Source organism: Pan paniscus, chromosome 18, assembly GCF_029289425.2.
Source record: "Pan paniscus chromosome 18, NHGRI_mPanPan1-v2.0_pri, whole genome shotgun sequence".
Taxonomy (NCBI): domain Eukaryota; kingdom Metazoa; phylum Chordata; class Mammalia; order Primates; family Hominidae; genus Pan; species Pan paniscus.
Genome location: NC_073267.2, coordinates 66891163 through 67010645, shown reverse-complemented (window position 1 = coordinate 67010645; position 119483 = coordinate 66891163). Strand labels below are relative to the sequence as shown.

General features: G+C 50.6%; 5 protein-coding genes across 17 annotated transcripts; 3 read left to right on the top strand and 2 right to left on the bottom strand.

The window, feature by feature from the left end:
* Nucleotides 1–4335: 4335 nt before the first annotated feature.
* On the top strand, nt 4336–28185 carry CCDC102A (coiled-coil domain containing 102A). 2 transcript variants are annotated; one of them, XM_063598015.1, is made up of 9 exons: nt 4336–4430; nt 11063–11539; nt 14268–14494; nt 19285–19393; nt 21725–21841; nt 22189–22398; nt 24003–24173; nt 25024–25127; nt 27605–28185. In XM_063598015.1, exons 2-9 carry the CDS (start codon nt 11210–11212, stop codon nt 27732–27734), a joined length of 1398 nt encoding a protein of 465 aa, XP_063454085.1. In that variant the 5' UTR covers nt 4336–4430; nt 11063–11209; the 3' UTR covers nt 27735–28185. The 2 variants fall into 2 exon arrangements, with proteins under 2 accessions (XP_063454085.1, XP_034796149.3); XM_034940258.3 differs by having other exon boundaries at nt 11063–11794.
* Nucleotides 28186–53959: 25774 nt separating this feature from the next.
* DOK4 (docking protein 4) lies at nt 53960–68422 on the top strand. Of its 6 annotated transcripts, none has more exons than XM_057300045.2 (9): nt 53960–54176; nt 60770–61013; nt 64499–64606; nt 64759–64873; nt 65160–65279; nt 65397–65586; nt 66340–66478; nt 66643–66766; nt 66884–68422. In XM_057300045.2, the coding sequence occupies exons 2-9, from the start codon at nt 60948–60950 to the stop codon at nt 67000–67002; spliced, it is 981 nt and encodes a 326-aa protein (XP_057156028.1). In that variant the 5' UTR covers nt 53960–54176; nt 60770–60947; the 3' UTR covers nt 67003–68422. The 6 variants fall into 6 exon arrangements, with proteins under 6 accessions (XP_057156028.1, XP_034796145.1, XP_034796142.1 ...); XM_034940254.3 differs by having other exon boundaries at nt 60767–61013; XM_063597610.1 differs by lacking the exon at nt 53960–54176 and adding an exon at nt 60081–60173 and having other exon boundaries at nt 60767–61013.
* On the bottom strand, nt 68371–78967 carry POLR2C (RNA polymerase II subunit C). The gene is made up of 9 exons (XM_003823741.5): nt 77564–78967; nt 77296–77345; nt 74353–74421; nt 74147–74199; nt 71084–71212; nt 70616–70667; nt 70248–70416; nt 70023–70097; nt 68371–69399 (listed from the first exon to the last, which is right to left on the bottom strand). The coding sequence occupies exons 1-9, from the start codon at nt 77647–77649 to the stop codon at nt 69255–69257; spliced, it is 828 nt and encodes a 275-aa protein (XP_003823789.1). The 5' UTR covers nt 77650–78967; the 3' UTR covers nt 68371–69254.
* A 133-nt stretch (nt 78968–79100) lies between these two features.
* Nucleotides 79101–92955, bottom strand: COQ9 (coenzyme Q9). 3 transcript variants are annotated; one of them, XM_003823742.4, is made up of 9 exons: nt 92820–92955; nt 89170–89338; nt 87436–87571; nt 83697–83839; nt 83328–83412; nt 82001–82105; nt 80631–80786; nt 80253–80306; nt 79101–79782 (listed from the first exon to the last, which is right to left on the bottom strand). In XM_003823742.4, exons 1-9 carry the CDS (start codon nt 92899–92901, stop codon nt 79747–79749), a joined length of 966 nt encoding a protein of 321 aa, XP_003823790.2. In that variant the 5' UTR covers nt 92902–92955; the 3' UTR covers nt 79101–79746. The 3 variants fall into 3 exon arrangements, with proteins under 3 accessions (XP_003823790.2, XP_008975661.2, XP_008975660.2); XM_008977413.4 differs by lacking the exon at nt 82001–82105; XM_008977412.4 differs by lacking the exon at nt 79101–79782 and having other exon boundaries at nt 80253–80385.
* On the top strand, nt 92943–114643 carry CIAPIN1 (cytokine induced apoptosis inhibitor 1). 5 transcript variants are annotated; one of them, XM_008977411.5, is made up of 9 exons: nt 92943–93065; nt 101832–102043; nt 103536–103643; nt 106093–106169; nt 108615–108783; nt 110267–110340; nt 111561–111676; nt 112488–112569; nt 113548–114643. In XM_008977411.5, the coding sequence occupies exons 2-9, from the start codon at nt 101887–101889 to the stop codon at nt 113656–113658; spliced, it is 894 nt and encodes a 297-aa protein (XP_008975659.4). In that variant the 5' UTR covers nt 92943–93065; nt 101832–101886; the 3' UTR covers nt 113659–114643. The 5 variants fall into 5 exon arrangements, with proteins under 5 accessions (XP_008975659.4, XP_003823791.4, XP_054956233.2 ...); XM_003823743.6 differs by having other exon boundaries at nt 103491–103643; XM_055100258.2 differs by lacking the exon at nt 111561–111676.
* The last annotated feature ends 4840 nt before the right edge of the window (nt 114644–119483 follow it).

Here is a 119483-nt window from a genome sequence, read left to right as displayed (position 1 = left end):
ATAAACAGTCACAATGCAAAAAAAGTCATTTACACATCTTTTTCAATCTTGGTTGTGTCCAGCAAAAGCCTCAGCTTAGAGCTAAACTGTTTCTTTTGTTTTTTGTTTGTTTGTTTGTTTGTCTGAGACAGAGCCTCACTCTATCGCCAGGCTGGAGTGCAGTGGTGCAATCTCGGCTCACTGCAACCTCTGCCTCCCAGGTTCAAGCTATTCTCCTGCCTCAGACTCCCAAGTAGCTGGGACTACAGGTGCACGCCACCACACCCAGCGAATTTTTGTATTTTTAGTAGAGATGGGGTTTCACCATATTGGCCAGGATGGTCTCGATCTCTTGACAAGTCCAGTGATCCGCTCACCTTTGCCTCCCAAAGTGCTGGGATTACAGGTATGAGCCACTGTGCCCCACCGAGGGCTAAACTGTTTTAACCCCTCTCTAACACAGACTATGTCCCTTATTTTTCCCCATTTTTCAATCTTTTATTAGACTTCAAAACAGGACATCTGACTTTTAAATGTTTTATTGTGGTAAGATATATATATATACACGTACACACACATACATATATGTAACAAAAGCTACCATTTTAAGCATTTTTAAGTGTAGATTCAGACCAGGTGGGTTGGCTCACACCTATAATCCCAACACTTTGGACAAAGCCCTAGTGGTAGGACTACTTGAGCCCAGGAGTTCGAGACCAGCCTGGGAAACATAGCAGACCCTGCCTCTACAAAAAAAAAAAAAAAAATTAGTTGGTCATGGTAACGTGCCCCTGTAGATCCACCTACTCAGGAGGCTGAGGTGGGAGGACCGCTTGAGCCCAGGAGGTCGAGGCTGCAGAGAGTTGTGTTCGAACCATTGCACTCCAGCCTGGGTGACAGAGTGAGACCCTGTCTCAAAAAAAAAAAAAAAAAAAAAAGGGTACAGTGCAATGGCATTATCTACCTTTACACTGTCATGCAAACATCACCACATCCCATGTCCAAAACATTTTTCATATTCTCAAACTGAAACTCCATACCCATGAAACAGAACTTCCTGTTCTCTACTCCCCCAAGCCCTTGGCAATCATCGTTCTATTTTCTGTCTCTTGAATTTGACCACTCTAAGTACCTCATCTTAGTAGAATCATACAGTCTTTGTCCTTGCGTGACTGGCTCATTTCACTTAGCATGACGTCTTCAAGTTTCCTCCGTGTTGTAGTGTGTCAGACTCTCATTCCTTTTAAAGGTTGAATCACATTCCACTATGTGTATAATACATATTACATTTTGTTCACTCATCTGTTGATGGACACTTCAGTTACTTCCACCTTTCAGCTATTGTGAATAATGCTACAATCAACATGGGTGTAGAAATGATGCCCCTTCTTAACAAAGAGAACGTTTCTAGCTAGACTTTACTAACATTGTTTTATTTGCATACTATTTATTTTTATGATCTTTTTCTATTTGTGGCAAGTTATACAAATTTTCTATTTACCTAGCTATATGAAATAGCCTTTAAGATACACGTAGATCCTACAAAGTGAAATGATTTAAAGAAAAATGCTAGGTAAATAAGGGCATGTGTTAGTGGCAAAAAGTGGTGGCAGTAATACAGGAAAAGAGAACTGCTGAAGTGTGGGAAATATTGACACACGCCTCAAAAATCTGACTGTCCTGAACTGAGAGGGACAGGCTGCCAGAGAGAAACCCTGCCGAGACCACTGGGGAGGTTGACGCCAGATTAGCCTTGCATTCAGAGAGGCGCCTGGGGGTGTTGTTCTAGAAAGAGAACTACGGTAAAATTGAAACAGTCAGATCTGGGATCTGACGTCTCATAGGGTGACCCCGGGCCAGTTCTCGAGACGATCCTCTGGCCTCTGCCTCCCAAGTTAGCTGGGGCTACAGGAGCGTACCATCACACCTGTCTAAACTTTTTATCTTTTTGTAGAGACAGAGTGTCCCTCTGTTCCCACGCTGGTCTTGAACTCCCGGCCTCAGGCGATCCTCCCGCTTTGGCTTCCCAAAGCACTGGGATTACAAGTGTGAGCCGCCGTGCCCAGTCCAGTCATTTCTGATCTTCACTTTTCTCATTATGAGAAGGTGGTAATAACACCCAGCCCCTAGGTAACTAAGATAACATAATGAGAGTTGCCAAAACCTGTGGCCAGCACCTACTTTGGTTCTACGATCGGGTGGGTCACGTCACCCCACCCTAGCCCCTGCAAAAGACATCCTCAGGACAATATTTATTGCTTCTTCCTAAGGAGAGAAGGCCTGATAGTGATGAGGTTATAGCTGGAGTTCAGGTGCACCATCAACTCAGTCTCCACCACCTTCCCCAGCCCCATTTCCACCTCCAAAAACTCTGGGCAAGACCTCTGAGCTCTTGATCCAAGGCTGTTACTGGCTGTAGGACCTTGTGCAAGTCTGAGCCAAGAGCCTCTCTGAGCCTTCATTTCCTCAGCTGTAAAATGTGGATGCCCTTGTCCTCTGAGTACTCAAACCCCACATACATCTCCTATCTATCTCTGGCTGGTGAACAGACGCTTTCAACATTCAGCCACGCATAACAAATACAAAGCAAATGAATCGACAAGTGAAACTGCCAGTCTTGCAAAGTATGGGATTTCATGAAGTTGGTGGAAGCAAAGCAGGAGAAATGGAACAGCCGCTGCCCACAGAGAAAGGGAACGTCTGCAAGGGAAGTGACCCAGACCCGAAAAAAGGCACTGGACTATCAAAGGATTCAGAATGATCCTTGAGTTTGAGGAAGCTCTCAAATATTTTTGCAAAAATGAATCTCTTACTGCAAAAACCAGTTCAGAAGGGAAGGATGCTACATACTCAACTATTACAAGAAAAAGCAAGACTTCCAGTGTTAACATCTGATTCATTCTTGGTTCATTTTAAGGCGTGCGTGGTTGCAATCATAATCTAAACTCCGTTAATCACGGGGTAAAACTAATTTATCTTCGTAATATTTAGCTTCTTTTTCTAGGTAAAATCCCAATCAGGCCAGGTTTTCCCCACCATCTTGGTGAATTGTTGGTCTTCTTTTAAACAGATTCACCTCGGGGGCCTTCCAGGGTACAGGATGCAGTGGGGAGTCCTCCAGACGCCTGTCCCGGCTTTCCAGTCAAGACCACAAACACCCTACCCCCAATAGAGAGAAAGCCCCAAAACAGCTGGGCGTCCCCGAAGGCGCATTACCGTAATTCCCCAGGGCCTGCCAACCACCATCGCAATGCAGAGAAAAGTCTCCACCCGCCGGGCCGAGTGCTCCCCGCGCCCCCCCACCTCTTAACAAGAGCAAGGTTGCTTTCGTCAACCCTTCTGTTGTACAGAAAGAGAAACTGAGGCCCGATGGGCACAGACTTGTTGGCCCACTTCCACTCGGTGGCAGAGCTGGCCCAGGGAAAAATGCAGGTAACAACAGTGAAGACTTGGTAAGCTCGCTCCACGTGCCGAGCTGGGACCCGCGGTGGCCGTTTCTGCGGGGGGGCGCCTAGTACGTAGTTGGCGCTGAGGAAACCTGAACCAAGAAAGCCGAGCCCCCCCCCCCACTCTCGGCCCCTCACGGGGGTGGGGCCTCCGTCGGGGTCCGGCCCGCTCTGCAGCAGAGCCCACCGCCCCGGCTCGCACCCCTCGCCCCGAAGTTAGGCTGGAGCCCCCACCCCAGCAGCTCGGCGGGCCGGGGTCACAGCGGGGCCGCAGCCTGCGACCGCTTCGGGGGCCCCGCCGCTCCCCCTGCTTCCCCTCCCCCCGGGAGGGAGGAGGAGACTCCGCGGCCCTCCCTCGGCCCCGCCGGCGGCGGTCGCAGCTGCACGGTGCCCGCTCCACCCCGCCGCAGCGGCTCGGACGTCCGGAGCCCGCAAGTCCCGGCCCGAGGTGAGCGGGGGCGGCAGGCCGGGGGGCGGCAGGCCAAGGCGGCCCGGGAACTTGCTCCAGGCCGCGCGCCTTCCGCGGGAAGGAAGGGGTTAAGTTGTGGGGCGTGCTGGAGGAGCAGACACAGTCGGGGCGCCCGCGGCAACCCCCGAACTCAGAGCAGAACTTTCTAGACCCCTCCCCGGCCTCCCTCAGCCCCCGGAACCCCAGGTCTCCGGTGGGGAGGGGCCGCGGGGAGATGGGGGAGGGGAGGCGCCTCCGGAATGCCGCGGCCCGGGCCGGACGGGAGGGGGCGGCGGGCGGGGACGGAATTTGGGACTCTCCCGGGGGACCCAACGTGGTCGCCATGGCGAATGCGGGATGGACGGGCGGCGCTGGCCAATCAGAGCACGGCGCCCTGCCCAGAGCCGCGGCGGCTGCCAATGGGGGCCATGCGGTGGGGTGGGCGGGACCGCGCGGCGCGGGCCGGGAACCCCCTCCACCCTCCGCCCGTCGCTAGGTGGAGCGGGGCGGTTCGCAGGGCCAGCGGCTTGGGAGGGGTCGACTAAGTGAGGACTAAGGTGACGCAGGGCTGGGGCTTCAGTTTCTGTACCTTAGGTGGGGGTGGTGTCCACCTTCCCACTCCCGCTCTCCCAGGGCTCTTGTGGGGGTTGGATTGGTTTGGGTTCGGGAGGTCTGCCCACCTGTTAGAGCGTTCAGGAATCTTTTTAGTGCCTCTCCCCATCCTGTAGGTAAGGAAACTGAGGCCCAGAGAGGGCAGCGACTTGCAGATATCACACAGCATATCAGTGATGGAGCTGGGACTAGCGGGATGTCTGCTGTACAAGAGTGAAGAGTTCACGGTGTTGCCGAGAGGGGTGGGGCTGGGGTCGGGGTGGGGCTGGGTCCCCATGAAGGTTCACCCCACCATTCCAGCTGTGCGTATCCACTTGGCCTGGTGCCTGCAGACCCCATCGTGTAGGTGCTCCCGGGGGCATTGTGCCCCTCAGATGGCTAAGATCCAGAAGAGGAGGCATCCCATCTCCAGCTCCCTACTCTGGCCTTGCTGCTGGTCCGCGGTGTGGACACAGACACGTAGCTGTCCCTCTGGGCCTCAGTTGGTCCATATGTAAAGAAAAGAGTTCAAATCAATGATCCAGGCTATCTCTGTGGCTCCTCAGTCTAAGACGGGGGTACCTGGGAATAGGCCAGGGGTGCCTACCCCTGGGCTTAGGTCCAGCCTGGAGGCCTAGCCGCCATCCCTTCCTTTCCCGCCAGCCAGCTCCCCCCAGAGGTCCTGCAGCTGGATCCTGGGCAGCAGGTCACAGGGACAGGTGCCCGCAGTCTGTGGGCTGACCAGCCTTGGGCCCTGCACTTATTCAATCAGGCTGTCCTCTGTGGTTTCCCACTGGGCTCTGCTTTCTGTCCACAGCCAGGCCTGTGGCCATGGGCTTGTCCCAGGGCCCTACCTGAAAGGCTCTGGGAGGATCTACAGGGTTTCAGAGCCGGGGAAGGGGTTGGGGCACTGGGCTCCCCATCCCTTCAGCTGGCCCCTGTCCAGGCCTTGGCATTGCTCATTCCTCTCACTGATATGGAGAGACCCATGGAAACATGCTGAGGACAAAACACAACGCTGTTCCCGGTGGGTCAATTAGGCTTCCCCAGGTAAAAGGTGGGACAGCCGACTTGGCCGTGAGATGACCTCTTACTCCAACCCTGGCCAGACAGGCTCAGATACCTACCTGTCTCAGAGCCTGGCCACGGACTGACTCCTGATCCTTAGGATGACTCAACCTTCCCAAACTCTGCATGGTCACAAGGGTACCCCTAAGAGTGGTACCACCTTCTTAGGGGTACCTTCCATCCATCATGCATCTGCTGTATGCTGGGCCCTGTGCTGATGCCCTCGCTCGTGGACTTCAAAGTAAGGCCTTTGCTGTAGAACACGGAGGTGCCTGGTGCTTTGGGAGCATACTCTGTGCAGAGAGGTTAGAGAAGGCTTCCTAGGGGAGGGGACACTGGAGGTGGGTTTTGAAGGATGTGTAGGAGTTTGCTGATGAAGGAAGGAGAGATATTCCAGACAAGTCCACAAGCAACAGGAACCACTGGGTCACTTTCTGTGGGCAGGGCTGATGAGGGCCTAGCCTGCAGCAAGTGTCAGCTCAAAATATTCTTGTTTCTGTCCTGGAGTGAGCTACCAGTGAGCACAGCTGTGGGGCTGGGGTTCAGGAGCCCTGATGGAAGCTCTAAGTGGCACAAGTGTCCCATCTGGATGAGGGAAGCCTGTACTGCCAGAAGAGAGATGGCAGCTTGCCAGGCTTGGCTGTGGGAGGTTGTAGGGCTGTGGTCCCCAGGTGGGGGTGGGGTTGGGGAGATTCAAGGCATTTCCTGGAGTTGGTGGCAGCTGAACTTGAAGATGGGTGGGGGTTTTGGAGTCTGGGACATGGGCATTTGGAATACAAACCCAGAGACTTAAAGCAGTAATAGACCTGTCTGGCTGTTGGGAGGCAGGACAACGAAGGGTGGGGTAGGAAAGGCTCCCCGGGGCCTGTGGTGGCCGGTCCCACCGTGACCTGCCCCTTGGTGGGGCAGTATGCCAAGGGAACAGGAGGCCACGCCCCACGCACATAGACACCCCATGGCAAGAGGGCATTGAGCCTGGTGGAAGGGGCGGGCAGGGCAGCTGGGGCATCTCCACGACTGTAAGCCATGCTCTGTGCTGCTGCTGCCCCTCAGTGAGTGTGTGCGTTACCAGGGCTGTGTGTGAGTGTGAGTGTGCACGTTACTGGGGCTGCATGTGAGTCTGTGCATTACTGGGGCTGTATGTGTGTGAGTGTGCACGTTACTGGGGCTGTGTGTGAGTGCAGGTCCCTCGGGCCATGTGTGAGTGTGAGTGTTACTGGGGCTGTGTATGAGTGCGGGTCCCTGGGGCCATGTGTGAGTGTGCGCGTTACTGGGGCTGTGTGTGAGTGCAGGTCCCTGGGGCCATGTGTGAGTGTGAGCATTACTGGGGCTGTGTGTGAGTGCGGGTCCCTGGGGGTGTGTGTGTGAGTGTGTGCATTACTGGGGCTGTATGTGAGTGTGTGTCCCCAGGGCTGTGCTGTATGAGTGGGGCAGGGTAGGGGGAGGCGTTGCAAGGCAGGGTCTGGCTGCCCTTGGGTCTATGTGGGAGTGCAGGATTCCTGGTGTGCTGGGGGCGGGGTGGGCTTCTCCAGAAAACTCCCCTGAGGACCCCGACCCCCACCCCTTCCCACACACCCGCTCCAGGGGACCCTGGGCCTGAAGTGCAAAGGTGGGAGTGCTGTTCCAAAACTTCCGTGCTCCTGCTGTGCCCTTTCCTTCTCCCCCAGCCCCTAGGAGGGGCCTGGCCAGGCCGCTGGGAAGGAGAACGAGCTGAGTCTGGAGCCCCCATCTCTGCCTTTAGCATGGGTGCCTGGAAGCCATTAGAGACCTGGGTGGTGCCTGCCCTGGCCCTGCCCAACAGGCTTGGATTCCTGGAAGAAGCCGGTGGCCCTCTCTGGGCCAAGCCCTGTGCCAGGCCTGGCAGCTCCCAGAGGCAGGGAGGATGTGGCAGTGGCCCCCTCCCTGCCAGGCTCCTAGTTCAGCGGCTGCAAGAAGGGCTCAGCAGACAGGGCCTGGGCCCCCATACCCAGCACAGCTGCCGGCTGGCATTCGGGTTTCCTGCCTCCTCTTCCTCCTCCCCTCCCCCACAGGCTCTCACATTGTTTTTCTTTTCCAAGAGCTTCTCTATGTGGAGCTAGGCCAGGAAAATGAGGAGTGTGTGTGTCTGCCTCTGTGTGTGTGTGTGTGTGTGTGTGTGTGTGTGTGTGTGTATCTGCTTCACTTGGGGATGAGCATGTCTCCTTGCATGTCCTTGTACCTGTGTGTCAGTGTGCTGGCATATGTGTGTCTTCAGGCGTGTCTGTGTCTACAGGCAAATGTCTCTCCATGCACCCGTGTCGTTGTGTGTGCCTGTCGGTCCATCTGAGCATATGTGTGTCTGCCCCTGGGTCTTTGCATCTGTGCATGGGATTGCATGTCTGTGTGTGCACAGATGTTTGTGAATGCACATGGGCATCAAGGCCAGCCAACTCACTGCACAGGCGGAGAGACTGGGTCACAGAGGCACAGGCTGCTAGGGATCTCCTGGGGTGTCAGTGGTGTACATGGAACCAGAGCCTGGATCTGTATGGCTGTGTCTGGGTGCGTGACACAGATGTTATCGGGGTCGGGGTGTACATGTTGTGTTTATGGAACTGTGGGTAGTAAGAAAGCATCGCCAAATACTCAAATATCCCAGACTATTAAAATGCAAATTCCAAGCTCCACACCTAGCAAACATGACTCTCTCAGGTATAGGGCCAAGTGTCTGGGTGAATCTGAAGGACACCCTGATGAAGAAGCACTGGTCTCTCTCACACATCCCCCCTTCTACACATGGGGAAACTGAGGCCCAGAAAGGGACAGTGGCTTACATGAGGTTGGTGTCAGAGCTGGGCCTAGACCTCATGCATGGTAAAGGCAGACAGACAATAAACAAACAGCAAATGGCCTAGAGAAATGCAGCGGGGTCGCTGAGCAGCATGGAGGAACCTTGACAAAAGGTCATGAGTTTTAAAAAATACTGCTCCACGTGGTGGTGTAAACCTCCAATGCCCAGCTCCATAGTTGAAGGTAAGAGTGGGCAAAGCAGTGGAGGGAACAGGGTTGGCGTTTGCCAGGAGAAGCCAGAACAGGAGGGGCCTAGGGCACAGAGGGTGCTGGCAAGGGAGAGATTAGGAGCACAAAAGGTGAGCTGGGAAAGAGAGGGACATGGGGGTGGGCAGTGCAGTGGTGGGATCAGTGGCTTGCAGCTCCTGCTGGGATTGGAGAGTATTTCAAGTTGAGTCCTAGAGGGAGTAACCTTAGAATTGAGGCTAGGGAGGAATCAGTATTGGTAATGACACAGGGAGGGGCCATCAGAGTGGTCAGGTTCTTATAAGAACTCACTCTGGCTGTTGCTGTTGAGAATGGATTTGAAGGAGGTGAAAGTGCATGATGGGCAGGGAGGTGGGTGTGGGTACTGTTGCCCAGGTGAGTGAAGGTGGTGTGGACCCTGACAGGTTAGTGACTGTGGACAAAGAAGGTGGATGGAAGGCAGATGCACAGCAGATAGACTGACAAGGTTTGGCGGTGGGTGGGGGAGGAAAGAAGGCAGATTTCAGGGTGCCTCCAAAGCTGGAAGGAGTGAGGAAGTGCCTTCTCTGGAAGGAGTGAGGAAGTGCCTTCTCCCGGAGGAGCACACAGGAGGAGCTGGTCACGGGGGGAATGGAGGCAGCAAGTTCTATTTTGACCAAGGTGAGCCTGAATCATCTATCAGGCATCCGGTTGGAGGTATGGGAAGCTCTGAGGGCAACCTGGGCTGGAGAGGGACTTGGAGTTGGGGACATAGCGAGATGGCTCGGGAAGGGATAGCATGAGAGGAGAAGGGGGCCCAGGGCCCGATGACAGCCGCACTCGAGGGATAAGCCCAGGGGGTTCACCTGGGAGGCTGACGAGCAGCTGGAGAGGAGGGGAAACCTGGAGAGGAAGACGTGGAAGCAAGTGAGGCAGGGAAGCAGGTGCCACGGTGGGTCCAGAGGGCACACCGTCACAGGGGACTGGAAACCAGCCTGGCACAGGTGGCCGGGTGACAGAGCGCCAAGCAGGTAGACGGAGTGGAGACAGCAAGTGTGGACCACTTTGGAAGGACCTTAAAAGGGAGGTGCCAGGGGAGGGGAGAAGAAGGTGTCAGGAGACACTTCAGCAGGGGTAAGACCCCTGGAAAGGACGTCACTGGCTAGGGTGGGACTGGCAGGAGGGAGTCCTTCGGCTCAAGGAAGGAGAACCCCTCTGTCCTCTCAGGGGCAGAGAGGAGGGGGCCGTGGGGCTTGACAGCTTCCTTTTTCACTGCAAACCATGACGATAGATCATCTGCCGAGAATGAGGTGGGTTAGAGATTGGAAGAGGGTGGAGAGGGGACATAGAGGGCTGCCAGGCAGCCTTGGGGACAGCCAGTGCCAAGTCCCACCGACAGTACACTGATCACTCAGAAAGGGTGGGTCTTAGGGGCAGGTGTGAAGATCTGTGGACCAGGGCTCTCTGCCTAATGGGGAAGGAAAGGTGTGATGTCCCAAGGGGCTGTTGGTGGGTGGCAGTCAACAGAGGCCACAGTGGAGGGAGACTGGGGACAGAGAGGGACATGCCTCTCATTTATTTTAAGGAGGAGGAGGGCATGGCTCATAAATGGCAGAGCCCAGTGCTGGGCGATGGGGAGGCTGAAGTGAGACACAGAGAACAAGAGAGCTGTTTGCGGTGAGTCAGGGTGTCAGGAAGGGGTGGTTCCGGCAGAGAAGGGGAGAGAACATCCTGCTGCACTCTCAGAAGCCCTTTCCATCTGAGGACTGGTTTGTTTCCATCATCATCCCCAGCGCGTGCATTCATTCAGCAAATCCTTACTAGAGTTTGAATTTGGACTCATAGATACCATAAATGGAGGTAATCATTTTCTTCACCTCCACTCTTTAAGGAATAAATGAGATCGTTCACCTAAAGCCCTGCGCACAGTGCCTGGCTTGTGGCCTGCCCTCCACAAATATCATTGTCATCATGTGTTGGGACTAAAACAGTGGTCAGGACCCAGTCCTGGACCACAGCAAACTCACAGCCTTGGTTAAAGGTACAGAGCAGACACATAAATGACAGGGTAAGTTAGTGCAGTGATGGAGACACATAAGGGGCTGATGGACCTGGCCTGAGGTGCTCCAGGAGGGCTTCCAGGAGGAAGTGATACCTCAGAAGAGTCTTAAATATGAGAAGAGTTAGCCCAGTGCAGGAAAAGGCAGGGAGGGGACTCCTGGCACCAGCCCAGTGCCCCCGCCTGGGTCCTGTGCGGAAGTTGGATAGTAGTATAGTATAAGCCATCAGTGTGTGAGCCGGGATCGGGAGAATAAAGAACAGATCAAGGTTTCAGATTAGCGCCGCTGGGTGAAGGGATTGGAGCAGGGAGTCTGGAGGCCACTGAGGAGGCCTTTGCGGGCCCTTGCTCCACCAATCCTGCCTCACTGGGACTCTCCTGGAACAGAACTCTCTCCTCCCACCTTGGTCGTTCTGTTCCCTCCGCCAGGGCCTTGGCGCGGCTGATCTTCGAGACTGACGGTGGTCGCAGTCCAATAACGGTTGTGTTCTCCCGTAGGTCCGAGGAGGCGTCCTCCGCCCGGTGGCCCAGAGGGAAGCGGGGCACGGCGTCATCATGCACAGTTGTATCGCGTCCGCCGCGCGTCCCCGGAGCCGCCCCTGAGCCCGGCCGCGAGTTCGAGCCCAGGGCCCGCCCGGCCGCACCATGAGCCACGGGCCCAGCCCCCGGCTGGCCGAGTCCCCGCAGCTGTCCAAGGGCAGCCTCCTGACCATCCTGGGCAGCCCGTCGCCGGAGCGCATGGGGCCTGCCGACTCCTTGCCGCCCACGCCGCCCAGCGGCACGCCCTCGCCCGGGCCGCCGCCCGCACTGCCCCTGCCCCCCGCGCCCGCGCTGCTGGCCGACGGCGACTGGGAGAGCCGCGAGGAGCTGCGGCTGCGGGAGCTGGAGGAGGCGCGGGCGCGGGCGGCTCAGATGGAGAAGACCATGCGCTGGTGGTCGGACTGCACTGCCAATTGGCGCGAGAAATGGAGCAAGGTGCGCGCTGAGCGCAACCGCGCGCGCGAGGAGGTGCGCCAGCTGCGCCAGCGCCTGGACGCGCTCACCAAGGAGCTGGCGGGCGCACGGCGCGAGCGCCAAGAGGCGCAGGGCGAGTGCGAGGCACGGGGCCGCGAGCTGGCGCGGCTGAGGGGCGCCCGGGGGGTCGCCGACCAGACGCGCGACGGCCCCGAGCCGGAGGCGGAGCGCGAGCCAGTGCGTGACGTCGGGTCCGAGAGGCCGCCAGGCAGCCAGGTGCGCGGCGCGGGCGGGGCGTTCGCGCTCCAGTCTCGAAGTGGGCGGGGCCGATTGTCCTGAGCTGCTGGGCTCAGAAACGAGCTAGTAAAGGCCTGGCCTCCTGGAGGTTTCACTTCTCCAGGTCGGGTTCTACCCTTGCGGGGCCTCACATCATTTTCCTTCCGGAGACCTCAGGGTGGAGAATCCCAAGTTCTGTGATCCCTCCACTCCCACACCTGAGAAGTCAACAGAACCAAGGAATCATCCCCTTTGAGCCAGGAGAGGGATCCAGCAGCTTGCCTGGAAGTTAGCTGATTCGTAGCAGAGCCGAATCCATTGATTCAATCAGAGCTGAGCGGTGGGAGAAATCAGGGCACTGGGATCACAGAGGAGGTCCCTGACGCAGGCTTCACAGAAGCTTTCCTGGAAGAGGTCACATTCAAGCTGAGACTAGAATGATGAGTAGGAATTAGCTGTGAAACGTGCCAGGAGGGCAGGACGACGTGGCTTGTACCTGGAGTACCAGCTACTTGGGAGGCTGTGGCTGCGGCAGGAGGATCCCTTGAGCCCAGGAAGTCGAGGTTGCAGTGAAATATGACTATACTGCTGCACTCCAGCCTGGGCAACAACTCCACCTCTAAAAAATAAAAATTAAGAAAAAAAGTGCCCGAAGGCATTCCAGCTGATAGAAACTGCCTGTGCAAAAAGTCTAGAGGCCGAGAGGGCCTGGTGAGTTTGGAAAAAGGCAGTAATAGCAACGGCCGTCATTCACTGGGCGCCCACGCAGCACTTAGCCGAGCATGTGCGTCATCTAGGTAACCCCCACAGCAACCCTCTAAGATATTTGCTCCATGGGGAGGATCCTGAGGCACAGAGAGATTCAGAAGTAAGGTCTGGGCTGGGCGTGGTGGTTCACGCCTGTAATCCCAGCACTTTGGGAGGCCAAAGCTGGTGGATCACCTGAGGTTGAGTTCAAGACCAGCCTGGCCAACATGGTGAAACCCCATCTCTACTAAAAGTACAAAAATTGGGCATGCTGGCGGGCGCCTGTAATCCCAGCTACTCGGAAGGCTGAGGCAGGAGAATTGCTTTAACCTGAGAGGTGGAGATTGCAGTGAGCCGAGATCACACCATTGCACTCCAGCCTGGGCAACGAGAGTGAATCTCCATCTCAAAAAAAAAAAAAAAAAAAAAAAAGCAGCAGCAATGTCTGCCAGCCGGTGACAACTTGCTGGGGTTTGAACCTGGACAATCTGGCTCCAGAGTCCAGGGTAATAATCAGGATGGCTGCTGCATTAACAGTGGGTGCAGAGGGCACCCTCTCCTGAGCCAGCAGGCCTGTTACCAGAAAGCCACCTAGGGGCAGGGTCCAAGCTCAGTTCCCCAGCTCTGTCCCCAGCTCAGTCCCTGGACAGGCCAACTCCTCCAGATAAGACTGCCCCCTCCTCTCTCCTGCCCAGCCCCCTCCATCCCGTAGGCTAGCGTGGGCACTGCTGCCTCCTGTGGCTGAAGTCCTCTCTTCCCTGGGGTGACCTGGTGTTTGGAGGTGGTGTTCACTGCGCACAACGCTGTTCCTGTCCTATCCTTATTCCAGTTGTCGGTCACAGGCCAGAGGGCTGTGGGCAGTGGCAGGAGCCCTAGGCTTGCAGTCGGAGTTTGTTCTCCAGCCCAGCCTTTTCATGCTGTGGCCCAGAACAAGTCCTCTCTCTCCCTGTTCCCCATTCGTAAAATGGGGCTTTGGACCAGGTGCCACCTCCACCTGAATAATCTGAGATACAGAAGAGTAGCTCTCCTCAGGGAGTCCTCAGGGCCACCGCTCCAGCCCAGCTAGGGAAACCGAGGGCCAGGCCAGGAAGAGGCTGGTCCAGACTCATCTGGAAAGGCTGTGGGAGAAGCTGGAACAGGGGCTGTGGTCCTTGTGGGTTTGTGTCAGAGACAGGCCTTGGAGATGGGCGGGGCGGAGAAGAAGGGCAGGATGGCAAGAAGGAAGGGGGCTCGGCCCTGGGTTCCTAATTTCTCAACTGCTTCCTGTCTGGGAGCTGGCTCTCCTCACAGGCACCGCTTGCCCGTGTCACCAGTCTCCCCTTGCCTTACTATTTGCCCCTGAAAAAACAGGATCTTAGAGCTAGAATTCCTTTGGAAGGAATCTAGGCTTAAGCCATTATAGGAATTCCTGCTTCAACATTTGTTCCCATCGGTGCCTCACCGTAGGTTTGCATACTTCCAGTGACAGGGAGCTCACCACCTCTCCTGGGGAATCTTCTAGGATACAGGGAACCATGGTGGCTGACACTCTGCAGCTCCAGGAGGTGAAGGGGGAGGCCCAGAGCAGGGTGTGTCTTCCTTCTCCAGAGATGGAGAGGCAGGCAGCAGAAGAGGAAACAGGCCCAGAGACACTGTGTGACTTGCCCAAGGTTACCCATCAAGCTGATCTCAGACCCAGGGCCTGGCTTGGCGGCCACTGGTCCAGCCTCCACCTTGGTCCCCGCAGGAACTGGAGCTGGTGGAGAGCCTGCTGAAGAGCATGCCAGAGGAGTCTGAGGACTGCTGGGAGGCGCGCAGCCTGGGGGCTGGGGGCCCGCAGGGCAGCTCAGGCCGCCAGGAGCGCAGCCGGCTACCCTGGGAGGACACAGCTGCCACGGAGGAGGAGGCCTCCAAGTTGACCGCCCTGCGGCTACGGCTGGATGAGTCCCAGAAGGTGCTGCTCAAGGAGCGAGAGTGAGTCGTGGGAGGCGGGAGGGGGCAGGGCCAGGGCCAGGCCGTGCTACAGCGCCCTCAGAATCACAGAACATTAGACTCACGAAGATGACAGGTAGTGTTTAGACTGTATCTTGGAACTGTAGAGCAGTGGTGTTCCACCCAAGAACTCAGTGCAAGTTTTTATTTATTCATTCAAATAATACGTTACCAGGCACCTGTTCTGGGCCAGGCACTGTGCTCTGCCCTGAGGATACAGCCGTAAATAAGACAGAAGCCCCTGCCTTCCTGAAACGTACTTTCTAGTTGGGGGAGAGGGCTGTGGGCAGGGTAAAAGCAGGGAATGGAGACAGGGAAGTTGGAAGGTTGCAGCTGGGACCTTGGTTTTGGACGTGTGAGTTTGAGATGGCAGGGAGGCAGCTGGGGATGTGAATGAGTCTGGAGTTCATGAGACAGGCCTGGGCTGGAGGTAAAAATGCAAGAGTCACCAGTGAAGAGATGATATTGAAAGCCATGAGCTGGGCCAGGCGCGGTGGCTCACGCCTGTAATCCCAGCACTTTGGGAGGCCGAGGTGGGCAGATCACTTGAGGTCAGGAGTTGGAGACCTGCCTGACCAACATGGTGAATTGAAACCCCATCTCTACCAAAAATGCAAAAATTAGCTAGGCGTGGTGACAGACACCTGCAATCCCAGCTACTCAGGAGGCTGAGGCAGGAAAATTGCTTGAAGCCGGGAGGTGGAGGTTGCAGTGAGCCGGAATTGTGCCACTGCACTCCATCCTGGGCAACAGAGCAAGACTCTGTCTCAAAAAATAAATAAATAAATAAATAAAACGATGAGCGTGGACAAGGGCCAAGGAGTGAGTGTGGATAGGGAAGAGGTCAGAGGATCCAGCCCTGAAGTGCCAAGTTTAGAGGTCAGTTAGAGGAAAGGGAAACAGCAGAGGAGACAAGAGAAGGGAGCCGGGCTGGGAAGGGGAACCACAAGAAACCGTTTCCCGGAGGACAGAGTGATCAGTAAGAACAGGGCTGAGCCCTGACCATTGGATTTAGAATGTGGAGGTCACCAGTGACCTTGATCAGAGCAGTTTAGAGGGCACGAGCTTGATGATAATGAATATTCTGCAGTTTTTCTGTCCAGAAATTAAATACGTCAATAGCATAACCTATCTACACACTCCTTTTTTAAAAAATCAATATAATGGCCAGGTGCAGTGACTTATGTCTGTAATCATAGCACTTTGGGATTCCGAGGCAAGAGGATTGCTTGTGGCCAACCTGGGCCATACAGCAAGACCCTGTCTCTACAAAAAAAAATATATATATATATATATTTTTATATATATATAAAATTATATATATATATTTTTATATATATATAAAATATATATATATATATTTTTTTAGACAGAGCCTCACTCTGTCAGCCAGGCTGGAGTACAGTAGCACAGTCTCGACTCACTGTAACCTCTGCCTCCCATGTTCAAGTGTTTCTCCTGCCTCAGCCTCCTGAGTAGCTGGGATTACAGGCGTGTGCCACCATGCCTCTGGTGCATGTTCTTTGTAGTTCTCCTGGAACTGCATTCCCTATCCAAGTGCAAGTGCCCAGCTCACATTGTGGGGAGGTGGTCGGGGTTCCAGAGCACTGAGCATCCCCGGGCAAGTACCTCTCTCCTGCTGCACCTCAGGCTCATCTGAAAATGGCTCCAGGAGGTGGCGGCCCCAGCACTGGCCACTCCACTCCTTGGCCCACCTTGTTCTTCTCGAAGAGCTGTCAAAGACCACCCTGCTCCTGTCTGTTTTGTAGACTATGTTCCCCGCAAGGCTTGGTCTGAACACATGGTTCTGCAGATAGAAACACTGGAAAACACTGTCCAGTGACCCGAAGAGAGGGTTCTCTCTTGCCATCGTCACTGTGTGGGATCCCTACATCCTCCCATAACCCCCACCCTGCCTTGATCTTGAATAAGGCACTGTAGGTAACAAGCATGATGCCTGGCCCTGGCAGAGTAGGTGCTCACCAATGGCTGAGCTCAGCATCACCTTCCAGCACGCTGCCCTTCATGACCCCACACCACACTGGCCTCTCTCTCTGAGAGTGGAACACTCCACGCCTCCAACATGGGGTTCCCAGAGGGGACAACCCAGAGGGTGGCTAAAAAACTAGCCACCAGACCCGGCTAATTTTTGTATTTTTCATAGAGATGGAGTTTTACCATGTTGGCCAGGCTGGTCTCGAACTCCTGACCTCAGGTAATCCACCAACCTCAGCTTCCCATAGTGCTGGGATTACAGGCATGAGCCATTGTGCCTGGCCTACAAAAAAAAAAAAAAATTAGCTGGGAACGGGGCTGTGCCACTGTAGTCCCAGCTACTTGGAAGGCTGAGGCGGGAGCATCGCTTGAGCCCAGGAGGTCGAGGCTGAGGGAGCTGTGATTGTATGAATGCACCAGTACCCTCCAGCCTAGGTGACAGAGAGAGACGCTGTCTCAAAAAAAAAAAAAAAAAAATCACTATAACGCCTTTGTGAAGATGTAGGCAGAGGTCAGGGTGATGCTTTTGCAGACATTGTTGCATCTTTGGCCAAGGAATACCAAAGATGGCCAGCAAACTGCCAGAAGCTGGGGGAGAGACATGGAACGGATTATTTCTCGCAGCCCTCAGAGAACCAGTCCTGCCAACAGCTTGATCTTGGACTTCTAGCCTCTAGAAATATGAGAGAATAAATTTAGACTGTTTAAGCCAAACAAGCAAAAAAATCAACCTAGTGCACTAACTGAAATATAAAGTAGAAGTGAAAGTAACTTTTTTTTTTTTTGGAGACAGAGTCTCGCTCTGTTGCCCAGGCTGGGGTACAGCGGCTCTATCTCAGCTCACTACAATCTCTTGTCTCCCTGGTTCAAGCAATTCTCATGTGTCAGCCTCCCGAGTAGCTAGGACTACAGGCACACACCACCACGCCCAGCTAATTCTTTGTATTTTAGTAGAGACAGGTTTTCACCATGTTGCCCAGGCTGCTCTCGAACTCCTGAGCTCAGGCAGCCCACCTGCCTTGGCCTCCCAAAGCGCTAGGATTACAGGTGTAAGCCACTGCGCCCAGCCTGAAAGTAACTTAAAATACACGTGTTGTGATATGGAAGTGCTTGGGCATAGCTCCTCTAGAAGAAAGGGTGAAGTGGTCAGAGTGGGTGTCTTTAAGTGGGATGATAGTGACGATAGTTATAACAGCAAAGACATAGCACGTGCTCCGAGTCAGGTGCTGTGTTGAAGGCTTACATGTATCTGCACATTTAAGTCACCTCGCAGGACAGCTACAAAGGCGGCTCATGCAGGTGTGCAGACTTAGCAACTCAAAGACACAAGTGGTGTCACTGCGATGAGCTTTCTTGAGAGATGAACAGCCTTTGGTAAAGTTCTGAACAAAGCAAAGTGCAGCCGGGCACAGTGGCTCATGCCTATAATCCCAGTACTTTGGGAGCTCGAGGTGGCAGGATCGCTTGAGTCCAGGAGTTCCAGGTTGCAGTGAGCTGTGAACAGACAGGAACAGGGTAGTCTTTAAGAGATGAGCCTGGGGTACAGCAGGAGGGAGGTACTTGCCCAGAGATGCCCAGTGCTCTGGAGCCCTGACCACCTCCCCACAATATGAGCTGGGCACTTGCACTTGGGTAGGGAGTGCAGTTCCAGGGAGTGAGCTGTGATCTGCACTCCAGCCTGAGCAACAGAGCCAGATCCTCTCTCTAAAAACAAAGAAAAGTGCAGTCTTCCTTCAGTTTATACAGTGATTCCATTCCTAGAAAATTCAGTGTATGTTAGTATAAAAATTACTTTCTGTTTCAATGTAAATCAGAATGAGGCTGTAGGCTCAGATCATCTCTACCCCGAGCAATGTCCAGTGGGCTGTGCATGCATTCAGTAGGATGCAGGATGCATCCTGATGGGCAGGACGCCCAGGGCATTGCAGGGAGTCAGGCACCCTGGCCCCCGTCCACTAAATGACCCCTAATCATTGTGATACCCAAAAATGTTGCCATGGGTTTTCAACATGCCTCCTACAGGGTGACGTTGTCCCCTCTGGGAACCCCATGTTGGAGGCGTGGAGTGTTCCACTTTCAGAGAGAGAGGCCAGTGTGGTGTGGGGTCATGAAGGGCAGCGTGCTGGAAGGTGATGCTGAGCTCAGCCATTGGTGAGCACCTACTCTGCCAGGGCCAGGCATCATGCTTGTTACCTACAGTGCCTTATTCAAGATCAAGGCAGGGTGGGGGTTATGGGAGGATGTAGGGATCCCACACAGTGACGATGGCAAGAGAGAACCCTCTCTTCGGGTCACTGGACAGTGTTTTCCAGTGTTTCTATCTGCAGAACCATGTGTTCAGACCAAGCCTTGCGGGGAACATAGTCTACAAAACAGACAGGAGCAGGGTGGTCTTTGACAGCTCTTCGAGAAGAACAAGGTGGGCCAAGGAGTGGAGTGGCCAGTGCTGGGGCCGCCACCTCCTGGAGCCATTTTCAGATGAGCCTGAGGTGCAGCAGGAGAGAGGTACTTGCCCGGGGATGCTCAGTGCTCTGGAACCCCGACCACCTCCCCACAATGTGAGTTGGGCACTTGCACTTGGATAGGGAATGCAGTTCCAGGAGAACTGCAAAGCCAGGGTGCTTCTAGCCACATAGGGTGCCTGGGCCTGAATACCAAGGCAAGGATTTTGGACTTGGGCTCAACAAGTGCAGAGGGCACACAGCAGGGCCACCCTTGGTGAGGACTCCAAGCAGAGGGCCTTGGTGGGCTCACCCCCATGTCTGTCCCTTCCCCAGGGATAAACTGGCATTGAGCAGGAACATTGAGAAGCTAGAGGGGGAGCTCAGCCAGTGGAAGATCAAGTATGAGGAGCTGAGCAAGACCAAGCAGGAGATGCTCAAGCAGGTGAGTCTTGGAGACCAGAGGGTCTTCCTGGAGGCGGCAGGATCACGCTGTTGAATTTCAGTAGTGGAGATGGAAGAGAGAATTCATTCATTAATTCATCCAACAGTCGTTCTTTTTTTTTTTTTTTTGAGACAGAGTCTTGCTCTGTCGCCTAGGCTGGAGTGCAGTGGTGTGATCTCGGCTCACTGCAACCTCCACCTCCCAGGTTCAAGCGATTCTCCTGCCTCAGCTTCCCGAATAGCTGGGATTACAGGCACCCGCCACCACGCCCGGCTAATTTTTGTATTTTTAGTAGAGACAGGGTTTCACCATGTTGGCCAGACTGGTCTCGAACTCCTGGACCCAAGTGATCCTTCTGCCTTGGCCTCCAAAGTGCTGGGATTACAGGTGTAAGCCACAGTGCCTGGCTTTATTTATTTTATTTTATTTTATTTATTTTATTTTATTTTATTTTATTTATTTTATTTTATTATTTATTTTATTTTATTTTATTTATTTATTTTATTTTATTTTATTTTATTTATTTTATTTTATTTTTTCTGAGTTGTTCTGAGTGCTGGGCAGGCAAGGTCCCTGCCTTCAGGAGCTCACTTTGTGGGGGCTGTGGGCATGGGAGACCGACAGTCACCAGGCAGATTCATAAGTTATGAAGGAGTCAAAACAGAATGAGAGAGATGGGGTGGTAGGTCAGGGAAGGCCTAAGAAGGTGGCATTTGAGGCAAGACCTGAAGGGGCTAGAGGAAGCTGTCCTTGAAAAGATACAGGGGAGAGTGTTCCTGGCAGAAGGCACAGCGGTGCAAAGGTCCTGAGGCAGGAACAAGCCCAGCGTGTGCGGGAAACAGGGAGGGCCAGGTGGCTGGAGAGCAGGAAGTGAGAGGTGAGGCCGCAGGAGGGGGCCTTGTAGACCAGGATGAAGACGAGGAGGCTGGATGTGGCATTCATTGGGTTCCTATCTGTACTAGGTGTCACTGAAGCCTCATGGCAGCCCAGGGAGCTGGGTCCTCATGTCCCCATCTTACAGATAGGGAAACTGAGGCTCCAGAGAAGGGAATCCACCACTGCAGTGTGGGGGCTCAGAGCAGGCTGAGCTGCCACTATGGCCTCCTGTGCAGGCCTCAATGGCCACCAGAGGGCGCAGCCACCCAGGGAACGCCACACTGGATCGGTGGGTTTCTAGCAGCTGGGAGGATCACAGAACTTTAGAGCCTGAAACTGTCCTGGAGGGGACCAAGACTGGTCTTACATGAGAATCTCTTAGGAAATCTCCTAAAATACAGATTCCCAGACCTCGCCTCCACCCTCCTGAATCAGCACCTTTCAGGGCTGGGTCCAGGACCCTGTTCTTTTAGTCTTTTCAAATTATGAAGTATAATCATTCGAAGAAAAGCGAATGAAACACAAATGTACAATTTAGTAGAAAATTATAAAGGTTCTCTTTTGTATCTGGTGTCTCTCCCTCAACATTATGTGTTGAAAACTCATCCGTGTGTTACAGGGAGCAGCAGTTTGTTGGGGTTTGCTGTATACCGCAAGAAATGTTATTGTCTTAAATGCACGCCAAGCAATTCCGATGCACCTGTGTGCAGAGCAGTGTTGGAATTAGTCACTGTACACTGAGGGCGGCCCTGTGCCCAGGCCATACAACGACACAAAGGTGGACAGACACACAAGCTCCCCGTCCTCCCAGGCTAGCTTTCCAGTGGGGAATGGGATGAGGAGGCCCCTCCTCCAGGCCAGGTGGGCAGAAGAGGCATTCCTAAGGAGGGGGCCTTTAGGTCAAGGCCTGAGAATAAGAAAAATCAGTCCTACGAAGTGTCTCAGAAAGATCCACGCATGTGCAAAGGCCCTGTGGTGGGCAGGAACTTGGTGTGTCTGAGGAACAGAAAGGAGTCCATGGTGCCTGGAGTACAGTGAACTAAGGGGAGAGCGGCGGGTAGGTGTCCAATCATGCAGGGCTTTGTGAGAGCATAGAGAGGAGTTGGACTTTACCCTAAGGCACCTGGGAGCCATCAGAGGCTTTGTGGGAGGAGGGTGGTATGATTGCATTCATCTTTGTTAAAAGCTCCCTCTGGGCTGCTGTTGTGGAAAACGGGTTGACAGAGAAGGGCCAGGAGTAGACACTGGGAGGCTAGACAGTAATGAGGAGGAGAGACATTGGGAGGAGCAGAAGTGGTCAGATTCGAGGTCTGTTTGGAATACCTGGTGCCTGCCCCATTTGGGCGCTGCCTCAGGCTCCACACTGAGCACTCCTGCACTGGCGCCCACCCCCGGAGCTGGTTCCAGGCTATATCCTGGTGGTTCTCATGACCAGGTGGGGCCTTATCCCTGCAGCTCAGCATCCTGAAGGAGGCGCACCAGGACGAGCTGGGCCGCATGTCTGAGGACCTGGAAGATGAGCTGGGTGCACGCTCCAGCATGGACCGGAAAATGGCCGAGCTGAGGGGCGAGGTGAGGCCATGGATGGGACCCAGGAGGACCTGGGTTTAGGGGTCCTGGGGCCCTGCTCCATCAGCAGGTCACTGGGAACAGGGCAGGGGCCAGGACTGTGCTCTGAGCGGGGCCAGCCACATCCAGTGGTGTCCTGATCTGCAAGAGGCAGGCCTCTCTCCCACACAGAGGCCAGAAGCGCCCTCACATCCTGTACACCATGAAATGAGCCCAGCTTAATTATAGCCAATGCAGCTGGATCTGCTTCCTGGAGCCAAAAATGGCTCCAGGAGGTGGTGGGGGCGTCCAGCTCAGGCCCTGCATGCCCCTTCCGCTGGGAGTCCTCACTCTGCCCTGCCCTGCTGCAGATGGAGCGGCTGCAGGCCGAAAACGCCGCGGAGTGGGGCCGCCGGGAGCGGCTGGAGACAGAGAAACTGGGCCTTGAGCGGGAGAACAAGAAGCTGCGGGCACAGGTCGGGGACCTGGAGGAGGCGCTGGCCCGGCGGCGGCGGCAGACAGCCAGCGCACTGGACTGCGACCTGAGGGCCAGCCAGGCCGCGCTCTTCGAGAAGAACAAGGTGGGGCAAGGAGTGCAGTGGCCAGTGCTGGGGCCGCCACCTCCCCATCCAGCCAGAGCGCAGCCTCCCTACTATGTGTCAGGCCTGGTGATAATTATGGTAGCTGCATGTATTCAGCACCTTGTGTGCTAGACCAGTTGGTAATTATAGTAGCCGCATTCATTGAGCACTTACTATGTGCCAAGCTCCACTCTAGGTGCCAGAGACACAGCACTGAACAGACAGATGTGGCCTCCCCTCTTCCCCTCATGGAGCTGAAGACTTACTTGGCGGATGTACACGTGGCTCTCTCTGTCACACAGATTCATGCCAATCACACAGCTTCATGGTCACCAGCAAGAAGAGGGGATACCAGGAGACCTGGCTTAGGCCCACGGTCCTGGAAATACCTCCCGGAGGCAGTGACATTTTAAACTGAGTTCTCAGCCAGGCGCAGTGGCACACATCTGTAATCTCAGCACTTTGGGAGGCTGGGGTGGGCAGATCACCTGAGGTCAGCATTTTGGGACCAGCCTGGCTAACATGGCGAAACCCCATATCTACTAAAAATACAAAAATTAGCCGAGCATTGTGGGCACCTGTAATCCCAGCTACTCGGGTGGCTGAGGCAGGAGAATCACTTGAAACCGGGAGGCAGAGGTTGCACGGAGCTGAGATTGCACCACTGCACCCCAGCCTGGGTGACAGAGAAACTCCGTCTCAAAAAAATAATAATAAATAAATAAACTGAGTTCTCCGGGAAAAGCAGCCGTTAACTGGTAGTGTGTGGATTTAGGGGAGGGGATGGAGAGAAGTTAGGAATAACATGAATAAATGTCCGTGGTGAAAGAGACACAGAGCTTTGGAGGAACAAGGCCAGTGTGCTGGAGGGGAGTGAGCAGGGGGATGTGGTAAGTGAGGCACGAGTGTTGGGACTCTTCGAGAGAGTTTAAAGCAGAAGGGGAGTGTGAGCAGTCTGTGTGGGCAGAGGATGGGAAGACAGGCTGGGGGGAAGCTGTTGACATTCCCTGGACAGCAAGAGAGGGAGGAGACCTGGACCAGGTTGCAGTCAGTAGAGATGGAACAAAAAGGATGGACTCAAGAGACCTTTAGGCAATGCCTATTCCCATTTTACAGAAATGGAAACTGAGGCTTGGAGAACTCACAGAGCTCCGGGGTGGGCACCTCTTTTGCTGGCTGCCCTTCCTCTTCCCAACCACTCTGAGCTCTGAGACACCCATCCATTCCCCAGCCTAGCTCATTCCCAACCCAGGGCTTTCAATGCCATACGCCCCTGAAGACTCCAGACCTCATCCTTCCCCGGAAACCCCGACCCTGCTCCAACAGCTCCAGGGTAGATCCAGTAGCATCTGAAAGTTACACATCCAAACCGGAGCCACAGGTTCCACCCACCCAGCCTTCTCACCTCCCTGGAAGGCACCTCCAGCCTCTGGCTGCTCAGCCAAACCTCTACTGCTGATACTTCAGACAACAGATGGAGAGATTCTGGGAAGGAGAGACACCCAGCATCCCTAGAACTGCCTGACCTCGTGGGACTCCCTGGCATGGCGCCCAAGCTGATACTGATTCCCTCCTCCCTCCCACCCCATCCCTGTGCCCTGTAGGAGCTGGCAGACCTGAAGCATGTGCATGGCAAGCTGAAGAAGCAGTTCCAGGAGAAGGTGGCAGAGCTGGCACATGCCAACCGGCGGGTGGAGCAGCACGAGGCTGAGGTGAAGAAGCTGCGGCTGCGGGTGGAGGAGCTCAAGAAGGAGCTGGCCCAGGCTGAGGACGAGGTGAGGACCACAGAGGGGCAGGGGCAGCAACAGACCTTGGCCAGGGAGGAGTGGGGGCCGCAGGGTCATCCTGGCTTCTCCATTCTCAGCCCCTGGTACCTGGCACAAGCCTGTCTCTCAGGAGTCGCCCAGGATAGAGTGGGTAGGTGCGTGATGAATGGATGGCAGGATGGACATGTGGGTGGGAAGATGGGAAGAAAAATGAACAGAAGACAAGATGGATGTGTGCATGGATGAACCAATGGGTAAAGGAATGAATGGATGGATGAATGGGAGAGAGAGGCAGGGCGGGCAGATGGATGGGTGGATCCAATGGATGTATGAACAGATGATGGCTGGATGGGTAGAGAGTGGACAGACGGATGGACAGCTGACTGGGTCAGTGGGTGGAAGAACGAATGCAGAGGGAGAAAGAAGGCCAGGTTGACGGGAAGATAGATGTGTCCGGGAGAGTGGGAAGGCATGGCTAGGCATGCTAGATGGGCTGCTGATTAGATTAATGGATGGGGAGTGGTGGGTGACTGTCTCCATGGGCAGATGAATATCTCCCTGGACGAATGGTCCGATGGACAGACTGATGGGGACAGAAGGATAGGAGGTGGATGGCTGCATCAGTAGTGCAGGGCCTGGGAGGATGGGTAGATGTGCAAGAGGAGGCAAAGGGGATGGAGAGGAACCAAAGGATGCTTTTCTAGAAGAGGTAAGCCTTAGCCTAGGCCTCAAGGAGCAAACACTCTCGGAGGAGCACCTTCCCAGGGAACAGCAGTAGGAGTGGTTTTCCCTGGGCGGGTGGCCAGCCTTGCCCAGCCCTGGGTGACCCTCGTGCTTTCGGCCCTGCCCACCCCCACAGCTGGATGAGGCCCACAACCAGGCACGTAAGCTGCAGCGGTCGCTGGACGAGCAGACGGAGCAGAGCGAGAACCTGCAAGTGCAACTGGAGCACCTGCAGTCCAGGTGGGCCCTGGGCAGGGAACAGAAACAGGGCAGAGACTTCCAGCCAGGGAACCCTCCGGTCAGGGACGGAGGCCAAACCAAGGCTGGAGGGGGAGACGAAGAAGGAAGAGATCCAGGTGCCTGGAGCCAGAATCCTGTCCCCTCCGGGCAGGAAGGGCCAGAGCCAGGAAACCAGGGCAGGGAGTGCAGGAAGTCAGGCCAGCTGCAGGCCCTGGAATTGTCTCCTCTAGCAGGAGGGCTGGTGGGTAGAGTGAGGGCAGGAAGGGTGGGCTGGAGAGGTCAGGCCCAAGGCTTGGGGCAGTGGGTGGGGCCAGCAGGGCTCAAATAGGCAGCCCTCAGCGTTACTGGGCCCAGGTGACACCAGGACAGCAGGGATCTGAGAGACTGGTGAGCAGGGACTCGTGGAGGGGCCCCAGGCCTGGATCCCGTCCACTGCCAACAGGCCCCACCCAGCACACTCTGCCTCCCTCTCCCAACCCTGTCTCTGTCCCAGCACTCTGTGAATCACAGAGCCAGGCGATATCAGAAAACTTCAGTCCAGGTCCCTCCCACTTCACAGCTGGGAGGCCCAAGGAGCATCGGAGCCACAGCATTGACCTGTGCCGGGCCCTGAGAATGCACTTAGTTGCATTCTCTTCTTTCGTGGAATAGAGGGTGCCCGGTTCTGCAGCCAGACTGCCTGAATGGTCTGAAGCCTGGCTCAGCATTAGCAGCTGTGTGGCCTTGGGACATTTATTTAACCTCTCTGTGTCAGTTTCTTCATCTGTAAAATGGGGATGATGATAGTTCTTACCTCTTGATTGTTGTGAGTATTAAATGAGCTGATCCATTCTTAAGAAAGTACCTGGAGGCATGGTAGCTCACACCTGTAATCCCAACAGTTTGGAAGGCCAGGGCAAGAGGATTGCTTGAGACCAGGAGTTTGAGACCCCCTGGGCAACAAAGCAAGACCCCATGTCTACAAAAAATACAAAACTTAGCCAGGCATGGTGGTGTGTGCCTGTAGTTCCAGCTACTTGGGAGACCGAGGCAGGAGGATCACTTGAGCTCAGGAGTTCATAGCTATAGTAGTGAGCTGTGATCACACCACAGTACTCCAGCCTGGGAGACAAAGTGAGATCCCGTCTCTAAGAAAAAAAGAAAGAAAGAAAACACCTGGCACATAATAAATGCTGAGTGATTGTCAGCAGCTGCTGCTATTACTACTGTTACTACTACCGCTGCGGAGGGGCTTATATTTGGGTTACATATTGTGCGTCAGCATCACGCTGCTTCTATGAGAGAAAGGAAAGATGTTTTTTCCTAGGGGGCTGGCAGATGAGGAAACTAAGGCCCAAGAGGGTAAGTCTTTCCATGGCCACACAGTTGGTGGGTGGCCAGGCAGAATCACCCCTGGCCATCAGCCATCCAAGCCCTTATTTATTGAGCATTTACTATATGCTGCTGTTTGCTGAGATCTTGTGGCTTAGAGTATGGGCTGCAGAGACCTAACAGCTATTGTGCCATGGTAAACTGAGTCTCAATTTCCCCATCTGCCTGGGATGACGCCCATAAAGTGTTGTGCAGGGGCCCAGGCGTGGCTCCAAGTCAGGACCCATGCCTGGCTGGCTCTGCCCGCTCTGACCCTGCAGCACACACCCTTCAAAAGACCACTTAGCCTTGGGGCTTTCCCGCAGTCTGGGTCACATTGTTCAGGAGCCATAAACTCCAGAAGTGGGCAGGCAGGCTCTGCTGGGCCTCTCAAGTGCTTCCATCGGGGAGGGTGGGGCCACCCAGGACCGCTGTGTCGTTTTATTTTCCAACTTTTTGTGCTTTAATGTTCCGGGGACAGCTCACTAAATCACTGTGCGGTAATGGAGGCCCCCGCCTGTGCCCCCCCCTTACGTGTTAATAATTCATGCCTTCCAGTAAGATGCAGCCGGGGCGGCCACTTTGCTGGGGGGTTGGGGGAGGGATCGGCATTTCCTTCACCAGCTCTTCTTAGACTCAAAGTTTTCCTCGTAAATTTTGACTTTAGGAATTTTAATGTGAGGAAGAACTAGGGCTGAGCCCTTTCTCACTGACACTGGGAATGTAGAGGGCTCAGCCCACCCTGCACTGTCACCACCAACCAACTCTGCTGCCTGTGCTCTGAGAGCCAGGCTTGGGTTCAAATCCTGCAGCATGACCTTGAGCCAGCTCCTTCACCTCTCTAACTGCTCAGCTGCTCTGGCACCACCCACTTCAGTTCAGAGCTCTGCCCCACTCCCCACCATCTGTGTGACTTTGAGCAAATGACTTCACCTTTCTGTGCCTCGGTTTCCTTGCTTGTAAAATGGGGGTGATAATGGCACTTCCATCATATAAGGAGATTACAGGAGATGAGACAGCAGGGAAAGCACCAGGGAAGGCTTAACTGCTCCAGCACCAGCTGCAGCCGCCTTATCGGGGGACTACCGGCCAGGCTGCTCTAACCTCCTGTCACCCCCACCCCACAGGCTCCGCAGGCAGCAGCAGAACGCTCCCCTCTTCGGGAAGATCCGAAGTGCTCGCTTTGGCACCGAGGAGGCCGGGGATGGAGCCAGTGACCTGGACGAGGACGAGGACCTGCAAATCCAGGTGGCCTAGAGCTTCCTGTGGCTGGGCAGGATGGGCCGCCCCATACCTGCCCAGGGTCCAGGCTAACCAGCCACTCAAACTGATGCAGCGCCTAGGCTCACTCTGGGACCAGTCCCTGCCACAGCCGACTTTCTTCTCTCCCAGGGATGGCGTCAACAGTCCCACCTATCAACGCCCTGTGGAAAGGAAGCCAATGTTATATATATACATATATATATATATACACACACACGCGCGTGCGCGCGCGCACACCCAGGAGTCTTTGGACCCATTTGGTTTTATAAATACAGGACAGCTCCAAGGCCCAGTCCAGATGACCTCACCCACCCAGGACTTCATGCAGGGCTGGGCATGTTGGGGGCAGTTGTTGGAGCCCCAGCCTGGGCTGCCTCTCTAGGCTTCGCTGTTCATCATACAATGCAGTGAACCCAGTTATTTGTAATAAATGAAGTTCAAGTTCTTGGGGCATCTGAAAGTATGGCAGATGTGGGCGGGGGTTGTGGGGGACAGCATCGGCCTGCACCTGACACTGAACCAGAGCTCAGGAATGTCAAGTAACTTAATGAGTGAATGTGAAGAAGAAAGAATGAATGAATGAGGCCAGCCACGGTGGCTCACACCTGTAATCCCAGAACTTTGGGAGTCCAACGCAGGTAGATCGCTTGAGCCCAGGAGTTCAAGACCAGCCTGGGCAACATGGCCAAATCCCGTCTTTACTAAAAACACAAAAATGAAAAAAAAAAACAAAGCACAAAAATGAGCCGGGTATGGTGTTGGTTGCCTGTAATTTCAGCTACTCAGGAGGCTGAGGCAGGAGAATCGCTTGAAGCCAGGAGGTGGAGGTTGCAGTGAGCCGAGATCACACCATTGCACTCCAGCCTGGGCAACAGAGCAAGACTCGGTCTCAAAAAAAAAACCCACAAAGAATGAATGAATGAACATCTGAGCTGCTGAGCAGTCTGGTATCCACTCTTGTGGCGAGGAGGAAGAAAGTACAGTACATGCCTACTCTAGAGACTTCAGTTCTGGCACCCGATGGATTCATGTCTCTGCCCCTTATTAGCTGTGCAACCTCTGGGAAGCTACTTGCCCTCTCTGAGCCTCAGTTTGTTCATTTATAAGATGTCTCAGAGCTATCACAAGAATTAGGTTAACCCAGAGCTCGGTAAAGGTTAGTTATATTAAATACCTAAAGGTTTTCCCTGGAGAGGAGGGATTTGCCAGGTGGGCGCAGGGGATGAAGTTCAAGTATTGATGGAAGTTTACCTAGAGGTAGGTGTGGACACAATAAATTACAAACCCTTTTTTTTTTCCCCCAGCCTTGCCCTAGGTAGCGAAATTACAGGCAGTTTTATTTTTGGTATTTAATTTCTACACCTTCTATAACCAGCAGATTTATGTTAAATCTGATGGTAACAGTGACTAGAAACACGGTAGCAGGCTGGGCATGGTGGCTCATGCCTGTAATCCTAGCACTTTGGGAGGCTGAGGCAGGCAGATCACCTGAGGTCAGGAGTTCAAGACCAGCCTGGCCAACATGGTGAAACCCTGTCCCTACTAAAAATACAAAAATTAGCCGGGCCTGGTGGCAGGCGCCTGTAATCCCAGCTACTTGGGAGGCTGAGGCAGAAGAATCGCCTGAACTCGGGAGGCGGAGTTTGCAGTGAGCCGAGATTGCACCACTGCACTCCAGCCTGGGCGACAGAGCAAGACTCTGTCTCCAAAAAAAAAAAAAAAGAAACACGGTAGCATACACTTTTGATCTTTCACAGTCAAAGTGGCTTTCAGGGCATCTGCTCTTTTGATGGGACCCTTTAGGTAAATTCTCAGTACCCGGGCCTGCTTTCTGCAGAAGGAAGCGTTGCCAGGATTATTCTAGCATAAAGAAGGTGGTGAGCTCCCTGTCTTTAGGGCTGTGCAAGGAGAGGCTAGGGCTCCAGCCTGGCCCCAAAGAGCAGTTAAATTCGGTTGACAAAGGGGCTGCCCGCTAGGGGTGGGAGAGCTGCACTAAATGATTTTCTCTCGGTGTGGCCTAGTTAAGAGGGAGCCCTGAGGCCACAATGCTCAGAGCTGTCCCAGGGACACCAGGGACACCTGGTGCTGGGTCTCAGGGTCACCAGGAGCCCTGGGGATTGTGAAGAGGAGAGAGGCAGACCCAGGAGCCCAGCTGGGCGCTAATAAATAAGGACACTGAAAAATTTTCTGTTGCCAACACTAAATTAATGATGTTAGCGAGGTGGGTTTCCTGCCATGGCAAAGCCCCTGGGCTCTGAGGGGGATGGAGAGGCTGAGTGAGACAACCATGGGGACTCCCGCTTTGTGGCCAGTGGAAAGTCAGCGCCAGTGGAAAACAGGGCTTTGAGAAGAAGGTCATTTCCTGCCAGGGATCTGTCTGCTTTCTCTCCCAAATAGGAAGTTGGTCCCAGAAAAGGCTGAAAGTGCTGCCCTTTGACCCTGAAGAGCTAGGAGGCAGGAGCCAGGCCCTCACTGACACTAGCTCTAAGAGCCACCTCCGGCTGGACCTGCCAGACCTGCCATTCCCAGACACAGAGCAGACCCTGTCTGGCGCGGCCAGGCTCCCCCAGACTCCCTGGCACCACCTGTGAGATAGCACTGAGCAGGGGCCTCATTACAGCCCCTATCTCCCAGGCAGACTGCTCCTAAGAATGTCAGCAAGGAGAGGGTCTGGCTTCCCACCTCCATGGTACACAAGAAAACAGGCCTCGGGAGGGGAGGGACGGTTGCAGATAGGGCTTGGAGATGGTCCCAGCCTGGAACGTGTGCTGCTTCTGCTCACAGCCCTTCTGTGGCTCCCCAGCTTACCAGCAGAGAAAGTCACCTAGTGGTCATGGCGGCCACTGCCAAAAGAAGCATTAGCTTTGCCGCATTTGATACTTTAAAAAATATTTAACGCGTTGCCAACATTAGTAATGGGAGGTTTTCCCACAAAGGCATGGAGTTTCCTCTCTTGAGAAGTTAGCATCTCTGACCAGCCTGGACTCACTCCCACATGGCTACAGCTGCTGGGCTGAGAGGAGGCTCCTCCCTGGGGTGGGACACAGGCACCCTGGGCACCGCAGTCCCCACCACTCCCTGCAGCCTTCCCCTGCACTGCCCTCACTCATTTAAATTACTGCCCCACTCCTGGAGGCATTTGAAGATTTTTCCTCGGGCTTAGTCCAGTTTCTCTTTGAGCAAGTAAGGAAACAGAGAGAGGGGAGGTGCTGAGCCTGCCAGCATGAGATGTAGTCAGGCCAAGGGCACATGTCACTCGTGGGCTCTGATCCCCTGCAGGCTCCTGGTCACTCCAGGGGTGACTGCCAAGAACAGCTAGAATGTGTTGAGCGCCCCTCCCACTCCCCTGTGCCTCACTGGCATCGTCTCACTGATCATTCCCAACAGCCACATGCGGTAGGTGTCACCATCATCATCCTATTTTATGCTGAGGATCCAGGGGCTCAGAGAGATGGAGTGATTGTTCCAAGGCCACACAGCTGATTAGACATGAAACTGGGATCCCGGCCAGAGCCCACACTCCTTTATTGTTTTTATTTATTTATTTTTTTTTTGAGACAATGTGTGTCAGTGTCGCCCAGGCTGGAGTGCAGTGGCACAATCTCGACTCACTGCAGCCTCTGTCTCCCAGGTTCAAGAGATTCTCCTGCCTCAGCCTTCCCTGTAGCTGGGATTACAAGCATGTGCCACCACGCCCAGCTGTTTTTTGTTGTTGTTGTTGTTTGTTTGTTTTTAGTAGAAACGGGGTTTCACCATGTTGGCCAGGCTGGTCTCAAACTCCTGACCTCAAGTGATCCACCTGCCTTGGCCTCTCAAAGTGCTGGGATTACAGACATGAGCCACCGCACCTGGCCCACACTCCTGATCATGGGTCGCCACCCCACCCTCCAAAGCAAGGCCCCATGTGGCCCCTGCCCTCTGCCTCACCACCACACTCCGCTCTGCAGACGCTGCAGCTCCAGCCATGCCGACCTCCTTACTGCCTCGAGTACTGCCCTGCACTCATCAAAGTCCCACCAGCCCTTCAGAACTCGGTCTACTGGGCTCATTCTTAGCATGTTAGAGGGGCTGTTTATGTGTCTGCTGCTTCTGCCTCCCTGGCTGCTCCTGGAGGGCAGAGAATCCTCTAGCAACCAGCACATGCCTTGGGCCTAGTGGGCATCTTTAAGTGTTAGAGGGGAGGCAGGAGGGAAAGCTTGATGGATGCATGGAAGGATGGGTGGAGGAAGGACGGATGGGTGGGATGGTAGAAGCTGAAACCAGAAACCCACCCCACCCCCAGCTCCACTGCAATAACTGCCAGGCCGGTCCTAGGAGGGTCTTGCTGCTGCCCAGCTAAGTCTTCCTCCTGGAGGGGGATGTGGAAGTTCCCCAAGCCCAGGTACCGAAAGCCACAGCAGCCCAGGGGCAGCAGTGTCAGGGCCTCTCCTCACAGGCTGGAGTGCCCAGACGGGCTGGAGAACCAGCTGAGCCAGACACTACCCCACCACCCAGCCCCTCCTCTCCCATAGTGGGAGGGCTGGGGGCCCTGGGCCTGTCCTTCCTCTCCAGCCAAGGCCATTTTGTCCAGCCTGACTCTACCAGGCAGCCCCTAGGGGTTCCTGCCTAGAAATCCATGTCCAGCAGTGAGCCCTCTGCACTCCAGCCCTCCAGACAAACCTGGCTTCTGGCCCCAGCCTGCTCTCTGATTGGCTATGTGTCTTCCAGTGAGCTCCTGCCTCTCTCCCAGCTTTGGTTTCCCTATCTGTCAAATGGGGACAGGAACAAATGGGCTGTCCAAACCCGCCTTCACTGACATGACTGTGCCGTTCTATTCCCTCTCTGACTCTCCCTGCTGCCCTGTATTTCCTCCCAAGCCCCCACTGCCTTGTCTTCCTGGGGCCCTCCAGCCACTCCAGGCAGCCCTTCTGGGCCAGCGGAGGGGGGCTGGAGGCAGCGGCAGCATCCAGAAGCCAGCTGCAGCTCTCAGCCGGCCGCCTCCCACCCCCACCACCACCGGCTCCCCTGCCTACTTTACTAATTGCAGGGTTGCAAGATGCCATCTGCCTCCCAGGCCCCAGGCAGGCGCCTCCCAATGGAGAAGGGCCCCCCTGGAAAGCCTCCCAGTCTTCCTCAAGCCCCACAGACCCAGCTGCACTGGGGGTGGTCTCCAGAGTGCTCAGACTCCCTCCCCATCCCAGGGAGGGGGCCTGAAAAGGTGGAAGCATGAAGCCTTCCTCCGAGGCTTTCCCATTTCCCAGGCTTCCCCTACGTCAGAGAGGAGCAGCCTGGCCTTCCCCTCCCCTGCTGAAGGCCTAGCAGGGCTGGCCACATCCTGGCTCCTGGGGTGCCCCAGACTCTCACCCTTGAGCACATTCTCCAAGTGGGCTCAGCTCCCTGTTACTCTAGGGAAAAGTCCAGATGGGCCCCTTGCTATGGCCTCTCCTCCTCCCCAACTGCCTTCCCCAGGAATGCCACTGCACCTGCCTTGTGACCTGGGCACCAATGACCTGGTCTGACTGCATGCCAGAGAACACAGGGATTTGGGACCATGCTCCATCAGCCCACCCCTGGACCCTGAGCTCTGAGCTCTGAGGGCAGGAATCCTGCCTGCAGGAATCTGAGTGTGTCCCCAGGAAAGGAAGGAGAGTGTCATTCGGGGCTCATGCTCCTTCTCTATTTTGCTGTTTAATTTTTACCTTCATAACCCCCTGGGAGGTGAAAAATGGCAAATGAGAAAACTGAGGCCCAGGGAGGGAAGGACCCAGCCAGGAAGTGGCAGGATCAGGATTCGAACCAAGGTAGCTCCAAAGGCTGGGCATTTGCAGCTACAGCACTGAGCCAGTGATGAGCTGACAGCTGTCACCAAGCCCTCTCCCTTCAGATCATTGTGCAAAGCCCTTTCTCACCCAGAGTCTCACCTGATCCCCTAACTTAGAAGGGTTGCAGTTGTGAATCTCATTACCTAGATGAGTAAACTGAGGTCCAGAGAGCAAAGTGGCTTGTCCCAGGGTACCCAGCATCTGTGTCCTGAGAATCCCCAGATCCTCTTAATTGGGCCATAATCCATCACTCCTTTATCCCCCACCCATTCTTTTTTTTTTTTTTTCCGTAGTTAAGGAAATTCAGAGAGCGTAACCAGACAGATGTGGATTTGCCTCCACCCCTAACCATGCAAGTCGCACAACCTCTCAGAGCCTCAGTTTCCACCTATGTAACACGGGATGTGCTGTGGGGCTTAGAAAGGACCTTTGTCACGCCCCTCACACAGGGTCCAGCACCAGCAGTATTGTTGTGTGTCCACCTTTGTCCCAGGGCACCTGTCAGGTCTGTGTGGGAGACCAGTTGTTCAGGCAAAAAAAGCACACTTGTCTACACTGGGGCAGGATCCTTGTCCAGGATCTGCCTCTGCCTGCACGGCCTGCCCTACCCAGCCACAAGTGTCTCCCCCTGCCCTGAGTCCCCTCTCAGAAACCTCCACCCAATCACTCACCCAGGTATCTTTTTTTTTTTTTTTTTGAGACAGAGTCTCACTCTGTCACCCAGGCTGGAGTGCAATGGTATGATCTTGGTTCACTGCAACCTCCGCCTCCCAGATTCAAGCAATTCTCCTGCCTCAGCCTCCCAAGTAGCTGGGACTACAGGCATGCACCACCACGCCCAGCTAATTTTTGTATTTTTAGTAGAGACGGGGTTTCACCATGTTGGTCAGGCTTGTCTTGAACTCCTGACTTCGTGATCCACCCGCTTCGGCCTCCCAAAGTGCTGGGATTACAGGCATGAGCCACCGCTACTGGCCCGCCTAGGTATCTTAATGCTGAGCTATCTCAATTCCAGGATAGGATGGGGATGGGAAGTGGCGATGCTTGGAGAGCAGTGACACCTTTGTCTGTCCCTGGACCACCACCCTGTCCCCACCATCCCCACCCTGATGGCTGATAAACTGGACTCAGGTGTATAACAAAATCCTGTAGGAATCAGTCTGGTAGAAATCCTTTATCAGATGAAGCTTATCTGCTCCCCCAATCCCTGAAGTGTAAACTGAAGAAGCTGCCAATCTAAGAAAGGTAGGGGCAGAGAGAAAAAAGAGGTGCCAGGCTAAACAGGCTGACTTCGTTATTTCTTTTGATGCTCCTGACAGCCTGGTGAAGTGATGACAATTATCCCCTGTAAGGGGATAATAATTAATTATCTTACGGGTGAGAAAACCGAGGTTGAGATCTTCAGCAGCTTCCCAGGGTCTCAGAGCAACTAAGAGGCAGGGCTCGAACCAGGGCTAGTAACCCCACTGCATCTGCTGCCCATGGCACGCCCTAAATATAACATACACCTCTTCCTGGGCCTCCTGGGGCCCTGAGGTCTGGATGGTGTCTCTTTTCATAGCTTCATCTCCCCACAGCGCCCCCTCCCTGACTATATTCCAGTCCACTGGCCTCCTTTCCACTCCTCCAACACCCCAATCCCACTTCTGCCTCGGGGCCTCCAGCCGGGCTGTTCCTCCTGCCTAGAACCACCTTTCCCTCCTTCATATCCTTCCAGTCTCATTTTAAAGGTCACTTCCAGGGCGAGTGCAGTGGCTCACACCTGTAATCCCAGCACTTTGGGAGGCCGAGGCGGTGGATCACTTGAGGTCAGCAGTTCGAGACCAGCCTGGCCAACATGGCAAAACCCCATCTCTACTAAAAATACAAAAATTAGCCGAGCATGGTGATGCACACCTGTAAACCTAGCTACTAGGCAGGAGAATCACTTGATCTGGGAGGTGGAGGCTGCAGTGAGTGGAGATAGTGCCACCGCATTCCAACCTGGGTGCAGAGTGAGACTCTGTCTCAAAAAAAAAAAAAAAAAAAAAGTTAAAGGTCATTTCCCAAGGGCAAGGAAGTGGTAAGGGCTTCCCTGACTCCTCTAGCTAAAAGGATACACCCTCTCCTGTGCCCCTATTAACCTGCATTTCAGTCCCTTGACATTGATTTTTCCAGATGGCTTCACTTTCCTCATTGCCAATGTTTTCACCTGGCTGGTGCTGCCCTCCCGTGACCTTGCCGGCCGGCGAGTTCCTCCTTTTTGCTCACCTTGGTGCCCCCACCGCCTATGCCTGCCACATAGCTGGAGCTCATTAAGCATTGGATGGATGGATGGATGGATGGATGAATGGATGGTTGGATAACCTCCCACGCTCCCTCTCAGGCCCCTGCTCTGGGCACTCGAAGGCAGCAAGAGCTGGAGAGAGAAACCAAGTCAGGCAAATGCACTGTGCAAAGTTTTTTGAGAGGAAATTCAAAGATGCAGTGCTATTAAAAATTGATATTTCAATGAGATAATCCCTCTCCTAGGCTTTTAATTGATTGTCTAAAAAGCCTTCCTCTGTTGTTGTGCTTCTTTATTTGCAGGGACCATTAATTTTTTTATGGACGATCAAACCCAGATAGGGTGGAGGGGCTACCGCACGGCTGATTCAAAAACAGTAACAGAGGCGCCAGGAAGGAACATCTGGGGTCCGGCCATGGAGCTGGCCTTGGCTGTGGGTCCTGGCAGTGGGGGGGCTGACTCCCTTGAGGAAGGAGGGGAAGCTCCTATGCATCCAGGACACACACACACACACACACACACACACACACACCCCTCTGCCCTCAGTCCCAAGGGACAGGCTTCGTAAAGGGAGGAGAAGGTGGAGGCTCAACAAGGGACTGGGGCAACAGGTCCCCCAACATCGAGGCAAAGCCCCATTCTGGGAGGTGGGACTCCTGGGTTTCTCCCTTGCCACTGGTGGCCAGTTCCCCATCCACTCCAGGCATTGGTCCCTTGCAGGACAGGGCTGGAGGTGGACAAGGAAGAACAGAGAAGAGGACTCAGGATTTCTAGATGCTGCCACTTCTCCACTCTGGGCCTCTTTCCTCCTCTATTCAGTGGGGGTAACAGTGGCTCCAGTCTCAAGGGATGGCTCTTCAGGCCAAGCACAGCACCTGGCACCCATGAGTGTGCAGGAAGAGCTTCTGTTGCTCTCACTGTTGTTAATCTCAGCTTTCTTCTCCCGCTCCGCAGGCAGCCCTCAAATCCTTGCCACGCCAATCCCTCCCACATGCTGGGCTTGCACGGCTTTGTGGCTGCAGAGGTGTTATGCGAGCACCTGTCTGCCAGGTCACCGGCCCCATCTGCTTCTACTGCATCTATCCACTCCATCAGCCTGACAGGCAGCCTCAAGGAGGCCCCAGAGGCTCACCGGCTACCCAGCAGTGAGCCAGGGCTGGGCTGGGCTGCTCCCTGAGCTGGCCTCCCACGCTTACCTCCTCTCTGCTGCTCCACGCCTGCAAGACCTCTTTTCTGGGAGGAAGAGACTTGCCAAGAAGGCCAGCTTCACGGTTGTGCGGGCAGTCTGTGCTGTCACTTTGGGCCCTACACTTCCGAGGGCCCAGGGCTTGGTTTAATGCTCTATTGTCACCCCTCAGCAATTTATTAATAATTTGTCGGCAGGGCACATATTCTTTTTGTACTGGGCCCCAGAAATGACGTGGCCAGTCTTGCTGCCACGGGACAATGCTGCTTCAGGAAATGGCCGCAGGGTGCATCCCCAGGGTAATGCCCACACCTTTAGGCCATGGACTGTCCCTGCAGAGGGTTGACCTAATCCCCACACCTTCTGTCTTCACCTTACCCAGGTCCTCCCAGCTGCTCAGTGCAGATGCCCTTCAGGAGATGCGCAAGTTTGTGGGGAATGACTTCTCCACGCATCGCTAAGTCTCAGACCCTGGGGAGGGGACTTAAGGGTATGGCAAGGGGGGTCCCCAAACCCATATGTTCAGCAAGTCTCATCTGTGGACTGAGCAAATAATGTTTCACCCAAACAATTATGACTCTTGTCAAGTGGAAGTTTGGAGTCCTCATAGCAGAGGAGGAACAAATTAATTTGAATCATCTGGGGAATTCCTAGTAGCCTTTGGTCAACATATTGGTCTTGGAAGGGTTTTTTTTTTTTTTTTTCAGGTACTGAATATTAAAGGTAAGACAGCTTTGACCTTATGGGCATCAGAAGATTTCCTCCATCGATGCCCGCCCTCAGATGGGAACAGTGCAGGCTGGCAAAATGCAGCAGAAACAGTTCACTTTGAGAAATCTCTCCTAAGGAAGTCTGTAAGCACACATCATCTGTAAGTGCAGGCGCAAATATTTAGCCACACGAGTGCTCATTGTGGCATTGTTTACAAAAGCAAAAATAGAGACAGCTAAATGGCCGCAGTCAGGGGCTGGTTAAATAAATGACAGTGTGTTTCTCCAGGGGTATGTCGGAGACTGTTGGTAAAATTCACCTTTTCCTGCGAAAGAAGAGGGAGTGAGTGAAAAATCAGTTTTGGAAAAAAGCGTCCAACGTGGGCTTGGTTTTCTGTCTATGTCTGTGGAGGCACTGAGACCACAGTGTTCGTCTCAGGGTCATTGTTTTTCTTCCTTCTTATCCTTGAGTGTCCTGGCTTCCAGTAGCCAATCACCAAGGAGTCAGGGACACTTGCCATTCTGAAGATCTCTCAGACCTCTTCAGAGCCACCAGCCCTCTCACTACTCACCACCTCTCTCCTTCGAGACTTGCTCTTGCTTCTTGTCTTGCTCCCCCAGTTCCACTCGGCCCCCTCCATATGCTCTCTAAGGACAGCCAGAGGGATTCTTTCTCAAAATATAAACTGGGGCCGGGCGCGGTGGCTCATGCCTACAATCCCAGCACTTTGGGAGGCCGAGGCAGGTGGATCACTTGAGGTCAGGAGCTCAAGACCACCCTGGCCGACATGGTGAAACCCCATCTCTACTAAAAAAATACACAAATTAGCCAGGCATGGTGGCGTGCGCCTATAATCCCAGCTACTCAGGAGGCTGAGGCAGAATTGCTTGAACCCAGGAGGCAGAGGTTGCAGTGACCCAAGTTCGCGCCACGGCACTCCAGCCTGGGCGACAAAGTGATACTCCATTTAAAAAAAAAAAAAAAGTCAATTGGATCTTATCTCCTGCTTCGTGTAAAACCCTTGACTGGCTCCCTGTTACTCTTAAGATAGAGATGGAACCCTGGGACTGGCCTTCAAGACCCTGTGTCTGGCCTCTCCAAGCACCACACTTCCCCTCCTCACTGCACTCAGCCACCTTGGCCTCTTCCCAAGCCCATCTCCAGGCCAGGGTCTCTTCTGCCAAGGGGCCTTTACACGTGCAGTTCCCTCTACCCAGAACACTCTCCCTCTCTTCTTCACCAAGTTAACTAATCCTTTCACTTTCACCTTAAGGGTCCCTTCCTTAGGAAGCCTTCGCAGACAAATCAGGTCTCCCTGTATCTCTGTCTTTTGTTTTTTGTGTTTAGAGATAGGGTCTCTCTCTGTTGCCCAGGGTGGAGTGCAGTAGCATGATCTTGACTCACTGCAGCCTTGACTTCCTGGGCTCAAGTGATTTTCCTGCCTCAGCCTACCAAGTAGCTGGGGCTACAAGCACATGCCACCATGCCTGGTTAGTTTTTTTATATTTCCTTGTACAGACTGGGTCTCATTATGTTGCCCAGGCTGGTCTCGAACTCACAGCCTCAAGTGATCTTCCCACCTTGGCCTTCCAAAGTGTTGGCATGAGCCACTGTGCCTGGCCCCCGTATCTCTTCTAGCACCCTATAGCTGTTTCCACTCCCTCTGCCCTTCTCACAGTTGCACTTGCTGGTCACTTGCACTACACCGTGAACTCCTCAAGGCCATGGACTCTTCCTGTGGAACACTGTGTCCCCAGTGCCCAGCGCCTGGCACAGAGTAGGTGCTCAGATGTTTGCTGAGTGGATCAATGAATCAGGGAGGGAGAGGAGGCTGGCCCAAGCACTTGGCCTCCCTTCACTGCTGCCTGTCCAGGGAGCAGCTTGTCAGACCTGCTATTAGCATCTCATGCATGTGCTCAGGAAGGCAGTCCAGGGAGAACCCTGTGCGGGGAGGTGGGGCTGGAATGTTGTCCCAAGCCTCCTTCCTGTGAGCTGCTCTCTGAGCCCATCAGAAATCGCCCCTCGCCCAGCCTCCTCAGGAGGAAGCTAAAGGAGCTAGGGGGCCCCTGTCTCCTTCCTCTCCACGCCCCTCCTGGTCAGTCCACTTTGATGTGAAGGTTCCTGGGGAGGCTGGTTTGTGTCACTGTCGAGTCGGGGAGAGAGACAGGAAGAGGCCTCATCTCTTCTTTTTTTTTTTTTTTTTTTTTTTTTTTTTTTGAGATAAGGTCTCACTCTGTCACCCAGGCTGAAGTGCAGTGACACAGTCATGGCTCACTGCAGCCTCGACCTCCCGGGCTCAAGTGATCCTCCCACCACAGCCTCCTGAGTAGCTGGTACCACAGGCATGCGCCACCGCGCCCAACTAATTTTTATTATTATTATTTTTTGTAGAGACAGGGTTTCGCTTTGTTGTCCAGTCTGGTCTTGAACTCCTGGGCTCAAGCAATCCTCCCACCTCAATCTCCCAAAGTGCTGGGATTACAGGCATGAGCCACAGCACCTGGCCAAGGCCTCATCTTAACTGGACAGAGGGGCCAGTTCTCAGTGCTCCCGTGTAGCTCTCGAAGACACCAGCCTCTCACCAATGTCATTTGAAAAGAATTCATGGCCAGGCGTCGTGGCTCACGCCTGTAATCTCAACACTTTGGGTGGCCAATGCGGGCGGATCACATGAGGTCAGGAGTTTGAGACCAGCTTGCCCAACATGGTGAAACCCCATCACTACTAAAAATACAAAAACTAGCCAGGCGCGGTGGCGGGCGCCTGTAGTCCCAGATACTCTGGAGGCTGAGGCAGGAGAATCATTTGAACCCAAGAGGCAGAGGTTGCAGTGAGCCGAGATCGCACCACTGCACTCCAGCCTGGGTGACAAGGTGAGACTCCGTCTTAAAAAAAAAAAAAAGAATTCACCAGTCTGATGGCTGTGGTGACATTGCCCAGGATTCAGGGGACTCCAGGTGTCTTCCTCTTCCCTGGGCCTGGCACCTGGCTCTGTGGAGCTTACCCTTTTCCCCAAGAGTAGACCTGGGGGGTGTGGGGGGAGCAAGGACCTTGCGAGAGGCCCCATAGAAGGCTGACATGAACAGGGACCCCCATCCTTCTAGGTTATGCCAAGGCCCCAAGCAACAGAGTCTCCAGAGTCACTAGTTCAAGTCCTGGCATGACTGCATCATCTTGGACAGATTCTTCTACTTCCTGGGCCTCAGTTTCTCTACCTGTGAAATGAGGATTGTTTCCGTGAGGTTCAATAGGCTAGTAAGGTGACTCCCCAGGTGTGGAGCACACCATGGTGATATATACAGTGATGTGAGCCACACTCCACTAAATGGCCTTAACCAACACTGGGCTGAACTATGAGAAAGCAATTCCCTATTCGTGTTTCTTTTCCTTCTCTGACTATTGTCAAGGGGAACGCCTCAGACAGGTGGTAGCATGGGTTTGTCCTCTCTCTGACATGTGCTGAACGCCTTTTAACAAAAGCCTTACAGCTTTCCAGGCAGGCATTGTTTGCCAGCCCCGGTTGAATGTGCTTGTCTTATTTTCAAGGTATTTTATTTATACAGTTTGTTCTTGAGGCAAATAGAAAAATGTGAGGTGATTTAAAGAAAGGTCTTGAGCAAATAATAGTAGAGGAGATGCTTGAATCTGGCAAAAATCACAGAGTAGCTAGAATGGCCGGGCTTGGGAAATGATTTTATAGCGTGGGCAAAAATTCCCTGAAAAGTTTCGTGTACGGTATAAACATGGTTTGAGGTCAAGGGCATGGAAAAGTCACGCCACAGAAGGGCTTTGCCTTTCCTGGGTGAAAACTTCAGGTTTGCGGGGCTAAGTCCCAGAGAAGATGATTAAAACAGTGGTTGGCTGGGTGTAGTGGTTCACACCTGTAATCCCAGCACTTTGGGAGGCTAAGGCTGGAGGACTGCTTCAGGCCAGCCTGGGCAACATAGAACCCTGTTTCTACAAAAAATATGAAAATTAGTCAAGCAGGCATGGTGGCGCACATCTGTAGTCCCAGCTACTCAGAAGGCTGAGGCAGGAGGATCGCTGGAGCCCAGGAATTCGAGGTTGCAGTGAGCCATGATCGCACCACTGCAATCAAGCCTGGGCAACACAGTGAGACCCTATCTCAAAAAACAAAAGCATATAGAAATTAGCTGGGCATGGTGGTGTGTGCCTGTAGTCCCAGCTACTCGGGAGGCTGAGGCAGGAGAATTGCTTGAACCCAGGAGGCGGAGGTTGCAGTGAGCCAAGATCGCACCACTGCACTCCAGCCTGGTGACAGAGCGAGACTCCGTCTCAAAACAAAAACAAAAACAAAAACAAAGCAAAAATAAAACCCCTCAGTACTTGCGACGACAGGCCTCCCTCCATTCCATGAACCAGGTGGATGCTTCCACAGGTCTTATTTCACCGAACTCTTAGTGTTCTCATTTCCAGAGGAGGAAATTGAGGCTCTCAATGGTGAAAGGACCCAAGGTGGAGCTGGGATTGGCCCCAGACCCTTCCCTGCCGCCATTCTCAGTGTAGATTGCCAGGGACGCCTCCTCCTTCCCACCCTCTCCCAGTAGATGCCTGGGTTAGGCCCTGAGGCGTGGGCTGCCATCTGTGCCCAGGAGGTAATCAGAGTCCACCATGTAACCCCTCACAGAACACTGCCCCACACCACCCCCAAAACTGCCCACGGTGGGTGGGTGGGTGGGTAAAGGAGGTGCAATCACATCCCCACATGCCGGAGCCCCACATTACAGATGGCAAAGCTGAGGCACAGAGAGGCGAGGTGAGTTGCCCAAGTGTGGAACCAGGGCTCAGACAGTGTGGTTTGGCTCTAGAACCTATGTACTTTAGCACCACTCTTCTCTGCCTGGAATCTTCTCGTCCTTTACAGCACAGCCTCTTGGGCAGGCCATGTGAGGTTCACCCACCCCCATTTCCAGGGGGAAACAGAAGTGCAGAACTGAGTCCACCTCATTCACTGCCCCTTACTCAATTGCCTCAGTTTCCCTAAGCATCACATTCTGACTGGAGGTCATGATTACCAGGGCCTTGGTGTTCCTTCCCGGCCGAGGGAAGGCTGCCATCACAACCCCAGGCTTCACCAGATACCGCCCAGGAGAGTATCCAGCTTGGTCCTGCCATCTCTTCATCTCTCTCCTTTGTGGCTGCTCAAGCCCATTTCCTCCCAGACAAATTGGGGCAAAAGCCAGCATCCAGAGCCACCAAAAGCCCCAATAATGCTCAGGTGAGGAGTAAAGCCAGTCTTCCCACCTAGAAAGAGTGTTGGCCGAGGAATGAAAATGTAAGACAATAAAATCCATCGGCCGGGTGGGGCTGAGGGGCCCTGGTGAGGGTCGTTTGGGGCTGAATGGACTGCCAACCTCCCACGACAGTGACGGCGGCCTTTCGGCTCTGCAGGCTTGGGCTCAAAGGATCTAATAAAGCAAACACAGCTGGGACCAGCGTGCTGCCCCCAGCCCCTCCTGGCCTCAGGCCCAGCATCAATGCTGGACTGAAACAGGCTGAGGCCCCTGGCCGTGAGCTAGAGGGGTGTGCCCAGTCACACCATCCTCATTTAACCTCTCCTAGGCAGTGCCTGGGGGTGGAGCGGAGACTGTCATCTATAAATTTCAGTGCAGCCCTGGGTCCCATCAAGGATTTAATTTATTTTTTGAGACAGGGTCTTGCTCTGTCACCCAGACAGAGTGCAGTGTCACTGTCATAGCTCACTGCAGCCCCCAACTCCTGGGCTCAAGTGATCCTCCTGCCTCAGCCTCCTGAGTATCTAGAACTACAGGCATGCACCACCACCCCTGACTAATATTTAACAATTTTTTTTTTAGAGATGAGAATCTCGTTCTCTTTCCCAGGCTGTTCTCAAACTCCTGGCCTCAAGTGATCCTCCAGCCTCAGCCTCCCAAAGTACTGGGATTACAGGTGTGAGCCACCACACCCAGCCCCACTCATGACTGGGGGCCCTGAGGTTCCAGGAAGGAGAAGCACTTGCCAATGGCCTCACAACCAGAGGAACATCAGGCTGCAGCTGAGACACACCCTTCAGTCTCCACTCAATCAATTCTTGGTCTTCCACAGTGTCCACAACCCCCGGCCCTGCCCACACCCAAGGGTGGCATGAACACCTACAGGGTGCAACTTCTAAGGTCAGATTTGGAAACTGGACCTTGGGAAGATTATTCATAGTAATAGATTGCAAATACTCGATTCCAGGTAACACATGAATGAAACAGTTTCAGATTTTGATATGTGATGGATGTATATATTGTATATGCTGGATTGTGATACATATCATATGCATTGTGTGTATGCACATGTGTGTGTGTCTCTGTGTGTGTGTGCACACACGTGTGTGTATGGAATCATACAGAATGTACTTGTCTGGCTTCCTTCACTCTTACTCAGTGTAATTATTTTGAGATTCATCTATGTTGTTGCAGTAGTTCATTCCTCTTATTGCTGAGCCATATTCCAATGTATGTATACGTCTATTAAATTATTTTAAAATGCAAGCTGGCCAGGCACAATGGCTCACACCTGTAATCTCAGCACTTTGGGAGGCTGAGGCAGGAGGGTGGTTTGAGCCCAGGAGTTTGAGACCAGCCTGGGCAACATAGTGAGACACTGTCTCTACAAAAAATAAAAAAAAATTTTTTAATTAGCCAGGTGTGGTGGCACGTGCCAATAACCCTAGCTACTTGGGAGGCTGAGGCAGGAGGACTGCTTGAGCCCAGGAAGTTGAGGCTGCAGTGAACCACGATCATGCCTCTGCATTCCAGCCTGGGTGACACAATGAGACCCTATATGTAATAAATAAATAGACATGTAAGCTAATAGATAGTGATTGAAGGTAAATCAATGGTTGCCTGGGGACTGACGGGGCAGGGAAATGACAAAGAAGGATTGTAAGGAAGAAAAATACTATAAAATGATAGATATATGCACTAACTTGATTGTGTTCTTAGTTTCCTGTGTGTATAACTATGTCAAAATTCATCAGATTGTACATTTTAAATACGTGAAGTTTACTGCATGTCGTATACTTCAACAAAACTATTTATACATATACATACACACACACACACACACACACACACAAAACTAGCACCATCGGACTTGTGATTTAATGGATATTATTGCTTATTGCCTAGTTCAAGGGCAGAGCAGAGCTGGTGCTTATTTCTTTATTTTTTTAAGTGAGTTGGTTCTTCTGCTTCTGGAATGATGGAGTAGGCCTACTTTTTCCTATTCCTCCCAGTAAGTACAACTAAAAGCCCTGGAAGTTATATCCAAAACAAACACAAGAAGACTCTGAAAGATGGAGAGAAGAAGGCAGACAGACTAGGGAACGTGGGACTCAAGCAACAACACAGTGATGACTTTCCTGGGTTTTCCTTTTGCCTCATACATGGCATACTTGGAGCTGAAAAGGCCAGCAACCCAGAAATGTCAGTGGGCACAGAGCAAGAAACACCACCAAATGAGAAAAGCCTGCTCTCTCCAGCCAAAGGACCAAGAAAGGGACATCCTGGCTAGACATAAAATGCTTAGACAATAACCACTCAGCTCCAGCCAAAAATCACAAAAACAAAACAAAACATAACAAAAACTGGTCTCACCTCCACCCATACCAGCGAAGGCTTAGTGGAGACTCTAGATGTCTTTTGAGACAGGGTCTTGCTCTGTCGCCCAGGCTGGAATGCAATGGCATGATCTCAGCTCACTGCAGCCTCGACCTTCCTGGGCTCAGGTGATCCTCCCACCTCAGCCTCCTGAATAGCTGGGAATACAGTCTTACACCACTATACCTGGCTAATTTTTTTTTTTTTTTTTTTTTTTTGTAGAGATGGGGTTTTGCTATGTTGGCCAGGCTGGTCTCAAACTCCTGGGCTCAAGCAATCCTCCCACCTCAGCCTACTAAAGTGTTGGGATTACAGGTGTGAGCCACTGCGCCCAGTCCAGGACTCTAGATTTCTGCCCTCGTCAGTCTATAACAAGTCACCTTAACTTTCCCACTAGCCAAAATTGAGACTCTCCTGCTGCCGTGTCAGTGTAGACCACATGGGAAGCCTGGACATGTACCTGACCTGGTAGTAATGAAGTGTCCCTCTCCCTACCTTCTGGGGTGGTGTCAGAGGTGAAGAGTCAAGTCTTTCACTATTGCCCAGTAGTAATGAAGCCACCTCCACAGTGGTATCAGTGGAGAACATGAGGATGCTGGAACTTCCATCCCTGCCCAATAGTAATGAGTGGGCAGCCTCCTGCAAGATATAAACAGAGGCCAAGTGGAGAATGTGGACTTCTATCTCCACCTAACTGTAACTAGGTGGTGTTCCCCTACCCCTGCTGGAGCAGTAATCAGAGAAAGCCAGCTAAAACAGGAGGCTTAAACAAACTCCAAAGTCTCATAACATAATATGAAAATATCCAGGTTTGCAAAAAGCACTCATCCCAAGAATCAGAAAAATCTCATACTGAATGAAAAAACGGCAATCAATAGATTTCAACACTGAGATGACAGAGATGTTGGAATTATCTGACAAAGATTTTAAAGTGGCCATCATAAAATGCTTCAAGGACCAACTGCGAACATGCTTGAAACAAGTAAAAAATAAAACATAGAAAGTCTCAGCAAAGAAACAGAAGGTATAAAGAGATCCAGTGGGAATTTTCGAACTGAAAAACACAATAACTGAAATAAAAACCTCAGTGGGTGGGCTGAATAGTAGAATCGGGGAACAGGAAAGAGTCAGTGAACTGGAAGAGAGAGCAATAGAAATTGCCCAATTTGAACAACAGAGAGAAAATACACTGAAAAATACAGGACCTGTAGGACTGTAACAAAAGATTTAGTATTTGTGCCATCAGAGTCCCTGAAAGAGAGAAGAAGGAAGACAAGGCTAAAAAAAAGTACTCAAAGAAATAATGGCTGAGGCCAGGCACAGTGGTTCATGCCTATAATCCCAGCACTTTGGGAGGCCGAGGCGGGCGATCACCTGAGGCCAGGATTCAAGACCAGCCTGGCCAACATGGTGAAACCCTGTCTCTACTAAAATTATAAAAATTAGCCGGGCTTGGTGGCACACGCCTGTAATTTCAGCTACCCAGAGGCTGAGGTGGGAGAATCCCTTGAACCCGGAGGCCGAGTTTGCAATGAGCCGAGATCACGCCACTGCACTCCAGCCTGGGCAACAGAGCGAGACTCCATCTAAAAAGAAAAGAAAAGAGGCCGGGCGCGGTGGTTCACGCCTGTAATCCCAGCACTTTGGGAGGCCGAGGCGGGTGGATCATGAGGTCAGGAGATCGAGACCATCTTGTCTAACACGGTGAAACCCCGTCTCTACTGAAAATGCAAAAAATAAAATAAAATAAAATAAAAAATTAGCCGGGCGTGATGGCGGGCGCCTGTAGTCCCAGCTACTCAGGAGGCTGAGGCGAGAGAATGGCGTGAACCTGGGAGGCGGAGCTTGCAGTGAGCCGAGATCGCGCCACTGCACTCCAGCCTGAGAGACAGAGCGAGACTCTGTCTCAAAAAAAATAAATTAGCAAAAAATAAAAATAAAAAGAAGAAAGAAAAGAAAAGAAAAAAATAATGCTTTTCCACCTATCTTGGTATCCCTTAACACAAAATTAACCATCACAGTAGACTCTAGAGCAAAGAAAACTACCAGAGACAGAGAGGGACGGTATATAATAGTAAAAGTGTCAATCTATCAAGAAGATACAGAAATCCTTAATACAGGGCCGGGCATGGTGGCTCACGCCTGTAATCCCAGCACTTTGGGAGGGCGAGGCAGGCAGATCACAAGATCAGGATTTCGAGACTGGCCTGGCCAATATGGTGAAACCCCATCTCTACAAAAAATACAAAAATTAGCCAGGTGTGGTGGCGCACCCCTGTAGTCCCCGCTACTCGGGAGGTTGAGGCAGAAGAATCGCTTCAACCCGGGAAGCGGAGATTGCAGTGAGCCGAGATCGCACCACTGCACTCCAACCTAGGCGACAGAGCGAGATTCCATATCAAAAAAAAAAAAAAGAAGAAGAAGAAGGAAAGAAAAGAAATCCTTAATACACATGCACCAAGCAAGAGAACTACAAAATATGCAAAACAAAAACTGATAGAAGTGAAAGGAGAAATGGACAAATCCACATTTATAGTTGGAGACAGCAACACCTCTCTCCAGCTATTGATAGTACAACTAGATATAAAATCAGAAAAGATGCAGAACTTAACCACAGCATCAGCCAACAGGATCTAACTGATATTTTTAGAACACTCTACCTCAGAACAGCAGAACATACCGTGTTTTCTTTTTTTTCTTTTTTGAGACAGAGTCTTGCTCTGTCGCCCATGCTGGAGTGCAGTGGCACAATCTTGGCTCACTGCAACCTCCGCCTCCTGGGTCCAAGCAAGCGCATCTGGCTAATTTTTGTATTTTTAGTAGAGATGGGGTTTCACCGTACTGTCCAGGCTGGTCTCAAACTCCTGGCCTCAAGTGATCCACCCGCCTCAGCCTCCCAAAGTGCTGGGATTACAGGCGTGAGCCACCACGCCGGGCCCACACCTTGTTTTCAAGTGCCCATGAACATATACCAAGATAGACCATGTCCTGGCCATAAAACAAACTTCAACAAGTTTAAAATAATTGAAATCTTACAGAGTGTTTTTTCTGGCTACAATGGAATCAAACTAGAAATCAGTAACACAAAGAGAACAGGAAATTATCCAAATACTTAGAAATTAAACAGTACGCTTCTGAATGATCCATGGATAAAGAGAACGTTTCAAGGGAATTTTTTAAAAGATACATTGAACTGAATGACAGCGAAAGTAAAACATATCAAAATTTGTAGAATACACCTAAAGCAGCACTAATATGGACATTTATTTCACATTAGAAAAGAGGAAAAGTCTTAAATCTGTCATCTGAACTCTATATCATCTAAACTTGATAGACTGACACCTTAAAGACCTAGAAAAAAACAGCAAAATAAATTCAAAACCAGCAGAAGTAAGGGAATAATAAAGATAAGAGCAGAAATCAATGAAATCTAAAATGAGAGAGAGAGAAAGAGAGAGAGAGGGAGAGAGAGAGAATTAGTGGAACAAAGATTTGGTTTTTTTGAACAGATCAATAAAATTGACAAACCTCTAGCAAGACTGACAGAGTAAAAAATGTCAGAGAAGACACAAATACCTACATCAGAAGTGAAATAAGGAATATTGCTATAAAACCTGAAGACATCAATAATAATAATAATAAGGTAATGTTTATTATTATTGTAAAGTTGACAACTTAGATGAAATAACTACTTCCCCCAAAGACACAAACTGTTACAATTCATTTAACATGAAATAGTTCATTTGAGTAGTCTTGTAACAATTAAGGAAATTAGATTTTAAATTTTAAAACTCCCAAAAAAGAAATATCTTTGGGAAGCCAAGGCAGCAGGTTCACTCGAGCCTAGGAGTTTGAGATCAGCCTGGGCAACATCGCGAGAGCCCCCATCTCATTTTATTTAAAAAAATTATTATCGTCATAATTTTAAAACTCCAGACTCAGATGTTTTTGTTGAAGAATTATACCAAACATTTAAAAAATTAATACTAATTCTATAAAATTGTTTTCAGAAAATAGGAGTGAATTCTGTTCAATTCATTCTATAAAATCAGTACCCTGATACTAAAACCAGATAAAGGTAGCACAAAAAGAAAGACAAGAAAACTGGCCAGGTGCAGCGCAGTGGCTCACACCTGTAATCCCAGCATTTTGGGAGGCCGAGGTGGGCGGATCACCTGAGGTCAGGAGTTCAAGACCAGCCTGGCTAACATGGTGAAACCCTGTCTCTACTAAAAATACAAAAATTAGCCGGGTGTGGTGGCAGGCACCTGTAATCCCAGCTACTTAGGAGGCTGAGGCAGGAGAATTGCTCGAACCCGGGAGGTGGAGGTTGCAGTGAGCAGAGATGGTGCCATTGCACTCCAGCCTGGGCAAGAGAGCAAGACTCTGTCTCAAGGAAAAAAACTAACAAACAAACAAAAAAACAGGCTAAAGATGAAAAATCATATATTAGTATAGAAAAGCATTTGACTAAATTAAACATTCATCAATGGTAAAAAGCTCTCAGAAAATAAGAGAGGAGAACTTCCACAATTTGATAAAGAGCACCTACAAAAAACCTACAGCTAACGTTGGTCCTTAATGATGAAAAATTGAATGCTCTCCCCAAAGATCAGCAACAGGGCAAGGATGTCAGCTCATACTACAACATAGTGCTGAACATTCTTTAGCCAATGCGATAAACCACTAACAAATAGGTAGAAAAAGAGGAAAAAAACCTTTTCTACATGCAGATGACATGATTATCTATGTAGAAAATCTCAAAGAATCTACCAAAAAAAAAGACAAAAACCTCCTAGAACTAATATGTTCAGCAAGGTTGCAAAATATAATTATACAAAAATTATTTCCATATACTAGCAATGAACTCATTCATGGGCAGCAAAATTAAAAATGCAATACCATTTAAAATCACCAAAAATAAGTAAATAAAATAATTAGGTGGAAAGCTAACAAAATGTGTATAGGACCTGTATGCTGAAAACTCCATAATGCTGATGAAAGACATTAGAAATAAATAAATAAATGGAGAGACATACTGTGTTCTTGAATTGGAAGACTCAGCATAGTAAAAATGTCAATGCTCCCCAATTGATATACAGGTTTAATGTAATTTCTATCAGAATCCCAGCAAGATATTCTGTAGATATAGATAACATTATTCTAAAATTTACATAGAAAGATAGAGAATATTACCAGGACAGCTGAAACAATTTTGAAAAAGAGTAAGTTGGGGCTGGGCGCATTGGCTCATGCCTGTAATCCCAACACTTGGGAGGCCAAGCTGGTAGGATCACTTAAGGCCAGGAGATTGAGACCAACCTGGGCAACACAGTAAGAACTCCATCTCTACACAATAATTTAAAAAATTACTTGGGCATGGTGGTCTCAGCTACTCAGGAGGTTGAGGGTGGAAGATTCCTTGAGCCCAGGCGCTCAAGGCTGCAGTGAGCTATGATCATGCCACTGCACACCAGCTTGGGGGACAGAGTGAAACCTTGTGGCAAACAAACCAATAACTTGGGAGGAATTAATAACAATCTACCTCAGAGGTCCCCAATCCCTGGGCCACAGACCGGTACTGGTTGTGGTCTGTTAGGAACCTGGCTGCACAGCAGGAGGTGAGCAGCTATGAATGAAGCTTCATCTGTATTTACAGCCACTCCTCATTGCTCACATTACCACCTGAGCTCCGCCTCCTGTCAGACCAGCAGCAGCATTAGATTCTCATAGGAACAAAACCCTATTGTGAACTGTGCATGCGAGGGATCTAAGTCATATGCTCTTTATGAGAATCTAATGCCTGATGATCTGTCACTGTCTCCCATCACCCCCAGATGGGACTGTCTAATTGCAGGAAAACAAGCTCAGGGCTCCCGCTGATTCTACTTTATGGTGAGTTGTGTAATTATTTAATTATATATTACAATGTTATCATAATAGAAATAAAGTGCACAATAATAAATGTATTGTGCTTGAATCATCCTGAAAACACTCCCACAATACATCCATGGAAAAATTGTCTTCTATGAAACTGTCTGTGGTGCCCAAAAGTTGGGGACCACTGGTCTACCTGATTTTACGACTTTTTTTTTTGAGACAGAGTTCCACTCTTTTTGCCCAGGCTGGAGTGCAATGGCGCGATCTTGGCTCACTGCAACCTCTGCCTCCCAGGTTCAAGCGACTCTCCTGCCTCAGCCTCCCGAGCACACGCCACCACACACAGCTAATTTTGTATTTTTAGTAGAGACGGGGTTTCACCATGTTGGCCAGGCTGGTCTTGAACTCCTGACCTCCAGTAATCCACCTGCCTTGGCCTCCCAAAGTACTGGGATTATAGGCATGAGCCACTGCTCCCGGCCTTAAGACTTACTATATAGGCATAGTAATCAAGACTGTTATTAACAGAGAGATAGACATGCAGATCAGTGAAATAGAACAGAGAATCCAGAAATATGTCCAACTGATTTTTACGAAGTTGCAAAAGCAATTCAATGAGAGTCTTTTCACCAAATAGAGCTAGAACAATCAGACATCCACAGGCAAAAAAAAAAAAAAAAAAAAAAAATGAAATCAAACCTAAACCAAAAAAAGACATCAAAACCTCTATCAAATCTCACACTTCCTATAAAATTCAACTCAAAATGGATCACAGACTTAAATGTAAAATAAAATTATGGAACTTTCAGAATAAAACACAGGAGAAAATTCAGAGTTTTTAGATTAGGCAACAAAAGTGTGATCCATAAAAGGAAAAATGGATAATTCAGACTTTATCGAAATTTAAAACTTTTGTTTTGTGAAAGACTCTGTTAAGTGGATGAAAAGACAAGCCAAAGACTGGGAGAAAATATTTGCAAACCACATATTCAACAAAGGACTAGTAGGTAGAATACACAACTCTTGAAATTCAACAGTAAAAAAGCAAATCTTCACATGGGGTGCAGTGGCTCATGCCTGTAATCCCAGCACCTTGGGAGGCCGAGGCAGGTGAATTGCTTGAGCTCAGGAGTTTGTGACCAGCCTGGGCAGCATGGTGAAACCCTGTCTCTACAAAAAAATCCAAAAAATTAGCTAGGCGTGGTGGTGCACGCCTGTAGACCCAGCTACTGAGGAGGCTGAGCAGGGAGGATCACTTAAGCCCCGAGGCAGAGGTTGCAGTGAGCTGAGATCACACCACTGCACTCCAGCCTCAGTAACAAAAAAAGATGGCTTTTTATTGTGAAAATTCATTTGTGTTGTTGTTGTTGGCCAAAGCTCCCCTAGAGGTTTCTGGTGTTGAAAAACAGTTTGCTATGATGAATCAAGTGCTGGGAGCTTTAGGGGCTGTGGTTTGAAGCAAAGCAGGTGAGGTCAAGTTTGAAAGACGCATAGGGAGGTCAGGAGGTTGAGGCCCAGGCTAGCTTGGCCATGGGCTTGGGGCTGGTTAGCTCAGGCTGATCACAGACACCACAGTGACCATCAGGGAAATTTTCAGACATCCAGAGGCAGCCTCCTTTGAAGCTCCCTGGGCAAGGCTGAGGCCCAGTTGTCTCCGGGGCAGAGGCATGCATTCCATGGGTGGGTGTTGGGATCCTTGGTCCCTCACTGCTTTAGGCCTATTCCTCTGAGACACCTGGACAGTAGCTGGATGTGGAGGTATTTTCATTTCTCAGGATTTTGGCTGTTCAGGTGGCCTATTGTTTTGTTTTGTGTATATGATCTAAAGCAGTGGTTCTCACACATTCGTGTGCATCAGAATCACCTAGCCTGTTAAAACACACATTTCTGCTGGAAATCCCCAGAAATTCTGATTTCATAGGTCTGAGTAGGGCAGGGAATTTGCATTTCTAACAAGTTTCAAGGTGATGGGAAGCTTCTGGTCCAGGGACTACACTTTTAGAAGCCCTGGTGTAAAAAGGTACAGATGTGAAAACCAGAGGGGGAACAGCTCCTCCCCAGAGGAGGCACTGGGCAACTTCTCTTGTCCCTGCCTGGCACAGCTGAGGCCTGTGATTGGGGATTCCAACAGATCAGTGAGTCAACCACTGCACAGGCCCGAAGGGCAGAGGTGAGGGGGTTGGGGGCTGGGTGGGGGCAGCAATGAAGGGGAATGAAGTTTGGGCTTGAGGGCAAAGTCTCAGGGGGACCTAGAACTGGATGTTTTGAGGGTGGAGAGGAGACCAGGGAAGACAGAGGTGCTGGTGCGGCTACTTGAGGAGGGGTAGCAGAGGGGGTCACTGTGGGGCTGGGAGATCTGGGCTGTGAGGGCCCAGAGAGTCATGATGGGGTTAGGGCAGCAATGGGTGTGTATGTGATTCCTGAAGAAGTGAAGGAATTGAGATATGGGGGCTGGGAGCTGATGTGGAGTATGGGTGTGTAATGGATTCCTGAAGAAGTGAAGGGGTTGAGATGTGGGGGCTGGGAGCTGATGTGGAGTTCAGCTTTCAGGGGCCGAGAGGCGATGTGGGCTTTGGGGCCCAGGGAGGGGCGGTGGGAATGAGCCGGGGGTACCGGGGGCGACCTGAAGCGGGTGCGGGGGTGCCAGGGCGCCAGGGCGCCAGGGCAGAATCGCGTGTCCCGCGGCTCGGAGGAATACGGCGGGGGCCGGCCGCCAGGGCGGGGCAGGGGGCGGGGCGCAGCGGCGAGACCTGGCGGAGGAGGGAGCGGAGAGGAGTCCCAGCCGGAGCCCCAGCCGGAGCCCGATCCCTAGCCCTGCGGCCGCGCCTCCCTCGCCGTCCCCGCCTGGAGCCCGGCGCCGCCGCCGCCCTGCCGCCCCCGCCAGCCGCGCCGTGACGCGGGCATGAGCCTGCTCCGCGGCGCCGCTGAGCAGGCGCTCCTGGCCCGGGCCTCGGCGCCCAGGTAAATTGGGGGGCGTGAGGCAGGGAGGGGGACATAGGCCGCCCAGAGCCTGCGAGAGTCTCGGCGACTCCCACCCCTGAGGACCCTCAGTCACTTCCTGAACCTGAGGACGCTCCGTCCCATGGGACCTTCCTACTGTCGGGTGGGGGGCTTAGAGACCCGCCCCCCAAAAGCCAGTGCCTGGGCCCTGAAACTCCCTGCGCTCTCTCCACCCGCAGCTTTCCTCTCCGGGGGAGCCCAGGTCGCGAGCTGACCTCACCCGCACCCACACAAACCTCATCCGAGCAACCCAGGCCCTGCGCTCCCGGGCCTGCCAGCCGGAAGGGGCATAACCCAGCCCCTGGCAGCTCCCAACCTTCTCTCTGCCTTCCTGCTCCTCCCCGGGGCCTCCTGTTCGCTCAACTCCTCCAAATTCCAAGAGATGATTTTCTGTACCCCAGCTGGCCCCCACTGCCGACCCCCTCCTGCCTATGGGGTTTCTCCCCACAGCCCAAACTCATGGCCAGCTGCCTCCTGTCCTTGAACCTTTCTCCACTGGCCCCCAAGGTCCTGTCCACCTTCTCCCCCATGGCCCGCAAGGCCTTAGATCCAGTTACATGCTTTCTATTACTGAAAAGGGGCATGAGCCGAGGCTGGGCACCTGGGTGATGTGGCAGAGCAGGGGCTCTGTGCAGCCTGCCTGCCCCAAGCCATGGGGACACGTCAGTTGCTGGGGCGCTTCCGCTTGGATGGAGGGTGTGGGTTAGAGGGGTCTGATGGCCAGGGCAGCGAGGGGCCTGGCAGTATCTCTAGGAGACTCCACTTGGGCAGTGTGAGGTGGGCTTGCTTAGGGCAGGTTCTTTCCTGGACCCTTTCAGAGGGATGTGACACTGGTACAGGCTCTTCCTGCCCCCGCCCCCGCCCCCAACTCTGATCCCAGGAGCTGTGCCTCCTCTCCCCAGTTGCTTGCCTTGCTGTGCTGGTACTGGTTACTCCCAGCACTTCCCTCCTGGGCAGGGCAGCAGGGCTGGGCATGACCTCACCCCACAACCCTGGCCAAGGTGGGGCCACCCAACTAGGCCTGGCCTCGATGTCAGCAGCATGCTCTTCCCTGAGGCAGCTCTGAACCAAACTGCGGGTCTTGGGCACAGCTGGTTCTCCAGTAACAACAGCCTGCTGGCCATGCCAGTCAGCGCTGAGACCCAGGAGCTGGGAGCCCACTGTGGCTCACGCACCTCTGGAAGCTGAGCCAGGTCCAGCCAGATGGAGGCTGGTGGTGGTGGAAGAAAGGATGGGGAGGACAAGTCCGGGAGAGAATTACGCGTTCAGCCCCCAAATATTGAGCATCTCCTCCCCACCGGGCACCATTCTGGGAGCTGGGATAGAGCTGTTAACTAGACAGACGAGGCCGAGCCACCAGGGAGCTGACATTCCAGATGTCTCTCTGTGGCCAGAAACAAATGGACAGATGTAAGAACAAGAAAATCCCATGGTGGTGTGCGATGAAGACAGCCGCACCTGATGTTGTGAGAGAGGCTGACTAGTGGGGGTCCTTTGGTGAGGGTAGTCAGGGAAGGCCTCCTGGAGGAGGTGGATGAAGCAATGGAATGAACCATGAGCATGTGAGGGAACAATGTTGTAGGTGGGAAACAGCTAGTGCAGTGGTCCCTCGAGGGAGGGGTTTTGGCATGTTGAGGGGTGGGCAGGGGACCCAGGAGAACCAGAGTGGTACGGGGCCACAGCATTACTCTCCTGGCTTAAGGGTCTGGGGGACCGTGGCTATTCAGATGTCCCCTCCTTCTGCCGTCCCTGTCTGCCTAGGTGGGTATTTGGTCTGTCTTTGCCATCCACCCTGATGGGACTCACCATGTTTCGGCCGGTGGCCCCTATGGGGATCTGTTGGGAGCACTCCCAGCCGGCCTCTGATAACAATCTGGGGGTGGGGTGGGGGCAGAGCAGCAGGTGATGGGAAATGGCTCTGGTGCTGGAGAGAATCGCACAGATCCAATCTTCGCTGTTGGGTGGAGACAGCCAGACGACACTGAGATGGTGTCCAGGTAGGGCTGTTCCTGCAGCCCTGATAAGATCCAATCCGTCAGGGGTGGGGAGGCCCAGCCAGGCAGGCAGCCGCTGGCTCAGTCATTGGTTGCCAGCCTCAGCGCGTTTGTTCTGGAGCCAAAGCCTCCAGGCAGAATCCATGTGCGAGAGGGAGTGCTCAGCATGGCTGCCCTGTGGGGCAGGTGGGCAGTGAGGGCCCTGGGAGTCTCCCTACTCCCCGCCACCCCAGGACACCTGCCCTTCCTGTGGAGAGGAGCATTTTGGAGCTGGCTCTCCCTGCACGGAAACCTGTGGTGGCCTGGCACCAGGCAGGTACTGTCCCTGGGTAAGCAGCAGTATTGGTACCAGGCTGGGAGGTGGGATGTGGGGGGCCCTTGCTCCCCTCCTCCCTCACTGGAACCCTGAGAGGGACTGCTGGACACCCTGCTTAGCTGGGAGCTCGGAGCTCACAGTGCTGGGGAAGGACCCAAGACCTCAGGTCCTCTCAAAGTAGCAAGCATTCTTCCTGCTGCAGGCCTGTTGGGGACAAGGGGCCGAGGGACAAACAGGGCAGGGGCTACTTCAACCCAATTCCTGGCCTGCCTAGCCTCAGCTGCTCTCCAATTTTTGTATTTTTTTAATTGATTTTTTTGAAATTTTTTAGAAACAGTCTCACTCTATCACCCAGGCTGGAGTGCAGTGGCTTGATCATAGCTCACTGCTACCTGGAATTCCTGAGCTCAAGTGATCCTCCCACCTCAGCCTCCCCAGTAGCTGTGACTACAGGCACGTGCCACATGCCCAGCTTATTTTTTCATTTTTTTAGAGACGGGGTCTCTCTATGTTGCCGGATCTGGTCTTGAACTCCTGGCCCCAAGTGATCCTCCCACTTTGGCCTCCCAAAGTGTTGGGATTACAGGTGTGAGCCACTGTGCCTGGTCTGCTCTCCACTTCTTGCTGTCCTATTGGGCCTTCACAGGCTCAGCTTGGGGGCCGCCTCGCTTGCTTAACACAGTGCATTCCTTCTGGAGGATGGTGGGTTGGTTCTGGGCCCCCCTCACCACTTGACCCCACTGCCTGTCAAATTTGTGGGTCCACCTATTGGCCCTGACCTTTCCCTCCTCCCCTTCCCAACCCCTCTTTGCCACACCATTTTGGGTCCTAGGTTAGGTCTTGCTCTTGCAAACATCATTAGGGACTAAGTGTGGCCAGGGGTCCCTGTGACTCAGGGCCGGAGTGAGCTGGCAGGACTTTGGCACCCAGCCTTCCCCGTGAAGGTCACTCTTCCAGCTGGGGACCTGGGGTATGGGACGGGGTGGGGCCTATGGACAGACGCAGCAGGAGCACTCCTGCGAGCTTGGGGCCACAGTCCCTGGTGGGGCAACACTGGGAAGGAGCAGGCTGGCTTCTGGTGGTTTCACCGCCCTGTCTGGGCAGCAACTCTTGAAGAAAACTATATATATATACGTACACACAGCCCTTGGAGTTTTCAAGGCAGAAGCTCTGGCCAGGCGAGGTTGCTCACACCTGTAATCTCAGCACTCAGGGAGGCCAAGCCTTGTGGATCACTTGACCCCAGGAGTTCAAGACCAGCCTGGGCAACATGGTGAAAACCTATCTCTAGGGGCCGGGCGCAGTGGCTCACGCCTGTAATCCCAGAACGTTGGAAGGCCGAGGCGGGTGGATCACAAGGTCAGGAGATCGAGACCATCCTGGCTAACACGGTGAAACCCCGTCTTTACTAAAAATATGAAACAATTAGCCGGGTATGGTGGCGGGCTCCTGTAGTCCCAGCTACTCAGGAGGCTGAGGAAGGAGAATGGCGTGAACCCGGGAGGCGGAGCTTGCAATGAGCCGAGATTGGGCCACTGCACTCCAGCCTGGGCAATAGAGTGAGACTCCGTCTCAAAAAAACAAAAACAAAAACAAAAAAAAAACAAAACAAAAGCCCCATCTCTACAAACAAGTTTTTAAAAATTAGCTGGGCATGGTGGTATGTACCTGCGGTCCCAGCTATTCAGGAGGCTGAGGTGGGTGGATCACTTGAGCCTGGGTGGTTGAGGCTGCCGTAAGCCGTGATGGCACCCCTGCACTCCAGCCTGGGTGACAGAGCAGGACCCTGTCTCAAAAGAAGAAAAAGAAGGCCGGGCGCGGTGGCTCACGCCTGTAATCCCAGCACTTTGGGAGGCCGAGGCGGGCGGATCATGAGGTCAGGAGATCGAGACCATCCTGGCTAACATGGTGAAACCCCGTCTCTACTAAAAATACTGAAAATTAGCCGAGCATGGTGGTGGGAGCCTGTAGTCCCAGCTACTCGGGAAGCTGAGGCAGGAGAATGGCGTGAACCCAGGAGGCAGAGGTTGCAGTGAGCCGAGATCGCGCCACTGCACTCCAGCCTGGGCGACAGAGGGAGACTCCGTCTCAAAAAAAAAAAAAAGAAAGAAAAAGAAAAAGGGTAGAAGCTCTGTGTCCCAAGTGGGCAAGCAGGTGCCTCATGAATTCATTTCCTCATTTAAAGTAGGTAGATTTATTCTCATTTTTTTCCAATGGGGAAATTAAGGCACAGGGTCTTAAGCGGCTTGCCCAGGACCACACAGCCAGCTGGATTCACACTCCGGGCTGTGCTATGTCTGAGCTATGTTGGATGAACCTGGGGGTCCAGTGGCTTCCTGTAGGCGTGTTCTGACTGGGGGCTTCCACACTGTAGACCCACAGCCAGTGGTCAGCCTGCTAATCATCTTGGAGGGGAACTCCTGAGCTGGTCCTTGCTCTGGGGAGAAGGCAGCCCCAGAGGCAGGCAGTGAAGACAGAGCTGAGAAAATTGACCCATCTCTGGCTGCCAGAGCCCAGGTGTGGCAGAGCTGTTGGGGGTCAGTTGCCAGTGAGGGGACCCCAGACCAGACCTTATAGGAGGAAAGTAGACCGCCTAACTGTGGGAGGGTCTTGGACCCCAGGGAGCTGGGATAGAGGCAGTGAATGGGCAGGAGTGGAATTGAGGGGCTATCAGGGTGCAAGTGGGATAGGGGCGCATTACCCTCTCTGCCCCTCCCTTGTTTGCATGTGCCCGCTGGGGTAGTCCCATCTGTTCCTTGTTAGGCACTCAACAGACAGGCCTCCAGGACATTAATTAATGCCAAGCTGCTGGCACAACCAGCAGCATGCCTGTCCCAGGGCCCCGTTCTGGCAGCACAGATACCCAGCTGACCCCAGAAATGCTGCTCCGTTCCCACCCGGTGATCCTAAAGACACAGGGGCCACATTGCTGGCATAACCCTGCCCCCGAGGCTGGATGGCAGGGAAGGCTTAGGTGGTGGCAGGCAGCCAGAGATGGCAGCAGGATGTTCCCCCCACAGACTGGTCTCCATCACCACCCTGGACCTTCTCCTTCATCCCTGGCTCTGCCCCAGGCCTGCTATGTGACCTTAGTCATGTAGCTTACCCTCTCTGGGCAACTTTTCTTTCTCCATCTATAAAATGAAGGGGTTAGACTGGGTCATCACTGAGCCTCCCTCTGAGTCTGAGTCTTTGTTGTCTGCAGATCTGCCTGATTTGGGGTGGCTCTGCTGGTACCCCCATTTCCTGCTCCATATTTACCTCCCCTTGGTATCCCACATTGTCTCCTGCATGTCTTGTTGCCCCAGGCCCTGACTGGTACTCCTATAATTAACTCCTGCCCATGCTCAGGACATGGAGGGCCTGCTTGGCTTGGCCAGACCCAGTGTTGGGGCCCGGGCCCCACCCTCACGGACTGGCCAGCGTTCCCAACCCCAGGGCCAGGGCAAGGCGTCTGCTCCCACAGTGGCTACCTCCAGCCGGCCCAGCACATTCCTCAGGCTTATCTGGAGGCCCGCCCCACTGGACTCTGCCCTCCCACCCAGGAAGCAGCACCCAGAGCTGCGTGCGGAAGAGTTGCAGGGCCTGGGAACAGGCCCTGCGTGAGCTCGAGGTAGTGATTCTTAGCCTGGGGCTGGAGAGAAACAGGTAGAGGACCGGGTGGGGCAGGAGGGCAGAGGGGTTTGTGGGGGCTGCTGAGCTGACCAGGCAAATTGTCTTTAACATTGCAGAGCATGGGGTTCACTCAGACACCCATGGGTCATCTCCTGGGACCCTCCTCCTCCATCTCTGGGAAGCGCTTCCCTGCTACCCCTGGGAGCTCTTGTACCCAGGAAGGGGCTTTTGCTCTTGGCAAGTTGCCCTAAATTTGCACCAGAGTTATCACAGTTGATGGGGCCACGATCCCAAAATGCTGAGGGACAGCAGCTCCCTGCCACTTCCCTTCCTGGGTCCCCACCTCCACAGTAGGAGCCAGAGCCAGTCCTCCCAGGAAGGGGTTAACTGCCAGCCCCAGCCGTGAGGGAGGGGACTGGGCTGGACCATTTTCCTCACTGCCGCCTCCACCTCGGTTTTCCTGAATGGTTCTGTCGTCCTGGGGTGGGGAGGGAAGGGAAGGAAGAAGGGCGGGAGGAAGGAGGGAGGGAGGAGGAGTGTGGGAAGAGGAAGGAAAAAAGAGAGCGAGAGCGAGAGGAAGAGAAAGATGTCACTGTCTCTAATCTCCCTGTCATTTTTATTTCCAGCAGGCGCGGGGCGAAGGAGCTGCTAGAACAATGCTGAGGCGGGTGAGGTGAGGAGCAGCCCCTCGCGGCAGCCCCGACAGAGTGTCTGGAACAGGTGATTGGAGGAGCCGGAGACCCAGGCACCTGGGCATCCTTCCCCTCGCCTCTGCCAGGCCCCGCGCCCCTAAAAGGTGGGAAAACCATGGCGACCAATTTCAGTGACATCGTCAAGCAAGGCTACGTGAAGATGAAGAGCAGGAAGCTCGGGGTGAGTGACCCTGAGCTGCGGAGGGGCCCTGCCAAGGGATGGGGGCCCGAGGACTCGGTCCCAGGCTTGGAGGCATGGCGCATGGGGCACGCAGCTGCCCTCCGGCTGCCGGGCATCGTGCATCTGTGGTCTCGGGGCTCCTCGCCAGCGTGCTGCCTGGCATGTGCCTGGGCTGGGTTCTGCCTGCTGCAGCCCCCGCCCCAGAGGGCTGGCTGGCATCCCAACAGCTGGGCCAGTGGTGGTGGTGGTGGCAGCAATGGTGGCCACCGATGGGCAGGCGGCTCCCCTGCTATTGTTGAAGTTGTCACCACAGCAGCAGCAGGAGCGGCTGGCAAGGCCGGGCTGTGTCTGAGCTGAGAAGCAGCGTCTCACTTCCCCTGGCCTCCTCTCCCTTCCGTTTGCCCCCCACCCCCGGCCTCCCCTCACCTCTCCTGGCCTCTTTTCTTTTAGGTCATCCTCTCCCCTTGCTTCTGACTGCTTTCCGTGTGCAGATATTTAGTAAATTTTTGGTTGTCGAGTTTAATGTTAAAGAAGTGTTTGAAAAGGGGAGTGGTTGGCTGGGGGAGATGGGGTGGTGTGAGGCACTGAAGCTGATATTTATGTGGTTTCCAAATGAGAACTTTGGGCAGAATGGTCCAGTGCTCTGGGACAGGCTGCTTCCCTCCAAGTTGTTGGTGGGTGACTCTGTGCTTGCTTGGTGCTTGGCCCTGAACTGGGGGCTTGGAGGGGCTACAGAGAAGAGGTCTTACTGGGCATGCATCCTGTCCTACCCCCTGTAGACCCCCAACTGGTGAAGACCCCCTAGAAGACAGGAGCAGAGGGGATCAACTTCATGATCTCGGCGAGGCTGTCTGAGAGCTGCCTCTATTCCTCTGCCAGGCCCCCCTGCCAAAGACAGGTCTGGCAGTTGCCCCTTCCCCTGTAGGAAGGACAGCCCTGGTGACTGAGGTCACCCAAGTCTTGTGTTTGACCCAGGACTCCTGTCCCTTTCTCCCTTCTCTCTCCCATTGCCTTGAAGGGGGCGGGTTGGCTCAGGCTGCTCAAGGATCCCTGGCTCAGCCTGAGTGGGGTGGGGGGCATGCGGAGTGGGAGAGGGATCTGCCACCCAGCTTCCCTACCTGGGTACCAGACAGAGCAGGGCTGGCCTTGGAGAAGGTGGTTCTGGCCCCACTTCCCCTCCTGTGCCTCCCTGCCCTGGGACTCAACCTAGTTGAGACTGGGCCCTGGCAGCCATTGGCTACTTTGCTCTTCCTCTGAAAGGGGGATCAGCCCACTGACTTGGAGCACAGAACAAAGAGAGAAGCTGAGGCTGAGGTAGGGAAGGCCAAGGAAGCAGAGGCTTCGCTTCTAACATCACTTCTCATTCCTATGGCCCCAGACTTAGCAGGTCCCCAGGGGCCAGCTGGGCTGAGGCCTTGCCCAGGGCAGAGCGTGCCAGGAAGGCACCAGCCACAAGGGCAGCCACTTGGGCTCAGTATCAAACCTGTTCCAGAGGGAGACTGAGTGGCTGACAGGTGGGCACAGCCCGGATGGGGAGGTGGGGCATAGCCAGGCCCTATCCATGCAGGGAATTCTCTTCCCTCTGAAGCCAGGAGCCTCACTTCCCCTGGTGTGAGAGGCTGCGGTCCCTCCCCAGCAGCCATTCTCATCTCAGCCCACAGAGGTGAGGGGGGAGGGGCTGAAAGAGATCAGGAGCCGGCTCTCCTACCTGCCAGGGCCTTTCTCCCGTGGCAGAGCTGTGGCAGAGTGTTTCTGAAGCACTGATCAAAGCCCTGTGCGAAGTGGGAAGGAGGGCTCTTTAGCGCGTGGCTCCCTGGGGCTGTGAATGTGTATCCTGTAACCAGGCAACCGGCATGCTCAGGCCCCCAGGCCTTCTGCCCCTGATGCTGCGGGCTGCATGGAGCCCACCCTGGCAGGGTGTATCTGGGTCGGCAGCATCCATCCATTCATCCATCCATTCATTCACGGTTCCTTCATATGGTCATTCACTTGTTTAGCATGGCTGTTAATGAGGCTACCAGGATATGAGTGAGGATTCTGTGGATAAAATTCAGTGTCTGTCTTAAAGGAGTGCTGCAGCTGAGAGCTGAGGGCTGCTGTGGTTTAGGTGGGTAGAACAGGGGCCAAGCCAGGGTCAGGGGTGCAGGAGCAGACATGCCTCCTAGGGTCCCAGATAGGAGCCAGAAATGGCCTGGCTCTGAGTGGTATCTTGAAATGGGGGCTGCCTAGGGCCACTGCACCCTGGGACCCTGCCTGCCAAGGACCTAATGTACGCATGGCACAGTAGGGCCGAGGAGGGGTGGGGCCTAGAGGCCCCCTGGCCTCCTCTGCTGTGCTCTCAGCCACCACTCAGTCTCCCTACTGTTTCCAGTAAGAGGAACACCAGAGATGCCTGGGGAACAGGCTCTGTCAGGCTTTTGGAGTGCCCGCTGGAAGGAGTAGGTAAACCCCAGCCACAGACTTTGGGCAGAAAAAATTCTAGGCAGGAGGGAGGGGTGATGCAAGGGCAGCTCTGGCTGGTGGCTGGGGCCAACCCCCTCTCCACCACCCATGAATGATAGGCCAGTCTGTCCCTTCAATCCCAGAGTGGTCACTCCCCTCCCCTCCCCACCCCCTTGGGGGAGTCCCTGAAGCTACAGAGAATGTAGGTGGTTTAAGGTACAGGGGCCTCAGCAGTGGCCAGGGCCAGGAGGGAAGGCACCATGCTGTGGGAGGAGCCTCAGATTCCTAGCTCCGCCCCTTTACCTCAAACAGCTTTGGGTTCCCAGCTGGAACAGGACCCCTTACACTTCAGGGTTGGTAAGAGAATGAAAAGAGAGGGTGAGTGAAAGCCCCAGGAGACAAGAGTGGGGGTTACCTTTGTAAAGACCCTCACCTGACTCAGAGAACTAGGGGCACGGGGATGTACAGGTGGGCAGGGGGCAAGGGTCTAATCCCTATCCCCAGGAGACCCCTCTGTTGTGGCTGGCACTGCCCGAGCCCTGGCCAGATCCTGCAGTGGGCTGTGAGGGTCTGTCCTGGATCTAGACAGCCTGCTGCAAATACCAGTATCACCATTCCTTAGTGTTTTGATGCCTCCCTTTCCCCATCTATAAAATGGGGATGATAACAGAACTGATCTCAGGAGTGGCCCTGAGACTGTGCACAGTGCTAATAACAGGTGTGAGCAGGAAGCACTCAGGAACGTTGGCTACTCACGCTAAACTCAGCGGTGCACACAGTACATGGCAGGTCAGGAGAGCACCCTTTGTGGAACAGCGTTTTGGAGCCAGCCAAGAAGTCAATGACTTTTCAATTTGGGGAGGAGGCTTCTCTCCCAGGGAGGTGACACTGCTGGTGACTCCCACCCCCGGTGTCCCCAGGCTGGGGCTCCAGGGAAGGCTGTGCGGCACCGCCCCCTGTGGCAGGCAGGGGTGGCTGCAGGGCCATGCTGGTGGGGTGGGAGTGGTCCAGGGAGGCCTGAGCCCTGTCATCTCGCTCCACAGATCTACCGGAGGTGCTGGCTGGTGTTCCGGAAATCCTCCAGCAAGGGGCCCCAGCGGCTGGAGAAGTATCCAGATGAGAAGTCGGTGTGCCTCCGGGGCTGCCCCAAGGTTAGGAGGCCTGGGCCCTAGCTCCCCCAAGTGGGAGAGAGAGAGAAGAGAGAGAGAGAGAGAGAGAGAGAAGAGAGAGAGAGAGAGAGAGAGAGAGAGAGAGAGAGAGAGATGCACTGGCCTGGCTAAGTCCCTTGTGGATTCTGTCCCAGGTGACTGAGATCAGCAACGTCAAGTGTGTCACGCGGCTCCCCAAGGAGACCAAGCGGCAGGCGGTGGCCATCATATTCACTGATGACTCGGCACGTACCTTCACTTGCGACTCAGGTGAGGCGTGAGTATGGGCCTCCATCTGCCTCCCCTGGGGTGGTCTTGGTCAGAGGTCCAGCTAGGAGCGGGCAGAGCAGGGCTAACCCTGGGTGGAGATGGTGGTGTGGTGTGTGTGGGGTTGGGGGTGCTTTCAGGGAGCAGGCCCTCAGGGTTGAGGCAAGACAGGCAGGCAGAACCCACTGTCCTTACCCTCCCTGCTGTGCATGGTGGCATAAGTCAGGCTGGGCAGACGGGGTGGGCTACCGGGCTCCGGAGCCGCATGATGAAGTAGCATTTTCTTCAGAGCTAGAGGCAGAGGAGTGGTACAAGACACTATCTGTGGAGTGTCTGGGGTCCCGCCTCAACGACATCAGTCTGGGAGAACCTGACCTCCTGGCCCCAGGGGTGCAGTGTGAACAGACAGGTGAGGCCGGGCCCTGGCCCTGGGGGTGGGGAGGGGGAGGAGGAAGAGAGGAAGGGAGGGAGGAAGTCCCCATCTGGGGCAACTCTGGTCCCACTTGTCCACCCTCCCCGACTCCAGATCGCTTCAATGTCTTCCTGCTGCCCTGCCCCAACCTGGACGTGTATGGCGAATGCAAGCTGCAGATCACCCACGAGAACATCTACCTCTGGGACATCCACAACCCCCGTGTGAAGCTCGTCTCGTGGCCCCTCTGCTCACTGCGCCGCTATGGCCGGGATGCCACACGCTTTACCTTCGAGGCTGGCCGGTAGGACCCTCTCGCCTCCCAGCCCTGTCCTGCTATGGTGTGATGGTGGCTGCCATTCACTCTGTGTTGGGCACTGCGCTAGGAGCTTGGTTTACTTATTGGCGTAGCAATCCCAAGGGGGAATGTAATGTTCCCATTTTACAGACAAAGAAATGAAATGGAGGCTCAGAGGAGTAACTTGCCCACAGCATGCAGGTCAAGTGAAGCTATTTACCAAAAATCATATACTACTTTGGCTTAAGTCAAATGCAGGTTCAGGCACTTACTACTTCTGTGACTGTGGATCTGAGTCTGGGTTTCGGGGATAATAAAGTACCTAACCCCCTAGAATTATAGTGAAGACTGGGTAGCCCCTCACTTGAACTCTGGAGTCAGTCTGCCTAGACTGAAATTCCATATAATCCTCTGCAGAACCTTGGTTGAGTTACTTAGCTTCTGTATGCCTCAGTTTCCTCATCTATAAAATGGTTTGGGAAAATGCATAACAATGAGGAAACCATTAATGGTACAGAGACCAGAGGGAGGTGGTAGAGAAAACTGAATGGGTTAATTCTTATAATGCATTTCAAGCACCAGCTGGTACAGGATATGCTCAGCACATTTGCACCGTGTGGTCGGACCCCCAGACCACAGCCCTACCTGTCCTCCCGGCCTGGAATGCAGCCACAACTTGCAGTTGCAGGAGAGCCTAACTAATCACATGCATGTCTGTGGTGGGTCCCCACCATCTTGCCCTCTGTGCTGTGTCCCCAGGATGTGTGATGCTGGGGAAGGACTCTATACCTTCCAGACACAAGAGGGGGAGCAGATTTACCAGCGCGTCCACAGTGCCACCCTGGCCATCGCAGAGCAGCACAAGCGGGTCCTGCTGGAAATGGAGAAGAACGTGAGGGTGAGGCAGTGGGCATCAGTCCAGGGTACGGGGGGAGGGGGGAACGGGCGGGCAGGCAGGGCCAAGTGCCTGGGGTACACAGTGGAGGCAGGTAGGGTCTTGGGGTGGCTGCTCAGGGATACTGTAAGCCACTAATGGGAGTGACCCCTCCCTTTGCCCCACAGCTGCTGAACAAGGGCACGGAACATTACTCGTATCCCTGCACACCCACGACCATGCTGCCGCGCAGTGCCTACTGGCACCACATCACTGGTTCCCAGAACATCGCCGAAGCCTCCAGCTATGCTGGTGAGTCGCTTCCATGCCCCACACCCACCTGCCAGGAGGCGTTGTGGAGGATGAGGCCTATTGGGCAGGGGTCTTTTGACCTAGCTCTGAATTCTGAGCCTGCTTCTGTGCCCACAGGTGAGGGGTATGGGGCAGCCCAGGCCAGCTCGGAAACAGACCTCCTCAACAGATTCATCCTGCTAAAGCCAAAGCCCAGCCAGGGGGACAGCAGTGAGGCCAAGACCCCATCCCAGTGACCACAGTGCTGGCGAGCACCGATGACTGCTGGGGGCTGCCTGCTGCGGGGCTGGCTGCAGTGTACCGTGGACAGCCTCAGGGGGCTGTCGGCCAAGAGCCTGGAGAAAGGGAGCAAGCTGCCCCCTCCTTGCCCCCAAGGATGAGGCTGGACTGAGGCAAAGGGCTGGCCACACCACCTGAGCATGTGTGAGGGGTTGGAGCTACCGTGGGACTATATACTGTTAATGATTTTAATATATATGGCTTATGACATACTCTGTATCAATGAGATCCCCTCACCCTCACCCCATCCTTCCCCACCAATACACACACATTTTTTAATCCCATGACCAGGCCACGGTCAAGGCTGTTTTTGAGTATGAGTGCAGTCGTGTCCATCCTCCATGGCACAGCCCTCCTGCTGCCAGGACCTGCTTGAACTACCAGGGCCAGAGGAGGGGGATAATCAGAGCTTGAGGCTGGCACTCTGACTGCTGGCTTTTCCCAAACAGCCCAAGGGCCGGAACAGCAGGTGGCTTCTCAGTTCCTCTGGGCCTGGAGTGACACAGGAAGGATCTGCACTTCCACTGTGCTGCTTGCCAGCCTTGCAGTTGGAGTTTTAAAGCAGAGGTGACATCTGGTTGACGCCTCAGGTGAAAATCTGGTTTTAAAATGTAACTTCTGCACAGGCTCCTTCCTGCTTTGTAGGCTGGGAAGATGCCCTCGGGGTAGGGGTGCTGATTACCTCAGCCATGTGGAGGAAGGCTGGAGCTTGTTCCTGCCCCAGGAATAGGCCAGGAGGGAAGGCCGCAGCAGGACTGCCGTGGGGAGCACCCCTGCTGCCCCCCTCTCACTGACCAGGGGTGGACAATGCCCAAGCAGAGGGAGCCCCCTGGCCCTGTTTGGCCACCCTCTGGCCAGCCAAAAGCACTCTGAAACCAAGACCTTCCCATTTCCTCCTCCCCACATGGTGCTGAGGCTCCCTGCTGTAATGCAATTAAAGCAATTGATTTTCTAGTGCTGGTATTTGCTGACTACCATGCAGAAGGGCTATCTTTCTATTCACGTCAAACTTTTGGTTGTGTGGGGTTTTTTGTTGTTTTTTGGGTTTTGTTTTTTAATACTTTAGGGTCCTGATTTGTGGGAACAGACCTTCTTGTAAATAACCACTATTTGAGTTGTGGCAGGATGATGATAAAGCACGCGGCCCCTCCCAAAGGAGCCCTTGAGCTAGGGAGGTGGTGCAGTCAGCCTCGCTCTCAACGTGACCCGGGGAATGACCACCCAGAGGGATGAGCTAGCCTGTAGAGGGGAACTGGGGTCCAAAGGTCTTTGGGGAGGGAGGCAGAGCTGGCTGGCTCAGCTAAGTGGCACGATGACGCATGAAGGAGATTATGTTGTGCTCTTTATTGCCAAAAATAAACACTTTTAAAAAGACAACTTCTGTTAATCAATAAATATCCTTTCCTTTCTGTACTGGATCTCTGGTTTTCTCCAGGCTGCCTAATTAACTGCTTTGTGCATGTTCCTATCTGGAGACAGTGCTAAGGGGTTAGGGCCAGAGCCTTCATTAAGGAGAAATGAAATACTCCTCCTGTGTATGTGGGAGGGGCCCTTGCTCCTGCGGCTGCTTCCACCCCCACCCCCACCACCACCAAACTAAATGATCAGGCCATTGGAGGTGAAGGGGTTCATAACTGCTGGACAGAGAATGAAATATCATGTTTATTTGGTGGGGAGGGGACAGCCAGGGTCTAATGCTATTCCAAAAGGTTACTTCTCAAATTAGGGACACCTGGGAATTTGAAGCGCTAGCAGGCCAGCCCTGGGGCAAGGACTGGAAGGGTTTATAGGCCCCCTGAATAAAGGCTATGGCACTTGATCCTAAACACCAGACATCTAAGGTACAACTGAAAATGACTCATTTTGGACAGAAAGGGTTTAGAGTAAAGAGCTGGACTAACCAGGAGAGAAGTCTAGTTGGTTCCCTACAGGTGCACTGGAAACAGTCCAGCAGGGACCTTCTGGGATCTGGGGAGCACTGCTGCCAATTATTAACAGCAGTCAGAGCCAGTAAAGACCTATCCTGCCTAAACACCACTGCATCCCTGGTAATCTATCTATGACCCACTTCTAGTTGGTACTGATGTCCTGCCAAGAAGCTCAACCAACAGTAGACTAGATTCTCAGAAACTAGAAGAGTCTGAAGAGAGACCCCCATATCCAGCTGCTGGCCTGAATCTCTGTTTTCGCTGAAGCAGGCAAGCTGCAGTTAATTTATGGTTAGCACATCACTCTGGATCTCGTGGCTTAATTGAGTTTGTAAATCACTCAGTTTCTTCTTCAATCCTGAGAGGGCTGACAGGACAATGGTTTCAGGACGCAGAGAGCCACAGGACTCCACGTTGTAATAAAACCTAGGAGGCAAGAGTCCAGTGAGCGCACTGCGAGGCAGGCTGGCCGACCCGAGCTCTGGCCATGGACAACCCTTCCTCCTTCCGGGTCTTGGCTCTGTTCCCACATGGAGCTTGACCTTGGGCCAGGACTAACTTCCTTTCATGTAAAACCTCTTACATAGGGTAGTTTCAACACACTTTGCACAACCTCAAGGAGGCTACAACTACCTCATAAGGTACCTGTGAAAATCCTAAAGTTCTGTATGTATGCATGCCCCCTGAGGAGAGAGGGGAAAACCAAGTGAGCAGTGACCAGTGACAGACCTTTCACAGTCACCCTGTGGAACTTGGGTCCAAATCTCTGCCCCTAGCGTTGACCTGAAGAATCTCTTCTTTGGGGGCTGAAAATCAGAACAGGAACCACCTGGATAACTGGAGGGTCCTCTTTGTCATAGTGACCAAAAGGTGGCTGACGACCTGCCCCTGGGATGTGCACATACCACAGGTCTAGTTTAGCAGTCAGCAGCACCTCCTCAGCTTATGAGAACTGCGAGGTGGGGAAGAGGGAATGCCTAACTCACGGCCTGAACCAAAACCATCCCTTCTTCCACACTTCACCTTCCCATGTCCGACCAGGCTCTTACCTTTCTGGCTTGCCGTTGGGGTCATAAGGAGCCTGCGACTCATCCTCATCCAGCTCCGAGTACTCACTCTTTGGCCTGAGGTCAAACACAGGTCAGCACAAGGTTGCCACTGCTCCTTTTGGGGCACCCAAGTTCCTAGAGAGCCTGCCACATCTCAGTCAACAACAGCCATTTCTATGCCACACCCACCCCAAATGCCTGCCATCACTCCTAAGGGGAACATACCATTCCTCGGGCTTGGGGTACACTGTGTGCCTCAGGGCATTGTCTGGATCGTATTCAAAAGCCACCCCTGCAGTAGGGTTCCACTTGGCATGCTCCTTGCCAAAGCCCTTTTTGGCATAGGCTCGAAGTCTCAGCTCCTGGCCCTTTCTCAACTTGACGATGAGGATGTCTGCAGGGAGAGGCACAAGCCAGTCAAGGGCCAGGAGAGACATGGTTCTCCAAATTCTGACTTGGAGTGCCACTGCAAGACCACACACATCTGGAAAAATGGTCTAAAGCCAATTTTCGAGGAGACCAGGCAGCACGAGAGGCTGTGTCTGGTCCCTCCTTCCCGCTGGCCCACACGGTGACAGGTCAGGAAGACTTACCATCCTGCTCCACGTAGTCATTGGGGTCATTATCTCGGTTCCGGGATGTCACCTGTAGGGAGTCCACCAGGCATTCATTAGCTGCTCACCTCCCCAGTCACCTCCTCTGGCATCCATATCCCAGCACCTCTAGACTGCAATCTGTCAACCAGGGAACGAACACCTGACGAGGTGGTGGCACAGATGCCCCCAGGACTCCAACCCCCACTTCAGGGTGTGGTGATAGCCTCAGGCAAAACAATTCCATGGCCTTTAAAAGAGTCCCTGGGTGATAGAGGGTGCGCAGCACCAACGATGCTAACGATGCCCAAGAAGAATCCAGAATTAGCACTTCTAGGGATCAGATTAAGGCAGAGGATAACAGGGAAAGCCAACATTTTCTAAGGATCAACCCCAGTCTGGCCCACTTAGAGCCAGCCAGAGAAGAGAGAAGATCCCAGGGAAAAGAGGATGCTCTCCCGCACTGACCGGAATGACCCGGGGGCTGTTGGAGATGAGGTCTCGAGACGTGACATGTCGCGTCTGGTCTTCATTGCACCGCACATCGAGGGTGAACTCCACCGAGCACTCGGGGCAGAACTCCTCACATGTGCAGTCCTAAGGCAGGAAGGGAAGCAGGAATGAGTCAAAGGGAGATGGCAACTCCTGCCTTGGCTCCTTGTCTTGGCTTCCTGCATCTAATGCCCAGTTCCTTAAGTTTCTTCACCTGTAAAAAGGGGTTCATCAGTATCCAGGTTCTTGTGGGCTGTGACAATCTGGTATACCATTCTCACGGACTGCCCAAGTTTAGAGACAACTTATACATACACTGGCACGCACATTTCCTTCCCACTCCCACCAGCTGCCAGGCCACCTCTGGGGACATACTGCTAACATCTCCCTCTGGCCCTTGAACTACTCTTCCTCAGAGAACCAAGGCTATGAGGCACAGGAGGATGCTTTCACACTCTATAGTTCAGCTTCCCAAAAACTAAGAGGACCAGCTTGGGAATGTAACCATCATTTAAAATAAAACCACCAAGGAACAGAAAAAACTACCTTTCAAGTTCTAGACTAACCTTTTCTAAAAAATCCTTTCTATTATGGAAAATTTCATACATATACACAAATAGAGAAGCACGTAAGAAACTACCATCCCATAACCATCAACCACCTTCCATAATTATTAACATTTTGCCATTCTTAAAACAACTGACTCATTCCCATGTTAGGGACTATTAATTGCAGTTTCACTTCAGGCAAGAAGACAGTTACTAGGATGCAATCAAGCAAGCTGTTCTCTCCCTCACACCAGTGAGGAAAACCCAACACTCTTGATGTTTGCATGCTGAGGAAGCAGCAGCAGCTAGAGGTCCCACCTAGGTCGTCTGCAGTCACACACAGGTGAGGTAGGAAGGCAACCCAGACCCTTGAGACAGAATCACTTTTAGAAATATGAAATGGGGCTGGGCACAGTGGCTCATGCCTGTAATTCCAGCACTTTGGGAGGCTGAGGTGGGAGGATCGCTTGAGCCCAAGAGTTCGAGACTAGCCTGGGCAATATGGCAAGACCCTGTCTCTACAAAAAATACAAGAAAATTGTATTTTTTGGGTGTGGTGGTGCACAGCACCTGTAGTCCCTGCTACTTGGGAGGCTGAAGCAGGAGAATCATTTGAGCCCAGAGGCTGAGGTCGCAGTGAGCCAAGATCATGCCACTGCACTCTAGCCTGGGTGACAGAGCGAGACCTGTCTGAAAAAATAGAAAAATAAAGAAATATGAAATGGGAGAATCAAAATGTAATGGAAGATAAAAATATGAAAAGGTATTTAACCTAAAAAAAATGTACTGAAAGGAGAGGAGTCTGTTTGAGATGAAAAGAGACTAAAGTGCTATGAGGACCAAATGAATCTTCACTGGATCAAGACTGACCCACAAACAAACAGAAAAACAATAAAGGATATTTGGGGAAAAACTAGGAAAATCTGAATATTGATATTACAGATTAATGCTAACTTTCTTAGGCACAATAAAAGTGTAGTTATGTAGGAAACTATTCTTATTAGGAAATGCATGCTGAAGTACTTGGAAGTGTTAGGATGTCTGCAACTTTCACACAGTTCAGCAAAAATAACAACTTGCATATGAAAAATAAAGCAAATCTAAAATATTAATTGGTAACTATAGGTGAAAAGTAAAGGGTATTATTTTAGTTTTTCAACTTTTCTACAGATTTTCAGAAAAAGCCAGAGAGAGAGAGAGACAGACCATGCCATCTTTGTGCAATAAATACTAGAAAAAATTTTAATGAAAGGAACTGCTAGGTGATAGAGCATGCGTATCTTTATGTAAGATATCGCTAAATTGCTCTTAATTGGTTGTACAACTGTCCCCACCAATATCTGTTTTATTTATTAAAAAACAAAAATCTGGAGATCTGAAACAAATAGGGCAAAATGTTAAAATGTGACAACGTAGTATTAGGTGGAAGCATGAATATTTATTACACTAGCTCCATGCTTTTATGTGCTTGAATATTTCTTTTTTTTGAGACGGAGTCTCACTTTGTCACCCAGGCTAGAGTGCAGTGGTGCAATCTCGGCTCACTGCAAGCTCCGCCTCCCGGGTTCATGCCATTCTCCTGCCTCAGCCTCCCAAGTAGCTGGGACTACTTGGGAGCGGGACCACGCTCGGCTAATATTTTGTATTTTTAGTAGAGACAGGGTTTCACCATGTTAGCCAGGATGGTCTCGATCTCCTGACCTCGTGATAAACCCGCCTCGGCCTCCCAAAGTGCTGGGATTACAGGTATGAGCCACCGCATCCAGCTGAATATTTCTTTTTTAAAAATACACACATATTTATAAGATATATCAAATTAGCCATCACAAAAATGACATGGCCCTTGAGAATATTAGAAAATGGACTGATTCTGGATCACCCAAAGCCATCAAGAGGGAGTAGCCTTAAGCTGCTGTGTAATGCAGCCTAGTGAAAGGATGAAGGTAGCCTACTCCTATCCCACTCTCTCCAAACTCTGAAGGCCTGTTAACATGACATCAGGGAGCAAACACGACCAGGAGGAAGGGGGTGAGACACTAAGAGTGTGGCCATGTTTAAGCAGCATCACCTGTGAGGGAGGGGACAGCATGAATCTGCAGACACTAGGACTAGTCCCCCAGGAGCTGCTCTTGTGAGACAGCTCCCATTCCCTCTGCTCCTTGCCTACCCCAACCTTCTGTTGACTCCTGTAGCATCCTAAGGCCCCTGCTACTGGGAAGAGATGCTTTGGAAGGAAGAACCTCCACTCTAAGTATAAATGGGCACTGTGGTGGAGCTGCCTAACAACACTCCCTGATGTTCTGCGTGCTAATCAATCTGAAGCCCCATCAGAACGAAGGACCAAGGCCTGCCCAGGCTCTAGACAACATCTCCATGTTGTTGTTCCAGAACTACAACACTATTCAAGCTGGATGCCAAATGTCAGGAAAAATCCCTTGAGAACCAAAGCCTCCCCACCAAACCTCACATTCCACCCAATCACACAACATACCCGAGAGTACTGCAGCTTATCCACAATGTCATCACTAATGAGGGGAATTAATCCTGTAAAAAACAGAAAAGCACTTTAAAGAAAACCAAACAGCCAAGCCAAAATGAGAACCCAGAAGCCTTCTGGGGGTGAGGCTGGAAGGAGGCCCCCTCCTGACACTAGGCACAATACCCTCCCTTTAACCTTCTAGTAAAAGGAGTACTCACCAAGCCTGTGCGCGATGAATTCATCATGAAGGACTGAGGAATTGGCATCAATCTGAACCCAGTCAATGGCTAAAAAATGAAAGAAGCAGACATGGAGTTTAGCCATCAAATTTACCTACAGACTTAATGCAGTGGTTCTCAAGATTTAGGAATCACCTGACACTAAACTGCAGATCGCTGGGCTGATTCCACAGCATTAGAGTGGGGCCCAGGTACTTGCATTTTAATAAGACCCACACACACCACACCTCACCTCCCTGCCCAGGTGAATTAAATGCAGGGGGCTCCCTGCTTCACAGAAAACACTGACTTATAGAATATCATAGAAGTGGAAACATGTTTATTTGAGCTGAGTATTTCCATGAGAAGCACTTAAATCTGCTACCTGTGCCACCACTAAATCCAAGAACATGAACTATTTGAGCACTTCAAAGTCAGGGAAACCCTCACAGAAGCAACACAGACTTATGGGGCCATACCTCATTTTAGAATATAATGACTGGACTGCCCAACTTAGCACTTTTTAAACACTCAATCAACAAATGTTTACTGAATTCTTTTAATGCGCAAAGTATACTAAATATAGAACCCAATCCCTAGCAGCAATGAGCTGGTAGGAGGGTAAAGACTGTATTATCGATCACACACGCTTGACTTAAACACACATTTATTCATTCATAAACATTTGCATGGAACCAACTAAATCCAGGAATCAAATGGCCCTGGAGCCCAACTGCCAAACGAGGGACACAGACACTAGGAACAGCGGTCGGAAGAAGACCTCCACCTGCCAGGCCTCCACCTGCTCTGTCCTGCTATGCTTCCCATTGCTTCCCCAGCCCAAGCCAACTGAGAGAACCCTGACCCAAGCTTTTCTGCCTCTTTAATCCCCCAGCCCTTCCCTCCAGCACACCCTTCCCCTCCTTGCTGTACAGGTTAAGATCCTCTGTGCCTCCTGAAAACTAAGCCTTGCCTGCTCTCTATGCTACAGGTGTGACACTCCCTCCCTTTCAACTCCTCTCTCACAAAACTCTGTTCAGACTTCCCTGAAGACACTTGTCATAGTGTGCCTTGTGTCATATTTGTGTATGTTATGTCTATACCTCAAGCTTCAGAAATTCCTTCACGCAGGTCCTGGGATGTCTTTGTATTCCTAGCATGGGTGCTCAATATTATTTGTAGAACTGAATTTGTTGGGAAAGAGGCATTTAGACTCAGAATGGCAGGGCTGCATCATGAAGTACAACTCCCTCACCTGACTCCTGATGAAACTGAGGTCCAGAGGCATGAAGTGCTTAGGCAGGGGGAGGTCCAGCACTCCAAGCTGAATTGAAGAAGTCACTGGGGGGCGGGGGGGTGGGGTGGTGGTGGTAGTGGATAAACTACAATGTTCTCTTGCCTAATCATTTGGCCTGCTTATTTCCTTAAAAGTCTAAATATTTGATGCCACAGCTATGACTTATATTTATTTTGCCTAATCCAAACTCTCTGAGCTGACTCTCAGAAATGCTTGAAGTATTTCATACAAGTATAATCAATGCATTAAGCACCTGGAGCAGAGTGGCTGGAACCAGACCAGAAATTGATCTTCCCTCCTCTAAGAGCCAAGTGCACCATAGCTATGCTTCTCCTGAACTACTGATCAAAGTCTACCTTGCTTTAGTGTTGTCTGTGGATTCATCTCTCCCCTACAACCTCACTGTGGACTCCATGAGGGCAAAAACCCTGTTCTCTACAGCTTTGCATTCCCAGAGCTTACCACCATGCCTGCCACTTACATGCTCCATAAATGCTGTTGAAGGAATAGATTAATAAAAAAGCCATCTACCAGCACTGAGCACTCACTAAACACAAAGCACTTATATGGATTACCTCACTTAATCCTTAACATTACCCTGATAAGGATCATTAGTGGCCGAATGTTACAGATGAGGAAACTGCAGCACACAGAAGTTTAATAACTTGCCCAAGTTTCACAAAAGTAGTAAGTGATGCAGCCATAAGAACAAACGAAATCATGTCCTCTGCAGCAACATGGACGTGGCTGGAAGCCACTATCCTCTTTTTTATTTTCTTTTGTTTGAGGAGGAGTCTCACTCTATTGCCCAGGCTAGAGTGCAGTGGCATGATCTCGGCTCACTGCAACCTCCACCTTCTGGGTTCAATCAATTCTGCCTCAGCCTCCCCAGTAGTTGGGATTACAGGTAGGAGCCACCACACCTGGCTAATTTTTGCATTTTTAGTAGAGGCGGGGTTTCCCCATGTTGGCCAGGCTGGTCTCAAACTCCTGGCCTCAGGTGTTCCTCAGTCTTGGCCTCCCAAAGTGCTGGAATTACAGGCGCGAGCCCGGCCTGGAAGCCATTATCCTAAGAGAATTAACAAAGGAACAGAAAACCAAACACCGCATGGGAGCTAAAACTGAGTACGCATGCACACAAAGATGACAATAAACACACTAGTGACTACTAAAGCTGGAAGGGAGGCAGTGGGGCTAGGGGTGAAAAACTACCTATTGCGTACTATGCTCACTACCTGGGTGAAAGGATCATTTATACCCCAAATCTCAGCATCACGCACTATACCCAGGCAACAAACTTGCACCAATGTACCCCTTGACTCCAAAATAAAAGTTGAAAACATTTTTAAAACTTTTGTAACAATAGTAGTGAAAACAGTATTTGAACCCAAGTCTGCACACTGCTAAACCCATGCTTCTCAGCAATGCATACACAGGACAAGGGTGGACCTAAGTGGCCCGTGGGCGCCAGGGAGACGGCCACTGAGCCAAGGGCACACGGTATGGTTAAGTCTCCAGCAATGCACTTTTCTCAGCACTACCACCCTCAGCCCGAACCAAGGACTGGAAGGAGCCCCAAGGAGTGTGTGGGTGGAGAGCGGGGCAGGAACCCGTGGGCGCGGGAACGAGGAAGGGGAGTCGCTTACCTATTATGGGCACCTCAGCGATGAAGACCCTCCGAATCGAATTGGCCACCCTGAAAGATGAAAAGCCAAGGGGCGTGAAGGCGCTGCAGCCTCGACAGGCTGGGCCCGCGCCGCAGGCTCCCAAAGCTAAAGCCCTGGTGCAGGGGGTCAGCTGTGGAAGGACATCGCCCCCACCCCACCCCACTACACCCCCGCCCCCTGCCCCGGGGCCCCGGCTTGGGCCTCCCGGCGCCCCAGAGCCGCCAGCCTCTTCCCTCGGTAGCCTTACGCCAGGTCGGTGTTCTCGATGATGAACTTGACATTCTCGTCAGTGAGCTCCGTGATCCGCACGGTAGGCTGGTTAGCGTACGGCATCTCGCCCAGGGGCCACCAGCCTCCGCGTCTGCTCCGCGGTGACTGCGCGGCGCCACCGCCAACACCGGAAGTCAGTCAGCGAGGCCTCCGCGGCTTCCGCAAAGACGACTCACAGCGCCGCCTGCTGCTCGGAGGCCAGAACCGCCGAGCGTCTTCTGCCGCCTCCTGCTTTAAAATGTACCAGATTCAGCTATCTCGGAGGGTAGTTTGGCAAAACACGCATACGTCCTTGACTCAACAGTAAAACTTCTAAGAATTCATACTGCAAAAACACTTGCAGTTGTAAACAAAGATACGAGTGCAGGGACGTTCGTGGTAGTACTGTTTGTACTGTCCATTGATAAGAGACCTGGTGAAGTATACACACATGGAATACTATGAAGCACTTAAAAAGAACTTGTACATCTATAGAAAAACGAAAGTATATTTTAATATGAATGTATATTTTAGCAAAGTATACCTGAATTATAAGTAAATACCGTTTCCCTTGCAGTCTCAAGTATGGACCATGCACTTCTGAAAACTTCAGGAAAAGATACAATGTTCTTTAACCTAATGCTTCCTCTACAGTCTGTGTAGCTGTGGTGGGTGAGTGGGAGCTCTTTGTCTCTGCATCCCCAGTGCCTGGCAGTGGGCACCATGTGGGGTGCATGCTCAACAAAGAACTACTGAAGTCCCCTAAACAGACCGGAGAGAGGTTTAAATGGGCCTCAAAGAAAGTGGCTGCTGCTCCAACAGAGAAAAGCTCTAAAATAGAACTTGGCAGGAGCTACATATAAGAGTTGGGAGAAGAGTAACCAGATAAAGAGGAGTTTGCCTTTGCAAAGAGTGACACCTCTTTCTGAAACAGAGGGTGGGCACTGATGGAACCCTGCTCCATAACCTGTGTCATCTTGGTAAATTAAGAATTATGGTTGTCTGCTGAGTGTAAGATGGATGCTATGAAGGAAAAAGGAGAATGCAATGAAAACTGGAACAGCTACTGCAAAAACTTCACAGGATGTCAACAGATACAAGGAATTGAGAGGTGCAAAAAAGATCCAGTGGAAGACCCACAAGAGATCTGAAATTCAATTAGTTGCTGACTTCCCCCATTAATATTCAGCTGACAGGCAGAAGACAGCAAAGCAGAAAACAGAGCTAACCAGACGTGCAAAGGGAACCCAGCCAGTGTAGAGGCTGAGAAAATTACTGGGGCTAAAGAATGTACCACTAAAATCGTCAGACAAGAGCAGCCAAGGGAGCTAATGGTCTGTGGGAAGACTTCTGTTACCGTATTTTACTGATGGGAAGACTTGAGTCCAGAGACGCAGAGGTACTATAATTACCACTATGTATTAGGCAGTGGCAGCGCCAGAACACAGGTCTCCTGGCTGCCATAACTTAACCTGTCTCCCTCTGGGGTCCTGGATACTATCATGATTGATAAGGAAACTAACTACACAATGGGAAACTACTTCAAACATATTTATTATTTTTACAGACTCAAAATACACTAATAATCCTGCAATGCATGCTGGTGTCATGTGACACCAGGCCTGGAATCACACCTCTGTCCAGCAGGCACTTGTCTCAGGTGAGGCAGTTTTCTGAGGGGGCTCCCAGGAGCAGCATCTCAGGACGCCTGAGAGGGAGGGGGCTGCAAGGAACACCTCTGTGTGCACACGCCTGTGCTGTGCTGGAGATGAGCTGTCACCTTGAGGTGGCGTCAGACCTTGACTCTGGCTTGGGAGCCCCAAGGTTAAGGGAAGGTTAAGACATGATCAAGGTGCCCATGAGATTGTGACAGGGACATGCTGGGTTTCTGTGGCTTGACTGCTTGGATGAACATCTCATTTTTCAATCACACAGTTGCAGTGCAGAAAGGCATCAGGAGGCTTGGTCTGGTATTAGGAACTGAAGAAGCAGCCCAATCCCTGACCAGAACGGTAGCATCAAATGCCTCGTGGTTTCCAGGTGGCTGTGGTAGTGACTCAGGAGTCCTTTAGTGTGTTCTCGTGAACACCAGGTTATGTGGATGGCACCTTATACTTTTCAAAGCTCTTTCAATCTGTCCGCTCATTCTCTTCTAGGCATTGTAGCTTACACCCCTTCCTCTCACCGACGCTGGTTTAGACCTGTCAAGTTCTTGAGCTGACACGGGAATGGAAATAAAGAGAATAGTGAGGGCTTACCTTGCCTCTAGACTCTAATAGAAAAGACCTAGCTTTTCTTTTTCTTTTTTGCATAGAGACAGGGTTTTGCTATGTTGCCCAGACTGTCCTCAAACTCCTGGGCTCAAGCGATCTTCCCAAATCGCTGAGATGATATGCATGAGCCACTGCACCTGGCCAAGATCCAGGTTTGCAAGGTGGCAGGTGTGGCTATGATACAGAGACTTGATATACCAGGGTCCCAGGAGTCAGTGATATCTCCTGATGACAGGAAAAAATAAAGAAGTGGGGTTTTTGGAATCAAGACACTAGGGCTGAACCATTGTCAGCCTTATTATTAGATTATTGTTTCCAGGTTAGGGCTACAAAATGATGTGAAGTCAGTAACACATGTATCACAGAGCCAGAGTGGGAGAGAGGAGGGGCAGGGATGTGCTGGGCAGTACTCACCGTCACTGCTGCACCCATGAGTCCTTGCACCAGTGCCTCTCCTGTGGACTTTACCTAGAAGGAGTCAGTGTCAGGTTCCCTTAGGCCACCAACACAAAGTTAAACTTGAGACAGGCAGGACAAATCAGGAGGCCTGTGAGCCCCAAAAGGTGAAGACAAGGGGGCCACGTTACTGGAAGGAGAGCTTTGGACAACACAATCACAAATGAGCAAAGTGTGGCTCTTAGGGAAGGGCTGGCCTGAGGAAGAACCAGCCAGGCCCTTGGGAAGGCCCTCAGGACTGTCAGCTGAGGCCAAAAGGGAGCAAGACCAGCTGTGACCTGAGGAGAATAGGTATGCCTTCTAAAGAGGGTTCCCCAATGGCTAGTCCCCACCTACCTGCTTGGCAGTGTGGCCCATGTTCATTGCATCATTAACCCGGTTTTCCAGGAAGTGCCAAGTGTCCTCAAAGTCTGGAGAGGAGTCCTGCATCATCACCAGCTCTGTCGTGTTGTAGATGGCAGCCAGCATGGCTCGGCGGGTGTACCAGTTAAACTGCAAAGAAACCCACACTACCGCTGTGGGCTGGTGCAAGTCTGAGGCAGTTCCTACCCAAGGCCATGGGAACTCCTGGGTTCCCTCTTGACTACTTCTTGACTGTCACAGATACATCTGGGCCTCTGGACAACACTGCCATCTCAAACTTGACCGAGCATCAGAATTACCTACTTGATTAAAAATGCAAGCTCCTGGGCCCAACCTCTTAAGAGTAGAGTCAATGGATCTAAATAAAGTGCCAGGAATCAGGAAACTTAATAAGTATCCCAGATGATTTGGCTACATCCAATCCATTTTGGAACTGCTAGTAGAAAGCCTACATCTTAAGACATCTGAGTCCCAGAAGACGCTGTAATCAGCCAGCTATGACCAAACCTTGGTGTGTTCATCAATAAAGTGAGGGCTGAGACAGGCTCATGGACAGATTACAATACCTGGGCAAAGCTGAGAGTTCAAGTCTCTCAGCAACTTCTGATTGTTCTAGCAAACTACTCTTCAGAGGACCAGCTCAGCTGCTTGGTGTTTTATTCCTTTAATTTCTTTGTTTTCTAATTTCATTTTCCTACCGTCTCTGTTGGCGTTATATTCCCACATGGAGGAAGTTTATTAAAACACTTTGTTATAACTATGGTGGGAGTATTTCTGTGCCTCCTCATCCAGGATTCCACAAAGTATCATCACATTTTCTTTTATGAAGGTGTATTTTTAAAAATTTCCTACCAGAAATATGATAGCATTAACAAGTCGGATTCTTTCCTGGTGCTGTTTAAAGAGCCTTATTGATCACTTAGCAAAGCAGGCCAAGATGGGCTGGGGAAGGGAATTTCTTTTTAAAGCAAGGGGTGCCTCCATGGCATTTCTTTTTTTCAAAAGAGGAATTTTGCTGCAGAATCTACATCTTAGGAGAGAGGGAAATGATAATAAAATGGCAGCCCAATTAGCTTTCGCCAATGCTAAAGGCTCTCTGACACCTGGTGTCACCACAAGCTGGAAGAAATAATAACTGGTTCGTGGCTAGAATGCTGGTCCCTGAATGAAGATGACCTAGATCCCACTTTGGCTTCTTGACGGACCTTCCTCATATCTTAGATGGGAGTGACACTGCAGCCCCCCTGCAGGGGCTTATGATCAAAGCAATTTCACAAGCTTCTTGAAGAAATGCTTAACACAAGTCTTTCCCAGCCTCCTGTGGGCCTGCAGAAAGCACTCACATCAGTGGACTGGTCCCCAGCGTAATGCCACATGTCATCCACCATGCTGGTGAGCAGGCTCAGGCTGGACGGGATGTTGTGAGGGAGCATGAGGATGCTGAGGGCCTGGAGAGAGAATGGCAGAGGAGTAAGCTCTGCTCACAGGTAATGGTGCATAGTTGACCAGCATCGACCTCTCCAAGAGGTGTATGAGGGGGCCTGCCAAGCTCTGGTTCTCTGAGACCAGCATCTTCACCCACTGGTGTGAGTTGTGGGCAGCTAGCAATGCTGACTACAGCTGAGGAGAGCCAGGGGCATAGCCCTGTCTTACGCAAGCCCAAGCACATTCTCCATCCCTAGCATTTGGAACTGGGAATGCAGAGGGCCAGAGGGTCTAGACTGGTCTAAGCAAGGATGGGCAAAGATACCCCAGTCTGTCACACAAAGGAAGAAGCACAGATAGGAGTCCGTTCACACACATCAGCTCCTACTGACAAACAGAACAAGGTCCTTCCACTTTACCAATGCTATATCCACTGGGGAGGTGGTCAGAGAGGTCCTGGATTGGCTGTAAGGTTTTCTCTTAGTGAAGTAGCCCAGAAGAAAACACTATGCTGAATCAGGAAGGCAGCTGAGGGCCTCATACGTGCACTTCCACTGCTTTAACTGCAAGGTGGAATGAGTCACACTCGGCCTGGGGTTAGGCACCACCATAAGTGTCTATCAACTGAATGACTGAAACTACGTGCTCAGTAGTCTTCCAGCTGAGCAAAGGACACAAGATGTCTGAGTCCCTCTCACTTTGGGTGTACTTTCACTCTGTACTTTCTTCACTCAGAGAATGACCTATACTGTGACATGCTTTAAAACAGAGGAAAAAGGAAGCTTCAAAAAAGGTGAAAAAACCCCTTGCAACGAATATGCCAGTCCCCAAGCATCACACTGACAATTGACAAATCCCAGTGCTCGAGATCTAAAATGCCACAGGGCTGTTATTCAAGTGAAGACAGCCAATAAAATCTTCTGACTCTTCCAACCTCCTGCATGGATTCCTCCTCCCTGCAGACCTGGTGGCACACTCAGGCCACTAGGAGAACCCCACCCAGGATGGGATCCAGTACCCGGACCACTCACATTTCCAAGAACTGAGACACAGATGGCTCAGTCACTCTCTTTGGTATGCCCAAGTTTGAAACCCAGCTCTACCAAGTGTACTAAGTATTGTCGGGTTTATAGAGATTGAGAAGCTAAGTTCTGAACAGTGTACAAAGTCATCTGAGTGAAAGGTGCTGAGAATGATAACTATTAGGATTATTGTTGCTCTGGGGCCTGGATATGGACTCGGTACCCGGGGCCAGTGCTCAATGTATGGGATCAGCATTCTCAGTCTGGTTTCCACTGCATCCCTCAGGAACTGGTCTGTCTTCCTCTTCCTGGAAGAGGGAAAAGAAAACAGTGTGTCTCTGAGTGAAAGGCAGGGGCTCAGTGCTCCACGGTTTACTCAGCCCTAGGGAGGAGGGTCCCACCAGCTCCTGACGCTGGCCTGACTAAAGCTGTCAGAGACAGGCTGCCAGGTTTCAGTCCCATCACAGCAGCAGGGCTGCCCAATGCTGCTCTCTTTGGGTTCTGCTTGGATTGGCCTCCTGGGCATAGCTGGTAGGGCCCAAGTTCCCTGATCCTTAGCTGCCACCCTGAGTAGTAACGCCATGGGACTTACTCCGCCTGGCCCAACTGTACCAGCTTCTGCTCCTCTTCCAGCACACGTGTGAGCCGGGTATTGCACTGGGTCACAAAATGCAGTATTAGCTCACTGCCATCCTTCCCGAACATGCTGGCTGATGCACTGGAGAGACCCAGAGACTACGAAAGGGGAGACAGAAAACAGAAAAGCGGTGCCCAAGTGTAGGGTACATTTGTTGCCTGTTCATCACTAGAGCCTCTTCCTAGTGACAGCAGCTTGATTTCTTCACTCTGGGTCCATGTGATTTTGGTGAAACTGACCACCACCGGTCCCTCCACCCCGCAAAGCCCCTTGGTGTGTGTGCAAGAGTGGGATCTAGGCTTGAATAACAAGTTCACAGAGACTAGCTCAGGGATGAACAGTCTTCTTTCTTTTTTAGAAACTAGCTCAGGGATCAACAGGTCTTCTTTCTTTTTTAGAAACTAAGCCTGCAGCTGCTTTCTCCAACTTTGCACCTAACACATCTAAGGCCAGTCCTTCCATCTGTTGTCCAGATCCCACAATTCTTGCCTTCAAGGAACCTCATCCTCTTGATTTTGACTATTTTCTCTTGTAAATTCACCCTCACTCTTGTTTCTTACCTTTTTCTTTTTACTTTTTTTTTGAGACAGTGTCTTGCTCTGTCACTCAAGCAGTGGCATGACTGCAGCCTTGACCTCCTGGGCTCAAGCAATCGTCCCATCTTAGCCTGGGACCACAGGCATGCGCCACCACATCTGGCTAATTTTTAAATGTTTTTGTAGAGATGGGGTCTCGCAATATTGCCCAGGTTGGCCTCAAACTCCTAGTGTCAAGCAATCCTCCCGCCTCAGCCTCCCCAAGTGCTGGGATTACACATATGAGCCTGGTCCACTCTTGTTTCTGTACTCTTCCCATTTGTGTTCAATCATGTGCAAACTTCCATCTGTTTCTCCTGCTTGGTGCACCCTAGTTCTACCCCTCGCAGCCAAACGCCTCGCCACTTCCTCGCCTTCTATGCACACCTCGATCCACTCCAGTTGATTTCTGATCCAATTCTCCACCCAAACGATTGTTGCTCCAGTAACCAATGTCTAGCTGCTTAATCCACACTCTCCTGCTTTGCCTCCAACATCAGGATGCTCTGACTTAAAGACTTTGACGGCCCATCCTATTCTACTCTCCCCTTAAATGTCCGCGTTCCTTGAGAGTCTGGACTCCCCTCTCATATGACATTATATTCTTGCCCTGGACAATCTCACTGACATCCATAATTATTTTATATATATATAATATATATATATATAATCAGCGTGCATATATATACTGTATATATACTGTAATGCCCAAATGTGTATCTCTAGTCCAGCTGTTTCCTCCAGTTCCTGACCTGTATGCTTGATGCCTCCACTGGTTGACTCAAAAACTCCTCATACTCAACAAGGATCAAGACTGTACCCTTCCCCAAAGCTGGTCCTCTTCCAATGGACTTCACCTTAGAAACCACCACCATTGGGTACCCACACATGCAAATTTGCAACTCTGGTGCCATCCTGTCACTCTCTCCCATGTCCAAGCTATTCCTGAACTTACCCACTGCCATTACTCTAAGCCAGACCACCTCATCTCTCCTGTATGTCTGGCAGCAGCCCCCAATGAGTCTCTCTCTGCCTCCAATCCACTTTTCATCTGGCAGCCAAAATGAGCATTTTGAAATGCCAAATTTAATCCAATATCTTCAATTGTTCTTAGAAGAAAAGCTTGACTCCTCATCATGACCTTTAGGACCTTGCCTGATTTGACCTCGACTGACCTTTCCAGCCTTGCTCATCTCAAATCTCTCTTCCTGCACTCTCTGCATGGTGGTTCTCTGTGGTTCTTGTAACGTACCATCCTTCTTTTTCTTTCCACCTTGCCTGTGCAATTTCTGTATCTGGACTTGTCCATCTCCTACCCACAAAGTCAGGTAAAGCCTATTCATTCTTCAATTCTCAGCTCAAAAGCCTTTCCTGACCACCCTGTTACCCACCTCATATATGGTTTCAGACAAGGTCTCACTCTGTTGCCCAGGCTGGAGTGCAATGGCATCATTATGGCTCACTGCAGCGTTGACCTACCAGGCTCAAGAGATCCTCCCACCCCAGCCTCCCAGGTAGCTGGGACCACAGGCAAGCACCACCATGCCTGGCTAATTTTTGTATTTTTTGTAGAGATGGGGTCTCTCCCTAGGTTGCCCAGGCTGGTCCCAAACTGCTGGGCTCAAGCAATCCCTCTGCCGTGGCCTCCCAAAGTGCTGGGATTATAGGCATGTGCGACTGTGCCCAGCCCTCCAACCCTTTAATAGGACAAATTAAACTATTTGTCATAGTTTAACAGGCAACATGTTTTCTTTTTTTACTGATGCACTTAAAAATGGTGCTTCTTACAACCAATGGCATCTTAGAGTCAATGAAATATGGTAGTTTTGATCACAGACAATTCTTGCCAATAGGTTGCCTTTAGAACACAACTCTCAAGAACTAATTGCATTGTTCATTACTTTTATATCTATAAAATAAAGCCATTTCCACCCTATTGAGGGAAAAAAACCAGTCAATCTCGCAGCTGTGATCTGATCTAATGATCGGGTCCCTCCATTATACAGCCCAACAGCACCTTTCCTTGATAGCACTTACCACATCTTCTAAGTAAACATTTGTATATATTTTATTAATGTTGCTAGACTGGAAGCTCAACAAGGGCAGGAAGCAGGTCCATCTTGACCACCTTGACCTGTCTCTTGGACTAGCACAGTGCCTAGGGCACATTATTTGCTCAATAAACATTTAAAGAATGAATCATATAAAGGGTTTTAATTGGAAAGATCTAGGCATAAATGTTGATAGTATGATCTTTGGTGTGATTATAGGTGTTTTCTACATTCTTTTTTATATTTGTTTGTATTGTTCAGTTTTCACAATGAGCCTACAGTGGAGTCAGAGCACCCGCATTTCACTAATGAGACTTCTGTTACCAAATGTGCACTTGGGAGTGAGAGAAGACAAGGAAATAACAGTTAAATTTCAGTAAAGCAGCAACCTTGCCCATTGTCCATGGGTAGATGCCCTGCAGCAAGCCTGGGATGGAAGATGCAACTCTGTCATCCCCTCAGTCTCTTGGAGGATGGTATCTTGCTATGCTGGAGGATTCTCTACAACATGGCCTGAACATGAGCCTACTGCCTAATCTAAAGCAGCAGTCTGTACTAATGCAGGAAATGCTATTAGAGTTTCTGGGAAAATAAGATGTGTTGGTCTCCAAAGTGGTGCCTTCTTGGGGGTTTTCAAACACCATATGTCATTAATTCTAAGATGCAGATATATTTTTCATTTTAAAAAATCAGTGTGAATCACAGAAGTGCTCTGTCATAGTTCGAAGGGCAGTATGTTTTCTTTTTTACTGATGCATTTAAAAATGGTGCTTCTTACAACCAATGGCATCTTAGAGTCAATGAAACATGGTAGTTTTGATCACAGACAATTCTTGCCTAATAGATTGCCTTTAGAACACAACTCCCAAGAACCAACTCCATGGTATGTTCTTTATAACTACAAAATAAAGCCAGTTCCACCCTATTGGGGGAAAAAAACCAGTCAATCTTGCAGCTGTGAGGGGCTCTGAGCTAGACTGGAAGAAGGCATGAGGCCCTCCGCTCTGCCTGGTGTGACTCCATCCTGGCTTATCTTGGTCAGGTGGCCCCACCCTCACCTATACACACCTGGGCTCCTTCTGCAATCGCCTCTGCTGTCCACCCGTGGGCGGGCACAAACTCCAGGGCTGCCGTCAGGATGCGGTCCTGCAGCTGCTCCTCACTTTCATAGTCCTCCTCCTCCTTGCCGCCCTGGTCTGTATACCTGAGACAAGAGGACACAGCCCAGCATACTTCATCTCCTGGCATGTACAATGGGCATGACCAGAAATTAGGGGCTCTGGATCTCCTCTAAGCACATGCTGGGAAGACATTTACTCTTGTGTCACTATCAATGTGGTTTTCTTGTTTGTTTTTTGTTTTTGAGACAGAGTCTCCCTCTGTCACCCAGGCTGGAGTGCAGTGGCGTGATCTCAGCTCACTACAACCTCCACCTCCCGGGTTCAAGCGAGTCTCCTGCCTCAGCCTCGTGAGTAGATGAGACTACAAGCGTGTGCCACCATGCCCGGCTAATTTTTGTATTTTTAGTAGAGACAGGGTTTCACCATGTTGGCCAGGCTGGTCTCGAACTCCTGACCTCAAGTGAGCCGCCTGTCTCGGCCTCCCAAAGCGCTGGGATTATAGGCGCAAGCCACCGCGCCCAGCCAGTATCAACGTTTTAATGCCAACAGAGTAAAAACTAGATCATCCTTCCCCTCCCCATAGGCACGGAGAGGAATCCAGCAAATGAGGCCATGTGGTATGAAGGCATTGCTGCACCCTGGAGTTCCCTGTCTTCAGCCCTTAGCACACTGTGCTCAGAGGGTTTCTTCATCTAAACTTACACCAGACTACCTCCCTGAGGGCAGGAGTAATGCTATATTACTCACAGGGCCTGGCATGATAGTAGGGCCTCAAAAAATATTTCTTGAATTGAAATGAAAAGTACTTTAGTTAGGAAATCAGAAAAATGAAAAGGAACACGCTAATTTCAGATATAGAGAAACTTTTCAATGGCAGGATTAGGAAAAAAAAAACACTAATGGAAATGTAAATTAGTATTACCTTTCTGGAGGGCAACTGGCCCACATAAGTAACAAATCTTTAAATGTACATATCCTTTGACTCAGTGCTCCCACTTCTAAGGAGAGATTCACACACTTTATCATATTATTTCTTATACTAGTGAAGGAAATCTAAATATCCATCAATAAAAGACAGGTTAAATAAATTTCGGCACAGCTATTTGCTGGAATGTTATACAACTATTAAGCTATGAAAAGACATTACAAATGTACTGTTGAGTGAAAAAACAGGTTCTAGAACAGCATGTAGAGTTTATACACATTATATCTATTCTATACAAAAATTTACATATGAAATAAGCTTAGAGAAACATCTAAAAGGATAGTCACAAAAATGTTAGCAGGGTTATCTCTGTAATTTTGGATAAAACTGCTTTATTTTTGTGAACTTCTCTATACTGTTTAGGTGTTTTAGAACAAACAGGCACCAATTTTATAAAAACAATAGGTTCTTTCCTAAGACAGCCTTGTGGCTGGGTGCAGTGGCTCACACCTGTAATCCCAACACTTTGGGAGGTCTAGGCGGAGGACAGCTTGAAATCTAGGAGTTTGAGACCAGTCTGGGCAATGTAGCGAGAAGCCATCACTACAAAAAATAAAAAATTCTAAAAAATAAAGATGGCCTTGGAAATGAAGGAAGGTACAAAAGGGGATGGAGAGGAGAGAGGAAGTGAAGGAGGAACAGGCTTCATATAATGAAGCATATGAAGTGGCCAGAAATAGGTGGATTGGTGCCTACCTGGGGGGTGAATGAGAAGACTCTGGATCAGGTTTTTCTGCCCCCTGTGTCTCAGAATGCTGCTGAGAAAATGAGTTGGGAGGCTGCTGCTTCTGCTCATCTGAAGACCTTAGCCCCATAGCTGAAGCATGGAAGGCACGCGGCACCAGGGCTTGTCGGCAACGGGCCACTGAAACAGAAACTGGTCAGTCAGGGACATTCAACAGAGAAGACCCTTTCAGACCCAGAGTGGTAACACAGATAAGGAAGAGGAAAAGCAGGCCAGAGACTCCTGTAGAACCACTTATCCAAGTGTTGGGTCCCACACAAAAATATTGGGTAAACTGGGAACTTTGGGACATGAAGTGGTAGCAAAAGTGGTAGCAAAAGTGGTAAGCCAGGAAAAAAGATCTACCTAGCATCTTGACCTGTTTCTACCACTTGTTACCTGGGTGGTAACTAGCAAACAATTTCACCCCAATGTGCAGATTTTTAAATCTGCAAATTTAGAGTAATAATCTCTACTTGCTCAATGAGAGCACTGTGTGGCCCAAACAAAAAGTAAAAGTGGCTTGCAAATGTTACAGATTTATATATATTATGGCAAGAGCTCTGGAATAGTAATTTAATGTCTCAGCCCTACTCCCCCAGTGTTTATATGGTATCTTTGGACAAGTCACTAATCTCTATCTGCTTTCTCATCTGCAATATCTGCAACATCTCCATTTACTTTAAGAAAGATGAGAAGTATGTTTCCTAAGCATAAACTCATAGTACTTTTTTATTTCCTAACATTTTTTATTCTAAAAATTTTCTTTTTTTTTTTTTTTTTTGGTCAGAGTCTCCCTCTGTCGGCCAAGCTGGAGTGCAGTGAGATTATCTCGGCTCACAGCAACCTCTGCCTCCCAGGCTCAAGTGATTCTCGTGCCTCAGTCTCCCGAGTAGCTGGGATCACAGGCACCCGCCACCACTCTCAGGCTCACTTTTGTATTTTTAGTAGAGACGGGGTTTCGCCATATTGGCCAGGCTGGTCTCAAACTCCTGACCTCAAGTGATCGCCCGTCTTGGCCTCCCAAAGTGCTAGGATTACAGGCGTGAGCCATCATGCCCAGCCTATTATAAAAATTTTCAAACACGCAAATTGAAAGAATTATGGAATGAACACCTGTATATCTGCCACTAGGTTCAACACATCTGTCATGTTCTTCATTCATCCATCTTGATTTTCAGTGTATTTGTTGCAGATATCAGTATTATTCACCTCTAAACATTTTAGCATGAAAGACTTCTACGTTCACTGTTTTGTTATTCAGATGCCTTTACACACAATGAAATGCATAAATCTTAAGTGTACCATTCTATGAGTTTTGACAAATGTATACACTTGCACAACCTAAACCCAATCTAAACAGAGAACATTACTGTCACCCCAGAAAGTTCCCTTATGCCTTTTCAGTCATTCCCCATTCATACTGTTCTGAATTTTTCACTCTAGGTTAGTTTTTGCTTGTCTTAGTTTTGCCTGTCCTAAGATTTCATCTACATGTACATGTTTCAGTAAAGCTTCTTTCACTTAGGACTATATATGTGTGTGTATATATATATTTATTTATTTTAAGTTTAAATAGAGACAGAGTCTTGCTATGTTGCCCAAGATGGTCTTGAACTCCTTGGCTCAAGCAACCCTCCCACCTCAGCCTCCCAAAGTGCTGGGATTACAGGTGTGAGCCACCACACCTGGACCACTTAGTATATTTTTGAGATTGATCCATATTTTTATGCCTATCAGTAGATCTGGCAAAGATTCTCTCCTTGATCAGGCTCTAACCAGGCTCCTCTGAGCCCTCTTCTTATCTAGGCCTCAACCTTGGCCTATAAAGACTTGAACACACACTAACATAAGCATCACTCAGGGCCACATCCCTTAAGATAACCCTACCCCCCTTTAAAGTGCCTGCCTGAGAAAACTCAAGGCTGTGAAAAAAAATTTTACTGTTTGTTCAGGCTAACACTTAAGAAGGATAGGGCTTGTCTCCCTGTGGGAAAACAGAATCCTAACTTTGTTAACTGCCAGCTAGCAGACCAACCTTATTTATAATTATTCACTATCCTGACTCTACTGAGTCCCCACCTGCCTTCCTCCCTCCTCCCTCATTTTTTCTTTGAAACACCCAGTGACTTCTGCATGCACTAAACTCAAGGTTGGGCTCCATTCATGCTAGACTCTTTTCCCTACTGCAATAGTTATTACTGATTAAAAATGGTCCTTATCACTTTAGTGTCCAGCTTTCTCTTTGACTGATTTTTAGTTTTTATTGCAGAATAGTATTCCATAAAAAAATACTATTCTGTTGCTAGACAACTGGACTGTTTCTGTGTTTGACTACTATGAATAAAATTGCTATGAATATACTTGTACTAACTTTTTTGTAGACACATACCTTCATTTCTCTTGGTGGATTTGCGGGGTCATAGACATTACTTTTACTACACATCTTTAGTTTGGAATTTTGTATAAATACAACAAAAGGGGACTAGGTGGTGGCTCATACCTGTAATCCCAACACTTTGGGAGGCTGAGGCAGGCGGATAACTTGAGGTCAGGAGTTTTGGACTAGCCTGGCCAACATGGTGAAACCCCGTCTACTAAAAATAAAAAATTAGCTGGGCATGGTGGCACAACCCCAGCTACTAGGAAGGCTGAGGCAGGAGAATCACTTGAACCCAGGAGGTAGAGGCTGCAGTGAGCCGAGATTGTGCCACTGCACTCCAGCCTGGGTGACAGAGTGAGACTCTGACTCAACAACAAAATTAAGCCAAGTAGGGTGGCACGCACTTGTAGTCCCAGCTCCTTGGGAGGCTGAGGAGCCAGACCCTGTCTCAGAAAAAAAAAAAAAAGAAAAGAAAAGAAAAAAAGAAACAATAGTATGTGTAAAAATATCAATATTTTAATACATGTACTGAAAGATACGGCACAAATATCCACAAAACTTTGAAAAGGAAGGAGCAGATGCAAAGTATGACTGTAGTACCACTGAGGGTCATGAGAAGATTTTAGGTGAAATACAGGTGAACGTTTCATCAGTTATGTATGTATGCTAAAGTGTTAATGCATACGTTCTAATTAAGGAAGGCGATATTAGTTTTCCATTTATGACAATGATATAAAGTTTCCTCTTTAAGAACTCCTATTTAAAAATAAAAATACTGAGTACATAGTGGCAAAGGTGGTAAGAGAGTATCACAGAATTTGTGAAGTGGTGAGGAAACGGCTGGCTTTCGGGAAACAATGGACTAGGCTGTCTGTGGCCGTGTCCACCTGTCCTTCCAGTGGACTTGGCAATGGACTTGAGAATGGGTCTGCGACTGCCAGTTCTGTAACCAACAGGCTCAGGCTGCGTGACCTTCGTACCCCCAGCCCTCTCTGAGGCTCTGCCAACTCCATGAAATGGGGGTGACAGGCCCTGCCCCGCTGCATCTGCCCCTCACAGGCAGCGGAGCAGGGCCGAAGCTAGCCAGGCGGCTCGCCCGAGCCCGCGCCGATGCCCTTCACCTCACCTTGCTCGTGGGCCGCCCCAACGGCCTCTTCCCCCCACCGTCGAACCCAGCTGAAGCCGGCCTCGCGCCCCCTCCGCGCTCCCCGCCTCTCCCCGGCTTGGCAGCCCCCTCACCGGGCAGGCATCGCAACTGCAGGAGCCTCCAGCCCGCCCGGCCAAGCGCACCAGACACCGCCGCCGCCGCCGCCGCCGCCATCTTGGAAGCGGGCACGTCGCCGACGGCGACGCTACCGGTAGCTACGGGACCACGGCCCTAAGGAGGGCGGAAGTAGTCGCTCCGTGGAGCCTCCTCCTCTCGCGAGAGGCGCGAGGCGTGGAGTCGACTGCTGGAGAGAAGCCGGGAGCGAACCTAGGCGGCAGGTGAGAGTGGTGGGGGCCAGCTGAGCGCCAGAGCTCCCTCAACTGTCCCCTCCCGGCCCACCCTCGTTCCCACATCCTCTCATTTTCTCTTCCCACCCCGTTCCTCGATGGGAACGCAGCCACGGCCGCCCCGCTGAAAGCCCCGGCTGGTTTATTCCTGAGAAGTCGGTGTGAGGGGCCAGGGCCGGCCCTAACCGCCCCGGGGTCCTGACTGGGAATTTCTGCCGTTCCCCGGCTGCCTCGTCCCTTGCGCAGCCGGCCCTACTCTGAGGCCCCGGGGACACCACGCTGAGGAGAAACGGCTCCGAGCTCTGGGATCGGGGAGACCTGGTTCTGAGACCCGGTCCTACCAGTAGCCAATCGTTGTGACCTTGGGCCTCAGTCCCCGTGACGTTTTGGTCCCTGGGGGTTCCTGGCAGCAAAGCACGAAAGCCTTGGAGTCGGGGGGTACCTGAGCTCACGATTGTAATTTCGAACCTGCAACTTGTCCGAACCCCCAGCGTGTTGAGTTGATATAATTAAGTATCCAGATCGGAAGGATGCTTGTTACTAGAACAGACAGCTAGGCCTTTGTCCAGAAGGATTGATTGAGTGGGTCTGGGTGTGGTCCAGGAATCTCATTTTAACCACTCCCTCGGGTGATTTGTAGGATCTGCAAGTTCGGGAAAGGCTGGTGCCCTTCATTCTGACATTACTGAGTGCCAAGCTCTGGATGGCTCAAGGAGGTCACGGTCTAGCCACTAACAGAGCACTTCACGGGGGTGTCAGCAGAGAAGGCTTAGTAGGAAGAAGTAAATGGTTTTTGAGCTAAGAGTGACGACAAGAGCATGTGATTCTGTCGATTTTGTGTTTGCAGTCTGACCCCATCATTGTATCTGTTAAAGTTGTGCTTTGCACACCCCTTGTCAAATCTAGTCTTTTCAGAATATCCGGCTCCCCCCTGCACGGGTGCGGGGAAGACCTCCTAAGCCAAAACTTACCCCAAAGGTTAAAATTTTAGATCCATATTTCTGGTTTTAGGTAAAACACTCCTCTCCATAAGGATTTGTTTCTGAGTTCTATCCATCCATCTTTGAATGAGCCTTTCCTGTGGAAACTAACATTTGGGTATCCTTTCTGAAACCCTAATTCCTGACACACGCCAAATGCCTGGAGACATTCCTGTTTCATTGTTGATTCTCACTTTTTAAAAAAAATTCTGGGCCAGGCTCATGCCTGTAATCCCAGCACTTTGGGAGGCTGCGGCGTGTGGATCACTTGAGCTCAGGAGTTCGAGACCAGCCTGGGCAACATGGCGAAACCGCATCTCTACAAAGAATACAAAAATTAGCTGGGTGTGGTGGTGGGTGCCTGTAATCCCAGCTATTTGGGAGGCTGAGGCAGGAGAATCGCTTGAACCCCGGAGTCGGAGGTTGCAGTGAGCCAAGATTGTGCCACTGCACTCCAACCTGGGCAACAGAGCAAGACTCTGCCCAAAAAAAAAAAAAAAAAACCTCTAAGGTCTTAGTCTAAGTGTCTAGACAGAGCGTTCTCTTGAGGGCAGGGAACAAATGTCTTCTTGTCTGTCTCCCGTGTAGGGACAGGCACATAGTAGGTTTCTTAGGTCTCATTTGCAGGTTGTAATTGTGCCTTCCTACCATTCTGCTAAAGCTGGCAGGGAAACTGAGGCCCAGAGAGGGGCAATGGCTGACTTGGATTGCACAGCAGGCTGGTTAGGCCCACTTGGTACTGGTCGCCCAGAGGCCAGGCAGTCACATGTATGTGCACAAGAGCTTCAGTTAGTTAATTTTATTGTTTTAATTTAATTTTTTTTTATTTTGAGATGGAGTCTCACTCTGTCTCCCTGGCTGGAGTGCAGTGGCAAGATCTTGGTCCACTACAACGTCCGCCTCCTGAGTTCAAGCAATTCTGCCTATCTCAGTCTACCAAGTAGCTGGGATTACAGGTGCACGCCACCATGCCCAGCTAATCTTTGTATTTTTAGTAGAGACGGGTTTTCTCCATGTTGGCCAGGCTGGTCTTCAACTCCTGACCTCAGGCGATCCACTTGCTTCAGCCTCCCAAAGTGTGGGATTATAGGTGTGAGTCACTGCACCCAGCCCAGTTAGTTAATTTTAATTAGGATTTTCCTTTCTGATAACTGTCAGTATTCTTGGAACTCTTTTATGCACCCGAGTTAAAGAATTTTTTGAACTGAAGCCCAAACTTCAGTGTTATTTTTTGCTTTTGTCCCCTTTCACCAGAAGAGAGACCAAATGCCTCAAGATTTGATGCCTACTGGGCACCTAAAAAACAGTCTGTTCTCAGACATCCACTTTTACTGCCTGCCAGTAACATTTTAGAAGGGCCATGCACATGTGTATGCCTCAGTCAGAGTTGGAGAGGTACCTAACAAGCTCAGTGACGTGACAATGATGCTGCCTCTTATTATGAAACTGGGTCCTGACTCACAGCTTCTAAGCATGTTGTCTTAGATACTGGACACTTTTTCCTTATGGGTTTTTTTGTTTTAAAAGACAAATTCACAACAGCAACATAAAATTCTGATGATGAAAAGTATCACACTTTGGCTTTAGATATTTAAAAGAATATTATCTCCTATTTTATTTGAAAAATGCTGACTGAAAGTAGTGGCTATGCCTGTTTTTTGAGGGTTGATGTTTAATGAATGTAGTTCATAAGCTCCTCTTGCCATAAGATTAGTTTTGGGAGATACGGAACGCAAAGCATTTTACATTCTTCTAATTTACTGACACAGTCCCACTGGAGTACTGTCCAAAGATCATAAAGCGCAGCTCTTACACTAATTCTAACAATGAAAAAGCAGGTTCCCATCACTCCCTGGGGTGTCCTCCTATCAGGCATGGCTAAGGAGAAGCAGGGTTTTATAGGACTGTTTGAAGCAAAGGCAGGTAAACTAGCCACAGAGAAGTGGAAGCCCAGAGTTCTAGAACATTACTTTACAGAGCTCTGTGTGCCAGAGCCTGCCGAGTGCCTTGCTTATTTTTATCTTCTCATTTGCTTCTTACAGCAGCCTCGCAAAATATGAGGTTTTTATCCCTACTTTACTGATGAGAAAACAAATTCAAAGAGTCTAGTAACTTATCCATGGTCATGTGCCCATAAGATCCAGTGGTAAATAGAACCCTAGGTCATCTGCACTCAAAACCTGTGCCCTGTAAAAGCCTCCGTAAATGTTGCTGAAAAGGTCTAGACATTTGGCTTGTTTTCTCTAGCTAATAAGTAAGCTTTTGCCCTTTGTTTCCTTTATGAGGGTTTTTCTGTAAGTACAGTGCAAAGTTGTAGTAGTCTAGTAGGTGGGGTCTTTTTCATCCCTTTCTATTGTCCCAAGGAAGAACCTATTCCAACATCATTCTAGAAACAGGTCATTTTTTTTTTTCTTATAACTTAATGCCCAGCAATCCATACTCCCATCTTGCCTGGCTGGTTCTTAAATGGGAGATTGATCCCATATTGCACACCTTGAAGTTTGCAAGGGTTCTTCCTCGACATCATGTGCCAGTTAAAAGTTTCAGTTCTTAATTGTGTGCTGTTTAGGGATTTAAAAACCAAAATTGGCCAGGCACGGTGGCTCATGTCTGTAATCCCAGCACTTTGGGAGGCCGAGGTGGGCAGATCACTTGAGGTCAGGAGTTTGAGAATAGCCTGGCCAACAACTCTGTTGCTACTAAAAATACAAAAATTAGCCAGGTGTGGTGGCGTCCACCTGTAATTCCAGCTACTTGGGAGGCTGAGGCATGAGAATTGCTTGAACGCTGAAGGCGGAGGTTGCACTGAGTTGAGATTGTGCCACTGCATTCCAGCCTGGGTGACGGAGTGAGACTCTGTCTCAAAAAACAGAACAAACAAACAAAAACACCACAGAATTAGCTGGATGCCGTGGCTCACACCTGTAATCTCATCACTTTGGGAGGCTGAGGCGGGTGGATCACCTGAGGCTGGGAGTTCAAGACCAGCCTGACCAACATGGAGAAACCCCGTCTACTAAAAAAATACAAAAGTAGATGGGCATGGTGGTGCACGCCTGTAATCCCAGCTACTCAGGAGACTGAGGTGTGAGAATCGCTTGAACCCGGGAGGCAGAGGTTGTGGTGAGCCAAGATTACACTCCAGCCTGGACAACAAGAGTGAAACTCCGTCCTCCCCACCGCCCCCGCAAAAAAAAAAAACAAAACCAGAATTATTTTCTTTTTAATTTTTTTTTTCTTTTTTTTTTCCATTTTTACTTGCCCTCTGTCATTAAGGAAAACAGAGTTAAATGACTAAAGAATCCTACTTGTCTGATAACACTTAGCATCCTTTTAGGGACGCTTGCAGTTGGATCATATGGAAGGAGCTAGATAAAAGGCATGATGAGGGGAAAATGCAAAGAGTTTTCATAGAATAAGGAGGGATCACTTTGGAATGGTGGGAGATACAGGTAGAGCCAGATTATGGAGGCCGTGGATCCAGAAGGCTAATTGACATCAGTCTAGCAAATAAAACCTTTAGTAACTCCTTTAGGAAAAGAGTGACAAATCAAAGTGCTATAGTATTTAATGCTTGAGTGTTAAATATTTAACATCCTGAGTATGTTTTGTAGGCAAAGAGGAGAGTTACTTGAAGTGAACTTTGGTTTTTTTGAGACAGGGTCTGGAATGTAGTGGCACAATCTTGGCTCACTGCAGCCTCAACCTCCTGGGCTCAAGCAGTCCTACCACCTCAGGCCCTCTCCTCCACCCCAGTAGCTGGGACTACATAAGATTACTACATAAGACTACCATAGATTCTGTCACCACGCCCAGCTAATTTTTGTATTTTTAGTAGAGATGGGGTTTCACCACGTCGCCCAGGCTGGTCTTGAACTCCTGGACTCAAGGGATCCACCTGCCTCGCCTTCCCAAGGTGCCGGGATAATAGGCATGAGCCACCACGCCCAGCTATAATTTTTTATTTTTTATTTTTATTTATTTATTTATTTATTTATTTATTTATTTATTGATCATTCTTGGGTGTTTCTCGCAGAGGGGGATTGGGCAGGATCATAGGACAATAGTGGAGGGAATGTCAGCAGATAAACAAGTGAACAAAGGTCTCTGGTTTTCCTAGGCAGAGGACCCTGCGGCCTTCCGCAGTGTTTGTGTCCCTGGGTACTTAAGATTAGGGAGTGGTGATGACTCTTAAGGCATGCTGCCTTCAAGCATCTGTTTAACAAAGCACATCTTGCACCGCCCTTAATCCATTTAACCCTGAGTGGACACAGCACATGTTTCAGAGAGCACAGGGTTGGGGGTAAGGTTACAGATCAATAGGATCCCAAGGCAGAAGAATTTTTCTTAGTACAGAACAAAATGAAAAGTCTCCCATGTCTACTTCTCTCCACACAGACACAGCAACCATCCGATTTCTCAATCTTTTCCCCACCTTTCCCGCCTTTCTATTCCACAAAACCGCCATTGTCATCATGGCCCGTTCTCAATGAGCTGTTGGGTACACCTCCCAGATGGGGTCGTGGCCGGGCACAGGGGCTCCTCACTTCCCAGTAGGGGCGGCCGGGCAGAAGCGCCCCTCACCTACCGGATGGGGCGGCTGGCCGGGCGGGAGGCTGAACCCCCCACCTCCCTCCCGGACGGGGCGGCTGGCCGGGCAGAGGGGCTCCTCACTTCCCAGTAGGGGCGGCCGGGCAGAGGCGCCCCTCACCTCCCGGACGGGGCGGCTGGCCGGGCGGGGGGCTCACCCCCCCCACCTCCCTCCCGGACGGGGCGGCTGGCCGGGCGGGGGGCTGATCCCCCCACCTCCCTCCCGGACGGGGCGGCTGGCCGGGTGGGGGGCTGACCCCCCCACCTCCCTCCCGGACGGGGCAGCTGGCCAGGCAGAGGGGCTCCTCACTTCCCAGTAGGGGCGGCTGGGCAGAGGCGCCCCTCACCTCCCGGACGGGGCGGCTGGCCGGGCGGGGGGCTGACCCCCCACCTCCCTCCCGGACGGGGCAGCTGGCCGGGCAGAGGGGCTCCTCACTTACCAGTAGGGGTGGCCGGGCAGAGGCGCCCCTCACCTCCCAGACGGGGCGGCTGGCCGGGCGGGGGGCTGACCCCCCCACCTCCCTCCTGGACGGGGCGGCTGGGCGGGTGGGGGGCTGATCCCCTCACCTCCCTGCCGGACGGGGCGGCTGGCCGGGCGGGGGGCTGACCCCCCCACCTCCCTCCCGGACGGGGCGGCTGGCCGGGCAGAGGGGCTCCTCACTTCCCAGTAGGGGCGGCCGGGCAGAGGCGCCCCTCACCTCCCGGATGGGGCGGCTGGCCGGGCAGGGGGCTGACCCCCCCACCTCCCTCCCGGACGGGGCGGCTGGCCGGGCAGAGGGGCTCCTCACTTCCCAGTAGAGGTGGCCGGGCAGAGGCGCCCCTCACCTCCCAGACGGGGCGGCTGGCCGGGTGGGGGGCTGACCCCCCCCACCTCCCTCCCGGATGGGGCGGCTGGCCGGGCGGGGGGCTGACCCCCCACCTCCCTCCCGGACGGGGCGGCTGGCCAGGCAGAGGGGCTCCTCACTTCCCAGTAGGGGCGGCCGGGCAGAGGCGCCCCTCACCTCCCGGACGGGGCGGCTGGCCGGGCGGGGGGCTGACACCCCCCACCTCCCTCCCGGATGGGGCGGCTGGCCGGGAGGGGGGCTGACCCCCCCACCTCCCTCCCGGACGGGGCGGCTGGCCTGGCGGGGGCTGACCCCCCACCTCCCTCCCGGACGGGGTGGCTGCCGGGTGGAGATTCTCCTCACTTCCCAGACGGGGTGGCTGCCGGACGGAGGGGCTCCTCACTTCTCAGACGGGGCGGCAGCCGGGCGGAGGGGCTCCTCACTTCTCAGACTGGGCGGTTGCCAGGCATAGGGTCTCCTTACTTCTCAGACGGGGCGGCCGGGCAGAGACGCTCCTCACTTCCCAGACGGGCTGGTGGCTGGGCAGAGGCTGCAATCTCGGCTCTTTGGGAGGCCAAGGCAGGCGGCTGGGAGGTGGTTGTAGCGAGCCGAGATCACGCCACTGCACTCCAGCCTGGGCACCATTGAGCACTGAGTGAACGAGACTCCGTCTGCAATCCCGGCACCTCGGGAGGCCGAGACTGGTGGATCACTCGCGGTTAGGAGCTGGAGACCAGCCCGGCCAACACAGCGAAACCCCGTCTCCACCAAAAAAATACGAAAACCAGTCAGGCGTGGCGGCGCGTGCCTGCAATCGCAGGCACTCGGCAGGCTGAGGCAGGAGAATCAGGCAGGGAGGTTGCAGTGAGCTGAGATGGCAGCAGTACAGTCCAGCTTTGGCTCGGCATCAGAGGGAGACCGTGGAAAGAGAGGGAGAGGGAGACCGTGGGGAGATGGAGAGGGAGAGGGAGAGGGAGACTAATTTTTTATTTTTTATTTATTTATTTATTTATTTTGAGACGGAGTCTCGCTCTGTCACCAGGCTGGAGTGCAGCGGCACGATCTTGGCTCACTGCAACCTCCATCTCCCAGGTTCAAGCGATTCTCCTTCCTCAGCCTCGTGAGTAGCTGGGATTACAGGCATGCACCACCACGCCCAGCTAATTTTTGTATTTTTAATAGAGATGGGGTTTCACCATGTTGGCCAGGCTGGTCTCAAACTCCTGGGCTCAGGCAATTCGCCTGGCTCGGCTTCCTAAAGTGCTGAAATTACACTGTGCCCAGCCGAAGTCAACATTTTAAAAGAAACAAGAGTGTAGTGACTTCGCTTGAATTCAGTCTGTATCTGTGGTGGCATGATTGCCACTGAGTTGGCCACCTCTGCAGAAGTCTGAAGTGTTCAACATAAAACTAATCCATTTTGACTCCTCTACCACAAATTGTTTCATTTATTTGAGCTATTTTAAATTGGAAACTGGTGTCATTAATGTTTAAGAAAGAAAGGAGAAACTGAGTAGAGTACTATCTCTTGACCTAATTTCTTTGTGAGCATATTATATACTCACCTAAGTATCAAGTGGAAGAGGAAGTTGATCCCTGGAGGGAAATTTCCATAGGTTAAAAGCATGGGATTTACAGTCAGATGAATTTGGGTTCAAATCCCAGCTCTCACTTTATCCATGTAGCACTCACTAGCTGTGTGACTTGGGCAACGTAAATTGCCTCAGTTTCCAGACTGTAAAATGGTAATAATATCTAGTTTAAGGCTGTTCTGAGATTCAGTTGAGATAATGTTTAGAAGATGCTTTGAACAGTGTAGCTAATATTAAATGGTACAGACATAGTAAGTGTTCTTGATCACTGCAGATTCAGTGGAATTAAATTTTCATATTTTGATGAAAGGGAAAATAACCAGTATTCAGTTTGCAAATTTTAAATGTGTTGTTTCTTTTTAAAAACATTGTATCTGTGGTTGGGTTATTTCTGTCAATTTATTTGCCTTCCTTGCCAAGTCACACTTTGCCTAATTGATGTCCTGTGTGTTTTCCATTCCGTTCATGCTGAATTATCTTAGGTCAAAGAGGAAATCATCTTTCTGCCTCCAACCTTCTTACTTGCCTCTAATCCCCTTTCTTGACTCTTCCAAGTCAGGATTCTCACCAAGGAAGCTATCTGCCTTCTTTGGGAATGTTGGGATTATGAAGACTTGAGATAATGGGGTTCATGTATTCAGACTCTTTAGCATATACAGTAGAGTTTCTAATGTTGTCATCATTCCCTAGTGGGCGGTTACAAGTTAGGTTGGGATTCTAATCATATTTTATGATATCTCACAGATTAAATTGCACTTTGTCTCTGCCCAGTCTTGATTCCCTTTTGGCCAGCAGTTTTTAGGTCTGTCAGTACTGCACTGCAAGAATGGCAGATTTTGGGATCTCTGCTGGCCAGTTTGTGGCAGTGGTCTGGGATAAGTCATCCCCAGTGGAGGCTCTGAAAGGTCTGGTGGATAAGCTTCAAGCGTTAACCGGCAATGAGGGCCGCGTGTCTGTGGAAAACATCAACCAGCTGTTGCAATGTAAGTACCCACCCACGTTGTCTTTATGAGGCTGGAGGGGTTTCCATGGGAGTGTTGCATTTCTGTGGTTCCTTGATATCTGAGTTTTCATTTAGGGTGGCATGTGATAGTGGTGGCTGGTCACCCTGTTGTTTTTCAGTTGAGATATATCGGAGGAACCACCCCCAATAATTCAACGTAGGTTCTTTTCTATTTTCCCTAAGTGTCGGCTGGTCTGAGAAATAAAGGGAAAGAGTACAAAAGAGAGAAATTTTAAAGCTGGGTGTCCGGGGGAGACATCACATGTCGGCAGGTTCCGTGATGCCCCTCAAGCTGCAAAAGCAGCAAGTTTTTATTAGTGATTTTCAAAGGGGAGGGAGTGTATGAATAGGGTGTGGGTCACAGAGATCACATGCTTCACAAGGCAATAAAATAAGGCAAACGGGGGCAGAGTGAGATCACAGGACTGGGGCGAAATTAAAATTGCTAATAAAGTTTCGGGCACGCATTGTCATAGATAACATCTTATCAGGAGACAGGGTTTGAAAGCAGACAGCTGGTCTGACTAAAATTTACTGGGTGGGAATTTCCTCGTCCTAATAGGCCTGGGAGTACTACGGGAGACCAGGGCTTATTTCATCCCTTATCTGCAACCATATAAGACAGACATCCCAGAGTGGCCATTTTAGAGACCTCCCCCTAGGAACGCATTCTCTTTCTCAGGGCTGTTCCTTGCTGAGAAAAAGAATTCAGTGATATTTCTCCTATTCACTTTTGTAAGAAGAGAAATATGGCTCTGTTCCACCTGGCTCTCAGGCAGTCAGACCTGATGGTTATCTCCCTTGTTCCCTGAACATCGCTGTTATCCTGTTCTTTTTTCAAGGTGCGCAGATGTCGTATTGTTTAAATGCACATGCTTTATCAACAATTTGTGCAGTTAACGCAATCATCACAGGGTTCTGAGGCAACATACATCCTCAGCTTATGAAGATGACGGGATTAAGAGATTAAAGTAAAGACAGGCATAGGAAATCACAAGAGTATTGACTGAGGAAGTGATAAATGTCCATGAAATCTTCACAATTTATATTCAGAGATTGCAGTAAAGACAGGCGTAAGAAATTATAAAAGTATTAATTTGGGGAACTAATAAATGTTCATGAAATCTTCACAATTTGTGTACTTTTGCCATGGCTTCAGCTGGTCCCTCCGTTTGGGGTCCCTGACTTCCTGCAGCAGAGATACACTGAGCTTAGGAGTGTAGTTGATGATTTCCATAAGTATGTTCTTTCTTGGTAGCTATCCCATGTTTTTTTAAAACACTTACTATTCATCCAGCTTCTTGGATGGATATCGAGTGGTGTCCATTCTCTCAGGGTGAGGTCTGTAGCTTTTGTTGGGGGTTGGAAGGGACCAGGAGATTATCCCAGGCTCAGGAGATTGCTAATTAGAGTCCTCTTCTTTTCAGCTGCCCACAAAGAATCCAGCTTTGACATTATTTTGTCGGGTTTAGTCCCAGGAAGCACCATTCTGCACAGTGCTGAGATTTTGGCTGAAATCGCCCGGATCCTTCGGCCTGGTGGATGTCTTTTTCTGAAAGAGCCAGTAGAGACAGCTGTAGGTAAGGAGATCTTCACTTGGAAGACATGTTTGACAGGGTTGAGTCTTAGAATATGTGTGCTGCATCTCCGTGAGCAGGAGGTATCATTGGGAGATCAGTATTCCTGTAGCAAAACCTTTTCCTTGGGGATAAATTATTGTTAAAATCTGAAGCAACATATCTGGAGAAATTGTAATCTTTGGCTGACTCATTATGTAATAAAATAGAAGGAAACTGCCATCTAAAAATGGGTCCTTTTGCAGGTGAATAAACTTTGATATGTTCATAATATGGAAAGTGATGCAGCAATAAAAAGGAACTAGCTAACTATATGTACATCAGCTTGGATGGATATCAAGGGAAGTAGCTAAGTGAAAAAAGCCAATCTCAAGAGGCTCTGTGCTGTACAAATCCATTCATATTCTCGAAATAACAAAATTATGGCGGTGGAGATCAGAGTTTGCCAGAGGTTAGAAGTGGGAGGAAAGGGTTGTGTGGAGCTATAAAGGGGTAGTATGAGGGTTCCTGTGGTGATAGAACAATTCTGTGTTCTGAATGTCATGGTGGTTACACAAATCTACACATGTAATAAAATTACATAGAACTATATAGCCCCCTTCTGCCAAATGAGTACATATAAAAGAAATGAAATCTGAAAAAGCTATGTGGACCATCAATATCAATTTCCCGGTCTTCATATCATGCTATAATTGGGTAAGATGTTAACTGTGGGGAGGGACGAAGTGAAGACCTCCTTAATATACATAACTTTTTTTTGTTTTTTCCAACTTCCTGTGAATCTATAGTTATTTCAAAATAAAAAAGTTTAAAAATAGTGGCTGAACCCTGGGAATGATGTGGTAATTATTGATTCATGTGAAACTAATGACAGTGTTCATGAAGTAAAAACTTTTTTGATCGGTTGTATAGCTGTCAGAGTAATTCAAGTCTGGATTTTTAATATTTTTCACTAGACTTTCAGTCAAAACATAACCATTTCATCAAATAGAATAATAGAAATGAAAGTATTTTGAAATGTATAAAGGTGTTCATTGTTTATTTGGAAATAGAACTTTGTGTTATGTGTAGTATAAATCAGCATTCTTTGCTGGGAATTTAAACCTTACATGACTAAATGTAGTGTCTTAGAACTATACAGAGATAAAAAAGGAACTATTCAGAAGGAATACTTGTGTTTCTGTGCACTTTGCAGTTCATAAGCCTCTTTTCATAGTCATTATCTCACAACCTCTGGAAGGGGTTTCAAGAAGCAGAGAGTGATAAAAAAACAATAATAATGGAATTATAACATTTAAGAGCTTAGGTAAAAACACTTCGAACAACAAAAAGGATTTGTCAAATTAAAATAGTATCGCTATGGCCAGGCACAGTGGCTCACACCTGTAATCCCGGCAGTTTGAGAGGCTGGGGCAGGCAGGTTGCTTGAGTCCAGGAGTTTGAGACCAGCCTGGGCAAAATGGCGAAACCCCGTCTCTACAAAAAATACAAAAATTAGCCCGGTGTGGTAGTGCACATCTATAACCCCAGCTACTTGATGGGGGCTGAGGCAGGAAGATTGCTTGAACCTGGGAGGTCGAGGCTGCAATGAGCTGAGATCATGCCCCCGCCCTCCAGCCTGGGTGACAAAGTGAGACCCTGTCTCAAAAATAATAATAATAATAATAATAATAAAATAGTATCACTAAAATATATATACAATTGTCCTCATCTTACAATGGAGTTACATCCTGATAAATACTATTAAGATGAAAATGCATGTAATTCATCTAACCTACTAAACACAATTGCTTAGGTTAGCCTAGCCTACCTTAAACACGCTTAGGACACTTGCATTAGCCTACAGTTGGGCAGAATCATCTAACACAAAGCCTATTTATAATAAACTGCTTAGTATCTCATGTAATTTACTGAAAACTGAAGTATACAGTTTCTACTGAATGAGTATTACTTTCACACTATCATAAAAGTTGAAAAATTGTAGGTAGAACCATCATTAAGTCAAGGACCATCTGTACATTAAACAGAATAGGTTATTATTTTTTTTTGTTTTTTCTTTGAGATCAAGTCTCACTCTGTTGTGCAGGCAAGAGTGCAGTGGTGCAATCTCGGCTCACTGCAACCTCCGCCTCCCAGGTTCAAGCAATTCTCGTGCCTCAGCTTCCCAAGTAGGTGGGATTACAGGCATGTGCCACCACGCCTGGCTATTTTTTTGTGTGTATTTTTAGTAGAGACGGGATTTTGCTATGTTGGCCCCAGATTGGTCTTGAACTCCTGGCCTCAAGTGATCTGTCCACCTCAGCCTCCCAAAGTGCTGGGATTACAGACATGAGCCACCACGCCCGCCTGGTTATTATTGTTTGAATGCCTGCAAACCCATATAGGATTGAGCCTTTATTATTTTTCCTACTTTGAACTATAAAGCTATTAATTGGGATTTTCCTTTTGGCAGATAACAATAGCAAAGTGAAGACAGCATCTAAGTTGTGTTCAGCCCTGACTCTTTCTGGTCTTGTGGAAGTGAAAGAGGTACGTTTGTAGACAACTTTCTTTGCTGCCCTGCAGGTGAGGTAATCAGTATTGCTTAGAACTAGGAAACAAGAAATGCTGTGCATGTAAGATACATGATGCTTCAAAGGACAAAACTTGGGAGAATCGTCCGGGTGTGGTGGCTCACGTCTGTAATCCCAGCACTTTGGGAGGCCGAGGTGGGTGGATCACGAGCTCAGGAGATCGAGACCATCCTGGCTAACACAGTGAAACCCCGTCTCTACTAAAAATACAAAAAAATTAGTCGGGCCTGGTGGCAGACGCCTGTAGTCCCAGCCACTCGGGAGGCCGAGGCAGGAGAATGGCGTCAACCTGAGAGGCGGAGCTTGCAGTGAGCCGAGATCACGCCACTGCCCTCCAGCCTGGGCGACAGAGTGAGACTCCGTCTCAAAAAAAAAAAAACAAAAAAACAAAAAACTTTTGAGAATAATCAACTTCAAAGAGACTCAGCTTGGCCCATGTGGGCTGGGGCTTGTTCTTGTCTCCTTGGTACTAGTTTAGTGGTGGTGACAGCTGAGGGGCATGAGCAGCAGCTCTGCTGCTTCCAACACCCACCTCTCAGTAGACCCGAATCCTAGGCCTGGGTGAACACTGCCATCTAGTTCAGCCTCACATTTTTGGTGGGAGGCTGGAATAGGTTAGAGGGCAAAGTTCCTTTTCTGACAATTCAGTGGAAATGTTTAAATTAAGCAGAAGTATTTATATTTCTACACTCTTTGATCTTAAAATTTTCTTGGATGTGGGAGAGGTAAATGTTACAGCATGATAGCTGTTGTGCCTGTTATTTCTTACTAATGTAGGGCCTTAAATTCTTTGTTTTTTAATTTTTTTTCTTCTTTTTGGAGACAGTCTCGCTCTGTTGCCCAGGCTGGAGTGCAGTGACACGATCTCTGCTTACTGCATCATCCGCCTCCTGGGTTCAAGCAATTCTCCTGCCTCAGCCTCCCGAGTAGCTGGGATTACAGGCGTGCGCCACCACACCTGGCTAATTTTTTGTATTTTTAGTACAGATGGGGTTTCGCTATGTTGGCCAGGCTGTTCTCTAACTCCTGACCTCAGGTGATCTACCCACCTTGGCCTTCCAAAGTGCTGGTATTACAGGCGTGAGCCAGGCCTTAGATTCTTTATGCCAGGCCTTAGATTCTTTATGCCAACCCTTTCTTATTTTTCCTTTTAGCTTAAGGTTTTCTGTGCTTGATTTTAAAATAAGGAATGTGTATTAGGCCATTCTTCTGTTCCTATAAAGGAATACCTAAGACTGAATAATTTATAAAGACAAGAGGTTTAATTGGCTCACTGTTCTGCAGACTGTACAGGAAGCATGGGCCTGCAACTGCTTGGCTTCTAGGGAAGCCTCAATGAACTTTTACTCATGGCAGAAGGTGAAGCAGGAGCAGGCACATCACATGGCAAAGGCAGGATCAAGAAAGAGAGGAAGAGTCGGGGTGGGGAAGGTGCCATACTTTACAACCACCACATCTCATGAGAATTCAGATGGTGCTAAACCATTCATGAGAAATCTGCCCCCATGATCCAGTCACCTCTCACCAGGCCCCACCTCCAACATTGGGGATTACAGTTCAACATGAGATTTAGAGGGGACACATATCCAAACTATATCAGACTCCTCATAAAAATTCACTTTACACCAAAGCATACAGAATATAAAGTGACATCCCACTTCTTGCTCACACTTCCCTCCCCAGAGGAATCCACCAATGCCTTTTGGTATGTCCGTTCAGACCTTTTCCTATGTATTTACAAGCATCTACGTGCACATACTTTTTTAAAAATTTAAATAAGATCATAAGTATACATTGTTCAATCACCACCTTTTTTCCCACCCTTAGATATCATAGACACTTACCTACTTCAGTGTATTTCCCTTCATTCATATTAATGATGTAATAGTATTCCATGCAATAGATGGACTGTGATTTATGTAACCAGTCTATAATTATTGGACATAGAGGTGGCACCCTGACCCTTTTTTTCTACCTTTACTCTCTGCTACTTTATCCCAAGGAACATAGAAAGGATTTTCCTCCCCCTTTTTCTTTTGGGATATAAATTTCTGCTGTCTTCATTGTGGGCATTCTTTCCTGTTACACAGTAGGACCACATCTGGTTCATTTTCATAATTGTATTACATCCCAAATAACTAGCATATGCCTCATCCCTAATGTTTTTTAAGTACTTTTACATTTTCCAAGGGGTAGGCTCCAAGTAAACATGCAGACAAAGGTTATACTCTAGGGTTCTGATCAGTGAGAAACTGAATGTGAGGCATAAAGTGTTATCTGTTACCATCCACTGTTACATCCTTAATGCACAGAAATGAGTCTTTAACTCCTGTGTAGGTAGACATAGTAAACCATTTTACAGAGGAGGGTGAACTAATCCTTTTGATGTCTTGAATTCTAGCTGCAGCGGGAGCCCCTAACCCCTGAGGAAGTACAGTCTGTTCGAGAACACCTTGGTCATGAAAGTGACAACCTGCTGTTTGTTCAGATCACAGGCAAAAAACCAAACTTTGAAGTGGGTTCTTCTAGGCAGCTTAAGCTTTCCATCACCAAGAAGTCTTCTCCTTCAGGTAAGGCTGGCCTAGGGACATTCTTCTGTTTGAATGGGCTTAGAGGGACATGTTAGAAATTGAGCCAGCAATAAATGAGATGGTGATATTTTTAGAGGATTAGTCCTTTGATTTCTGCCATTTCCACATAGAAGAATACTTAATGTACTATTATCATGGGCATATTAGGATCCAAAACTGAAATAATACATAGGTATTATCTAGTTCAGCTCCTTCTTCTGCGCCAGAAGATACCGAGGCCTCCTAATTCTACAGGACTGAGTCACACAGTTTAATTAATGAGGTCCTTCCAGGTCCCAGAATTAACGTTTCTCCTCAGAAGACCTCACAGTGTAGTGGTAATGGTGTATGAGAGTGCCCTGTTCCTGTTCTCATGTGCTTTTTTCCCCATGCCAGGAAAATCAGCTGTTCTTACTTTGAGGATGCTGAGACACTTATAAAACTATATTTCTTCTGCCTAGAAAATTGTGTACAAGCACACGCGTGCACGCACACGCATGCACACACACACACAAACACAGCCCCATCCTCATCCTTCCTATCCCTATTTTTAAATGCCTGAAGTGACCCAGCTGTGAGGTATGCAGACATTAACAGATATTTACTGGTACATCCCCACTTGTACGGTTTTGACTGTCTAACCTAAATCTTCAAGAAATCCTTTGGAATCTAACCTTTCGATTCATGGTTCCAGAATGGGTAGGAATAGCTTAGAACAGTTGGCCTTGTGGAAGGTATGAGCATCCAGCTGTGACAGTGATCACTAGAGGGTACTCTTACCCCAAGGGCCTGCGAGGATTTGCCCACACTGCATCCGAGCCTCAGCTCTCTGCCTCTTCCTTGCATTCTCCTGACTAGACAGAGAACCAGGAAGTGTGAGGTTTGTCTGCCACTGATGGTGTTACCTTGCCACCAGCAGCTCTAGAGCCTATTTTCTTGTATGTAGCAGGTTTACATGAGGCTAAAACTCTGCTATTTTTGAAGGTTTTGACACATTTCTCATTTAATCCTCAAAACACCTGCAGTAACATAGGAAGTACGATTTAGCTTCATGTTATAGAATGGAAACTAAGGTATCGAGGAGGAAGCAATATGGAATGGAGGTTAAAAGCATCAGACAGGCTTTGCAGCCTGTGGAACCAGCCTAAGTGTCTAAACCTGTTTCCTCAGCGGTAAAACTAGGATGACAGATAGTTACCTCATAAGGTTGTCAGCAGAATTAAGTTAGCTAATGTATATAAGTGCTTAATATGGTGCCTGGTGCAAAGCAAGAGCTTAGCAAATGGTGACTTCTGTAACTATCAGCAAGTGGTTGGCCCAAGGTCAGACTTCTCAGAGGGGTAGAGCTGGACTTTGAACCCACATCTTCTGCCTCCCAGGCCAGTGTGTTCTCTTCTACACAGCAGAAAGCATTTACGTATGTTTGTAATTAATAGTTTCTGACTGTGTTTATGGAGTTTTTTCTTTTATTGCTTGGACTCAGTGAAGCCTGCTGTGGACCCTGCTGCTGCCAAGCTGTGGACACTCTCAGCCAACGATATGGAGGACGACAGCATGGTGAGCTGGCAGCATTGTCACTTGATTGCTTTCTTTCAGACCCCAATTTGAGTGTGAACAGCTATAGTGACCTTTCTGGACTTGTAGGTGTGAACGTATTTAAAGCCCAGATTTGTGACTATGCCTGTCACATCTTTGATTTAGAAGGAAACTCCATGTTGGTGGCTTTTTTTTTGGAGACAGTCTCACTCTCTTGCCCAAGCTGGAGTGCAATGGCACAATCTCGGCTTACTGCAATCTCTGCTCCCGGGTTCAAGCGATTCTCATGTTTCAGCCTCCCAAGTAGCTATGATTACAGGCATGTGCCACCATACCTGGCCAATTTTTGCGTTTTTAGCAGAGACGGGGTTTCACCATGTTGGCCAGACTGGTCGCAAAACTCCTGACCTCAAGTGATCTGCCCGCCTCGGCCTCCCAAAGTGCTGGGATTACAGGCGTGAGCCACTGCGCTTGGCCATGTTGGTGGCATTTAAAATTTTTTAGCATCTCTTTTTCCCCACATAATTTCTTGTTCTCACTTCATACGATATGTTGAAAACTCTTGTGGGCATGTGTAAACCTGAAAAGATTTTGTCAGCTTGAATAGTTTTATTGGCACCTTTGGGCAAGTTGCTGACTGTTCCATGCTTTAAAAAGCACTATTTTCTGTCTTTGGCCATGTCTGTAATAAAGTTCTTCATTTCTACACCTCTGCTATTGAAGTTAGAGTAGTGAGCAAAATAAGTGAGGTTCATGCTCTCATAGGGTTTACAGACTAAGTGTCTACACATTTACAAAGAATTACATAAAGGTATATATAATTATTTGATTTTTATCTGGGATTATGTAAAAGATATTTTATTCCCTTTTTCACGTGACTCTTCATAAACACTTCTCTCTTTCTCTGTTCTGCCTGTTCCCTCCCTTCTCCCCACTTCTGCCCCCAACCCCCAACATGTGTATATTCTCTACACATTGCTGGCCAGTCATACAGCTTTTTCTCATGTAAATTTGTTTCTAATTCCTTCGCATCCTAGTGCATCTTCTGTGGATGTAGTTTAACTCACCATTGGCCTCTTGAGCATGTGGTCAGGTTGAACATGATGATCAACCAAAAGGAGGACAGGGTGGACACCTTCTTTACCCTGGACTCCAAGTTTCCTCTCGAAGCCTGCAGTCACTTTAGCTTTTCATTAGCAGAGACCACGACTGTATCACTCATTGCTTTGAACACTCTCCAGGATCTCATTGACTCAGATGAGCTGCTGGATCCAGAAGATTTGAAGAAGCCAGATCCAGCTTCCCTGCGGGCTGCTTCTTGTGGGGAAGGGAAAAAGAGGAAGGCCTGTAAGAACTGGTGAGTGCTGGGGTGACTGGAGCCTGCCATGCTGCCTCCAGTGGCTTCATGCTGAAGACATCGCGGTGCTGTACTATTTTTAAAACATACATTTTCCAGCCTGGGCAACACAGGGAGACCATCTCTGCAAATAATTTAAAAAAAAAAAAAATTAGCCAGGCATGGTGGTATGTACCTGTGGTCCCAGCTACTTGGGAGGCAAAGGCAGGAGGATCACTTGAGTCTGGGAGGTCGAGGCTGCAGTGAGCCGTAATTGTGCCATGTATCTAATTTCACTCTCCCTCAAAACCCTACCAGTAAGCCACGATTGTGCCACTGCACTCCAGCATGGGCATCAGAGCGAGACCTTGGTGTCTTCACATTTGTTTTTATAAATGGATGGGAAGGATTGTAGAAAGTTAATCAGTGATGTTCATCATCAGCGTTAATCATCAGTGTTTTTTAAATATAAAAGCTGCCAGCATTTACAAATCAGGAAATTTCAAGTGAAAACACAGATTTTTTTCCCTTCTGTTCTTGAATTTGGAAAATATGGCAAACTGGGTCCACTTTCCCGAGCATGATAACCAGCTGAAGCTTGAGTAGTGGCTACCCTCTGTAGACAGAGCACACACGGTACTTCCCTCATCCTCCTCCCACTTCTGTCTCCCTCAGCAGCCTCTCACATTGCTGCTGTCTGCCTGGCCCATAGGCTTCTGAGTTATGACACTGGTGTGAAGAGAAAAGGCTTAAAGCACATTTTGGCACTGTTAGGATTTGGGATTTCTGGGTGGTGACAATTCTTGTTCATTAGTTACTGATTTTCCCGCAGCACCTGTGGCCTTGCCGAAGAACTGGAAAAAGAGAAGTCAAGGGAACAGATGAGCTCCCAACCCAAGTCAGCTTGTGGAAACGTAAATATCAGGATCATTCCTCAGCATTCACAAACCCCCAGGGGGATTAGACCTTCTTCTAAACTAAACACAGACAAGCTCCACCTCAAATATTTTAGTAACAGACGAATGCGTGAGCACACGAACGTAGGTAGTAATGGAGAGAGAGGCTGTCTCCTGAGAGTGAGAGTGGGTTAGTGTGCTTGTGCTGGTCGGGGAGGGTCTTGTTGCTTTTTATTTTTTGGCCCATTTCTTTGTACTTCAGAGTGGGACCTGATGGTTAGACATTTAGCTAAAGTTGCTTGTGTTTTGAACTGCATAGAATATAGAACTATGGCCGGGCACAGTGGCTCACGTGTGTAATTCCAGCTATGCCGGAGGCTGAGGCGGGAGAATCACTTGAACCTGGGAGGTGGAGTGAGCTGAGATTGCACCACTGCACTCCAGCCTGGGTGACAGAGGGAGACTCCATCTCAAAAAAAAAAAAAGGCCGGGTGTGGTGGCTCACGCCTGTAATCCCAGCACTTTGGGAGGCCAAGGAGGGCGGATCACGAGGTCAGGAGATCGAGACCATCCTGGCTAACATGGTGAAACCCCGTCTCTACTAAAAATACAAAAAAATTTGCTGGGCGTGGTGGCGGGCGCCTGTAGTCCCAGCTACTCGGGAGGCTGAGGCAGGAGAATGGCGGGAACCCGGGAGGCGAAGCTTGCAGTGAGCTGAGATCGCGCCACTGCACTCCAGCCTGGGTGACAGAGGAAGACTCCATCTCAAAAACAAAAAAAAAAGAACTATGGCCTCCTAGGGAACTTTTCATGACTATAGTTTTTCACAAAACCAGAAATCTTGAAAACTCTTAGTATTTTGGTCTCAATTGGACCTGCAAACATAGCCATTTCCTTCAGGCTACTGTGGCCACATTATGAAATTAGGCATTTCTTTCTTCTGGCTGGTATGCCTGGGATAAGCTGACCCTTGGCTTCCCCATTCTCTCTCTCCAGTGCTACCTGGGCGATGCCTTCCGCTGTGCCAGCTGCCCCTACCTTGGGATGCCAGCCTTCAAACCTGGGGAAAAGGTGCTTCTGAGTGATAGCAATCTTCATGATGCCTAGGAGGTTCCTGACATGGGACCCATCTGCTCCTCCAGCCAACTCCTGTTCCTCACATCCCACCATGGTGGCTCCTCCCACCTCCTCTGGATTTGTTCACTCTCAGATCTGTTTGCAGAGTGGGTGCTTAGCAGACAGAGTGAAGCTGGCTGGGGGGCACAGTGGTGTGTAGTGCTGCTGTGTATCAAAAGACCAAGGTATTATGGGACCTGGTTACTCAGAATGGGATGGGTTTCTTCACCTCATGTTAAGAGAAGGGAGTGTGTCCTGAAGAAGCCCTTCTTCTGATGTTAAAATGCTGACCAGAACGCTCTTGAGCCCAGGCATCGTTGAGCATTAACACTCTGTGACAGAGCTACAGACCCCTGCCTTGAGTCTCATCTCAGCAATGCTGCCACCCTCTTGTCTTTCAGAGTTGTTAGTTTACTCCATTCTTTGTGACACGAGTCAAGTGGCTCACAACCTCCTCAGGGCACCAGAGGACTCACTCACTGGTTGCTGTGATGATATCCAGTGTCCCTCTGCCCCCTTCCATCCCCAACCACATTTGACTGTAGCATTGCATCTGTGTCCTGTTGTCATTTATGTTAACCTTCAGGTATTAAACTTGCTGCATATCTTGACATATCTTGAGATTCTGCATGTCTTGTAAAGAGAGGGGATGTGCATTTGTGTGTGATGTTGGATAGTCATCCACGCTCAGTTTGGACCATTGGAGGAACTTAGTGTCACGCACAAATGGGGCTATTCCTACGCTTAGAATAGGGCTTGTCTGCCCACTTTAGAAGAGTCCAGGTTGGTGAGCATTTAGAGGGAAGCAGGGCAGAACTCTGAACGACAATACGTCTCTCTGAGCAGAGACCCCTTTGTTCTTGTTACCTACCCATATGGACTTGGAATCAATCTTGCCAAATATTTGGAGAGATTGTGTGGATTTAAGAGACCTGGATTTTTATATTTTACCAGTAAATAAAAGTTTTCATTGGTATCTGTCCTTGAAACTTGATTTGATTCTCCAAGTTTGCTTTGCTTATCCTAGTCCCTGCTGGTGGATTTTAGTTGTTTGTTTGGCTAATTGAAGTTTGGCTCCAAAGCCCCTTTTATACACAGGTCTAAGATGACCCCTAGTGACTCATGCCCTTGTGTAATAACCCCCTTGAGTTTCAGCAGGACCTGTGAATGTGATGGGATAATCCCTACTGTGATTAGGTTACCTTCTGTGGCAAAAGTGAAGGGATTTTGCAGATGTAATTAAAGTCCCTAATGGACTTGAAGTTAATTAAGAGGGAGATTATCCTGAGTAGGCTTGACCCAATCAGTTGATCCTTTAAAAGAACTAGAGAGGAATTTCTCTTGCTAGCCGTGAAGAAGTAAGTGCTGTATTAGTCTGTTTTCATACTACTATAAAGAACTGCCCGAGACTGGGTAATTTTTAAAGGGAAGAGGTTTAATTGACTCACAGTTCTGCATGGCTGGGGAGGCCTCAGGCAACTTACAATCATGGCGGAAGGCGAAGGGGAAGCAAGACACCTTCACAAGGTGGCAGGGAGGAGACATGCTGAGCAAAGGAGGAAGAGCCCCTTATAAAACCATCAGATCTTGTGAGAACTCACTATCATCAGAACAGCATGGGGGAAACCGCCCTCATGATTCAGTTACCTCCACCCCTCTCGCTTGACACGTGGGGATTATGGGGATTACAATTCAAGATGAGATTTGGGTGGGGACACAAAGCCTAACCATATCAGTTGCCAAGTAGGGAGAGGGCCATTGGCAAGGAACTGTGAGTGCAGGCTCCTCACATGCTGGCAGACAGTCGAGAAAAAGGGGACCTTAGTCCACAGCTGCAAGGAACCGCATTCTGCCAACAACCAGGTTAGCTTGGAGAGGACCCCAAGTTCCAGATGAGAATGCAGCCTAGCCGGCACCTTGTAAGATCCTGAGTAGAGGCCCCGGTCTTCTGTGCCAGGACTCCTGGCCCACAGAACTTGTGATAAGAAATGGGTGTTTTAAGCAGCTAAATGTGAGGTCGTTGGTTACACAGCAGTAGGAAACTCATTCAGCCCCAGAATGGTTTGACAGTAACAAAATTATTATTTATTATTATTGTTTTGAGATGGAGTCTCGCTCTCTCACCCAGGCTGGAGTGCAGTGGCGTGATCTCGGTTCACTGCAAGCTCTGCCTCCCAGGTTCAAGCGATTCTCCTGCCTCAGCCTCCCGAGTAGCTGGGACTACAGGCATGTACCACCACGCCAAGCTAATTTTTTGTATTTTTAATAGAGACGGGGTTTTACCATGTTAGCCAGGCTGGTCTCAAACTCCTGACCTTGTGATTCACCTGCCTCGGCCTCCCAAAGTGCTGGGATTATAGGTGTGAGCCACTGCCTGGTCCAATAGTAACATAATTATTAAGCTGCAGGGCCACTGTTGGTTGCTTCTGCTGCACTTGCCCAGATGAAGGACAAAAATCTCAACCTCCATGTTGAGGACAAGAGATCCTGAGCCAGAGCTTCCTGGACAGGCCTAGCAAATGCCACAAGCCCTCGCCGATTCTTGCTCTGAGTCCCAGCTGCTGCTGGCAAAAAGGATGCTGCCATCTCCTGTCTGCTGCAGTTGGCATAGTTAATGATTTTATGCCGGCAGTTGCCGTGTCACTCCACAGGGTCCGGGGCAAGCCAGCCAGCTCGGAGTCTGGGGCCCAGAGTGAGGGAAGAGTCCTTGCCAATCAGCAGGACACACCTGGGCCGGGGGCTCAGACACACCTGCACCTACACCTGCACCCAGTGAGGTAACAGCCAGACAGGCTAGAGGTTTCAGCGTTCAGCAAGCTCACAGTATTGGAGCCAACATGGGCTCTTATAATCACTGAATGCAACCTCATCTTACATCTGAGGAAAGGGTGAGACTGGGAGGGTAACCTGCTGCCATCATTCACCTGAGCACCTCTTAAAAGTACTGAGGCCTGGCCGGGTGTGGTGGCTCACGCCTGTAATCCCAGCACTTTGGGAGGCTGAGGTGGGCGGATCATGAGGTCAGGAGATCGAGACCCTCCTGGCTAACACAGTGAAACCCCATCTCTACTAAAAATACAAAAAATTAGCCGGGTGTGGTGGTGGGTGCCTTGTAGTCCCAGCTACTCGGGAGGCTGAGGCAGGAGAATCGCTTGGACCTGGGAGGCAGAGCTGGCAGTGAGCCGAGATCACACCACTGCACTCCAGCCTGGGAGACACAGCGAGACTCCGTCTCAAAAAAATAAATAAAAGTACTGAGGCCTGGCCTGGCACAGTGGCTCACACCTGTAATCCCAGCACTTTGGAAGGCCGAGGCAGGTGGATCACTTGAAGTCAGGAGTTCGAGACCAGCCTGGCCAACATGGTGAAACCCCACCTCTACTAAAAATACAAAAATTAGCCAGGTGTGGTGGTGCATGCCTGTAATCCCAGCTACTTTGGAGGCTGAGGCAGTTGAATCGCTTGAACCCAGGAGGCGGAGGTTGCAGTAAGACAAGATGGTGCCATTGCCCTCCAGCCTGGGTGACAAGAGTGAAACTCCATCTCAAAAAAAAAAAAAGTACTGAGGCCTGATGTCCTTGGATGTTCTGAGTCAGCCCAATGTGGACCGAGATGGGGCTGGGGGTGTAATATTTCTTCTTTTTTAGTTTTCTAAAGTCTCTAGCTTAGAACTTGGCAGTGTACATTTGGGACTTCCCCCTTCCGAAATCACTCAAAATCAGTAAATGGAGGGGACAGCAGAGACAAACCATTACCTTCCTTGGGGTTAGGAGGCAGCCAAAACAGAACCACAAAATACTTGGAAGGAGATGAGAGCAGAGGCTTTGGAGCCAGAGTGTGGACAGGAGAGAAGGGAGAGCAGATGAGGGTGCAAAGCTGCTCCAGATGAAGATACCCCTGAGCTGCAGAATGGGCCCTCGTTTGTAACAATGGGGCCCAAGGGCACAGGCAGGCAGTGGCGCTGAAGGGAGAACCCCACAGCGGAGCCTGGCATGCTGGAAGCACCCTGGTCTCTGCACTGGAGAAGAGAGACTGTGAACAGCCCAGCTGCCTGTCCTTGTGGCAGGGAGAAGGCTAAACAGAAACCTTACCAAATATTGGTGAAAATGTGGCCGGGTGAGAACTCCCTGTTGGTAGGGATACTTTGGGCAATGTCACCCTCATGTCACTTTGAACACTGGCTGCATATTAGAATCACCTGGATAGCTTCCAAAAATAAACCAAACCAAAACAAAACAAAAGCCTATTCCTGGATTTCCTCTCCAAAACCCAATTCAGTCAGAATCCCTTGGAGTAGGGCCCAGGGCATCAGCATTTTTGCAAAGCTCTCCCAGGTCATTGTAGAGTGCAGCCAGGATTGAGAACCACTGCCCTAGAGAAATTCTTTGGCCCATGCACCAGGAGACAAGTATTCAAAGCAGCAGTACTTCTAAGAGACAATCCAAATGGCCATTAACAAGAGCGTGAATGAATGAGCTGTGCGTCCAAGCAGTGGAACACTGCACAGCAGTGATGAGCTATAGCTGTGCACTTCAACATGGAAGAATCACGAAGCAACAGAAGCCACAAAAGCAAGTCACAGAAGTGTGTGTGTGTGTGTGTGTGTGTGTGAAATATTTCATTTACATAAAGTTCAAAAACATGCCAGATGCATCAGCCTGTCATTAAGGATATACATATGTGCATATACATGATGTATACACACATGTATGTGTGTGACAAAACTAATAAAGAGCTCAAGGGGAATGATATAATTCAGGACCACAGTTGGCTCCAAAGGGAGACGGGAGAAAGAGGCAGGACTTCATCAGCAGGAAAGTTCTATTTCTTAGGCTGGACGGTGGGTATACAAGTGTTTATTTTTATTTGTTTGTATACCTGCTATATACATGATGGATTTGTGTTTCTTCTTCTTTTTTTTTTTTGAGACAGAGTCTCACTCTGTCACCCAGGCTGGAGTGCAGTGGTGTAATCTTGGCTCACTGGAACCTCCGCCTCCCAGGTTCAAGCAATTCTCCTGCCTTAGCCTCCCAAGTAGCTGGGATTACAGGCATGTGCCACCATGCTCAGCTAATTTTTGTATTTTTAGTAGAGACAGGGTTTCACCATGTTAGCCAGGCTGGTCTTGAACTCCTGACCTCAGGTGATCCACTCGCCTCAGCCTCCCAAAGTGCTGGGATTAACAGGCGTGAGCCACCACGCCCGACCAATGGATTTGTATTTCTAAGAAACTTCATTGAAAAAACCTGAAAACCTCTCACATGAAACCCTGGGTCTTAAGGAGAATACTGCTAGCCCAGGACAAAGTCCTGCTTCTCCCTGACACGAACCTCTGTGGAACCCTTGACCCCGTTATCATCTCATGCAAAATTTTTAAAGTGGAACTAGTACGGCATCTATATATATAAAGCTGCCTCAGAATAATAGTAACAGAGGGAGAAGGTTGTCACAGAGCAGGTGAATACTGTTTGTGACCAAAATTTTTGCTACAAATTACACAAATGTATAAAATAGCTTTGTGCTAAGTAGGGGTGGGGATGGGGCAGCTCTCGGGTGGCTCTTACTTCACCCCTCTCGGGGAAAGCAGGGACAGAAGCCCCCACTCAGCCCTCAGTGACTTCAGATCTCACCTTCAGTGGTCACTCCTGGTGGTCAAGCTGGTGGTCTGGTCATTGGTTACCCATGGCCCACCATCCAGCATGAGGCTTTCACCTCTGCAAACCTCTGTGCTGATCTGGAGACTGCATTCAGACTCAGCTGGGTTAGAATGCTCCCTCCTTTCCTTCCTTCTTTCCTCCCTTCCTTCCCCTCCCTCC

What these genes read in the sequence shown, in the direction of transcription:
- CCDC102A (XM_034940258.3), top strand. Translation starts at nt 11,210, where the DNA reads ATGAGCCACGGGCCCAGCCCCCGGCTGGCCGAGTCCCCGCAGCTGTCC. An exon ending in CGCTCTTCGAGAAGAACAAG is followed by an intron (nt 22,399 to 24,002) that starts GTGGGGCAAGGA and finishes TGTGCCCTGTAG; the next exon opens with GAGCTGGCAGACCTGAAGCA. An exon ending in CTGGAGCACCTGCAGTCCAG is followed by an intron (nt 25,128 to 27,604) that starts GTGGGCCCTGGG and finishes CCCACCCCACAG; the next exon opens with GCTCCGCAGGCAGCAGCAGA.
- DOK4 (XM_034940251.4), top strand. Translation starts at nt 60,948, where the DNA reads ATGGCGACCAATTTCAGTGACATCGTCAAGCAAGGCTACGTGAAGATG. An exon ending in GCCTCCGGGGCTGCCCCAAG is followed by an intron (nt 64,607 to 64,758) that starts GTTAGGAGGCCT and finishes ATTCTGTCCCAG; the next exon opens with GTGACTGAGATCAGCAACGT. An exon ending in TACCTTCACTTGCGACTCAG is followed by an intron (nt 64,874 to 65,159) that starts GTGAGGCGTGAG and finishes CATTTTCTTCAG; the next exon opens with AGCTAGAGGCAGAGGAGTGG.
- POLR2C (XM_003823741.5), bottom strand. Translation starts at nt 77,649, where the DNA reads ATGCCGTACGCTAACCAGCCTACCGTGCGGATCACGGAGCTCACTGAC. An exon ending in ATTCATCGCGCACAGGCTTG is followed by an intron (nt 74,200 to 74,352) that starts GTGAGTACTCCT and finishes TGTTTTTTACAG; the next exon opens with GATTAATTCCCCTCATTAGT. An exon ending in TACCCCAAGCCCGAGGAATG is followed by an intron (nt 70,098 to 70,247) that starts GTATGTTCCCCT and finishes GTTTGACCTCAG; the next exon opens with GCCAAAGAGTGAGTACTCGG.
- COQ9 (XM_003823742.4), bottom strand. Translation starts at nt 92,901, where the DNA reads ATGGCGGCGGCGGCGGCGGCGGCGGTGTCTGGTGCGCTTGGCCGGGCG. An exon ending in GTACAGTTGGGCCAGGCGGA is followed by an intron (nt 83,413 to 83,696) that starts GTAAGTCCCATG and finishes TCCCTCTTCCAG; the next exon opens with GAAGAGGAAGACAGACCAGT. An exon ending in TGGGCCACACTGCCAAGCAG is followed by an intron (nt 80,307 to 80,630) that starts GTAGGTGGGGAC and finishes GACTCCTTCTAG; the next exon opens with GTAAAGTCCACAGGAGAGGC.
- CIAPIN1 (XM_063597611.1), top strand. Translation starts at nt 101,887, where the DNA reads ATGGCAGATTTTGGGATCTCTGCTGGCCAGTTTGTGGCAGTGGTCTGG. An exon ending in CATCAACCAGCTGTTGCAAT is followed by an intron (nt 102,044 to 103,490) that starts GTAAGTACCCAC and finishes TCTTCTTTTCAG; the next exon opens with CTGCCCACAAAGAATCCAGC. An exon ending in AGGAAGGCCTGTAAGAACTG is followed by an intron (nt 111,677 to 112,487) that starts GTGAGTGCTGGG and finishes ATTTTCCCGCAG; the next exon opens with CACCTGTGGCCTTGCCGAAG.